We start from the raw sequence: 108,897 nt of genomic DNA on the forward strand, positions 1-108,897 counted from the left end.
GAGCCACCTAGGAAACCCTCTGCTTTTGATTTCTAGACATTTGGAAGGAGGCTGAGATATTGCAGAGAAAAGTCTAGATATCTCAACCATGACTACCCAAAGTGTGGTCTGTGGATCAGCAGCATTGGAATCACCTGGGAGCTTATTGGAAATGAAAAAAATCTCAGGCCCCACCCCAGACCCACTGAATCAGAATCTGCATTTTAACATGATCCTCAGGGGATTCCTACCCATATTACAGTTTAAGAAGTACCTGGGTATCTAAAGCAACGTCCCTCTGCCTTTTTGCGGGTGACACTCATACCTCAGGCATGTATGACATCCCCCCATCCCATCTGGTGTGGAAGTCTGTGCCTATGGGTTTCTTTCCCTGCCAGGCTGAGGGTTCCTGGAAGGTGGGGGCAGAGCACTGTGTCTGGCCCTGCGTCTCTCATAGCCTTGAGCACAATGACAGGAAGCACAAGACCAGAGTTTCAGTCTTGGATCTGATATTTATGAGCTTTGGGTTTTATAGCTTCCATGAGTGAATTTTCCATCTTCCCAAAGGACCCATCCCAAATCTGACTGCTGAAAAGCTGGAGATGGTGGCAGGTTTCTGTACATGGTTTATTTACAGGCTTCATCTATCGGAAGAGGCAGTTGGATAGAAAGAGGAAAGTGATAAATTCCAGAGTGGATGACACCAGGGCACATAAGAAACGTGGGCTGAAGTTACCCCAAAAGCTGCCCTAAGAGAGAACCCCAAGGCAGATGGAAATGCTCTGAAGCAGGCATAGGACCACTCCCATTTTTAACGAGTAAGTAAATGACTCAGGCTAAGGGACTCGCCGAAGCTCCCAGGAGTTCACAAGCTCCTGCGTGTTCAGTCGTTAAGTCGTGTCCTACTTTTTTCGACCCCAGGGACTGTAGCCCGCCAGGCTACAGTCTGGCAGATTCTCCAGCAAGAATACTGGAGTGGACTGCCATTTCCTTCTCCAGGGGATCTTCCTGACCCAGGGATCGAACCCGTGTCTCCTGCATTGGCAGGTGGATTCTTTACCACCGAGCCACCAGGATAGCCTCTTTTTGTTTCACAAGCTCTTACGAGTTAGTTATTTCAGGAAACAAGTGTCCAGGAGGCTCAGCCTAGGGCTGCTCGAAGGCCAGGGACAGTCAGAGACTGAGACTCAGGACAGATGCACCAGACCTGCTCCCAGGGCTTTTTCAGAAGGTTCCAGCTTTGCCTAAAGTTTCCTATTGGCTTAAAGACCAAGCCAACTTCATCGTGGGAGAAGCACAACAGGGGCCTTGTGCCCTGCAGACTTCCTCTGTAGTCAGGCCACAACAGAGCTGTGAGGAACGCGTTGCCTGGGCCTGGACGGGTTCCAAGGCTCAGGATCTCCCAGGGACCGCCAAACTCGGGCACCACTTCTTCACTCAGAAACCCTGGGCTCAAGATGATGTGTGGCCTGTCTGGAGTCCTGAGAGCCCTGCCCCCAGATCAGCTAGGAACAGGGAAGAGCAGAGAGTTTGAGAAGAGATGATGGGCGGGGAAGAGATCTTCCTACATGGCGTGGAAGTCACGTCTGCCTTAGCCAAATTTGACGCCGTGTGCCAACTGTTCTGCACGTGTGACTCACAGTGGAGTGGGTAAGATCTGAGTCAGTCTGGTATTTTTCAACTCAGAAAAGGCTGAGAGGTTCAGATGTGAGGGAAGGGACTCAAAGCAAAGGTCTGCCAGCTACTATCAAATATACTGCACCTTAGCTCTGGGGCTCTGAAGTCTTGAGTTTCTGCAAGAGGCCTGTCCACATGGTCTTAGAATCACACCCCAATTAGCCTCCCCCACTAGTCAATGCCTATCCGTGTGCTGCTGCTTTGCTGGGCTCAGTCGTGTCCGACCCTTTGTGACCCCATGGACTGAATCCCACCAGGCTCCTCTATCCGTGGAGTTTTCCAGGCAAGAGTACTGGAGTGGGTTGCCATTTCCTTCTCCAGCGGATCTTCCCGACCCAGGGATTGAACCTGAGTGTCCTGCAACTCCTGCATCAAAAGGGGGATTCTTTACCTACTGAGCCACCTGGGAAGCCCATCCCTATTGATAAATGATTATTAATTTGCAAAATAACTCTCCCTCCGATCCCTAATGCCCCATTCAGAGTTCAGCATTTCTCTTCATTTTCATTTTTATTTTTCTCCAGTTTACGAAGGGCTTGGTGTGTTCTCTTTATTCTTCCTCACCTTGTTCACTGAAATCCTGGTTGGTGGTTCTGTCAGCAGAACTACAAAACCAAGAAGGCAACAGCATTTTAGAACTTTCTTTGCGCCACTCAGAGGGTAAAGGCACGTGGAGGGGATGTGAAAGGGAAGGTGGGGTCTGGAGCCACGCAGGATTGTGTTCATTCACTCAGTCGTGTCTGACTCTTTGCAACCCTGTAGACTGTAGCCCGCCAGGCTCCTCTGTCCATGGGATTTTTCAGGCAAGAATACTGGAGTGGGTTGCCGTTTCCTCCTCCAGGGGATCTTCCCAGCCCAGGGATTGAGCCTGCGTCTCCCACGTTGGCAAGCAGATTCTTTACCACTGAGCCACCTTGGAAGCCTGGAGCCACACAGACCAGTCCAGATCCCCGCTCCGTCACTATTAGCAGTGCAACCCTGAACAAATTACTCATCTTTAAAATGGGATCATAATGCCAATCCATGAAGAAAAAGATAAGCAATAGATGGAAATTTGATGCCAGACATGTGGTGGGCACTCAATTTATGGTCAGAAACATCACCATGACTATTACTCATAGCTTGGTTAGACAGCAGGCCTCCCACATGGCAGCGGACACTACCTGGAAATTTTGTCTGAAGCCACGTAGCTGCCACCTCTAGTGGGACCTGCCTCTCCAACTTTCAAATTCCAGTTTCTCTCCAGGAATCAGGGAGAGGAGCTGGGTTTGGGGCATGTAGAATGTCTTTTGCCCAACAGTAACACTCACAAAAGTTACCATTTATTGAGCACTTACTCTGGGCTAAGCAGTATTAACACATATCAACTCATTTCATCCTCATAGCTACCCTGTGAGATAAGCACTATTATAATACTTGCATTTTCACAGGTAAAGAAGCAGCTCAGACAGGTTAAATGACTTGCAAGCTCCCATAATACTAATAGGGAACAACTGGGAATAACAAGAATGGTGGTTTCTATGTACCAGGCACATATGTGCTCAGGACTTTTTTGTGTGGTTGTACAGGTTGTTCACAAGACAGCCTCCCCACAGGGGCAAGTTGGGCCTGAAACTCCATTCCTGCTGTTTCCCAAGTTCTGGACCCAAGTGCAAGGCTACGTCTACCTGGAGGAAGAACACCTTTCCCTAATTTGACAAAGATACCATTTGAGCTGTCAGAGGCCCTGTTAATTTTTTACATGTATTACCTTCTCTAATCCTCAAAATAGCTCTGTGGGCTATATTCCTACCCTTATTTTATAGATGAGGAAATCCAGGCCTAGAGAGTTCAGGGCACTTGGCAAAGTCACTTTGTGAGTGATAAAGCTAGGATTTGAGCCTGACACCCAAACCCATGCTTGAAGCCAGTAGGCCATTATCCTGACTTCACCTCTAAGTGCTCAACAGGTGAATGAAAGAAAAAAATACACAATCATCTGACCTTTTACCCTAAAAAAACATGGCAGTTCTTATGAGACCCCGGGGCTGTCAAGGCCCTTCATAAAGTCACAGGTCAATCGATCAGGAATTTGGAGCACTGTCTTTCCATGCTCCAAACTTCGAGGCTTTATGCTCGTTAACCATTTCAGTAGCTCAATTTCCTCATCTGAAAGTGAGAGTAATATTATGAAGGAAAATTTCTCATAGTTGTTGCAAAGCATGTGTGCATAGGTAATAGTCCTCATAATCAGCCCGGGAGAAAGGCATTCGCATCACCCTTTAGCTCAGGGAGGTGGGTGACATGCTCAGGGTCACAGTGAGTAGGGCAGAGGAGACGGGAAATCAAGGCTCCTGACTCCCAGTCTCATGCTCAGCCCTCGCTAAGTACTTTCCAACTTTTGAAGCATCCTGCCGGCTGCCCGGTGACCCAGACATCACACAGCACACATGCAAATCAGATGGCACTGGAAGGGGACATTAATCATGTGACCACACTCGGGTGGTTCAGAAGATGAGGCGGGCAGGAGCACTCCGGGAGGAGCCTTTGCTTGGCTCCCACGCCTGAAAACAAAACCACCGCCTTTGTGGGAGCTGGGGCTGCCTGGGTTACAGCCTTGGGTAACGTAAGGCTTTCCCAGAGCTGCCTTAGGAGGGGAGGACGACCTGGGTGCATTTGAGAGCAGTGCCCGTTTGACAGGGCTCAGTCGTCCCCACCTCCCTGGCTGTGGCCGGGCTCAAAGGAAATAGCATCTGTGGAAGCACTTTGCAGAGAGGTGCGGTCCAAGTGCAGAGGGCTATTGTTTTTCCTTCCCCCTCCACCCCCGCCACCAACCCCGGGGATCTCAGGAGGCTAATTCCATCTGTGTTCAAATGACAGACTTGCCCATCCTGTGATAAAACGCCGGCTGCTGTCCCCACCCCCTCTGGGTGCTTTCCAAAACAAAATCACGCACACACACGTGTCCTCTGGCCTTGCCTTCCCAACAATGCACCACTATCTCCAGCTCTGCAGACCTGCTGTGTGCAGGCTGGCAAGCACCCCCCCCCCCCCCGCCTCCCCTGGTTTGGGGCTGTGGGCCTACTACTCCTTAAGTGGGGCAGTACCTGAGGATGACAGGGGAGGAAGAAAGATACAGACATACAGACCTTCCAGCGATTGCCACACTCGTTGCATAAGACAAAGGTCGTCATGGGCTCATCAGCGCTGCGTGTCTGCACCTGAGAGAAAAAAAGAGAGTGGGACCACTCGTGAAGTCACCCGCCCTGCTCTTGGACCTGCCATGGCTCCCACTGCAGAAGTCAGTCAAATCGCAGAGGTTGGCACCATTATTCCCACGCCACGTTGGCAGTGCCCTCATCACTGAGCGCTCCGTTGTGTGTGCATATGTTTCCCTCTCTCCTCACAGGCCCATCGGCTCCCTTCCAGGATCTCACTGGCTCAGCCTGACCTCTGCACTCTCACACTTCTTGTTGATCCTTCTGAACTGATCTTTATTCTCTTGCTTCAGGACTCATCTCCTACAGGAAAAATGAACACATGCTATTGGATGCACCTCTCTGATCAGAACTGAGTGAGCTGGAAGCACTCTTAGGGATCATTCCGTTTCTTCATTATACAGGTGGAAGAACGGAGGCCCGGAGAGGAAAGAGGATTTGAAGGTCATGGGGGATATTTAGTGTTGTTTTCTGGTTTCTCATCCCTTTAACTAGACCGTTCAGGTGCCGAAACCAGGTCTGCCCCCGCAAATCCCAGGCATTTCTGGATTTAACAACTCCTGTTCTGATTTTCTGCAGCCCACCCTGGATGCCCATGACATGTAACAAGTTGTGGCTTTGCAGACTCTCAGCTGTGAACCGTGTCAGCTGGTGTCTATGGGGTGGGAGGGAGTCCCCTGGCTAATGAGCGTGCCCAGCCACGGGCCAGGAGGACACAGCACAGCACGGCCTTGTCCCTGCAAAGCAATGACACCCCAGGAGAGAGAATTCTGCAGAGAGTAGGAACCTGCACACGCATCTTCGGATTCCTGAGTGGGAATTCTCCGAGGGACTCCTGGAAGGCAGGGCCGACTACTGCATTTCTGCTGCAGCCACACGTCCCCAGGGGCAAGGTGCTTGCTTGACAAGTAGATGGGGGAATGAACAGAGCTCTAGAATAACAGAGCACTAATCCAAATCCAAGAATACTGGTGCCTCAAAGGCATAACATGTGTAACCCAGAACAGGAGGCCAGGCCAGGGCAGTGGTCTTCACCCTCAGGACTCAGGGCTCAGTCCCTTAGGCTTTACCACCAAGTTGGCTAGACTATAGGCAGAAAGGTCTGGATCTGGGTTTATTATTCTCTCTGCCACAAACCGTCTTTGCCGCTTTAGACAAAGCCTGTCCCCTCTGGAACCTCAGTCTCCCTGTGTGTGAAGTGAGGAAGCAGAGGTTTTATTGCCAAGTTCTCTTCCAACCATCTGTGACTCTGCAGAAGTTCTGTGCCCCTTTTAGGTCTGGTCCTTCTTATTCTGCCTGCAGGTCAGATCCTGGTGGCACCTCACAGACATAGCTCTGGGTGCTTCTCTCTGCATCTTTTCTAGAAGCCACAGATGTATCATGCTGGTGAACCAGGACGTGCCCCTCTCCGCAGCCTAGAGTTCTAGCCCCTTCTCCCTGCTGGCTGGTCCCTCAGCTCCTTCCGGTCCCCGCCCCATGCCATGCCTGGTTATAGGTGCAGTTCTTCTTCCTGCATTTGCTGCACTGGAAGAGGTCGGTCGTGGTGCCGCCTGTCTTGGCCATCTGGTGCTCACGGATGGCCTCCTGGGTCATGGCATTCCTCAGTTCCCGCAGCTCATCACTGGCCATTTCCTGGAGAAAAAGGAGTGTGCCCTTCAGGGCTAGGGAGCCCCCAGGAGCCCTACCCCACACCTGGGTTTCAGGGAGCTTGAACAGAGGAAGGGGAACATTCTGGACTGAATATGAGGAACTGGAGGGAAGCCTGGCCCTGTCCCAGCTGGGGCAAGGCTTCACCGGAGGAGTCCCCGTTCTGCCTCTGGGTAGCAGGTCAAACCCTGGGGCTCTGACCAGGCCAAGTACAGTAGGGCCTGTATGGGAGAACACAAGACAAAGAGCTTCTGCCCAGAGTCAACAATCTCGTGTACATTTCCTCAGCTCTGGCGCTCACGACGCCCGCCAAGGACCTCGGGAACCTGCCTGAACTTTTCTGCTTAAGCTTATTTGACCACTGACCCCGTGATCTGTGATGTTCCCCTTGTCCTTCCAGGCTGGACTTGACTCAAAGCCTGTCTGAGCTGTAATCATCGTTCAGCCAGGCCATTCTGCCTGGTGGGAACCTTGGCCTCACATCTCCACGACTTACAGCGGCTACCCCACCCAAGCAGGACCTGAGGCTCCCAGGTTCACACCACTGACTGCTCACCGGTGGTTGCATCATGGAGCATCTTTTTCTATAATCTTCCTGCAGAATGGAGCCTCCCATCTCCTGTCAGCTCCCTGTGGACACTCAGTCTCTGCATTATCTAGGCCCTACCCCCCCCTTTTTTTGTCTATCTCCCTAGCCATCTGACGCGCCTTGACCTTCTTCCAGAAGAGAGAAGGACACTCAAGCTGGAGAGAGCTCTAGTTAGCCTCGGTTTAGGGGGAGGAAGATGGCTGAAGCTAATTTTTTTTGGGGGGGCTTCGGCACATGGCATGTAGAATCTTAGTTCCCTGCCCAGGGATTGAACCCATGCTCCCTGAAGTGGAAGTGTGGAGTCCTACCCACTGGGCTGCCAGGGAATCCCCCAAACCTAAAGTTAAAGGAGAATCTGGGGGCTCCCTGGTGTCCAGTGGTTAGGACTTGGTGCCTTCACTGCTGCAGACAAGGTTCAGTCCTTGGTCAGGGAGCTGAGATCCTGCACATCCTGTGGCATTTACCAAATTTAAAAAAAAAGAGGATTTGGCACTGGCTAAACATTTTAATTACTACCATTTAGCCTGACCCCTTAAACTGTGGAGAACAGAGTTGGCCCGAAGGTCAAACAACTTTTGTGTGCCGATTTCTGCGTTACAACCAATTGTGTTTCCTGATAAAATGCAGATTCCCATGAATCTAAAACTCTAAGGGTAGGCCCAGGAAGATGCATTTTTACTAGTGCCCCCAAGTTATCCCATGTACAAGAACGCTTAACTCCCACTGTGTCAAATGCAAGGACTAGGTCCTAACCAATGGCAGGGGTATACACGAAACAAGTCATCATGCTCAGTTGTATCCGACTCTCTGCGACCCTGCAGACCGTAGCCTGCCAGGCTCCTCTGTCCATAGGATTTCCCAGGTAAGAAAGCTGGAATGGGTTGCCATTTCCTTCTCCAGAGGCTCTTTCTGACCCAGGGATCGAACCCACGGTTCCCGCAGCTCCTGCACCGCAGGTGGATTCCCTACTGCTGAGCCACCAGGAAAGCCCACAAGTCAACCCCGGGCTATATAAGCAAAGAGCAGCTGACTTTAATTTTGGGGGACTTTCCAGAGGATAATATATTTGTTCTTTCAAAGTGTATTGGATATCAATCTCTTGAAGGCTTTTCATAGCATTCATGTGCTGGTAAACTGGCTTTGGCCGCAGAGGGTGGTTGATTTGTAGCATCTACCAGTTTCCATGGTGTAAACACTCCCACCACAGCCTTTCAAGCTACTAATGTGATGGAACTGAACGCAGAGTTGGGAACAGCTACACACAATCAGCTCTCTGAAGCTGGTAGGCAGGGACAGCCCACCACTGCCTCTAAGCCCTGTGGACTAAGATATGATTTGGTTCCTGTCTCCAGGTAATGATATCTAGTCGAAGAGCCAAGCATTCACCTAAGATTGCAAGATAGTGTTGTCGTTCCATCGCTCAGTGGTGTCTGACTCTTTGCGACCCCATGGACTGCAGCACACCAGGCTTCCCTGTCCTTGACTATTTCTGGAGCTGTTTCAGACTCCTCCATTGAGTCGGTAATGCCATCCAACAATGTCATCCTCTGTAACCCCCTTCTCCTCCTGCCCTCAATCTTTCCCAGCATCAGGGTCTTTGGAACTAAAGCAAAAGTCTGCAAAGTGCGGGGAAAAGCCTGACTAGTGGCTAACTGCCTGGGGGCAGGGAGGCTCATGAAAGAAACTGACACCTTCACCAGACTTGAAAGATAAGCAGGACTTCTCAAGGGGCATGGCACAGTCCAGAGGAATGTCATGTGAGAGATCAGAGGACAAGACTAACATGTTTGGGGAAGGGCACCTGGGGTGGGTTCAAGGTGAGGAATGTGGGAGACCAGGCTAGCGTCAGACTGTTCCAGCTAAGAAATAGAGACCAGGAAATCAACTATACTCCAATTAAAAAAGAGAGCGAAAGAGAGAACAGGAGAAAAAAAAAATCTGTCTACTCACCAATCCATTTACCTATCTTTGCCTGCCTTATTTAGGAAGCACATCAAAGACACATGAGCCAATACAGTAATATAAAAAGGTTGAAAATGAGGAAAGTAAGCAATGACACTGGGTCTTCATGTCACATACAAGGTGAATTTGAAACATATTTGTTGAGCACTTAAGACACAGCAGGCACTGGCCTTGATGCTGGGAACAGACAAAACCCCTCTCCTTGCAGGCTGCCAATGTCTCCACTCAACAGTTCTAATGGGTATCTCAGAATCCACCCCATTCTCTGAATCACCGGGGTAAGAGAGGAAAAGCCAGAAGAAGGAAGCATGAGGGCATCACGTGGACCAGGAAACAGACAGAGAAAGGGAGTTAGGGAGACCCAGGAGGCAGAGAGGGATGGCCAGTCACACGTGGGCATCTGCTTCGCCAGGCTCTGTCTGATGGGAGCCTCTGTCTTCTGAGCCACAGCATAGCAGGCATCCCAACCCCAAGTTATTTTTCTTACTGGAGCAAAACTAGTCCTGTTCAGTTCAGTTCAGTCGCTCAGTCATATCTGACTCTTTGCAACCCCATGGACTACAGCACACCAGGCTTCCCTGTCCTTCACTATTTTCCGGAATTGGCTCAGACTCATCCATTGAGTCAATGATGCCATCCAACCGTCTCCTCCTCTGTTGTCCCCTTCTCCTGCCTTCAATCTTTCTCAGCATCCGGATCCTTTCAGATGAGTCAGTTCTTTGCATCAGATGGCCAAAGTATTGGAGTTTCAGCTTCAGCATCCGTCCTTCCAATGAATATTCAGGACTGATTTCCTTTAGGATGGACTGGTTGGATCTCCTTGCAGTCCAAGGGACTTTCAAGAGTCTTCTCCAACACCATATTTCAAAAGCATCAATTCTTCAGTGCTCAGCTTTCTTTGTAGTCCAAGTTGTTATTTTTCTTATATGAGTGAAAATGGTCCTGTATTTCTTTTAATTATTATTATTTTGGCTGTGCTAGGTCTTTGTTGTTATGAAGGCTTTTCTCCAGTTGTGGTGAGTGAGGACTACTCTCCCGTTGTGGTGCCTGGGCTTCTCATTGCAGTGGCTTCTCTTGTTGCAGATCATGGGCTCTAGGGTGCACACAGGCTTCAATAGTTGCGGTTCCTGGGCCCAAGGGCACAAGCTCAATAGTTGTGGCCCACGGGCTTAGCTGCTCCTCAGCATGGGGGAGCTTCCCAGATTAGGGATCGAACCCATGACTTCTGCATTGCAGGCGGATTCTTTACCACTAAGCCACCAGAGAAGCCCCGATTCCATATTTCCTATAGAAATTTCCTGCCTGGAGCAGAAGTTGACCCAAGAAGAAGGCCCCCTGGGCCTCTGCTGCCTGGGTTGCTGGCAGGGGCCCTTTGGCGGCTGGCACCGGCAGTCCCTGGGGAGGCCTGGTGTGGTCCTGGCTTGCTGTCCTTGGCCTGGTCAGCCTCTTCTTGGGCCTGTTGATCACCTGATTCTCTTGCCCTGTTCTAGTGAATAGTCCTTGGATGGGGCCAGAGTTGGCCGCTTGCTCTGCTGAGACGTCTGGGGCCTCTGTCCTAATTCCGGCACCCAGCTCTGTTCCAGCCTCCGGCTTCTGGGAACTTGCCAGGCTTGGCTCGCACTTGTGGCTACACCTTGCTGCTGCTTCTCCAGGGCCTGGTTTCCCAATGTCTCTGCAGCCGCCCGTAAGACACTCTGATGAGCGCATTCTTACGACACACACGCACACAGAGGCAGGACCCCAGGGCCACAGAGTGACAGACAGACGGAAACGCAGGCTGGGTTCCCATCTAAGCTGCAGCGCCACCTCACAAGGAAAGAGGATACTGTTAAGCCAAGTTGCATGTGTAACCCTGGGTATATGTTATTAGCAGCCTAAAAAGATCAGACATTTTAAATTAAGCAAAAAGCCAATTCTGTTCACCTGTGCCAGATTCCCCATTTTTATCCTAAAGCCAGGGTGGGTGGGAGGCCTCCCTTGTGGCTCAGCTGGTAAAGAATCTGCCTGCAATGCAGGAGACCTGGGTTCAATCCCTGGTTTGGGAAGATACCCTGGAGAAGGGAAAGGCTACCCATTCCAGTATTCTGGCCTGGAGAATTCCATGGACTTGTATAGTCCATGGGGTTGCAAAGAGTCGGACCCAGCTGAGCGACTTTCACTTTCAGGACTTTTTGTTGTTTTGGGTATTTGAGGAAAGCAGTGAACCCAATTCTCAGAAAAATGTTTGCATACATATTACATGGGGCTTCCTAGGTGGTGCTAGGTGGGTGGGGGGCTTCCCTTATGGCTCAGCTGGTAAAGAATCTGCCTGCAGTGCAGGAGACTCAGGTTGGATCCCTGGGTCAGGAAGATCCCCTGCAGGAAGGTATGGCAACGCACTCCAATATTCGTGTCTGGAGAATTCCACGGACAGAGGAGCCTGGCGGGCTACCTTCCATGGGGTTGCAAAGAGTCAGACACAACTGAAGCAACCGAGCAGGCAGAGTACACATTATATAACACACACACCACACACCTACGTACACTATACATTAACTACACACCCCACACACCCACCCCACACACGTGCACTACCTCTCACACCCCGCAAACACACAGAGGCACATCCAGACTCCAAGACTTGACTCTGCCCCTTCTCTGGGCCTCTTGGATTTAGTGGCGCTTCAGCTGTGCCAGCGCTGTGTGCTTTCAGGGAACCCCCTGAGTGCTGGCAGCAGAGAGCTACTCATACCTGAGGGTGTGCACAGGTCTTTCCAAGACAGACTCTGAAATAAACAGATCTGGGATCAAATCCTCATCATCACTTATGAGTTGAGTGTGGCCTCAGTTTTCTCAGCCATAAAGTGGGGACAACATTTCACCGTGATGAGGGTTACATGAGCTGGCTGGTGAATGGGCCTAAGTTCAGTCCAGTTCAGCCGCTCAGTCGTGTCCGACTCTTTGCGACCCCATGGACTGCAACAAGTCAGGCTTCCCTGTCCATCACCAACTCCCGGAGCTTGCTCAAACTCATGTCCATACTAATTCTGAGGAGGGCTTTCTTTGTCTTAACCTTTTAAACACTTTACATGTGTTATTAACTCATTCTGCCCTTCATGAGATAGCTGTTATTCCCAATTTACAGATGAGAAAACTGAAGCATAGAGAGCGTAAGTGGCTGATCTAGGATCACACAGCTCACGGCAGAGGCAGAAGTCAAATCAGGGCAGTTTGGTGTAACCGCCGAGCTTCTAACCACTGCATATGCTCCCTCAAACAGGCTGGTTCCCTTTTCCTTCCCTCACTGACCCCTTCACACTGGGTCAACCCTTCCCTCCTGTTAAGTTCCCGCAGGGACTCTGTCACGGCAGCCGCCACCTCTGTACGAAACGCATTTGTATACGTGTCTGTTATTCTCCATGGAGTCAGGGACTCCAGTTCAGGCCTGGGCCCGGAGCTGGGGGATGGGAGGTAGGACTGAACGAGGCAGAAGAGAGAGGCAGAGCACAAAGCAGGGAGGAGGGACTTCCCCGGCGGTCCAGTCGTTAAGAATCTGCCTTCTTATGTGGGGGACACTTGCTCCTTGGAAGAAAAGCTATGACCAACCTAGACAGCTTATTAAAAAACAGAGACATTACTTTGCTGACAAAGGTCCGTCTAGTCAAGGCTATGGTTTTTCCAGTAGTTATGTACAGATGTGAGAGTTGGACTATAAAGAAAGCTGAGCGCTGAAGAATTGATGCTTTTGAACTGTGGTGTTGGAGAAGACTCTTGAGAGTCCCTTGGACTGCAAGGAGATTAAACCAGTCCATCCTAAAGGAAATCGGCCCTGAATATTCACTGGAAGGACTGATACTGAAGCTGAAGCTCCAATACTTTGGCCGCCTGATGCGAAGAGCTCACTCACTGGAAAAGACCCCGATGCTGGGAAATATTGAAGGCAGGAGGAGAAGGGGGAAAGAGAGGATGAGATGGTTGGATTGTGTCACCAACTCAGTGGACATTGGTTTGACCAAGCTCCGGGAGACAGTGAAGGACAGAGAAGCCTGGTGTACTGAAGTCCACGAGGTCGCAGAGAGTTAAATCCTCTGAACCTCAGTGTCCTCACCTATAAGACTGGACATGATAAACATTTCTCCCTCGGTTGGTGTGAAGCTAGAACCGGCCCACGTGCCTGAAGCGATGACCACGGTGCCGAATACCTGGGCGCTGTGTTCACTGTTCTGACGGCGCAGAGGCCCTGAGGGATGGGGCATCCGAGATGGTCCCCCGCTAAGGAAGCCTTGGCTCATCGCTGCGTCACAAGCCTCTGCCTCTCAGACTAGGGCGAGACTGGAGGGGCCCCGGCCCCGCCCTCACCTCCGCCGTCATCTTGGCAATGAGCCCCGCGGAGATGGCCCCGCTGAGCACGTTCCGCCTCAGGCCGGGGTTCCTGGGGTCCTTGAGGTTGCTGATGCGGCTGCGCACGCGGTTCCGGTACTTCATGTCCGTGCTCTTGAGCTCCTGGTAGATATGTGACACCGTCAAGGGCCAGCCAGCTACTCACAGAGGGCCTGGAGGACGGGGAGCCCCAAGGCCACCTCTCCCTCTCCTTGGACTTGGCTCACCCCACGTGCTCGAGTGAGTACCCTCAGCTTGTACAGGGGTCAGGCCCCTTCATGGCCTCTGACTCCCCAAGTCAGGGTCCTCACGCGGGCATGTGGGATCAGCCACTAATCGGGGATAGGAAACAGCCTTCAAGGTGAGATCGGGTCATCACAAGCACTGTGGGACCAGGGACCCCAGGAATGGGCAGTCTGGGTTTGTCTGAGTCTCCTGTGGGACCTCAGGTGAGCCCAGGACCTCTTTGTGCCTCGGCTTCCCTCTTCATAAAATACAGGTTGTCATGAGGATTCCCTGAGCTAAGCTGCACACTCGACTAGCGTGGTGGTCGGGGCGTGTCAAATGCTCAGCCTTTAGGGGCTAAGATGATAGTGATGACGATGACGATGACCCCCTAGTTTGGAAGGGCTCCTGGACACTTTAAGTCCAGCTGTCAGAGGAAAACATCAGATTGGGGGCCACGTGTCCAAGGCTCTAGTAAGTATTACAATAAAGAACGCATTGGCTTTTGTTTCATCTGGTGTTTTCAGCATATTAGAACACAGACCAACCTCCCCTTCCCCTCTTTTTCTCTAGGAATACCTATCGCAGAACCCACTTAGGGACTTGCTGGTCAGTTAGTCTGCTCATTAATAGATGAGGAAGCTGAGGCTCAGAAAGGGTACAGGCCCTTGCTCAAGGTCACAGGGCGCATTCCCGGCAGAGGCAGGGCTGGAAGCCAGACTCCCTCCTGACGGTAACACTCTCTTCTCCACTCACCAGGCAGGAAGTCACCCCTGGCCACCGACCACAGGGAGTTCTCTGTCCAGAAGCTGCATCCCAGATGGGCCTCCCCCCTCCTCCCTCCCCACCCTCTCCTCCCTTCTCTGGAAGAGCTCAGGGGACACAGCCGCGTTTTCTTGGCCTCCGCGAAGCCAAAGAAGAATCAGGAAGATGAAGACTTTTCTGGGAAAAACCCTATACGAGAAAGAAGCTGTGGGGAATGTGGAGAAACGGACACAGCTGGCTAGCTCCAAGTGGTGGGAGGGAAGGTGGTGGTATTTATTTTTTCGGTTCATCTTGTTTGTATAGTACAATAAAATGTGAGAAGGAAGAATATGCTCTCATGCACTTGAAAGCCCCAGTATTTGTTTAAAAATCTTCTGTGTTTGGGATCCTTGGAGGTGGAGACGTGCTTGATAAGTGGGGACAGCAGAGCTGAGGATCCTTTCGTCCGCCTCTTCCTGAGTCTGCCTCCTTTCATCAAGGTTGCAGAGGAGGATGAGGCAGAGCAGACCTGGGCATCACTGACCTCCCACCTCCGCTGACCTCCTCCCCACCCCGACATGAGCGCGTGAGAGCTCCACAGCTGCCATGTTGGTCCAGGGTCACTCCAAAGAGGTCCTACCTTTTTCAGGACACGGAGCATTCAAGCCCCTAAACTCATCCTTCCTCTGACCTCCCACCACCTACGAACAAAGAGCTGAAAGGTTGTTGGTGCAGCTCTGATGGCCTTTCCTTAAGAGGGTCACTCAGAGGATGGAAGGCCAGCAGTGGAGACTGTGCACTGGCCCATCCACCTTGTGTCCCAAACTGGGCTTGAAGGTGGAGGGACCTTCTCGGAGGGACAACTGTTCGGGAGAAAACAAAGATGAAGCTTTGATAGTTCTGATGCCTTGTGTTCTGTGATCCTGAGTTAATTAGAAATTTTGAACATGTACTTGGAGAGGTATTAGATTAGTTCAAGAAGTGCTGGTTAATAACTAAGTGATGGTGGAGGGAAACTCCCAGGAGATGTGCTGGAGGATATTAGGGTGGTTCTTAGGCAAGAGATCGAGGGAGGCAAATCTGTTTTCTGAGATTGGCCCCTGTACCTTCCCTAGCCTGCTGAGCCCCTAGATAGAGCCCAAGAGGCCAGGAAAGGGCCTTAATGGGACATTCACACCCCTGTTCCCTGGGGAGTTCGTCCCCACCCTCCACACTTCTTTGATATGCAAAGCTTTGTCTCCAGTAAAAGGAATTCTATGCATTCCCTCAGAGGGGCACAGGGTGGAGGCCTTTTTTCTCTCAAGGCAGAAATCTTGGGACTTCCCTGGTGGTTCAGTGGTTAGAACACCATGCTTCCACTGCAGGGGTCCTGGGTTCTATCCCTGATTGGGGAACTAAGATCCAGCAAGCTCAAGGCATTGCTAAAACAAAACAAGTTAAGTGTTAGTAAGTAACTGTTGGTCACTCAGTCGTGTCTGACTCTGCGACCCCATGGAGCCTGCTGGGCTCCTCTGCCCGTGGGACTTTCCAGGCAAGACAACAAAAAAATCTTTCAGTTCCACTGGCCGTACCACATAGCAGTCATCTCCTCTGTCTATACAAGGCTGCTTTCAGATGGTGGGAGCATGGGGCAGAGGGGAAGAACTCAGGACATGGAATCCAAAGCCTAAGGTTTTCAGTTCAGCTTTGACATCCAGTAGTTTCTGAGCCTGTTTCCTGTTCTGTAAAATGGGAACAACAGCCCCTGCCTCACAGAGATTGTTGTGTTAACAGAGGTTGCTGCTGTTCGGCCCCTAAGTCTTGTCTGACTCTTGGGGACCCCGTGGACTGCAGCTCGCCAGGCTTCGCTATCCTTCACTATCCCCCGGAGTTTCCTCAAACTCATGTCCACTGAGTCTATGATGCCAACCAATCATCTCATCCTCCGTCATCCCCTCTCCTCCTGCCCTCAATCTTCCCAACATCAGGGTCTTTTCCAGTGAGTCAGCTCTTTGCACCAGGTGGCCAAAGTACTGGAGCTTCAGCTTCAGTATCAGTCCTTCCAATGAATATTCAGGGTTGATTTCCTTTAGGATTGACCTGTTTGATCTTCTTGCAGTCCAAGGGACTCTCAAGAGTCTTCTTGAGTACCACAATTCAAAAACATCAATTATTTGATGCTCAGCCTTATGATCTAACTCTCACATCCTTATGTGACCACTGGAAAAACCACAGCTTTGATTCTATGGGCCTTTGTTGGCAGTGACGTCTCTGCTTTTTAATATGCTGCCTAGGTTTGTCACAGCTTTTCTTCCAAGGAGCAAGCGTCTTTTAATCTCATGGCTGCAGTCACCATCCTCAGGGATTTTGGAGCCCAAGAAAATAAAGTCTGTCACTCTATCTACTTTTTCCCCTCTATTTGTTATGAAGTAATGGTACTGATGCCATGATCTTCATTTTTTGAATGTTGAGTTTTAAGCCAACTTTTTCATTCTCCTCTTTCACCTTCATCAAGAGACTCTTTAGTTCTGCCATTAGGGTGGTGTCTGTCTGCATATCTGAGGTTATTGATATTTCTCTTGGCAATCTACAGAGATAGGAAGTGTCAACTGACCAAGACACAGGGCCTGGTACATACTTGGGGCATCAAAGATGGGAGCTGTTATTGTCAGAGGAAGAAGAGAGGGAAGGCTGAACATGAGGAATGCTGTCCTCTATTTCTGTCTCACTTCCGCGATGATGTCACAACCCAGACCTGTCCAGACACAGCCTGTCTGAGCCCTCGGGTTCTTTCTTTTTTGGCAGTTAAGGCTTGCAGGATCTTAGTTCCCTGATAAGGGATTGAAGACAGGCCCTTAGCAGTGAAAGCGTGGAGTCCTAACCACTGGGATGTTCAGGGAAGTCCCAGCCCTCAGGTTCTAGAGTCACACTTCCTGGGTTCAAATCTCAATTCTGCCAGTACCATTAGCTGATGAGCCTTGGCAAGGACTTAGCCGTTCTGAGCCTCAGTTAACCTCACCTGTAAAATAAGGGAACCTCCCCTGTGCGATTGCTCTCAACATGAAATGAGGTACTGCTTGTAGACAGCCTAGCCCACTCAGTGTCCCGGATCCGTTGCACTTGGGACACCTGCTGCTGGACATTTTAGGCACCCACAGCCCTGGCACAGCTCAAGGATATGATCTTCAATTTCTGATGCCATCTTGTCACAGTTGACTCCATAGTCCTTGTAATCATCTAAAAGAGATTTGGGAAACATAGGCATCAGTTGAAGATGACCTTGGCAGTGAAGCCTGTTTGTACCGAGGAGTCTAGCATCTTGTACCGCTTTTGTGGTGTGGAGAAAAACCACCTCTCCCAGATCTTGGGAAGCCCTTCCCTCCCCGGTCGTTGGCTCAGGCCCTCTCACCATCAGCCTTCAGGGCCGCAGAGAGCATCTCCACGCACTTGTCCCGGACGGAGTCCCCTGTGAGATAGCAGGGCGCCAGGAGGCAGACGGAGGGGGCGAACGTGGGGCTCGAGGGGCTGCTGGGTGTTCTGGGAGTCTCCGCTTTTGATTTGCTGCTGTTTGATCTGAGGATGACACCCAGTAACAGACATTTTGACAACAAGAGAAAAAAGCATTTTGTTGAGTACCAGTCTGGTGTTTTCATGGATGATCTCCTTTAATCCTCATAAAAACTCTATGAGGAAGGTGCTATTTTAGGCACTTGACATGGATCATCTCATTTAATCCTCCTAACAATCCTATGAGGTCGGTACTATACTTATCCCCACTTTAGAGTTGTATTTTAAAGTGTGTTTTAGAGAGAGAGAGATACACATCTGGAAACCAGTAGAACCAGAATTGAAACCCATGTGGGTGAACTCTGGTACCCAGGCACTTAGCCAACCACTCTGCTTTGCTGAGAGGTTGCAGAACATTGTTTGATGCCAATAACTCTATCATCCACCATGCTAGCTGTTCTCTCTTATCTGCTCTCATAGAACCATCTGTTCACTCATTCAATAAATAATAGGCATCTATTCTCCAGGTACTGTGCTGAGAACAAGGGATAAAGCAGACAAGTCAGAAAAGTGTCCTCGCTCAAGGAGCTATCTGCTGCTTCAGTCGTGTCCGACTCTGTGCGACCCCATAGATGGCAGCTCATCAGGCTCCCCCGTCCCTGGGATTCTCCAGGCAAGAACACTGGAGTGGGTTGCCATTTCTTTCTCCAAAAGGAGCTACAGTCCAGTGAAAAATGAATTTACCACCACTTAATTGGCTTTCACCATGTGCCAGGAGCTGTCCAAGGCCCTTTAGGAGCATTTTCTTTTTTTTTTTTTTTTAGGAGCATTTTCTAATTTGGTCCTCAAAGCAGTCCTTGGAGGTAGATACTGTAATCACCACCATTTGCAGATGAAGAAGCAAGAGAGTTACACCACTGAGATCTGCCTAAAGTTACATCGCTAAGATCTGAACCCAGATCAATCTGATTCCAATGCCTGTGCTCTTAACTCCTATGATATACCGCATAAGAATCATCCTGTTTTGGTTTTGGCTTAAAAGGTCACAAATATATATGCACTGGAGGGATAACCGTGTTTCCTAGTCAGTTCAGGCTGCCGTAACAAAATACTATAGTCTACAAGACTTAGCAGCAATTCATTCCTCACAATTCTGGAGACTGGGAAATCCAAGATCAAGGTGTCCCTTAATCTGGTTTCTGGCCAGAGCTCTCTTCCGGGCTTTATGTAGCCACCTTCTTGCTAAGCCCTCACATGGTGGAGAAAGAGCAAGCGAGTTCTGATGTGTCTTTTATAAGGATACTAATCCTACTGGATCAGGGCTCCATCCTTATGACCTTATTTAACCTTAATTACCTCCCTAAAGGCCCTGTGTCTAAATACAGTCACAGTGGGGGGTTGGGATTTTAACATATGAATTCTGGGGAATCACAGACATTCAGACAATAACACCATTTCAAAAACTTTTTTCTTTTTTTGGCTGCACTGCATGGCATGCAGGATCTCAGTTCCCCAACCACCGATTGAATCCGCAGCCCCTGCAGTAGAAGCTCAGAGTCTTAACCACTAGACTGCCAGGGAAGTCCTAACACCATGTTAATAGCAATTATCTCTCTTAGATGGGATTATAGGAGATTTTCATTTTCCTCTTTCACATACATGTTTTCTAAGTCTGCTATAAAGAACATATCTACTTTTGTCATGAGAGACACTTTTTGTTTGGTTTGTAATATTTGATAATCATGAGTGGTCACTCTGTGCTCAGACAGGCTCAGACAGGAAGCTTCCTGTCTTCCTGTTCTCCAGCAAAATTGGAGGCAGCCTGAGTGTCCAGTGCTTCCCAGGTGGCATGGTGGGAAATCCACCTGCCAATGCAGGAGACACAGAAGACACAGGTTCAATCCCTGAGTCAGGAAGATCCCTTGTAGAAGGAAATGGCAGCCCACTCCAATATTCTTGCCTGGAGAATCCCATGGACAGAGGAGCCTGGCGGGCTACGGTCCACGAGGTCACAAAGAGTTGGACAAGACTAAGTGACTGAGCACACACATACAACCTGAGTGTCTGTCCATCAATAGATGAATCTATAAACAAACTGTGTTATATAATGCAACGGAATATTATTCAGCTATTAAAGGAATGGAATTCTGAAACATGCTACAACTTTGAAGACATTATGATAAGTGAAATAAGCCAAATACGAAAGGACAAATACTGTAAGCTTCCACTCATATGAAGTCATACGAAGTTCCCTAGGGTAGTCAAAGTCATAGAGACAGAATGCAGAATGGTGTTGGGGGGAAGGGAGAATGGAGAGTTATTATTTAATGAGTATAGAGTTTTAGTTTCGAATGACGAAAAAGTTCTGGAGATGGATGGTGGTGATGGATATAGAACAATGTCAGCATACTTAATACTAGTGAGCTGTATGCTTAAAAATGATTACAACGAGTAAATTTTATGTTATGTATATTTTACCACAATAAAAAAAAATCTGTATAGTAAGTTCAATGAATAAGAGTAGCCAGAAACCCTGAAATAAGCGATGGTAACTAACCTGTTTTAAATACTGGGTTGGCCAATAAGTTCATTAGGCTTTTCTACAAGACATAACTGAGAAATCCGAAAGAACTTTTGGGCCAACCTCATATTTGGCAAATCTTTTTTTGATGTGGACCATTTTTTAAAAAGTCTTTATTGAATTTGTTACAACACTGCTTCTGTTTTATGTTTTGGCTTTTGGGCCACAAGGCCTGTGGGATCCTAGTTCCCCAACCAGGGATAGAACCTGTATGCCCTGCATTTGGAAGGCAAAGTCTTAACTACTGGACCGCCAGAGAAGTCCCATTTGTCAAATCTTAGTTCATTTGAAATGATGAAATATCTTTTTTTTTTTTTTCTCACGCTGCAGGGAAAAAAAAAAAGGTTAAAGTGGGGAATTCTCTGGTGGTCCAGACTTTAAGGACTTTGCACTTTCACTGCTGAGGGTGCGGATTCAATCCCTGGTCTGGGAACTGAAATCCCATCAGGCTTTGTGATGGGCCAAAAAAAGGGCGGTGGGTTTGAAATGGTAAATTTTGTTATATATACTACTTTGAAGTGAAAGTCGCTCAGTTGTGTCTGACTCTTTGCGAGCCCACGGACTATACAGGCCAGGATACTGGAGTGGGCAGCCTTTCCCTTCTCCATATATACTACTTTACCACTATATAAAAAAGAGTGAAGTGCTGATACATGTAACCAAAAAGACCAGGCCAAGGCTCAGACTCCAACTGCTTATGGTCCCTTTCGGTTCCTGTAACCAGGTGCTGGGCGATGCAATGAGAGCATCACCTAGCTTCCTGGTGGTGGCCCCAGGCCAACTGGCATTAGCATGTCAGGCCTTCCTGAGTGGCGTAAGAAAGGTCAAACAGGTCATTCTACAGTGTAATTTGGCCCAAGAAATTCAGCAAGGGATGGGGGTTGGGAGTTGGCCACCAGAGGAGTGGATGGGAAAAGGAATCCTCGGCAGAAATTTGTGGATGCGTGGAAGTCCATGGTTTGTATGGGCAGCTCTGAAGGGCTTGGGGCACTTGAAAGGTGAGGGCGAGGGAGCTGGGGAGAAAGGATTTCTGGCCAGACTCTGGGGCGTGTTAAAGATCTTATAACAAAAGCCATCATTTACTGCCTGTTTGCTGTTTATTCCACTCCATAACCCTGAGAGTCATAAGTAACTGGCCCCATTTTACATATCAGAGGATGGAGAGATAACTGTACAGCTCTCCCTTTCAGAGCTGTTTCCACACTACTCTTGGGGTCAGGGCCAGTCAAGACCTCTCTGCCTCCTTCTCTTGGCTCTTCCCATTCTCCTCTTTCAGTAACCCATCAGGATCTGCCAGTCAACCCTCTTGCTTCCAAGGAAAAACTGACTCATCAGAGTTGAAGAAGTGAGAGTCACTTCTTCCACTCCACCACACTGACCCCTTGTGGAAGGGCCCAAAGGACTGCTGTGTTTCCCAAGACTCCAAGGGGCACCATCCTCATTGTCACCTGGGTACCTCTTGAGTTGTACAGTGCACAACCTGGGCAGCTGTCCTAGGCAGCTCTGGAGATACGGATGCACTTCTTTCCTTCAGGCAAATGGTGCTGGACTTCTCAAAGGTCAAGCCCAAGAAAACTGTGTCTGGGAGTGAGGCTGGCTGAGTAGTCCAAGCTTCCCAGTGTTAAAAAACCTGGGGTGGGACTTCCCTGGTGGTCCAGTGGTTAAGAATCAGCCTGCTAAGACAGGAGACACAGATTGGATTCCTGCTCCAGGAAGATTCCACATGCCGAGGGACAACTAAGCCCATGTGCTACAACTACTGAAGCCCCAGAGCCTGTGCTGGGCAACAAGTGAAGCCACTGAAATAAGAAGCCCATGCACCATAACTAGCTCTCCGTAACTAGAGAGAACCCGCACGCATCAATGAAGACCCAGCACACCCAAAAATAAACAAATAAAAATTTAAAACCTGGGGTTACAAGATAATCCCATTCATTGTTCAGTGTGAATTCTGCCACCCACCTCCTTGCCCCCCAGCTCCTGCTGTTTTGGACTGACCTTGACACAGGGGACTCTTGTCGCCATAGATACCCTTGGGCCACTGGGAGTTTTGTGTTCTCTGGAGCCGTGAGGTTCCTAAAGGTGGCTCAGTGCTGCCACAGAGTGGGGTGGTCTGAGGAGGGAAGGCTCTGCCCTCTTAAGGTTTATTATTTATTTTTTGCCTTGCTGCAGAGTTTGCAGGATCTTGGTTCCCCAACCGGGGATTGAACTCAGACTCATGGCATTGGAAGTCCTGAGAACTAACCACCGGATGGCCAGGTAACTCCCAAGGTGTACATTTTGAATTCCCCCCAATTTTGTCCAAACGGATTCCCTAGTTTTATTATTTTTTAAAAATTCAGTTTGAACTTCACCGTTCTAGATTAATTCACCCTGGATTTTGCCCAGCTCTGCCTCACAACTGGTGGCCTGGCAGCAGGGCACAGGGACAGAGGAGCTGAGATCCAACTGGATCTGTCCGGGAGTCAGATTCCAGGAGGAGTAAAGGTGTGGTGAGGGAAGGCTGGGAAGGGGGTAAACTCGCACGTCTAAGGGGCTGCCTGCAAACCAAAACCAATCTTCCCGCGCCCAGCCCTGGCCACGGTTCTCACCTGAACAACCAGAGTGGCCCCCAAGCTGGCCTCCCTGCACACCGCCCCCGACAACCTACCAAAACCCACAGCTGATGCCGTCGCTCCCCTGCTTCCGATCCTCTAACAGCTTCCAATCATTTCCAGCATAAAGTCAAACTCCTCACCATGGCCTCCTGTCTTCCCCCCAGCATCTGGCCGGGGCCTCCCCTACTGACTTAATCTCACCCCTCACTCCCCTCACAGGTCCCTGAAGCCCCCCACCCTGCACTGCTGCGTTCTGTTTCTTCAGCACACCCATCTCTCCCACAACAGGGCTGGTCCCCCTCCTCCTGGAAGGCCCTTCCTCCTGCAGATTTTCTCATGATGGGTCCTTTCCTGCCCAGCAGGTCTCAGCTCCAATGTTACATCCTCAGGGAGGCCCTCCTGGACCATCCCAGCCAAGCCAACTCTCCTGCCCTGGAACTCTCCAGCACATGACCCAACTTCTTTCATTCACAGCACTTATCCAATCTGTAATTAGCTTGTGTGCGTGTTTATAAACAGTCTGCCTCCATCTCCAGATTACAGGTTCCAGAGTACCAGGACCCCATCTGCGGGTTCACCACTGTCTTCCAGCACCTGTGACACGGCCCTAGGTAGACACCTGATGAATCTTTGTCAAATGAATGAACAGATGATGAATTGAGGGAGTGGGCCACAGAAATGAAAAGCACATCCAGGGGTCTAGACAGCGCTGACTTGGGCAGGAGACAGATCCTCTTTAGAAAACCAGCTGCCCCACTTCTCTGGGATTAAGAGAGGGCCCTCTGAGCCAGCATCTGTCAATTCCCACAGCCTGGACCAACCCATCTCCTACAGCTGGGATGGAGCCCAGATTCTTCCTGGTGTTGCCCCTCACTGGCCTGTGTGCCCATCACCACATCCTCAGCGTCTAGGACTCACCAGTGGAGAATCAGGGAGGGAGGAGTCAGCAGCACACTGCTTGGAAGGAGGCATAATAATAACATTAATAAAAGTTGTCATTTTGGGGGTAGTATATTTATGAAGAGCCCAGGCTCCAGAGGAGAAGGAGGCAACATAGGATGAAACAGTCAGATAGCATCACCTCTACTGGAGGATATGGTTAGATAGACTCAACGGACATGACTCTAGGAGATAGTGAAGGACAGGGGAGCCTGGCATGCTGCCGTCCATGTTGTTGCAAAGAGTCAGACACGACTTAGAGACTGAACAACAACAGGTTCCAGGGCCAGACTTGCAGATTCAACCTCTGACACCACCACTTTGTAGCTATTTGACCTAGGATGAGTTCCTTAACTTCTGGGTGCCTCAGTTTACTCATATGTAAATAGAACAACAGTCCTCACCGTATAGAGTTGCTTAGAAGATTAAAGCATCTAAGAGAATTCCAGCGCCATAATAATTTACACAGATGGCCACGTTAAGTGTGAGTACTCTTACTAAGCATTGTGCATCCACTGAACACCCATTTGGTTTAGGAATGGTGCTGAGCATTTCATTACCTCATTGAGTCTCACAGTGACCTTGCGGGGGTCATAGTTATCCCCAACTTACAGTTCAAGAGACTGAGGCTCAGAGAATTGAATTTACATACTCAAGGTAATCCAACTTGCAAATGGCAGAGAAAGACCACACATCTAGGTCTGTCTGCCTTCCAAATTCTTTTCAACACATCTCACTGTTCCTCTAAAAGGCGGAGAGCTTTCCAGAATCCCCTTTCCTGGGCCAGGCTAGGCTGCCTGTTGCATTTCCCCCCTCACCTCCCTGGCAGGGCACTCCCAGCCTTGGTTCCTCCTCTTGGAGAGGAGCTGGCTGGCTGGCTGGCTGGGATTCGTGTCTGGGTGGCAAATCAGGCAGCCAGGCTCATTTTGTTTTCAGTGCACGTGAGTGGGAACTGTGCCAAGCTGCAGAGAGGGCATCATGGGCGGGGGTGGGGGTGCTGGATTTGTCAACAGCTTCCTTCTGCTCCCCGGATGTACCAGGGCCAGCACCAGCCTGTGGTCTGACATCACCAAGCTCTGAAAAAATCCTCACTAACCAGGTCTGAGCAGAGTCACCTGGAGGCCGGTCTGGCTGCTCCTCTGCGCCACCTCGAGGGCATTTCGGTTACTTGCATCACCAGGCCAGCCGAAACTGCTCGGGTGAAAACCAAAGGGCAGCTGGCAAAGCGCACCCTCCTGCCCGTCGCAGGGGTGCCCTTCGCGGTCTGTCTCCTGATAGCCCTGCTACAGTTCCTTGAGCACCATGCTCTCTCACACCACCACACCTCTGCACGTGCCATTCCCGCTGCCTGGGATGCCCTCCACTGGCTGGTCGGCCGGGCAATCCATCTTTCAGTTCTCAGCACAAATACTCTCTCTTCCCTAAAGTCTCCTTGAACTTCTCCAGTCATGTTGAGACACTGTGTTCCCATTATTCAATAAGAACTTCAAAGAAACAAGCATTTTGGTATCTCTTTGCCTAGCTTTGGCAGTCACAAACTGATGGGCTACACATGAGTTTTGTTTGAGCTGCTGTGTCTTAGGAAAATAGGAATATGTTGCTAGTACGTAAAACTGGGCATTTCTTAGGAAAATCTAGTTGGCCAGCTTTCCTTAAAAAATTGGAAGGGATGGTATGCTGGGTCTCATATCCATAAAGCAACCACCAGCTGGGGCTGGGTAGTGGGTGCCCCCTTCAGATGGGCAGGTATTCTCCATTAGTCACCCAGTGTGTCCACATGCTCTCGACCCTGGAAGATGTTGAGTTTGTAAGGAGGCGCTCAACAAATGTGCTAGCTGGGAAACTTCCCTGGTGTTCCAGTGGCTGAGATGCCTCACTTCCCATGCAGGGGGTCCCAGGTTCGATTCCAGGTCAGGGAGCTAGATCCCACATGCTGAAACTAAAGATCCTGCATGCTGCAACAAAGATCAAAGACCCTGAAAGCCACAACTAAGACCCAGTGCAGCTAAAAATAAAATATTTAACAAACAAAACCACATGTGCTTGCTTAATGAATGAATGCATGAATGAACGAATGAGTGAATGAATGGAAGACAAAGATGAAATAGAGGTAAAGAGTGCAGGAAACAGTCTGAGTGGTGGATAAAGTGAGTTTACAAGACCTGCTTCTCTCCCTCTGGGGGTGCTCACCCCCAATACTGAACCAGCAGGAAATGGCACAGCTGTTGGAAGGACAAACATACTCTGCCTGACCAACCCTCAGAGAAAGAAGGCATTACGGAAGGGAGCCAAACAGACTTCCAGGCCACAGGGCACAGTAAGCAGAGGAGCCTGAAGGTATAAACCCTGAAACAAATGTCGAATGTGCTTATTATAGCATCAAACCCAGAAACAGGTTACAGGCCAGCGTTTCATTTTTGGATAAGACAATCCTTCTTGACGCAGGGCTGTCCTTCACATTCTGGGACATCTAGCATCTCTGGCTGCTGCCTACTAAATAATTGCCAGCAGTGCCTCTCCCCGCCCTCCCATTATTACATTGCAGTACAGACGGTGTCCCTCGGGCAAAAATCCACATGCTAAAGCCCTAACTCCCAGTGTGCTAGTATTTGGAGGTGGGGCCTTTGAGAGATTATTAGGTTTAGATGAGGTCAAGAGGGTGAAGTTCCATGATGGGATTAACGTCCTTAGAAGAATAAGAGAGACCACAGGGAATTCCCCGGTGATTAGGACTCTAGGCTTCTACTGTAGGAGGCACAGGTTTATCCCTGGTAGGTAGAACTAAGAGCCCACATGCCACATGCCACAGTCAAAAAAAAAAAAAAAAGGAAGAGAGACCAGAGCGTGAAATCTCCCTCTCTGTCTCTCTTGGTCATGTGTAGACACAGTGAGAAGGTGGCTGCCTGCAAACCAGGAAGTTCAGTTAAGTTGCTCAGTCGTGTCCAACTCTCGTGACCCCATGGACTGTAGCACTCTAGGCCTCCCTGTCCATCATCAACTCCCAGAGTTTGCTCAAACTCATGTCCATCACGTTGGTGGTGCCATCCAATCATCTCACCCTCTGTCGTCCCCTTGTCCTCCCACTTTCAATCTTTCCCAGCATCAGGGTCTTTTCCAATGAGTCAGTTCTTCGCATCAGATGGCCAAAGTATTGGAGCTTCAGCTTCAACATCAGTCCTTCCAATGAATATTCAGGACTGATTAGTTTAGAACCAAGAACTATGCTGGATCCTTAATTCCGAGGCGTCGCCTGTGGCAGACAATGCCAATCGACCACCGAACCCTCTTCTCCCCTGGTAGGATGCAGCCTCAGATTCATGCTCCAAGCAGAGAGCCTCCACTCATTGGCTGGAGCTGGCACTCAGCTGCCACGGTGGGGATGTCCAACACAGCTGCCCCATCAACATCCCAGGCCTGTTTAATCTTCATAAAACCTTAAATGACCTAACTTTTGTGCTCCGTTTTTTCTTTCCAATGTCAGTTTTACTGGTGCATGCATGCTTAGTTGCTTCAGTTGTGTCCGACTCTCTGCGACCCCATGGACCATGGCCTGCCAGGCTCCTCTGTTCATGGGATTCTCCAGGCAAGAACACTGGAGTGGGTTGCCATTTCCTTCTCCAAATCTGACCTAGTCTTACTGGTACATTAGGCCTAAAAGATTGAGGGCAGGAGGAAAAGGGGATGACAGAAGATGAGATGGTTGGATGGTATCACTGACTCAATGGACATGAGTTTGAGCAAACTCTGGGAGATGGTGATGGACAGGGAGGCCTGGCGTGCTGCCGTCCATGGGGTCGCAAAGAGCTGGACACAACTGAGCAACTGAACAACAACAAAAATGCCCCAAATAACTGGGCAGCTTCCAAACATACTCCCCTAGAAGTCAACACTCTTACCACTCCTTCCAGTCACCCGAGCACCCAGTACGGCTCAAGGATCCTAATCACCTGCCTTGATCCACCTCTAACCCACTTCCTGGCCTGGCCTGCTCCCCCTCTGCTCTGATTCTTCTGCTCTGACCTCTGACCTCCCTCCCGGGCCACAGCTCACACTCCTCTGTCCACAGTCTCTCCTTGGTGATTTCATCCAGGGTTAGTGGCTTCAAGTGTGAGCTACACATTAACGATTGAAATTTGTATTTCCAGCCCAGGCTTTCTTCCTGAATTCCAGCCTGGTATAACTTAGTGCATATTCAACTTCTTCACCTGATGGTTTGTACACCTCTAAATCCAACATATCCAAACCTGAACCCTTGATCTCCCACCTCTAGCCTGACTGACACAGAGTCTTCCCCATACCAGTTCATAGCATCTCCATCCTCACAGACACTCACGTGAAATGTCTTGGAGGCATCCTGACACTTATTCTTCTCTTGTACTCCACATCCAACCTGTTAGGAAATCCTGACAGCTCTCCTTGGAAAATATATCCAGGGTCAGGACTTCCCTGGTGGTCCAGTGGTTAAGACTCCAGCTTCCACTGCAGGGGGCGTGGGTTTGATCCCTGGTTGGGGAACTAAGATCCCACATGATGAAGGGTGTGGCCCCCCTAAAATATATACCCGGGGTCTCCCACCTCTCCCCGCCTCTGTGCTGTCACTCAGATCCAAGCCACAGCTTCCCTGAATTATGGAAACAGCCTCCTGGCTGGTCTCTCTGCTTCTGTCTGTGGCCCTGACAACCTAGCACAGCGGCAAGAGGGATTCTGATAAATTCACTCCTAGAAAGCCCATGCTCAGTACCCTCCAGGGGTTCCTGTTTCACTCCGTCTCCCAACCCCCACCTTCACTTCTTCACTCCAGACCCTCTGGCCACCTCACTGCTCCCTGACCCTGCCAAGCACATTCCCACTTGCAGACCTTCTGTTTGGAATGACCCCAATGTCTGCCCAGCTTACTCCTCATTTCTTTCATGTTTTTGCTCACAGGTCAGCTCTTCAATGAGGGCTCTCCTGACCACTGCAGTGACCACCCATTCCAACTGCCATCCCCCCCGATTCTGCCCTATTGCTTCCCACAGAATTTATCACCTTTTGAACCATCATATAATTTACTTGGGCTTTCCTGGTGGCTCAGTGGTAAAGAACCTGCCTGCCAGTATAGGCAGATGTAAGAGATGTGGGTTTGATCCCCGAGTTGGGAAGATCCCCTGGAGCAGGGCATGGCAACCCACTCCAGTATTCTTGCCTGGAGAAGTCCATGGACAGAGGAGCCTGGTGGGCTACAGTCCATGGAGTCGCAAAGAGTCGGACATGCCTAAGTGATTAAACAACTACAATATTTACTTATCATATGTATTACCAGTTTCCCCCATTAGAATACGTGGCTTCCCTGATTGCTCAGTCGGTAAAGAATCCACCTGCAATGCAGGAGACCCTGGTTCGATTACTGGGTCAGGACAATCCGCTGGAGAAGGGATAGGCTACCCACTCCAGTATTCTGGCCTGGAGAATTCCACGGACTGTATAGTCCATGGGGTCACAAAGAGCTGGACACTACTGAGTGACTTTCACTTTCACCCATTAGAAAGGCCTCATGCCTGTGAGGATTTTGTCTCTTGTTCACTGCTATATCCTTGACACCTAGAATACTTCTTGGCACACAGTAGGCCCTCAATAAATATTTGATGAATGAGTGACTTGATAATTTAGGGTCAATACCAGTTCTGCCCCAAACCCAGAGATTCCAATCCAGGCACAGGCTCTCAAGACCTGTTTCACTGGATTCAACTTGACTTTGAAAATGTTCCCCAGACAGCAATCAGATAACAGCAATTGGTCAGGCACCCCAGCAAAGGAACCATACCTCTGATTCAGAGGCCTGATTCAGAGGCCTCTGATTCACCACCCCTGCCAGCGTTTCTGCGTGAGTCCTAGAAATTGGAGTCAATGCAACATATGAAGCTTCCTCCTTTCCCCTGCCTCGGGATTCCGCCAGTAAAACAGAGAGACACATGCACATGCTGAACAGGATTTCTGGGGTGGAGAGGCCCATGGCTTCCTTTACCTGTCCATCGATGGTCTTTTTGGAGAAGAGGTGGCTGAAGACTTGGACTCCACAGAGTCTCTCCTGAAAGGAAGAGAAACTGGAGATGAGATACTTTGGTCGACGGGCATCAGTGCTGGCCTAGAGAGATCAGAGTCTGGGGAGGAAGTATTCCAGAGCCAGGCCTGCTGGGCTGGGAATGACTAAGTCCACCTGGACCCCAGCTGCCTGGGAGGGGAGCCCCAGGAGGTGCTGGCTGGTCCCCTCACCTACCCACCATCCAATGAGGTAACAGGAGGGAAGGAGACCAAGATCTGCCAAGCACCAAATACATGTCAGATGTGGTCCATGTGTTATGTCATGTGTTACTAATAACTAATTCTCAGCAGGCCCTTCCTCCTTGCTGTCAGACAGGCTTTGGCTAGCTGGAACCGATGGATTGGAACTCCGTGGATGATCAATTCTCATGAGAAGCTGGAGTAGATCAGCCTCAGCCTCCCCTGTGGGCACCTTAAGAGGAAGGGAGAAGCAGGTGGGCCTCAGAGCTGCCAAGAACTGGGTTTAAAATGGCAAGTGAGAAAGGAGGGTACAAACTTAGACACACACTGTGTCTGAAGCCAGGCAAGAGAACTAACGCCTAGGAGAGGAAAAGGTGAAAAGAAAATACATCCAAATGCTGAGTGAGTGAAGTCACTCAGTTGTGTCTGACTCTTTGTAACCCCATGGACTGCAGCCTACTAGGCTGCTCTGTCCATGGGATTCTCCAGGCAAGAATACTGGAGTGGGTTGCCATTCCCTTCTCCATTTTTGAAAGTCACTCAGTTGTATCTGACTCATTGCGACCCCATGGACTATAGTCCATGGAATTCTCCAGGCCAGAATACTGGAGTGGGTAGCCTTTCCCTTCTCCAGGGGATCTTCCCAACCCAGGGATCGAACCCAGGTCTCCTGCATTATGGGTGGATTCTTTACCAGCTGAGCCAGAAGGGAAGCCCAAGAATACTGGAGTAGGTAGCCTATCCCATTTCCAGCAGATCTTCCCGACCCAGGAACCGAACTGGGGTCTCCTGCATTGCAGGCGGAATCTTTACCAACTGAGCTATGAGGGAAGCCCATAACCAAATGCTAGCCATAGTGATATCAGGGTGATGGGATTAGAAGTGAAAAATTCCTCCCCACCCCCATTCTACAAAATACATGTAGCTACATTCTTTTTAGGGCTTCCCATGGTGGCATAGTGGTAAAGAATCCACCCGCCAGTGCAGGAGATGCAAGAGACTCGGGTAAGAACCCTGGGTTGGGAAGATCCCCTGGAGTAGGAAATAGCAACACACTTCCATATTCTTGCCTGGAAAATTCCATGGGCAGAGGAGCCTGGTGGGCTACAGTTCATGGGCTCGCAAAGAGGTGGACACGACTGAGCGCACATACACACATCCTTTTTATTGTATAGAAGGTATTTCCCCCTTTCATTGGTTTTGTCACATTAATCTGCTTGTAAATTCTAACCCCTATTCCCCATGTCACTTACCCAGCTCTCTCTCTCTTTTCTTTTCCCTTTAAATCATTTATTTATTTCTCTTCGGCTGCACTGGTTCTTCACTGCTGCACTTGGGCTTTCTCTAGTTGCAGTGAGCAGGGGCGACTCTCTAGTTGTGGTGCGCGGGCTTCACGCGGGCTTCTCACTGCAGTGGCTTCTCATCACTGAGCACCGGCTCTAGGGCTGCGGGCTCAGTAGTTGTGGTGCATGGGCATGTGGGATCTTCCTGGGCCAGGGATCGCACCCATGCCCCCTGCACTGGCAGGCAGACTCTCAACCAGCGGGCCGCCAGGGAAGTCCCCAGCTCTGCTTTTTAATTTCAGCATAGGGGTCACCATCTAACAGACCACATAATTTGCTTACTTACTTTACGCATTGTCCAAGCAGCCTGCCACGTAAATTTCACAAGCGCAGAATTTGGTGGGCTTTGTTCCCGGGGGTGGACGCTGTCTATGCTGAGTCCCCATCATCCCTTGGGCACTCTTCCCAAATGCACTGGGACCCAAGGACTTCCTTCTCCAAGATCGCCTGGGGCTCTGCCTGTGTCAGCCAGCGCCAGCAGGCTGGTGGGCAGAAATCGAAGGGGAGTTAACAACCCCAGGAGCAGCCCTCAACCAAACAGGTGCGAACAGATGGGCAAATACTCCAGCTTCCTCGGCCCTCTAGTGGATCGACTGAGGTGTATCCTCCACCGTCTCCAGCTGGATTTAAGCCCTGGCTTCCCTTGTAGCTCAGTTGGTAAAGAATCTGCCTACAATGCAGGAGACCTGGGTTTGATTCTTGGATTGGAGAGATCCCCTGGAGAAGGAAATGGCCACCCACTCCGGTATGCTTGCCTGGAGAATCCCATGGACAGAGGTACCTGGCAGATTACAGTCCACGGGGTCGCAAGAGTCGGACACGACTTAGTGACTACACCACAACCACTCAGGGAAGTAACCTGCTCAGGAACACACCCTGTGCCCGTTCCCCTCCCTTCCCTCTCTCACTTCCTCTCTCCTCTGTTTGCATTTCCTGAAATCACTTCCCAAATAAACCTCTCGCACTTAAATCCATGTCTCAGGGTTTGCTTCTGGGAAGCCCAATCTAATATACTCAACTCAACTGACTTCTCCTAAGTGAACAGAACAATGCCTGCCACAGAGTAGGTGCTCTATAAATATTTGTTGCTGAAGGCTGTGAAGTCAAACAGTAAAGAAATGATTTAAAAAAAAGTGGAAAAAGAAACCTCCCCAGAGGTAAGAACTGTTTACATCTAAGATCTTTTTCTCCATGCATACAAACATACATGACATTTACCACTCTAAAAAGGGAGGTAGTGACATGCTTCCCAGGTGGCGCAGTGGTAAAGAATCTGCCTGCCAATGCAGGAGACGTGGGTTTGATCCCTGGGTCAGGAAGATCCCCTGGAAAGGGATGACAACCCACTCCGGTATTCTTGCCTGGGAAATCCCATGGACAGAAGAGTCTGGCGGGCTGCAGGCCATGGGACTGCAAAGAGTCGGACACGGCTGAGTGGTTGAGCTCAGCAGAGAGCACAGGACAGTGACAGGAGGTGTAATCCCAGCCCCGCCCCGGGCAGGTCATCTTCTTGGAGCATCAGCTCCCTCATCTGTCAAGTCCTGGGAAAAGGATCTGTGTTTGTGGGCTGGCTAGAAAGGAGACTCTAGATCATTAACATCCCTACTGCAGTTCCCACCAGGAAGAGCTCCTCAATGCTCCCTAATCCTAGGTATCTGATTTCTTCTTTTCCAGATAATAATAACGCTCTTGCATGGTTTTCCAGCTCCCATCTCACCTGGGGGACAGCGGGTAAGAAAGTTTCAGGTGCCGGCTCTTAACAATCCCGTGGACCTTTGCCCCCAGCTTAAACACAGGGGGAGGCAGCAGAGAGGGAGGGGGGCAGAGACCTTCCTTTGCATGCCCCCTCCAGTCCCACACTGGGCCCTGGGAGCTCCTCTGTGGGGTTCCCCCCTGACCGCCCCACGGGGATGGACAGGTCCAGAGCTGGGAGCTGAAATTTTTGCAGTGGGAGAAAGGAGGGGAGACACGATCTCTCCTCCCCCTGGGACTCCCCATTTTCTGGCCTTTCCTCATTGTTTTTCTTTTTAGAACAAACCAGAAAAATTCTGCCATTTTTGCAAAGGATCATTATGAAAAGTATTCAGGAACACACACAAAAAATGCCTAGAATACATTAGAAAGATAAATAAACAGGGATATAATTGTCCCCTGTGTCTACAGGAACGGTAAAATTATGTAAGTAGATCAGGACTGGAAGGGAAGAGGAAAAAAATACAAGCTATTTCCTTTTTCAGAAGCAGCACACTGTAGAGAAATAGTTTTAATTCTTATTTTAAATTTTAGTAATGTGGTTACAGTATTTATATAATAATGTGGTTATTGTGTTTATATATGATAATAAATTGTCAATTTAGAAAATTAAAAAGAAATGAAGTTTGCCAACAGAACTGAAAAAGGACCCCTGTCCACTGGATTCTCCCAGTAAGGCAGGGGAACAACCACCCCACACTCTGCTCAGCCATGGAGACAACTTCATCTCATAGCTCCAGCTGTGAAAAGTGAGCTGGCATCAACAACTTAACACCCCAGGACGCTGTTAAATGTAAAATGCTGGTTATAAAACAGTATTATAGTGTGATTCAAGTTCCTAAGAAAATATAACTTTATTTATGTGGTTATACATATGTTCTTAAAAAGATGAGAAAGATATACATCAAGATGTTAACAGTGATTATTTCTGTTATTTTCTTCTTGTGTTTGACTTTCTAAATTTTTACTCTAAATGTGACTCACTGTTGGAATAAATATATGATGTGAAAAGGCTACGAAATAGTATACGGGATTTAATTCCATTTTATTAATACAGTAAGTATTTCATGGGTAGATGCACAGGAAAGAGCCTAGAAGGATATATCCATATATACACATATTGGGAATGGCAACCCACTCCAGTACCTTTGCCTGGAAAATCCCATGAACGGAGGAGCCTGGGAGGCTACAGTCCACGGGGTCGCAAAAAGTTGGACACGACTAAGCGACTTCACTTATCACTTACTTATAGTTATATAAATTTTAGGGCTTCCCAGGTGGCTCAGTGATAAAAGAATCTGCCTGCTAACGCAGAAGATGTGGGTTTGACCCCTGGGTTGGGAAGATCCCCTGAAGGAAATGACGACCCATCCAGGATTCCTGCCTGGAGAATTCCATGGACTGAGAAGCCTGGTGGGCTACAGTCCATGGGGGTCATGAAGAGTCTGACATGACTGAGGGACTGAGCTCTGCAAAAAAACTTTATATAATGAGATAATGATGTTCATTTTTCAGGTCACAATAGTGAATCTCACAGTCTAAGGATGTAAGTGATTAAGTTTGGCCTAGAAATTTGCTTTCTGCTTTCCAACTGTCCCCTTGGCCATACCTGTCATCTCGGTAGGCCTTTAAGGAAACCCCTTTGCTGATCATTTGGGGGGATTTGGGGATGGAGCAAAAGGAAACACCCGTGCTTAAGCTGCCATCTGTACACAGATGTCTACACTCCCTATTCCACAGGTTAGTTCCATGTTCCATTTGGTCTCCTCACCCAAGAGTTCAGCCTCTAGTCTTTCAAATGTATGTCAAAAGATCCTGTTCCTTCGTTTATTTGCCAAGGTATTCAGAAACAAACTTCCCTGGTAGCTCAGATGGTGAAGAATCTGCCTGCAATGAAGGAGACCCAAGTTCAATTCCTGGGCCAGGAAGATTCCCCTGGAGAAGGAAATGCTAACCCACTCCAGTATTCTTGCCTGGAGAATTCCATGGACAGAGGAACCTAGCGGGCTACGGTCCACAGGGTCACAAAGAGTCTGAGACAACTGAGCAACTAACCCTTTCACTTTCAGAACCAAACAGGTGCTCCAGACATGGCCAGACCAGCCAGAGCATGAAATTTCCACAGGGGATTGCACTGGTACAGCTGGGCGTGGCAATGCTCAGCAAACGCTCACTCCATGCTAGGCACGGGGGATCACAGGATCCCTGGAGGCCAAACTTTTAATCCCTTTGGGAAAACCAAACATACCATGTGAAACATTAAATGCCAATGAGGATTTCTCCAAGTGGGATACAATTGCAAAATTAGCAGAATGAAAGGAATGGAACATTCAGAAGATTCCAGAACCAGGTGACAAGTATTGCATCTTAAAAAGCAGACTATAGAATTGATGATAACTATAGAAAACTGAGAAAAATATATACCAAAACATTAGTAGTGATTATTTTTGGGTGGTGGGAATGTGACTTTTTTCATACTTTTAAAATATTTTCCATTATTTCTACAACAGATTATTTATTTTTGGCTATGCGGGTCTTTGTTGCTGGGCGTGGGCTTTCTCTAGTTGAGGCAGGCAGGGGCTACTCTCTAGTTGTCGTGTGCAGGCGTCTCATTGCAGTGGCTTCTCTTGCTACGGAGCGTAAGCTCTACGGCACAAGGGCTTCAGTAGTTGCAACACATGTGCTCAGTAGGTGTAGCACAGCATGTGGTCAGCAGTTGAGGGTTGTGGGTTCGAGAACTCAGACTCAGTACTTGTGGTTCACAGGCTTAGTTGCCCCAAGGCATGTAGAATCTTAGTACTCGGACCAGGGATCGAACCCAAGTCCTCTGCATTGCAAGGCAGACTCTCAACCATGGACCACCAGGGAAGTCCCAGAATAATAGTACTTTCAAAAAATAAACAAGGGTGATAAAAATATGTTACAGGGTTTCCCTGGTAGTCCACTGGTTAAGAATCCACCTGCCAACGCGGGGGACATGGGTTTGATCCCTGGTCCCGGAAGATTGGGACAGAGCAACTAAGCCTGAGTGCCACAGCTACTGAGCCTGCACTCCAGAGTCTGAGAGCTGCAACCTCTGAAGCCCGTGTGCCTACAGCCTGGGCTCCGCGACAAGAGGTCACTGCAATGAGAAGCCCAAGCACCGTAACTAGAGAGTTGCCCCCACACGCTCCAAGTAGAGAAAGCCCATGAACCGCAATAGACCCAGTGTAGCCGGAAATAAATTAATTAAATAAATACAATTTTTAAAAGTTTAAAATGTTGGTATATCACAAGTCACATTGTAACTACCTAGGGCCATCGGTTACTATTCAGTGTCCTCTAGTCTCACTCCCTTATCTATTAGATGACCTCCTCCCGAAGGAATTAAGTGATCTGACTAGTCATGTAGGGAATAGGTAGGACCAACTAATACATCCGTGAAGGCTTTTATCTACTTTTATGGAAAGCAATGGCACCCCACTCTAGTACTCTTGCCTGGAAAATCCCATGTTTGGAGGAGCCTGGTAGGCTGCAGTCCATGGGGTTGCTAAGAGTTGGACACGACTGAGTGACTTCATTTTCACTTTTCACTTTCATGCATTGGAGAAGGAAATGGCAACCCACTCCAGTGTCCTTGCCTGCAGAATCCCAGGGACAGGGGAGCCTGGTGGGCTGCTATCTATGGGGTGGCACAGAGTCAGACACAACTGACTCGACTTAGCAGCAGCATGGATAAGGCCATTTGGGTCTATAGCAAGTCATGCATTGGGACTTCTCTGGTGATCCAGTGGCTAAGACTCTGTGCTCCCAATGCAGGAGCCTTGGGTTCAAATCCTGGCCAGGGAATTAAATCCCATACACTGCAATGAAGACCTGGCGCAACTAAACAAATAAATATTTCTAATAAGTCATGCATTTTTTGAGACCCTGGCTGGGGTGGGCAAGGGGGAACAGACACAGAGCTGGGGTCTCAGCAGAGGTCTGGGGGTCTGACAAAGATGGGGCTCCCACTCTATCACATAATGGCTGTGTGACCCTGGGAAACACCCTGCTCCCCAGTCTTCAGCTTCCTTATCGCTGAAGGTGATTTTGACTAAAAAGCCAACAAACACTCCTTCTCTGTGGACAAGTAAGTTCCCAGCCCCGTTTACCTGGAACCCTGATGAAGGTGGACCATCAGCTGTATTCCTAGGTACCACTGCATCTAGAGCAAATGAGCCCTGATTGGTAAACTGTGTCTAGATGGGAGAGGACTATGAAAGAACTATCAATGATTTATGGAAAAACCGCAGTTTGGGGCCACCCCGAGTATTGTGAATCTTGTAACTGGTCATTGCCCTTGCTGGAATCCTGGAGACCTGGTTTATGGGACTCATCAATTGGAGGATGTGGCGCAAGTTACCGCCCTTGGTGGTCTCATTCTTTGCACCTGGGAATGTCATCCGGGTGGGCAGGAGAATAGCTCTGGACACAGCCTGGTCCCTAGGACACGGGTCCCCAACCTCCAGGATCTAAGGCCTGATAACCTGAAGTAGAGCTGATGTAATAATAATGGAAATAAAAGTGCACAATAAATGTAATGTGCTTGCATCATCCTGAAACCATCCTCCTTTCCCCTCCTGCCACCCCACCACCCATGGAAAAATTGTCTTCCATGACACTGGCCCCTGGTGCCAATAAAGGTTGGGGACCACTGGCCTATGAGAAGTCTTGGTGATGAGAAACACCTTGATGATGTGTTCTCATCACCTTGGTGATGAGAAGCTGCCCTGCTGGCACACTGCATCTCCCGTCCCTGCATCCTTCGAGGTGAAGCCCCGCCAGGGACGGCCTATTCGAGTTTCGTGAGTCAGTCTGGTGGGGCCAAGAAGGCTCCCAGGAAAAAAAAAAAGAAGGCCCCCCAGAAGGGACACTGTAGAGGGAAATAACAATACCTACCTCCTGGTGTGTGAAGAAGAAAAGATGGTATATAAACAGAAGCGCTGTCAGAGGAAATGATGAGCGTCAGCCCCCTTCTCGCCATCCCAGAACAAGTACCTGTCTTTGGGCTCTTCCACCCGTTTTTTCCTTGGTGGAGAAAGACTTGTCTCTGGCTTCCAATCTGAACAGTCAAGCCCTTTTTCCTTCTTCTTGGCTTTTACTCTTTCCTCTCCTTTTTCTCTTTTGGGGGTTGCTGGGGAGTCTAAAAACAGAATCATGACATTGTTCCTCAACTCACTCTGTCTCAGCCAAACCCAAGACTTTGGGGGAGAAAGGACTGAAGGGCAGGGACTGGGGCAACCTCACCCCTCTCCCAACAAATGCACGTTTATACACAAATTGTGCACATGTGGGTGCAAGCTCAAGCTCACGCATGGGGACAGAAAGACATCTCTGCACACCAAAGTGTATATACAGATGTGTACACACACATGAAGCACACAGAAATTCACACATAGGGACATGGACACGAAAACTCACCCATCTACAAATCCCACATTTGTGGCGTAGACAAAGCCTGGCACTCCCACTGGGGGTCGTAACCGAGTCACTCAACAGCCATACACTGGGTACCTGCTATAAGCCAGCACCCAGGTGCGGGGAGAAACACTTGGCCCCGGGGACCCTGCCCCCTCACCCAGCAGCTGCTTCCAGTTCCTGATGAGGACTTTGGCCAAGGCCACCACCTCCTTGTTGGAGCAGTGCTTGCGGACCCCATTCACGGCGACTCCAATCCTGGTGGTCTGCAAAAGGGAGAAGGTCAGGAGCCAGCCTGCGAATCGGGACACGCTGGACTGGCTGTCCTAGTTGGCAAGACCTGCCCCAGGGCACCCACCCCCTTCCCCTGGTCCAGGCTCCCCAGGGCTTTGGCCCAGAATTGTGCCTGAGGTTGTCATCCTGACTTTATAATGGACCTACTGCCTTGAGTGAGGTCAGTGCCCAAGGCCTGGCCCCCCAGCTGCAGGGGTAACTCCAGCTTTGAAGTAAAGCTGGGCCTGGCTGGTGCCAGGACTCCTCCCCATTCTCTGCCCTCCGGTGTCCTGGAGTTCAAATTTCAGCCTAAGACACAACTCTGGCTGCTACAGCCTGGGTACGTGCTAACTTTTCAGGGCCGAGCTTCAAGTAGAGTTTTGGAGGCCACATGGGTAACACACGGAAGATGCAAAAATGGGGGGGGGTGCTTTCACCTCTCCCCGAGATGCTGGCCTTCTGGATCCCATAGACCTCGGGTCTTGGGAACTTGGGGGTTCAAGGAAAGCAGGTCAGTCTTGTCCCCAGACCCAGAGGGCCCCGAGAGCTTAGAAAGCTTCCATTGCCATCTGCAGGCTTCTGTTCCCACGCCTGGAGTACCTCAAGATCCCCCCTGCTGTCTTCCCTTTAGAATCCCTCCCAGACCCCCTCCTGGGAGGGCTCCCCCACAAGGACCTTTCCTTCCTGCACAAGACTGCCCTCCTGCCCCGGGGGCTGCCCATCGCCACCCACCTGGAGCAGCTGGATGGACATCTGCCAGCTGTCGAGCTTCTTCAGGAGGTCCAGGGCCCCTTCCTGTGGGAGGCCACAAGGTGAGGGCCGAGGCCTGTGGGGTCGGCCCAGGCCCCTCTCTGACCATCGTGCGGTCTTGGTGGGAAGGATGGCGGCAGGAGGTAAGGAAGGAGGCTGTTCCAGCGGCAGATCCAGGCAGACAAGCAGTCAATGGAGAGGTAAGGAAGAGGAGGAGGAGAGAAGGAGCAGCTTCTGCCCCAGACCAGCTCTCTGACTTCACCTCCCGCCACCCATCTGGGTTCCAGCCCGTCCGAGCAGGGTCCAGCCCTACCCACTCTTCCTGACCCCCTGACCCCCTGGTTCTGCTGTTCCTGCCACTGGGAATGCTCTCCCCTTCCCCATCTCTTCCTCTAAAGTTAATTACCTCATGGTGTACTGCTTCTTTTATGTCTGTATCTGCCTCCCTTCACTTCCCAGCTGTGACCTTCTGTAGGTTGAGGACTGCAGCTTTTATTTATTTTTTTAAAATAGCTTTATTGGGGTATAATTGACATACAATAAACCACACACATTGTAAACTACAATTTGGTGAGTTTTGACATAACGTGTACATCCATGAAGCTATCGCCACAATCAAGATAAGAACATAGTCAGGGAGTTCCCTAGTGGTCCAGGGCTTAGGACTCTGCACTTCTACTGCAGGGGACATGGGTTCAATTCCTGGTTGGGGAAATAAGATCCTGCAAGCTGTACAGCACAGCGCAAAACAAACACAGCAGCCCCAACATTTCCTTGTGCCCCTTGGGAATCTGTCCCTCTCTGCACCCCCAACCCCAGGCACCACTATTCTGCTTTCTTGCATTTTGAAGGATTTTACAGAATGTGACTGTGATGGACTTTTTTGTCTGGCTTCTTCACTCGGTGTTATCATTTTGAGGTTCCATGCACATTGCTGCACGGAGCCACAGTTCTTTTCGTTCCTGGGTTGTTTGCTATTGTAGGCAGAGACCACAGTTTGTTGATCCATTCACCTGTGAATGGGACTGTTAGGGAGTTTCCAATTTGGGGCTGCTACAAACAAAGAGTTTTTGTGAAGATATGCACTTTCTTTTCTCTTGGGTAGAGAGGACTGTGTAATCTCTGAGACCTCTGGGTTCAGCACACAGCCCAGTGCTCCCTGAGTGAATGAACAAAGCAGAAAGCAGAGGTGGGAAGGGGAAGAGGGAGGAGAAGACAAGACATACAGATGTGAAAACCTGTTGGTTGCCAGGCCCTGAACCACCCCTGCCCCCTTCTGGTCTTCTCTTTCTTTCCACACACTTCCTAGAAGCCAGCCCCAGCTTCCTGTCCTGAGGTCAGGTCCCTGGGAAGCACCAGCTGACTGTGTCCTGTATGCCCCGGCCCCACTGTGCAGTACCAGCCACCAACCCCTACCCTACCAGGCTTCCGGGGTCACATCCCCCTCCTGCCCTCCGCCAGTCCTCAGTCTCCCTTAGAACTTGGGTTCATAGTATGCTTCAGAGGACTGACGTGTGGATATGTGTGCATGTGAACTTGCAGGCATATAACTCTGCATGTACCACTAATTAAAGGCTTATTATCTGCTGGGCACAGTTCTAAATATTTTACATGCACGATCTCTTCTGACTCTCGAAATGATTCTCTGAGATAGGTCCTATTACTATTCTCATTTTTAAAGAATCAAGATCCCATTTTCACAGAAGAGAAATCCAAGAAACAGAAGTGAATTTGCTCAACGTTATAAGGAACTGAGCTGGGAGTCAAACTCGGGCCTTTTGGGTTTGACCCACTATACAACTGTGCAAGTTGGTATGGACATAGGTCTGGCGAGATGTGTGCAGTCATGAAATATCAACATGGGTAAGTGCAGTGGTATGCTGGTCAATGTTTAACAGCAGGTTCTCAAAGGAAAAAATTGATTTGCAGTGTTTGTCAATTTCTGTGGCATCAATATTCTCCCTACAGCAATGTCAAGCTAGAGCATGCTGTCACTGAACTGAAGGAGACACTGGGAAGAAATGAGTGACACAGACCATATTTATGCTGTGCTGTACTTAGTCGCTCAGTCCTGTCCAACTCTTTGTGACCCCATGGACTTGGAAGCCCAAGAATACTGGAGTGAGTAGCCTATCCCTTCTCCAGGGGAGATCTTCCCGACCCAGGAATTGAACCGGGGTCTCCTGCATTGCAGGCGGATTCTTTACCAGCTGAGCTATCAGGGAAGCCCCATATTGATACAATACAGTATAATAAATGGCCTCCAGACCATACATGACCGAAAAAAGTAATAAAATAATAAGGAAGTGATGACTCTGGAGTATTTATGACATTTGTTTTTAACAAAATTTAATTGTAAGCATACAGTTTAATGTTAAAAACAATTGCTGTATTTAACAACTGGCTTGCAAAATCCCTGAAAGTTCAACAATCAGCATTAAGCCAGTTCCAGCTCACCACTGGGTGTGGGGCCTGTGTATGTCACACTGTATATATAACTGGGTCATGTTGGAGAACAGCCGTGAGCGCCAGTTGTAGCTGGACTCACAACGCCATGGGCAAATGTTGCCAGGCACGTCTTTCGGCATGCATGTATGGGACATGCAGCCAGCAGTATCTCCAGTTCAGGTGGGGAGCTGCTGTGTGTATGCTGCTCAAGGACTGGGCTGACGGAAAAGTCTGTTCAGGTTTTTCCCAAAAAAAGCTGTCATGGAAACCCGAACGAACTTTTTGGCCAACCCAATATAATGTGTCTATTTGTCTTTGTGGGATGACGTCTATGTCACAACCCGTCTGGACACGTAAGTGCAGCTGTTTGCTACGTTTATAGCTTTGCACATCGGGGTATAGCTTATGGTGCACATGCACACGTTTAAACATGCGTACAGTTGTCTTTGTGGCTTTTTCTGAAAATACAATGGTCTGTGTGTCAGTCACGTCAGGGTCAGGAACCACATCTGTCATGCAGTTATTTATGTTCACAGTTGCTTGTTTACACAGTGTGTGGCTGCATGTAGTTATGTCTGTGTGTGTAATCGTGTGGTGTTTTACTATATGTTTGAGGCTGGTACAGTAGGTGTGTGCTCACAGCATCTGACAAAAGCCCTAAGTTGCTGGGACTTCAGTAATTGGCAGTAAACCCCGGGTCTGAGCTGCAACGTGGAAGATCCGTCTTCTTACAGGAAGTGTGTCCTCTCCCTAACCACCACTGGGCGGGCCCACTTTGGCTCCCAGAACAGGCCCCACCTTTCTAGGTTACATGCCCAGAGCTCTGTGCCCACCCAGATGCTGCCAAGAACCCAGGCGCAGACGTGGCTGCAGACCGGCTCTGTGCTCCAGGGACCCTGTGGCCAGACTTGCATCTTTCCCTGGAGAGAGCTCTGGGTACTTCCACAGGACTCCTCGCCAAAGGACACTATTTCTTCTTCCCATTTCACAGAAGAAGAAATCCAGGGCTAGAGAGAGAACGCAGAGTGGTGGGTCTACAGCCATAAAAGGAGTGAGGGGAGGCCAGGGCCGGTCCCTTCCTCCTCAGCCACTCTGCCTTTCTCAGGTCTCCTAAGCTTCCCACTCCTGCCCTCTCACCAAGAGGCCTAGAATCTCCTGGCCCAAGTTGGGGGCTAGCAAGGGGCAGGGCTGGGACAACTTGTCTGATTGAGGTGGAATCTGGTTCAGGAGACCCGGGCTGGGCTCTGCCACCTCCAGCTGAGTCTGATGACCTGAGGCTCAGTTTCAACTGACTTTGGAGCATCCTGGAATGGAGACTCCTTAAAATCTTCAGGTTTCTGCATTTCCTCTGGCTGAGCAAAAGCAGGTGTCACTCTCTGAGCCTTCCCAAGCACCAGTCCAGATCATCCTAAGGGTTTCACATCTCTTCCACCCTCACCATCACCAGCAGAGACAAAAAAAAAATCCAGTGACAATCCTTCCCAGGAGATAGGTCATCTCATCTCACAGATGAAGAAACTGAGGCTCTGGTCTTCATATGGACACCAACTCAATACTGCCCATGTCTTACTTGAGGGCTCCCTGTCACCCCATGGGTCCAGCAACCCCTCCCTTGTCCCTGCTCTAAAGACACCCTTAGGGTCTGGCATTTTCCTGAGCTTCTAGGATTACAGAATATGTTGGAAATGCAAGTCCTGCTTCCGAACGTGCCCTTGGATGGCAGAAGGAGGAGGGTCCTGGGACAGGGTCGAAAGGGAGGGGGGTACGGCCTGCCAGGCTACCCCCCGCTCTCACCCCACTCTGGGTGACTCCCAGCCCTCCCTGTCCCAAGGCCAAGTTTGCTCGGCTAGGAATCGGGCGGCAGCCAACTTGAGGCAAAGATCACGGGAAGGATCAAATATTAACTTCAAGCCGGCCCGCGCTAAGGGCTCCGGGCACTGAGCGCTCAGGGGTACGAAGGGAGGGCCGCCAGCCCTGATTCCCCTCAACCTCCGAGCTCCGCTGTCCCCGCCGCCGCCGCCCCAGCGCCCTGGCCGCCAGCCGGTCCCCGCTTCCCCCGCCCGTTGGGCCCCGTGGGCGCAGCGGCTGCCCGACACCTGTTAGGCCCCCGCCCGGGGCCCGGGCCCCACCCCGCGGCCAAGGAAAGGGAGAGTGGCCAACAGCTCCTGAAGCCTCTAGCCGTGCGGTTGCGGGAACCCAGGCCCTTGGCTCTTTCTGCGTCAGCTCCACTCCCGGGGTGCGGGGTAGACACGGCTCAGCACCCCTCATCAGTTCGTTTCTTCCCGCTTCTCAGAGTCACCCAGGAGTTCTTTCCACCACTATCTCCGGGTCCCCCTGTCCCGCGGTCACCACCGCTCCCCCCCCGGGCTTTTGCACACGCCGAATCCAGGGGCTCCGAGAGTCCTTTTCCAGCTCCTGTCTCCCATTCTTTCCCGGGCCCCGTACGACCTACCCGGGGGCCCCCAACCCTGCAGGTCCAGACGGACGTGCACAAGAAGCCTTCGGGTCTTCCGGGGCTGGCTCGGTGCTCCCCCAACCCCCACCCGACGCCCCTCCCCTCCACCTCACCCCCGGCGCCCCGGGGCCACGCACACGCCCACCCTGAGATGCCAGTCTTCCCCCCCGGGGCGCGGAGCCCGGCCCCAGCCGCGCCTCCCTCGGGTCCCGGAGTATCGCGCGCGCGCCTCCTGGGCGCCCGGCCAGCACGCGCCCCCGGGACTCCTCGGGGCTCGCACGCGCCGCGCCTCCCCCGGGGTGGGGAGCGGGGGTTGAAGCCCGAACTCTGCAGCCTCACCGTCTTCTTCCTGGCCACCATCTTCTCCAGCTTCTTGGCGATCCTTAGCAGCTCCTCTTCCTGGCCCATGTTGGCCCGCGACGCCCGGCGGGGCTAGGGGCGCAGGGGCCGCAGCCGGGCTGCGGGGGGGCCGGAGGCGTAAAAAGGGAGAGGGCGCGCCAGCCGCGCGGGCCCCAAACACACCCGACACACACGCCCGGCGGGGGCGGGGCTCCCCCCACACCCCCCACCGCGGGCCTCCCGACGTGGGGGAGGGGCGGCGTGCACTAAATATAGACTTCAAGGACTCGCCCGGGCAAAGATTGCCCGCGCCCGCCAGCCCGGCCTCCCCGGGAGAGGGACAAGGCTGCGAGAGCCTGGCTGGTCTTGGAGGGGCGGGGTGGGGGGCCTGGAGCGGAAGGAAGATCTGGGAAGAAGGGCGCCCGGCGAGTGGGGGCAGCCGTCGGCCCCTGGCCCCTGAGAGAGGCCATCGAGGCGAGGAGGGCTCCTCTCTGCAACCTTTGCAGCTCAAACCCGGGGCACCTAGTTCGCGCCGATATCCAGGTGGAGGCAATTTGGTATACTCGAATCCCCTTCTTTTTGCATGATCGTGAAATCCAGTTCTGTCCCATCCCCGTTCTCACTCATTGGTGCACACGGCCTGTGCACATGTGTGTGTATCCAGGCCCACCGTGGCCTTCAGTTTTGTATGTTGAAGCGAGGTTTTGCATTTCTGGTCCCACAACTGCACTTCTAGTGAGGGTGAGGGCTTGGGAGACCCCTAAGTGCGCCCGACTTTGAGAACTTTGGGTCCAGTTGCATGAGTGCCCTTTATTTATTCAGGGTCTGCACGCTGCCTCCCCAAGGAGATTGGGTCTGGAAACAAAATTGTGCCCCCACAGCTGTGCACACGTCCGTGTTCCTGTGGAAGGACCCCTCCAGTGCCCCCAGCAGACCCACATCCCTCCCTAAACCAGTGAGTTTAATTAATAGAAAATGATCTATGCGTGTGCGCAGTGTGCGTGTGAGGGTGTTTATGGGCCTGGAGGGGAGTCAGGAAAAATGGTTCACAGTGTGTGCGGTGTGGGGAGTTGTAGCTGGGGGTGTTCAAAGGAAATCTCGAGACTTTCCTGAGAGAACCTTAGAGAATGGATGACAGAGTGAACTCATCTGGCTTCTGATGACAAATTGAAATTAAAATAGCGTGATCACAGTTCAGGCATACAAATATGGAGTTGGGTGGCCACTGAGGATCTGGTATCAGACACATTTCTGCACCATTCAACGCTTGAACTTTCAGGACTTCCCTGGCAGTCCAGTAGCTCAGACTCTGCTTCCACTGTAGGGGGCATGGGTTCACTCCTTGGTAAGGGAACTAAAATCCCACACGCCATGTACTGTGCAGCCCAATAGAAAAAGAAAAAAAAAAAGATTAAACAAAACCCTTAAGCTCTCTTTGAGCTGTCTGAGCTCCAAGAACATCACCAGAGTGCTCAGAACAATACCTGCCAGCTGCAAGCCTTTTTGTCTCAAGGTCTCCCCTTGTAATTATGCAACCATTTTGGACCGCAACCAATCTTTACTTCATAAGCACCTTTACTTCTGTCCAGCTCCAATTGTAATTCCTGATAAACAGCTCATGTAACTGGCTGTAACTTTGCCATTTTCTCCTTTATATGCCTGCCCCATTTTGAAGTCCTGCAGAACACAATTCATGCACTTCTCCAGGACTACAGAGCTAATAAAACCCAAACAAACAAACTTTTCTTCCCAATCAGATCTCCATTTCTAAAATTGGGCTAAAACTTCTAACTGCTGCTGTGTGACCTGGGACCAAGGTAGGAAGGGGTGGGTTTTTCACTCATTCAACAGATACATACTGAATGTCCAAGCAACGAGCAAGACAGATCCAGTCCCAGCAAGCTTGAGGCAGTCTCTGGATAAGAAAAACCTTAAACAAATATGGACACCATCACTTCTGTGTTATCACAACTTGGGTAAGGGTCAGAAAGAAATAGAGGATACATTACAGACATATCTAAGGGGTTTTATACCATTTGGCGTGTCATGTTCTCTAAAGAAATGAAATTTAAACTTTGGGCAGACGTGCTCAGTGGGAGTTAAGGGGTTGGAGGAGAGTGTTGAAATAAGAGAAGAGGGACTTCCATGGTGGTCCAGTGGCTAAGACTCTGTGCTCCCAATGCAGGAGGTCCAGGTTCAATCTCTGGTCAGGGAGCTAGATCCCATATGCCACAGGTAAAAGATCCCCTATGGTGAAATGAAGACCAAAGATCCTGAGTGCCACCACTAAGACCCGACTCTTTGTGACTTCATGGACTATAGCCCACCAGGCTCCTCTGTCCGTGGAATTCTCCAGGCAAGAATACTGGACCCAGCACATCCAAATTGATAAATATTAAAGAAAAGAGAGAGAGAAAACAAGAAACCTTCACTCATACATGTATTTATTGAGCGCCTACTAGGTGTCACGCACTTTTAGCCTTGAACATCCTGAGAGGTACAAGTCAATTCTGTTGGAATTCCAAATGTGCAAAACTTATGGAAGGGAGAGTGTTTGGCCTGTCAGGGTTAAAGAAACCGAGAAACTGGTGTGGCCATAGCACAGAGGTGAGAGGAGTGTGCAGAGAGGGAGCGGCCTGATCATAAAAAGCACTAGGAGCCACTTTTAAGAGGTTAGACTGAACAGTCTTGACTAACCCCCAAGCAAGCCCCTCTCGGTTGAAGAGAGCTGTCTGCAATTACATAGGACTGGTCATTTTTTAAAAAGCCCAGTAAAAAAGCCCATAAGAAAATCTTAAAAAAGATTTGAGTTTCCTCAAATTTCTACCCAAATCCCACTGTGACTTGAGTGACATCAAAAGAAGCCAGGACTTTCATCAGGGACGCTGATGAAAACATCAAGTCCTACCCTTTCTTTGTACAGATGGGAAGATTGAGGCCCAGTGAGGGCCAGGACTGCACTGCTCAACCGTTATCAGTCGGTACCCACTACCTCCCCTCTGCCCATCCATCCACCTTGGAGGTCAGTTCAGTTCAGGTCGGTCGTGTCCGACTCTTTGCAACCCCATGGACTGCAGCACACCAGGCCTCCCTGTCCATCGCCAACTCCTGGAGTTTATTCAAATCCATGTCCATGGAGTCGGTGATGCCATCCAACCATCTCATCCTCTGTCGTTCCCTTCTCCTCCTGCCTTCAATCTTTCCCAGCACCAGGGTCTTTTCAGATGAGTCAGTTCTTTGCATCAGGTTCCTGAACACATCTCTGACAGCTTCCTGCATCTGACTGAAGGCTTCAGAGCAGCCTGGAAGTTGAGAATTAGGAACTGGCATTCCTGGAAAGAACCCCTGAACCGGTGAGAGACTAGAGTTGGTGGTAAATACACCAGTTCTTCAGTCTCCATGGGACAACTTGAAGACATGTTCTAATCAATACAGTCTGTCAGCTGTTCCCTTCACTTCTCATGGTGGTAACTGCTCAATAACACACTCTTTACTGCTTTTTTTTCTTCTTTTTAAAAATATTTATTTATTTATCTGGGGGACTTCCCTGGTGGTCCAGTGGCTAAAACTGTGTTCCCAGTGCAGGGGGCCAGGGTTGGATCCCTGGTCAGGGAACTAGATCCCACATGCCACAACTAAGACACAGTACAGCTAAATAAATATTTTAAAAATATATTTATCTATTTATTTGGCTGCCTTGGGTCTTAGTTGCGGCAGGTGGGGTCTTCGTTGGGGCATGCGGGCTTCTCTGTAGTCACTTCTCTCTAGTTGCGCGTGGGCTCTGGAGCTCAAGGGCTCAGTAGTTGTAGCGCGCAGGCTTAGTTGCCCTGCAGCATGTGGGATCTTAGTTCCCCGACCAGGGATGGAATCTGCATCCCCTGCCTTGCATGGCAGTCTTAACCACCAGACCACCGGGGAAGTCCCTCCTTCACTGTTTTTTGATCTGTTTCACATCCCTGCTTCTTCATTGTGCTTCCTGGGACCACCTCACAAATAAACTACCCTCTCCAATCCTTGTCTCGGGAGATGAAGTCAAACCAGGGACTATAGCAGAGCTACATTGTAGGTCTCCAGACTCCCAGTCCAGTGCTTTCCCTCACACCGTGGTTTCCCAGCCTCGGCACTATTAACATTTTGGAAATTCATTGTTTTGATGGGCTGGCCTGTGAACTGAAGGATGTTGAGCCTCAGCCCTGAACACTAGCCACTAGATGCCAGCATTGCCTTCCAGTCGGGAACAGTAAAACATTTTTCTGCCTTGCCATATGGCCTTGGGGGGAGAATCACTCTGGTTGCCATCTACTGCTCTGCACCAGGCTGTCTCTTTTCCAAGTCTAGAGCAAGAATTCCAAGCCCTAAGAATCTCTCCCCTTCCCTATGGCTCTTTAGAGCACATAAATGAAACCACTGAAATTTACTCTAAAAAATCCTTTATTAGAGATGAGTGAAATAATAACAGATCTGAGATGAATAAAACCAGTCACTGGGGGCTCTGAAGACAACCCTGCTCCTGTGGGATCACAGACCAGCCGGGTATCCAGGGTAAACAGCCCAGCTTCCCTGGCCAGGCTGCCACGTTGGCCATTGGCATCTTCCAGCCTCCCTCGCTTGTCCCCGTCCATCCCTGCCAGGACCCAGTGCCCACAGAACTGATGTGTTAGAGGCTGATGATGGCTTAGGTGTATCTGTTTTCCAATATGGGCCTGAAAGCGATGGTGGGATTTCTGGTGCTAGGAAGCAGAACCTTTAAGTCTCCACCCTCCATTTCTATCACTCTCCTTTCTCCTTTCTTGGCCCTCTGCTTCCCCTGAGACTGGAAGGCTCCTGAGCTAACCACGAGAAACAGGAGAGAAGTGACGATAATCATCCTAGACCATGCCTTTCCTTCTGGCTAAATCAAGGAGAGTAGGCAAATCGGGGGTGAGCCCTACCCTCCCTCCTGGCTGGGGATCTAGCAGAGGTTCACAGCAAGGCTGTGCTGTCCCTCAGAAGGAGTGATATTCAGAATATTTATTTAACAGTCAGTACAGCATGGGCATTGACCACCCAGGATGGATACAGGCTGCAGACAACTGGAATACCATTCGGGTGTAAGTCAGCTGATTGTCAGTCTGCCCCTGAGCCCAGAACCATCCTCTGGAATGGCCCTGCCCATTCCCAGGCCGAACTCTTGGGACCAGCTGCTGGGAAAGGGACCTCAGCTGCAGGACCTGTATCTTATTCTTGTGGCCTCTGCAGTGCCTGGCCCAGGAATAGACAAAGAGCCAGAACTCAGTCAAAGAATCCTAGGCTAATGAATGACTGAGAAGACAGTCCCTAGTCTGGCAGAATCCCTGGCCTACAGAATGATGAAGGTGGGTTAGAGTCCCCCAGACTGATGGAAGAAATACAGTCCTGCTCTGATGAAAGATTTAGGGTTCTGCAGCTGGAGCTAAGTCAGGAGCACGAGGGTCCAGACGTAGGGTTCCCTTGTCCCTGGCAGGTATGAGATAGAGGAAAACAAACCACCATCAGCCCTAACACGGAGGGCCCAGTGTTCCTGGCAGGGGCATGGGCTCATGGCAGGGAGGAAGGCCAGCCACAGAGGCACAGGGACAGAGAGAACCCAGGGCGTGAACACCTCAGCTCCTCAGTCTTAGGGGCTGAAGTCCTAGCTCTGAATGCTGGGGTTCAGCACAAGGGTGGTTCAGGCATGCAAGAGCCAGCAAGGAGCTAGTCCTGCAAAGACTGCACAGAACTGGGCGGGAGAACCCCAGTCCTCGAGCCGTCTCCTTCAGGGAAGCCGACCTGGGGAGAAAGGATGAAAATCGACATCTTCTAAGCACTGGGCAAGGCAACCCACTGTAGTATCCTTGCCTGGAGAATCCCACAGACAGAGGAGCCTGGCAGGCTACAGTCCATAGGGTCGCAAAGAGTCAGACACGACTGAAGTGACTTGGCACGCACACAAGCACTTATTATATCCCAGCTGTTTATCTCACTCAGTTTCAAACAGTTCTGTGGTAGGTAAATGAAATCATCGTCAATGAAATACCCAATTTTAGAGAATGAAACTGAGGTTTGAAGAAGTGAAACACCACTTCTCCAAGACCTCCACACACCAAAGCCCAGGTCCTTATTCTCACCTCTCAACAACGGGCATCAAGCGGATAATGGACGATGATGGCCATAGACACACATTCGTGACTGGTGCCTGCCTGCCTTTGGTGGACTGAGGATGACGCTTCCCCAGAGAGAGCCAGTTCCTCCCATCCCTTACTTTCAACGTAGACAACTGATGCCATCCCTGGTGAATCCCCAGGGGAACCAGGAACAGAGGTAGCTTCCTTCTTGGCAAGCTTGCCTCTGTCCTCTGCCCACCCCCAGGCTTCTCATCTAAAGATGTGCGATTGTTTGAGACTCTGATTCAGCAGGAAGAGCTGGATTAACTCTTGCTGTGCTATCATGGCAAGAGGATGATAGCACTTCCCTGAATGCCTAGAAGTTTCAGCGGATTCCAGGAGACTCCTGTACAAGGGGAGAGTCTGGCAAACCAAGGGCTGGTACCCTAATCCTACCCTAAGCCTAATCCTAATTAGCCACCTAATTAGCCATCCTAATCCTACCTCGTCTGCAGGGAAGCAGTACCTCTTCTCAGCGATCAGGCTGGCTGACACTGCTTTGCTTATCCTTCCCTGGGGAGCAGCCAGAACTTGGGCCTTGTCAGCTCTGCCACCTCTCAAAGCCTCAGCTCTCCCCAACTGCCCCCATCAAGGGCTGCAGCGGGGGAGGAGGAACAGGAGGAAAGGGACTGGTCAAACAACTGCCCCCAGTGCTGGAGAGAGATCTCCCGCCCTAATACACTCACTCTTGACCAACTCTGCCTCTCAGGCACCCTGTTGTGCATGCATGCCTGCTCAGTCGCTCAGTCGTGTCCGACTCTCTGCAACCCCATGGACTATAAGCCCACCAGGCTCCTCTGTCTGTGGAATTTTCCAGGCAAGAATACTGGAGTGGTTGCCATTTCCTCCTCCAGGGAATCTTCCCCACCCAGGGATCGAACCCATGTCTCCTGCATTGGCAGGTGAATTCTTTGGCACTTCGTCACTTGGGAAGCCCAGGCATCCTGTCCCTACCCTGCAAACCACATATCCTACCATCATGTTCCTTCCGGGTACAGGCTGCCGGGCTGAGGGACACTCTTCCAGGCTCCGCCCCCCCGCCGATAGGAGCGCGTGCTCTCGGAGCTGAAAGACAAGGACAGGCCAACGTGACCCCTGTGCCCAGAGAGCCCCTTGGAGCTGGGGGAAGAGGCTCAGGCAGAGAGCGGGGCTTGGGGCTTGGGATGGCTGGGTAGTCAGTCCACGAGGCCCCCAGGCCGAGTCCATCACAGGCCTCAGAGGCCTGGAACTGACCTCCACACTGGAAATTTCCCTGTGTCTACTCCCCAAACTCCGAACTGAAAGGGTCTGCAAGGAAGGGAGGACTGGATCCTGGGTTGGAGGTGGGAATAGAGTGAAGATCCCACTGTGAGCCCCCAGAACAAGTACACAGGTGGGATGAGGCCTTCACTCTTCCAGCCTGAGCCCTAGACTTGGAAGCAGATGTGTGAAGCGGGGAAGAGGTCCAATCACCCTCCACTTAAGGTCTAGCATTTCCACATCGTTCATGGGCCTCAGAGCTGGGAGGCAGCTCAGGCGTCAGGCAGACACCCTTTAGAGGTGGGGAAGTAAATAAAGGCTCAGAGAAGTCTGAAGACTTGGCTATGTTGCACAGTGGGCTTTCACCAACCTGAACCTGACAGGGGGATACATCTCTGCAGGGGAGGTTCCAGATGTCAGGCTGGGGCGGGAGGGCCCTGGGAGCTCGCAGGGGCCCTCTTCAGAGCTGGGTAGGATTTCGTTGGGACCCCCAGGTTCCACGGAGCTTGTGAGGCTGGAGGAGGAGGAGGCTGGGCTGCTCAGGTTCTCAGAGGCCCCAGGGGACTCTGAACTCAGGCTGGGGATTTCAGAACGATCTGAAATCAGAAGTGATAAAGCCTGTCTTCATCACTTACTCAAAGGAACTTCTGACCTTGGGGATCTATCATGGTTCTCTCCCAAATCCGCCCTCCCACCCTGGACCCCCCTCCTCCCACCTCTCCAGCACTTAACTCTTCCCCATCACACTTCAGTATCATGGCTCACGCTGTTCATTCCTGATGGCCAGAGCCATACTGACTCACTGTTTTGATGCTGGTCACACCCTCTCCTCAATCTGGATTCTCCTGCTCATCCATCAGGCTCAGCTCTGATGCTGCCCCCTCCAGGAAGCCCTCCTAACCCCCGCACCAGTCCCAACAGGATTGGCTCCCTTCCTCTCCTGAGTTTCCAGAACAAGCTTGTTCATTCATTCAACCAACAGTTCTTGACAACAGCCAGGCACTGTGCTAGGTGCTGGAGAAATAGTCAGCAAAGCTTGCTTCTTTTCTTTTGGGATTTATGTTCTATGTCACACTATGCATTTATATTATAATGACCTATCTTCCAGTTCTTATCTCCCTCTCTAGTCTGTGTCTCAGTAGACCCCAAGGGACTTGAGATACAGTGGATGCTCAAAACATTCTTCCCTCTCTTTTATTAAAGTGAAGCACTGAGGAGTCTGGAATAAGACATACCTGGGTTTGAAGCCCACATCAGGGTTTAGCTGTGGGATCTTGGGCATGTTACTTAACATCTCTCTGCCTTTACCTGTAAGGGGGAGATGATAACCCCTACCTGCCAGGTGATAGTGAGGATAACATGGACTAACACAGCACTCTTAGCTCACTCCCCCAGCACATAGCAGGCCCTCAATGAAGGGCATCAGAGCATTTTTCTGGGCAAACAACCATACCTCCGCTGGCGAGTCCCACACGCCCTTGGGCCATGGTCCGAGAAGGGTTTTTGACCGGCAAAGGTGGGGGGCAATCCTCACTCTGGCTCTTAGGGGCAGCTGGTCCCAGGCTGGTGATGGTCTCATAGGTCTTGTTGCTGATGTCCAGCCTCCCACTGGTCCAGCGGGCCTGGGCTGGGGGCTTCAGTGTGCAGCGCTGCTGGGCCAAAATTGTGGTAGGGAAGATAGCCTTGGTTCCCCACGCTCAGCCCTGCCCCTCCTCACATCAGGGCCCATCTGACTCTTCCCTTGGGCTGTCTGGAGACCCGAGAGGCTAGGACGCACCTTCTCTTCCTCATCCTCCTCACTGTCAGAGCCAGGTTCTGTGGAAATTCCCCAGGGGTAGTCCAAGTGCAAGGGGAAGGTGAGGGTCCCGGCCTGAGCCTGCTCCAGCTGCCAAACACAAAGCCTTTGTGGCTCAGAAGGCCAGGGGCTCAGTGGAGAGAGAAGGGGTCAGGGACTCCCTCTCCCTCCCTAGATCTCACCAGGTTCTCACACTCCTTGTGCTGCTTCTTCCTGGCTATGTCCAGAGCCGTCTCTCCTGCCTCGTTCACTGGGAGGGATAAAGGCAGGGGTCATGGTTAGGGTCAAAGAGGCATTACAGCTTAGAGGTTAAGATGAGTCTTTGGAATCAAGATTGTCTGGGTTTTAATCCTGGCTCTGCTACTTCATGGCTGTGTGACCTTGGACAAGTGACTTAACCTCTCTGGGCCTTAATTGTCTCATCTATAAAATGAGTATGATACTAACTACTGATGAGGTTGTTGTAAAGATTAAATTAGTTAATGTACATAGAAAACCTGGCACATTATCAGGTACACATTAAATAGTAAATTGTAGCTGTTATAAGCACTATTATTCAGAGTTAGTTAATGTTTATTTGACTAGGTACTTTCAGAAACATTTTATTTTATCCTTTTAGCAGGTGTTCTAGGTCAGTGATCTCATTCCCATTTTACAGATGAAGAAGCTGAGGTTCAAGAGATGAACAGACAAACCCCAACATCACAAAGGTGGTCAGAAGCAAGCCAGGATTAGAGCCCAAGTCTGTCTACAAAGTGCATTTGCAGTGCTTGGACTCTGCAAGTGCTCTATGTCTGGGAATAAGGCAGGAAGTCCCCCATTGGGGTAGTCAGGAATGGGGGGTTGATGGAGGAGTTGTCAGAGCCCCACCTGTGGCCACCGAGGCTCTCCCTTTCAGCAGCAGCTTGAGGCAGTCGAGCTGGTTGTAGAGGGCAGCACAGTGGAGGGCGCTGTTGCCATCAGCAGCCTTGGCATCCAGGTGACCACTGCGGGTGTTGGGGGGTCAGGGAGGTAGGAAGGGAACAGACAGGTGAGGGGGTCAGAGTCAGGGGGAAAAGAGGGAGAGGAGAGGAAGGAGGAGATGGGGAAAAGAGGAAGGAAAGGGGAGTATGAGGAGGTGGGCAGATGGGCAAGAAGGTTCTCACCCATTTTGGATGATGAAATCCACCAGGGGCAGTGAGGCCTGGTTGGCGACTCTGATAGCCAGGTGCAGGGCGAGCTCTCCAGGTGCCTGAATACATGTCCACACCTCTGAGTTTCCCCCAGTTCACCTGCCCCCGCAACATTACCCTCTTGAACGCTTGCTGCCCCCTGACACCTCCAGATATGAAAGGGCCAGAACCCCAGTGAGAGGAGACTGAATGGGGAAACCTCAGGTTTCGGAGTGGGGTGCAAGGCCATTCCTTCACTCCTTCCTTCAGCAGTTCCACCTCCTCCTCCTCCAGGAGAAGGTGTTTCCCAAACTTGGTTCCTGGCCCTGCACTCCTCTCTGCTCCTCCCTCTCATGATCCCCAAGACCTCAAATAACCTTGAGCTCTCAGCTCTCATTTGCATGTAAGTTGCTCCAAATTCTTACCCGTCTAAGTGCTGCACCCACCCTGACCCCTGGACAGCCCCACCAAGATATCAGGCAGGAGGCTCAAAGACAAGGCGCCCAATTTTTGATGTCCGATTAGTGTCCATTTAATCTTCCAAAAGTCTTGTGTTATCCTTTCCTTCCCGGCTCACGTGATGTTTGTTACTGGAGTCACCAATGCGATGGTCTTCCCCTGCTCTGATCTCACCACCCCTACCCATCTCTAAGGCTTTTCAAGAAAAAAAGAAAAGATTCTACCATTTATTGCACATATATTATGCACCAGGCCCTTTCATACATGACTTAATTCTCACCTCAACCTTGTGGGTGCTGTCATTAACCTGTTTTACAGATGAAGGAAAAAAGACTCAGAGAAGTTAAGTAACCTGCTCAGGAGCACACAGCTAGGAAAAGACAGAGCCAGGATCTGGCCTCAAGATTGCCTGACTGAAGCTGTGCTCTCTCCCATTTACCCCTCTGATGGGCGGGGTTTGAGCAGATGTGAGAGAGGGGCCCGGGCTTCACTGGTGGCTCAGATGGTAAAGAATCCACCTGCCAAGGCAGGAGAGCTGGGTTCGATCCCTGGGTCGGGAAGATCCCCTGGAGAAGCGAATGGCAGCCCACTCCAGTATTCTGGCCTAGAGAATTCCATGGACAGAGAAGCCTGGTGGGCTTGAGTCCATGGGGTTGCAGAGAGTTGGACACGACTGAGTGACTAACACACACACACACACACATACACACAGAGGTGGGGGCAGGGGGAGTAATAGCCAGTCCTGGAGGAGGACAGGATGTGCTAATTGTGTCTGGGTTGTAAGTGGTCCTTGGAGAAGGTTCTCACCTGCCCCTCGGGCCCTGTCAGTGGCTGTCCAAAGTCTTGCCCATTAGCGAAGGCCTCCAGCACAGACAGGAGATCCCGGTTGCAAATGGCTGTCCAGAGTTTCTGAGGCTCGGGCGTGGACCTCCGGGCAAACCTGTGTTCCACATACTTGGCCACAATATACTCCCTGCGGGCGCTCCTGCCAAAAATAACCGCGGGATGTCAGAGCAAGGACTGTTTCCACCCGGCTGACCCTTGAGACCATCCCACATGTCCTGGACTCTTCCAGCCCAGAGGCTCCTCTCTTTCCCCAGACTTCTCCCTGGGTTCTGGGGAAGCAGAATTTCCCCGGCCGGCATCCGCCCCCACCTGAGAATCTCCTTACATGTCACTCTCAGCTGAGGGTTTAGGGCCGCCGTGCGAGGGCAGCTGGGCCTCCATGACCTCATTGAAGCGAGTGTTTCCGATGTTCAGGGCCAGCTGAGTTCGCGGGAAAGTGATAGGGTTGAGATCCGGAGCTTAGGACAGCACCCACCCATGAAAGACTGAGCCTCCAGAGGTCCCGCCCCTCAGCCTCCCTCCTCGTCCAGGCCCCGCCCCTGACCAGCCTCTTTGGGGATAAAGCGGCCCAAGCCCCGCCCCCTAACCAGGCCCCGCCCTGAATCCCCGTCTGGCCCCGCCCCACCCCGCCCTCACCAACAACTCCGAGGGCCCCAGCAGGTCCAAGGTAAGGGACTGCATGCGTGAGAAGCGCACGCCCAGCTCGCGGTGGACGCCCGAGCACTGGATGCAGGTGAGCACGCCCAGGTTGGTGCTGAGCCAGGTGGGGTCTGCAAAATAGAGCCACTCGGGCCTTAGAGGCGTGGGCCCCGCCCCTCCGCTTCCACCCGCTTCTCCTCGCCCCGCCGCACCTGCAGCCCCGCAGTCGCAGCACTGGCCATTCCCCGGCCTGCTCTCGACCTCGGCGATGAGCAGTTTGGTCAGGTCCTGGGGCTCCCCGTCCGGCCCGGCGGCACCCCAGGGCCCCGGGCCGCTGCCGGGCTCCCCGAGGAAGGCACTGCTCAAGGCTTCGTCCTTGCAGTTCTGCAGCACTGACACCCACCTGCGGAGCCGGGCGAGCCACAGCGTGGGTATGACGCCGCCGGTGCTGGGGGGCTTCCGCATCAGGCCCGGAGGCTGGCCCCCGCCCCCACCCCCAGGCTGGCCGTGCGGGGGCACTCACGCCTCACACTCATGTTCGTCCTCCGCCTGGAAGTGGTACGTCCTGTTGTCTGTGGGGAGAGGAGAGGTTGTCTGGGCCACAGGGATCCTGCTGGCCTTACCTCCCTGGGCCCGGGAAGGTCTCATCCCAAGTGCTGGGTCCAGAGGGAGCTTTTGTCCCTGAGGGCCAGGCTCGGCTAGGCTACCAGGGGAGGGTGATGACAGTGGCCAGCAGAGGGGGCAGTTTCTCAGCAGTCTCCTTCAAAGTCCAATTCCACCCCTCTGTGTGAACCAGCTTCCAGGGTCAGGCGCCGTTTCCCAGGGCACAAGACCCCCCTCAGCCCACAAGCAGAGTATCCTCTGAACATACAGCCACCTTCCCACTCAGCCCCAGGTCCACAGCCTCCCTTCTGGCCTTCCTGGCCTGTCACCCCCCACCCCCCAGCCTGCACCAGCTGCCAGATGGTTGGGCCCAAGGTTCTGCCCTGATCACGCCATTTCACTGCTCCAAGGTCTCCTATGGCTCCCTCCTTCCAGGAAAGAAGGTCCAAATCTTTAAGAGGTATTCTCAGGGACTTCCCTGGTGATCCAGTGGCTAAGAATCCACGCTCCCAATGCAGGGAGCCCAGGTTCGATCCCTGGTCAGGGAACTAGATCCCACCTGCTGCATCTAAGACCTGGCACGGCCAAATAAATACAATAAATAAATTAAAAAAGAGAAAGTCCCAGGCTTCGTCTCCCACTGCTCCTATGTGAACCCTGCACCCTGGCTAAACTGGTGGGTCCACCCTCCTGCTTCCATGCCTTTCACCACACCGGGTCCTGTCTCCCGAAATGTCCTTCCCTACACATGACGTTCTGGGTTCTTCAAGGTCAGACTCTAGAGCTCTTTCTCCCAGCAGCCTTTCCTGATTCCCCCAGGCAGGGCAGGACTTCTGTCCTCTAATCTCTGAGGGGGCTCTATCTGCACCTCTCTTCTGGACACTGCCCATCCTGTTGCAGTCCTGGGTCTCCACATCACACCCCTGCCAGGCAGAGCTCGCCAAGGATCAGATCTAGGTCTTTCTCAGCCTGTGCTGGCCCCCGTGAGATGCCTGTCACCAAAGACTCCAAACGATGAAAATGGAACATTTTTAAGTAATAATAATTTTGAAAGCCAAATTACCCAAATCCATTTAAATGTTTTACAGAAATAATCATATTCAGAGTGGTGTGTAGATATATTTTGGGCTTCCCTGGTGGCTCAGTGGTAAAGAACTGCCTGCCAATGCAGGAGATGAGGGTTCAATCCCTGGGTCGGGAAGATCCCCTGGAGAAGGAAATGACAACCCACTCCAGTATTCTTGTCTGGGAAATCCCACGGACAGAGGAGCCTGGTGGGCTACAGTCCATGTGGTCAGAAAACTATTTAGTGACTAAGCATGCATGCATGCATGTGGTGCATTTTAATCTTTAATGTGATATAGGGTGAAGCCTTTAAATAGCCTGTCCAGGGCTTAAAAAGTTGTATGCCTGTAGTAGGCTATTTGATAAACACTTGGGGCTTCCCCAGTAGCTCAGTGGTAAAGAATCTGCCTGCAGTGCAGGAGACCCTGGTTTGATTCCTGGGTCCAGAAGATCCCCTGGAAAAGGGATAGGCTACCCCCACTCCAGTATTCTTGGACTTCCCTGGTGGCTCAGCTGGTAAAGAATCTGCCTACAATGCGGGAGACCTGGGTTCGATCCCTGGGTTGGGAAGATCCCCTGGAGAAGGGAAAGGCTATCCACTCCAGTATTCTGGTCTGGAGAATTCTAGGGTTGCAAAGAGTCGGACACAACTGAGTGACTTTCACGTTCACTTGTGGAATTGGACACAGAGCCCTAATTGGGGCCTCCCAGGACTGACTGGTCTCTTAGAGAAGCCTTGGCCAGTTGAGGTGTAGGGGGCAGGGACTACTCACGGGTCACCAGGTCGAAGCACTTTTTCTCCTCGGGATTTGGCCTTACTTGGCATGTCAGCAGGGTCAGCTTCACTGGGGGCCGGTTTATCTGTGGGAAGTTGCAGATGGAGGATGTACAGTTACCCTTTGGGCCTCCCAAACTCTGAGGCCTTAGTTTCCCAATCTGTTAAATGGGCATAATAATCGTGTTCCAGTTAATGTCTCCCCTCTCCCAGCATCTCAAGGATGTGGAGGGTGGACCAAGACCAGCCTGGGGGCTTTGGAGCCCATCCTTCCTCCTGCAGGGGGTCTCCAGCTCCCTGGATCCAGGTTCACGTCTTAGAGGGAGGGCTTGTCACCTATCTGTTCTGAACACCAGGAGGAGAGGACCATCATGCCCTCAGACCCCCACCCCCCAGGCCTCACCGTGCTGTGTGAGATGGTCAGGCAGCCATACTTGACTCCACACTTCCTTTTCTGCCAGACTCTTCGAATTCTAGGGCCCAGAGGGATAGAAAGACCATCACCCAAGGCTCAAACCTAATATCAGTGAACAAGGTCCTGGACCAGGTCTCCGACCCCACCTGTATGACCTCTAGTCCCACTTCTTTACCTTCTCAGTCCCCTGACTCCGACCCCTACACTCCGCACTCCCTGGCTCCCTTCTGATGAAGGAGACACAGCCCTGCCCTTAGAAAGCTCCCAGTCAGAGAGGGGAAACAGCCCCACTCCCTGGGAGTCTTTATTCTAAAGGGGACCATGTGACCTTGGCCCTCTGAGAGCTTCCAGTCTGATGGAAGAGACACAGCTCGCAACCTTAGGGACCTCCTAGTCTGAGAGAAGGAATAGGCTCTTGACCACGAGAGATGAATTATGGTTAAAGACAAAGTAAGATAAACACTGAGACTCCCAAAATAAGATGGACTTTCCAGGTGGCACTAGTGTTAAAGAACCCGCCTGCCAATGCAGGAGATATAAGAGATGTGGGTTCAATCCCTGGGTCGGGAAGATCCCTTGCAGGAGAGCATGGCCACCCACTCCAGTATTCTGGCCTGGAGAAGTCCAGGGACAGAGGAGCCAGGCAGGCTACAGTCCACAGGATTGCAAAGAGTTGGACACGGCTGAAGCAACTTAGCATGCAAAATAAAATGAGCAAATCCATAGTCAAAGCTACTTAACACTTTTCCTATAAGAGGTAAATATTAACTGGTTTAACCAAGTTATTTTTCTCTGATGAAAACTGACTAGTTAGTAAAAAAATTTAATGAATGAATCCCATAAAGGCTTTTGCATTTACAGCCTGATTTTTGTTTTTCACATGAGGGAGCAAGGCACAGCCAACATTTTCATGTCCAGGCATATTCAGTATATTACAACGGTTAAGAGTGAGGCCATGAAAAAAAAAAAAGAGTGAGGCCATGGAGACTGCCCAAAAAGTGTTTGGTGCTGCTATTCTCCTTCTTTACATTAAGAACTGCAACGTTCAGCAGAAGTTCATGAGCCCAGGATTCTGATGATTTTGCACTGCAGCATGGAGGGCCCTGGAACCCTCAACAAATAATAGGAACAAGCCCTTCAGGCACCTACCTCAACCCTATCATTTACTCTCTGTGTGGCTTCGGGCAAGTTACTTGAGCTCTCTGAGTCACTTACCCATCACTTTTCTTGTACAAAAAGCCGACCTTCTCTGTCCCAAACTGCTTGTTGCCTTGGTGCTGGTGGATGCTGTAACCACCTCCTGAGTTCTTCCGGCTCAGACTCTCCTGTTGCTTGGACACATGAAGGAGACCTCAGGGCATGTGGGGCAAAGAGCCCTGTTCTACAGGAGTCTCGTTCAGGGAGACCTTTTCAAGGGGACCCTGTGGGGTCTTCCTTTCTCTCCCTCCCTCCAGGGTGGGCCTGGGTGGGGGGTGGGCACTTGTTCGGGGATGATTTGGGGGCTGACCTCTCTGCTCTCGAGCTGCAGTATCCCTCGGAGGGAGTCCCGGAGCTGGGTCAGCTTCTGTAGCTCCTCCTCCTGGGCTTGACGCAGCTATGGGATGAAGGGCAGGACCCGGTTATCAGCTGGCAGCTGTGCCAGGCACGGAGCTCATGCCCAGAGCAGCAGCCTCGCTCTCTCGGCAGGAGCCAGCTCTTCCACAGCCACAGACTTTCCCAGGAGGACAGAGGGCTTGACTACACACTCTGGGGTGCAACCCGACTTACTGTGTGTACCGAGGCTGCCAGCTTCTCGATGAAGGGGGACAGGCTCTGAGCTGCCTTCAAGCCATCTTGGAAAAAGCTAAGAGTGTGAGGCCAAGCACGGGACCAGAGAGAGCGAGAGAGATGAAAATGTGAGATGAAGTATGAGAGGAGGAGCTCTAAAGATCCCAGGGCACCTGGGGGTGGTACAGTGTGATGGTCCAGATCCCACTTTCTAGCTATGTGACCTTAGTAAATCTGAGCCTCAGTTTTTGCATCTGTAAAATGGGAATAATATCAGTAGCTGCTCACAGGGGGGTGTGTACAGTACTTAGTGCCCAATACTTGGTGAACATTCAATAAACAGCAGCTGCAAAAAGCATTACCAGTGAGGTACATTCACATGTAGAAACTTCGAGGGTCCGCCAGACACTGGGGATGACCCTGTTCTGGGTCGCCTGAAGGGTTAAGGGGCAAGAGACTGTGGGGATAGGGGTGGGACATGGGGGGAACCTACTTGTGCTGAGCGTGGAAGAACTTGATGAGGCTCTGTAGGAAATCAGGGCCTTGCTTCATCTGGCTCTCCCCGGCTTTCAGCAGATACTGGGGAGAGGGCAGGGCAAAGCGTGTGACATGAGCAAGACAGAATCCTGGGGACAAGAGCCTGCTGTCTCCATCCCAGGCTAATCCTTCTGGCCAGGACTGAACCTGGGTGACATCTCAAGGGCCATCTGGCCAGGACCTGGGCTAAGACTGTGACTGGGCCCCTGAGGGTTCAGGGATGTAGACTGGAAGGCACACCCCACCCCGCCCTCGCCCTGGGGCCCCCCTTACCTCACACATGTGCAACTGGAAGACGCGGCGCTCTCTTTGCGTGTCCTGGGCCACCTCCCCGGTGCTCCCTCCTATCACCTTGGCTCGGTCCCTCTCCTTCTCCAGCCTGGCCCTAGACCCCAAGGAAAGAGAGGCCTGAACAACTCTCCCTAAGCCCCTGCGTGTCCCATCATCCCTACATGCTGCTCTCTGTGCGGGCACACCAGGTGAGGGGGACCCTCCTTTGTGCCAGCTCTTAGGGGACAATGGGCAGCAAGGTGGATGCAGAGAACCTACAGGCGGGCAGCGGGGAAAGACATGAATCAAATCACAGCCTTGCAGAGAGTGAGGGGAGAGTAAAATGGGCATCCAACCTCATCTGGCCTCTCAGGAAGTGATGCTGGAGCTGAGATCTGAAGTCTAAGGAAGCTAGGGCTGGGTGGGAGGATCAGACCACGTGACAGCCTGGAGGCAGGAGAGATGGGGCTCAGCAGGGATGGAGGGAGGTGCTTCTAGGTGCCAGACCGCACAGGGCCTGATTCGGACCTTGCTGAGGTTCTTGGTCTTTGTCCCAAGAGCAATAGGAAGGAGTTAAGGGTTTCTATGCAGGGAGCGGATGGGCTCCCACAGCGCCAGGTGGGATTGGGATTAGAGTTTGCTGGAAGGGATTTAGGACCATGGGGGTTAGAAGGCACCACGAGGTGCCTTCAGTCTTCTGAACCACAGAGCTTCCATTTAGAGCTTAGAAAACCTTGATTCTTTTCTTTTGTAGGTGAAAAAAGCACTTCCCACCCTGTAGCTGAGAGTAAGCGGGGCCTTCCCCTACTGATCTCAGGATTGGTGGTTTCCCCTGTTTGGGGTTGGGTGGAACTGTGGGCAAATAGTTTCCTGGAAATCCCACACCCATTAGACCACCCACTCCCAACCAGGAGAGTATTTCCACACCTGGGGCTGGACGCATGAGCCTGTGTGAAGGAGACAACTTGCATAAGTTTTGCTTCCAAGTGAGTGTCAGAGAAGACAGACGTGGGATAACCTTACACCTGCATTACTTCCCCTCTCTAAGCCTCAGTGTCCACACCTGGAAAATGGGGCTTTTTATCTGTACCCAGATGAGATAAAGGATGCAAAAGACTTAACACACAGAAGACACCGCAGCTGTGTTAGAGGCCTCTTTAGGCTGCAGGTCTTCCATCTATAAAGGGAGGAAGCAATGGCCTAGACTGAGTTCTCAGTCTTAAGTTCTAGGCTTTACTGACTTCAGACCTCTGGGATGGTGCTTATTTGCACAATCTGTCTCTGGAGACCTGAAGAACGGTTTATCAACCTTGGAACTACAGACATTTTAACCAGATACTTCTTTGATGTGGGAGCCATTCTGTGAATACAGGTTGTTTAGCGGTATCCTTGACCCCTGCCCACTAGATGCCATGAGCATCTCCCTTGTTGTGACAACCAGAAACGTCTCCTGGGGGATCGGGTGGGGGTGCAAAATCACCCCTGGGCGAAAGCCACTGCTCTAAGAGCAGGCTTTTACAGGGTTTTTAGTGGTTTTGTCTTTAATTTTCTTTGAAGTGGTGATTCTTCATTTCCCTAAGGCTTTATAATACCCCGAGAGGGAGTCTGTGGCAGAAGAGTTAGGTGGAGTGGAGTTAGGTGGGGACTGACCCTGTGAACAGGCTTGGGGGTCAGGGCAGATGTTTTTTTTTTTTGGATCTGAAGATGAGCGGCAGAGAGAGAGGCGATGGCCAGGCCTGAGCAGCAATGAGCCTGGCAGCTCATTAAGCAGGACAGGGGACTGCAGGGGCAGAGAAACAGGGGGAGGGCAAAGGGAGCTCCTGCCTCCACTGTTACCATGTCTGTAAACAAGGAAAATGGAAAAATAAGCTAAATGTCTATCAACGGGAAGTGGTTAAATAAATTATGCTATGGCCACATATAGGGATACTATGCAGCTGTTAAAAAAGGATGGGGAAGCCCAGTACAGTGGCTAGAAATGTGGATTTTGGATTTATGGCAGCTCCCTTGCTTATTTAACCTTTATGCATCTTTCTAAACCTCACTTTCCCCATTTCCAAAAATAAGGCTAATACAGCCTAGGTCTCAAATGATCTAACACATTGGAAACATTTAGTACAGTCCCTGGTGTGTGGTAAGGCCCTTAATAAATGGCAGGACTATGATGCTGCTAATAACACTGATGATTAGAGTAATAACCTGGTGATTCCTTCAGATACTCTTTTTCAGTGTAGGGTACTTCCTATTTAGGGCTGCCCTGATGGCTCAGCTGGTAAAGAATCTGCCTGCAATACGGGAGACCTGGGTTCTATTCCTGGGTTGGAAAGATCCCCTGGAGAAGGGATAGGCTACCCATTCCAGTATTCTTGAGCTTCCCTTGTGGCTCAGCTGGTAAAGAACCTGCCTGCAATACGGGAGACCTGGGTTCTATTCCTGGGTTGGGAAGATCCCCTGGAGAAGGGAAAGGCTACCCACTCCAGTATTCTGGCCTGGAGAATTCCATGGACTGTATAGTCCATGGGGTTGCAAAGAATCGAACACGACTTTCATTTCCAATAATTTTTTTTTTATGCAAGGTCTAATGGAGATTAAAGGATAGAGGCTATTTAGTTCAGGATGAAGATAAGCCGTAAAGTATGATACAGGGCCTTGTGAATTATCATAGCTCTGTCCTTCAGCCTTAGCTATGGTAATTATAGAGATTTCCCTACAAAGTCTGATATAGTCACCCAAGATGACCTCACCTCACACTAATCACACTAATCACCTCACACTAATAGCTGGGAGTGCTTTTATTGCAACACACACCCCCCCACCAAGAAAATAACAAGTTCCATTCCCTCCCTGTCCTCAAAGGATCACCAGTGTTTCTTAAACATTTCAAACCTTAAGAATATTTTTTTAATTTCCTTTGAATGGAGTTGCAGCAGGAGTGAAATAAAATAGTGGAAAGTGCTGAAATGCCAGTTACTAAGAAGACAGAGACAACTGGAGAAGGGGACCACAGCCATTGTCTAATGTGATCCAGGGGATGAGAAACAGGTACCAGCAGAGTGAGGACGTCGGGGGCAGGGGCGGGGGAGATGGGAGAGGAAAGGAATCAAAAGGAACCGCGCACCTGCCAAGCTGACCCCTTGAATACCTCTCCTGTGATGCCTTTTCCAATCACCCTTCTCTCCACCCAAACAAAACCACCTGCCTCTTCTGCCGCCTCTGCTGATACCATCACTAGGGCACTTTTACTTTGTATTTTCATTATTTTGGGACTTTCTTCTTGCTAACAAGCCAGTGGGATCCACTAAGGCAGGGATTGTGGTGGTATTTTTTTCCCCTCACTACTCAACCTAGAAATTGGGGATGACAGCCCCTTTCCCTTCCAAGAATGATAACTGATGTAAGGAGCTTATCACAGCAGCTGGCACAAAGGAAGCTCTTAAGGAAGTATAAGTATTAGCTGCTATTATTAATATTTATTTTGAAAAAGATCTATTTATTTGGCTGTACTGGGTCTCAGTTGAGGCATGTGGAATCTTTAGTTGTGGAACATGGGATCTAGTTCCTTGACCAGGGATGGAACCCAAGTCCTCTGCATTGGAAGCATGGAGTCTTAGCCGCTGGGCCATCAGGGAAGTCCCTTAATAATTATTTTTAAGTGATAATTTTGTGCTGTGTGCTCTTCACACATCCTTCACACACTAAAGCAACAACCCCGTGAGGCAGGAATCATGACTTTATTTTATAGACAAGGAGCCTGAGGCTGAAATGATAAGTGACTTGTCCAAGCCACACAGCCGCTAAGAACTAGAGCCAAGACTTGAACCCAAGTCGGCCTGACGCTAGAGCCTTAGGGAGGGTGCTGGCAGCCAACGCTGTGGCTCAGATTCATTCCATCCCTCCTTCCCTGCCTGTGGTGACGGTCACAGTGTCTCTTCTGATAGATCATGGTCAGAAACTATTTTACAGAAGGTGAAGCTGAGACCCAGAGAAGGGAGGTAATGGCCCCAGATCCCAGGCTGGTGGGGGAAATGCTAGGAGCAGAGGTCTGGGCTTCTGCCTGTCTACCCTATGCTGTTATTCTGGCCCCAGTTCTGGCTCAGCAAGAGGGCAAATAAGTACGTGTTGAACTGCAGTGCCAGGCGCTGCCTGTGTACTGCATCTCATTTCATCTCCACATCAACCCTGGAAAGTAATGTTGGCTCCATTTTTCAGATGAGGAAACACCCCTGAAAATGGAATAGCCTAGATAACTGTGTCCCTTGCCCAGGGCCTGGGATGCCTTTCTTAGCCGCCCCAGGTGGGGAGGGGACCCTCCTATAGGAAGAACCCGTGGGTGAGAACCTGGTGGCTAATCAGCAGATGTTATCAGGACCCTGGGTCCTTGCAGCTGCTACCCAGACTGGTTTGGTAAGAATGAAGTGGAGTTACACAGCAACTTCTGGCTTGCTAATATCCAGCTACACCTGAAGCCCTCATAAAAGGAATGTACACAGTCACCTGTGCCAGGACATATGGCTCAACCTATGTAACATGAGGAGGAGACAGGAGGCTACGTGGGGTGGCAGGAAGCGCACCAGACTCAGAAATCCCGGGTTCTAGCCTAGGCCCTGTTGATAACTCACTGCATACCCTCAGCCAAACCTCTCTCGCCGTCGTTCCACAGTCTTTTCTTTAAATGAAACCTCATGCAAGATCAATATATCAATCTGGGAAAAGCCCAGCTGCTTGGGGGAGGTCAGCAACGTAGTGCTTATTCTTTCTATTTAGTAGATCGGTGATCCCCAGTGTTTTTGGCACCAGGGACAGGTTTTGTGGAAGACAATTTTTCCATGGGCCAGGGGTGAGGATGGTTTGGGGATGGTTCAAGCGCCTTACCTTTATTGTGCAACTTTATTTCTGTTCTGTGGCAATCTCAGGATATTCTGCCTTGACTTGAGGGTTAGGGTTTGCCCTCCCATGAGAACCTAATGCTGCCGCTGATCTGATAGGAGGCGGAGCTCAGGTGGTAATATGAACGATGGGGAACAGGTGTAAATGCAGATAAAGTTTCACTCTCTTGCCTGCCACTCATCTCCTGCTGCGCAGCCCAGTTCCTATCAGGACTGTTACTGGTCTGTGGCCCAGGGGTTTGGGGATCGTTGGAGTGGATGATGTCTTGAAAGGCTAGGGGCTCAGTCAAGGTAACCCAGGAAGACAAAGGCTATGTGATCCCATACCAAATCATAAAGAGAAAGGTCTTCGGCCTGCGTGTCCACACCCCTCCCCGGGCCTCTGATGAGAACGGGTAGCCGCGCCCATCACAGCCTCACATCCTTCACCACCAGCTCTACACCCACAGCTGGGGCGCACATGGAGACCCCGGTGGAGGAGGCGTTTCAGCCTTCCGTCGGACTCAGGGAGGTCCCCGTGGTGCTGGGAGCTTGAAGAACAATAAAGCTCCAGGAACTACTTCTTGGAAAGGTTCTACAGAAATAATCATGGGTGGGAGCAAGGATGTAGTTCCAAGGATGCCTCCCGAACAACAGGGGCAGATTAAACACATGGTGGGTGGTGCATATGTTGAGACACAGTGCACCCATTTAAGCGACCTTATTAGACTTCCTGGTGGCCTAGTGATGAAGAATTCGCCTGCCAATGCAGAGGACACAGGTTCAATCCCTGGTCCAGGAAGATTCCACGTGCCACAGGCAACTAAGTCTGTGTGCCACAGCTACTGAAGCCAGCACACCCTAAAGCCTGTGCTCCGCAACGAGAGAAGCTACCGCAATGAGAAGCCCACACACCGCAACGAGAGAGGAGCTCCCGCAATGAGAGGTCCACACACCGCAGTGAGAGGTCCACACACCGCAACGAGAGAGGAGCTCCCGCCTGCCACGACTAAACAAAGCCTGAGCGCAGCGACGAAGATGCAGTGCAGCCAAAAAAATAATAGTAATAATGTAACATTGTATAAAAATATGTAATGATGTAGAAAGATGGTCATGATGTCTTTTTAAGCAAACCCCCCCAGTATAATTATTATGATATTGATTCTGAAAAAATAGTTCTTTACACATAGAAAAATGACTAGATAGATGTTAATACTTTAGGCTTAGAAATGAAGGGTCAAAACTTCCCTGGTGGTCCTGTAGCTAAGACTCCACACTCCCAATTCAAGGGCCTGTGTTTGATTCTTGGTCAGGGAACTAGTGGAGAAGGCAATGGCAACCCACTCCAGTACCCTTGCCTGGAATATCCCATGGACAGAGAAGCCAGAGAAGTAGGCTGCAGTCCATGGGGTCTCAAAGAGTCGGACACGACTGAGCAACTTCACTTTCACTTTTCACTTTCATGCATTGGAGAAGGAAATGACACCCCACTCCAGTGTTCTTGCCTGGAGAATCCCAGAGACGGCGGAGCCTGGTGGGCTGACGTCTGTGGGGTCGCACAGAGTCGGACACGACTGAAGTGTCTTAGCAGCAGCAGCAGCAGCAGGGAACTAGATCCCATATACCGCAACTAAGAGTTTGTATGCTGCAATGAAGACCCGGCACAGTTAAATAAACAAATAAATAAAAATGAATGTCCAAAAAAAGAAAGAAAAGAACTGAAGGCTCTTCTTCCGGGTTTTCGGTCCTTTCCCCTCCCCCCACGTTTTTGTTTGTTCTGGCCAAGCCGCACAGCTTGTGGGATCTTAGTTCCCCAACCAGGGACTGAATTGGGTCACGGCAGCAAAAGCACCAAGTCCTAACCACCAGCCTAACCCAGGAACTCCCCTTCCACCACTTTTTAAAAATGATGAAATTACAGTGCTACCCACACTATGAAAAAAATTCTAACAATGGAAGAGTGCTAGATATCTCCCTGCAGGGTCCTAATCTTCTCCTAAGGATAACTTAAATTTTTTCCCCTTCTACTTCCCCATAGTTTCCAAAGTTATTCACAATGAACACATACTGCTTTCGAAAAATGCAAGAGAAGCCAATGTTTTACAAAGAAGAGTAAACAGTGCCTTGAGGTTCAGTGGGCCCGGCTGGGCCGGGGCAGAGGGCTGGGGCCGGGACTTGGACAGAGTTTAGAAGGCAGAGCCTGAGGAGTCCCCACTCAGGGAGAGTTGGTCACTGGGCACCTGGGGCTCCTTCTGTCGCCATAATATCCCAGCAGCTAGTGAGAAACCCGGTTGGTGCACTCAAGAGGCCTGGGTATGGCCTTTCCTCCTCTGTGTCCAACTAAATGTTTACAGATACTGCCTGGTGTTGCAGAAAGAGGATCACTGAACATGAGTCCCAGCTCTGCCTCTGCCTAACTGTATGGTCTTGGGCAAGTAACTTAACCTCTCTGAACCTCTAAGTCCTCCTGTGATAACTGGGATACTAATATCTCCCTCAGAGGGCTGGGTGAGTGTGAGCAGGGATGTCTGGCACTTGGAGGTGTTCAGTGAATGGATGCTCCTTTCTGCCTCTCTACCCACGCTGGCACCACCAAGCAGGAGGGTCTCTGAGAGGAGCATCTTGGGGTCCTTTCATAATAGCTCCTCCTTGGTTGTCTCGTGGTCAAGCCCCCAGACTCCTTTCAAGGTCTGGGCATAAACCAACCCCCTCCTGTAAACATTTCTGGAGACTGAGATGCCATGCACTTCCGGGTGACACGCCCTGGTAGCACTTGGGTTCCTCCCCACATCCAGCCTCCTGCTGCAACAGAAGCATCACTCTCCCAGACAAACCACCCTGGCCACAGTCACTTACATTTTGGCTTCATAGTCCTTCCATGCCTTCTCCAGCTGCTTTTTGGAATCCTGTAGTTCAGAAAAAAAACAATTTGCCCAAAGAGGGTCTTGGGGTCTGGAACTGACAGGACACTTTGCTACAATTAGGGGGACCCTGTGTCTGCAGGCTGAGAGCTACCCTCCAACCAACCCATGTTCACATTAGTCCTGACTGCAAACCTCACCACCAAATTAAACCCCACTGACCCACTTCTCAGAGTGGAACCCCTTCTGCCAATTGACCTCTTCCCACAGTTGCCAGTAATCAGTCTGAACTGGTAGGTTCAGGCCTAGGTTATTGGGGCTTTTGGGGGGGGGGGGTCTGCCCTGAGTCCCCTCCCTTAGAAGATGGAGATCACCATGAGGAAGAAGAGGGAGGATAAAGATCAGAATCCTTCCCCTAACTTTGTCCCACTGTTTTCTCCTGCCTGGTTCTAGCTCATCCTTTCAACAGGAAGGTACAGGTTGAGGGACATATGCACAGAGAGGCTAAGAAGTCTACCCAAGGACACACAGCAAGCCAGAGAGACCTGGCTGATCCCTGGCCTAGTTTGCCTGGGCCCCATCCAGCGGGCTGCTCACACCCTTCAGAACATTCAGCCCCGACATTTAAGGTGTCTCAGTCCACCAGGTGAAAAAGCTGCCGGTCTGGTTTGGTTGGTTTCCAGGCTGTTGCTTAGCCAGGGGCAAGGAGGGAAGCCTGCGGAGGTTGGGGTGGGGAAGGGGGGATGACTCCTCCCCTGGGCCTTCTGGAGCAGACTTCCCAGGGAGATTATCCTGTCACTTTCTTTGAGCTCCCGTTTGCCTCCAGCCAGGGGCTGCCTGGTGCAGAGAGCACAGTAAGCATACTGGCTCCTCCACTGACCAGCTGGGTAGACTGTAAGCAGGTTATCAAGCCCCCCAGGCTCAATTTTCTCAACCGCAAAATGGGGATGAGAGCACCTACAGAACACACCTCACGGAGTTGTTGTGATTCCCTGAGCTATTTTCAAAAGGGCCCTGGCTCACCTAGGCTCACCCCAGACCTGGGCCCTCCTGTCTTCCTGGGGGTCAATAATATGGGGACAGCACACCCACTGTGATGGAGAAGGAAATGGCAACCCACTCCAGTATTCCTGCCTGGAGAATCCCAGGGACAGAGGAGCCTGGTGGGCTGCCGTCTGTGGGGTCGCACAGAGTCGGACACGACTGACGCGACTTAGCAGCAGCAGCAGCAGCACACCCACCGTGACAGCTTCACGTGGCCTCCGTCCTCAGCCCAGCCCTGTCCCCTGCTATGGTCTCCTGCCTGCCCCCCTTCTCGCTCCATCTCATCGCCTCGGGGCACCCCTCCCCACATGGAAACTCACCTGTCGTCCGTCTCTCAGCTGCCCCTTCAACAGAGTGTCCAGGGGGAAAGAGACAATGTTGTTCAGGTTCTGAACCTGCAAGAAGCAGAGACCCCCACACCCCACCTTGAGCGAACGTCTGTCCAGCCCCAGAGGGCTCAGGGTACAGTGAAGCATCACCAGGACAGCACTGGGGTGAAGGAGGCAGGGGAGAGAAAGACAAGAAAGTGGAAGGGTACATGGGGGTGGCGGGTCATACTCCTGGGAAAGCTCTTGCCCTCCCCCGACTGATGGGCCTCGTCCGTCCACTGCCCACTCCACTGCATCGCGGTCAGCCCTTCTCTGCTCCTTGGCCAGACTCCGAGGTCCACCTGTGTGGCCCACCTGTTGTTTCTGTCTGGCGAGTTTCTCCACTCCCCTGTAATGTGAGAACCCTTTCCCTACGGTCACGTGGGTTGACCATGGAGTCCCAGTTGACCAGAGTGCTCCATCGGGGGGCCACTGTGATGGGCTCAGGAACAGGCACGTGACCCAAGCCAGCCAATCAGGACACTTTCTGGGACTTTTCTGCCAAAGTCACAAGAGAAAGACTATGTCTTGCTTCTGCAAGGTGTGAAGCTGGGCCTGCTGGGCCATCCTGCCCCCTGGGCAGAGACAGAGAGAAACCCTAACAGAAAGAGAAGGAGCCTGAAACCAGCTGCACGTCTGGTCTTCCCATTACAGGGGTCAGTGAATTCTCTTTTTGAAAATCAACCTCGAGGGGCTTCCGTTGTGGCTCAGTGGTAAAGAATCCACCTGCCCATGCGGGAAACACGAGTTAGATCCCTGATCCAGGAAGATCCCACATTCCCTGGAGCAACTAACCTGTCCATCACAACGACTGAACTTGTGCTCTAGAGCCTGGGAGCCGCGACTCCCGAGCCCGGGTGCTGCAAGTACTGAGGCTCAAGTGCTCTGCAACAAGAGCAGACCCTGCAGCAAGACACCCAGGCGCAGCAACTAGAGTGGCCCCCGCTCTCTGCAGCTAGAGAAAAGCCAGTGCAGTAACAAAGACCCAGCACAGCCAAAAATAAAACTATAATAAAATAAAACAAAAAATTAGCCTGAGGAGTTCCCTGGTGGTCCAATGGTTAGGACTCAGGGCTTTCATGGCCAGAGCCAAGGCGGGCCCAGGTTCAATCCCCGGTCGGGGAACTAAGATCCCACAAGTTGTGTGGCATGACCAAAAGAAGTAAAAAAGATTGGAAGAGAGAAAAAGACTTATTTAAAAAAAGGAGAAAAGAAAAAAACCTAGGTTGAGTTGAATTTCTGTGATTTGGCAACTTAAAACAGCCTATGTGATATTTCAGCCCCCCTGTCAAGATATAGCTCAAGTTTCTCCTCCTCCAGGAAGCCTTCCTGATGACTTCTTCCCATGGCCTATGCTGATCTCCTCTTTTCTGAGCCATGGCAGTTCTAGGCCTCTGACCCAAGCTGCTGGGTCCTTGAGTTTGTGCCACACTGCTGATCTTGCTTGGAGTCATCTCACACCTCAGCTTCCATCGCTTGGACTCTATGGCTCTCCAAGACAGAGCCTGACTCTTCTCTGTGTCACAGGCCCTGGTACAGTGCCCACCACCGAGTAGACCCTCAACAAACATTAGTCTGACCAAAACAAGGGGAGGGGGAGTAAAGACAAAGGAGCCCCTGTTCACTGATTCAGTTGAACCCAAACACTGTTAAAGGCCTCTACTTGCAGGACAGCGTGCAAGACAGTGCTACACAGAGCTACAATGATGACAGATGGCATTAGCTAACGTTTACTGAGCACTTTCCCTGGAGCAGGCACTTAACTTGAGAAGTCCTCATCCCTGCTCTGTGAGGTGGGAACCATTGTTATCCCCATTTTAATTCTTAAAAATATTTATTTATTATTTGGCTTGCCAGGTCTTGGTTGTAGCATGTGGGATCTAGCTTCCTGACCAGGGATAAAAACTTGGCCCTCTGCAGTAGGAGCACGGAGTCTTATCCACTGGACCACCACAGAGGTCTCTTTCATCCCCCTGTTACAGATGAGCCTCAAGCAGACTGAGTGACTTGCTCAGAGTCATACACCTCGTGAGCAGCAAAGCAGGGATTCAAGGCCTGAGTCTAAGCCTGATGTCTGGGTGCTTGATCACTAAGCAACTTGCCTTACACAGATGATGTGGTCCTCGCCTGCCAGGGAGGGCCCTGGTGGGTCTTCAGCCATGAAAGCCAGCCCTAGAGCTATGGAGCCTGGAGTGGGGAGAGGGGTTTTCCTGGGAGGCAATACCAGCAGGCTAATTATGCTCGGATGCTGGGTTCAACTCCACCTGTGTGACCTCAGGTGAGGCACTTAACCTCACGTCCGAGTCTCCTAGCAGGTGCAGAGGGGACAATGGTAAAACCAACCCCACAGGGCTGTGCGCCAGGATGGATGTGAACACCCGTGAAGTGCTGAGAACCGTGCTTGTGTCCGGGAAGAGCTGGGGTCTCGGGGTGGCCTCGAGGTGCGGACTTGGGAACAAAGCCATCTCAGGAAGGAACCGGAGGCCACCGGGCCCCGTGCAGGAGTGAGAGGTTTACTGAGAGGAGGCGCGTGCTAGGCTTTGAGGGCAAAGTAGGTGTGCTCGGGAAAGCAGAGTACAAAGCCGGTGAAGGAGAGGCGGTGGTGCAAAGACAGGAACCAGAGCTGGCCTTCCCCTCTCTCAAGCCTCCTCCAGGGAGCCCTCCCTCACTGGGCTCTTCCCGACTGTGAGACCTCGCTGCTCCTGGGTGCTCACCACAGAGGAGGAGGAGGAAGGCAGGGAGGGAGAAAGGGGAGGGGAGACACCGACAGGAAGTCAGAGAGGACGAAGAAAGCAAACGGGAGGTCAGAAGTGGAAAGGGACCTCAGGTCATGGGTCAGAGGTCAAGGGGGGCTAGAGGTCAAGGGCAAGCTGAAAGAAGGAGGGAAACCAGCCCTTTCCCGGTCAGAGTTTTAAGCCACCAGGTTAGATTTGCCCTGAGCCTGGGCTGAGGCCGATGGGGAGGCGCAGGGCCTCACCAGGTTCTTGAAGAGCGCGGCCACCTCGCGGGTGAACACGGCCAAGTTCAGAAAGCCGGTGGACAGCTCATGACTGTTCTGGGACAGGTGGCTGTTGCCCAAGGACTCCACGGCCTCTCGGTACTGCTCCTCGTTCTCCACGTGGCCTGTGGAGGCGCAGAGTTAGGTCCGGGCTGAGGCCGGGGACGGGGCTCCCTTGGCCAGGCTGCCACCGGCAGGCTCACTCACCAAGGCCGGAGCTGTGGATCGCACGCATGGCCTTCTTGATTCTCTGCAAGATGGCCTGGTCTCCTTCCAGCACCTGGAAGCAAATGTGAACAGAGGTTCAGGGACGCTCAGCTGGGAGGGCTGCCCGATTCCGTGATCCCGCCCTCCAAACACACACAGAGTTTCCTCCCTAGGGCCCCCCTGCACCCTCACCAAACATAAACAGACCACCCTCCCTCACCCAGACCACACAGGAAGCCACGGGCCAGTCACACCGCTCCAGGAAGACTTGCGGGACAAGTAAAGGCAGTGATCCCAAGGCACGTGGCATCGTGGGGTATGCCCGGCTGGGTTTGAATGTCGGCTCTGACACTAACTGGTGTGTCAACCTAGACACATCTATTCACTTCTCTGAGCCTCGGATGCCTCCTCTGCAAAACGGGGATGACACTAGGGAGTTGCTGAGAGAATGAATGGTTTGCTGAATATATACACGAGACTTAGCAAAATACCAGAGGAAAGAATGTGGCCATCTCTATATACTTATTTATTATTTTATTTGGCTGGGTTAAGTCTTAGTGGTGGCATGTGGGTAATTTTGTTGCATCACATGGGATCTTTCGTTGCAGTGTGCTGGCTTCTCTCTAGTTGTGGTGAGCTGGCTTCTCGAGTTGGCGGCGCGTGGGTTTAGTTGTCCCACATGCCGTCCCACATGATCTTAGTTCCCTGATCAGGGATTGAACCCACATCCCCTGCATTGGAAGGTAGATTCTGAACCTCTGCATTCCCAGGGGAAGTCCTGACATCTCTATATTCTTGAAAGATTCAGCTGGGGAACACTTGTTCACCACACCCCAGGCTCAATAAGCAGTCATGTGAGGATGAGGAGGAAGAGGCTGGGATACCAGTGGAGGGGGGAAGGTGAGGAGGGTAGAGGGAACACTGAGCCCCCCCTGGACAGAACTGGTGGGACGATATCTGGCAACCTAACCCCAAAGTCCAGGGGTTGCAGAACAAACAGTCAGACTGTAGGGTAGCCAGAAGATGTAATGGAGAGAAGCAGGAGTCACATTTTCCTGAGGGCTCAACCCAGATGGAAACCTCCCAGACCCACTCCTGTTTTAGTGGGGTAGAGAAATTGCCAGTCTCATGAAACCCTCATGAAATGCAGTCAAGTGGGAAATGACAGAATTAGGGCTGCAAAGGGCCCACAGATCCACAGGTGAGGAAACCAAGGCCAAGATGAGGGGAGTCTTGCCCAGAGTCAAACAGTGGGGCAAGAGCTGAGCTGGGCTTCCAGAGGGTGCCCTGGGACAGTGCTCCATCCACACATGATGGCCCCATCTTGATCCCAGCCCCACTACATTTTTTCCAGTGACTATAATGGGATCAAAATGTGATCTCCAAAGAGTTACTTCAATGTGCCAAGGGTTAGCGAACATATTTGGAATGGAATCTGCAAAGATTTTAAACGAAATTCATAGGACACAGATCTTGGAGGCAACGGAGTGTTCTGGAAGCCTTGGGGATGTGGGAAGCCTCTGGAGGGAGAGGGGTCTGGTCTTGAAGGGCAGATCCACTGCCCAGAGGCTGTGTGACTTTGGGCAAGCTCCTATGCTTTCTGAGCTCCCTGATCAGCTGTCTGTAAAATGCAGCAAATAATAATGCCCACCTCTCAGGACAATTATGAGGATTGTACGTATGAGATGATGCACATAAAGGGTTTAGTTTGGGTTTCCCTGATAGTTCAGTTGGAAAAGAATCTGCCTGCAATGCAGGAGACCCTGGTTCGATCCCTGGATTGGGAAGATCCGCTGGAGAAGGAATAGGCTACCCACTCCAGTATTCTTGGACTTCCCTTGTGACTCAGTTGGTAAAGAATCCGCCTGCAATGCAGGAGACCTGGGTTCGATCCCTGAGTTGGGAAGATCCCCTGGAGAAGGAAATGGCAACCCACTCCAGAATTCTTGCCTGGAAAATCCCACGGACGGAGGAGCCTGGTAGGCTACAGTCCATGGGGTCACAAAGAATCGGACACGACTGAGTGACTTCACTTTCACTGCTTCACTTTCTGGAAAGCTAGCTAACTGACTGGAAGTGTTTAAGGTGGACACCTTCCCTACCATGGGCAAAGAGAAAAGAACAAAGCAGATGTGTAGAAAGAAGCAAACGAGACCCACCCTGCCACAGAGAGGCACAAGAAAAGAGCTGCCCTGGCTCCTGACAACTTCCCAGATCCTTCACTCTCAGGGGCCCTTCTATACTTCCTGTCCTTGGGCCTCCACGGAATACCCCTGAATCTACCAACAAATTCCCCTTACAGCTCAAACTAGTTTAAGAGGGCCTCTCTTCCCTGCAGTAGAGCAGACGCTGCTGGTTGGCTCTCCACCCGTTCTCTTTTCTTCCTGTAGCAATTAGAACCCTGACTTTTCAAATGGCCACTTGGCCAGTCACAATAAAGACTACACTTCCCAGCCTACATTGCTGCTAAATGTGGTCACATGACAGAGTTCTGACCAATGGTATGTAACGGACATTTCATGTGTTAGCTTCCAGCAAGTATATTTTAAAAGGAAGGGAGGGACTACACACCTATTAGAATGACCAGAACCCAACACACTGACACCACCAAATGCTGGTGAGGAAGTGGAGCCACAGGAACTACCACACATTGCTGGGAGGAATGCAAAATGGCACAGCCACTTTGGAAGACAGTTTTACAGTTTCCTACAAAACCAGAGACATTTACCATATGATCCAGCAACTGCTCTCCTCGGTATTTACTCAAATGAGTTGAAACTTATTTCTACTTAAAGACTTGCACATGGATGTTTATAGCAACTTTATTCATCACTGTCAAAACTTGGAAGACAATGGACTATTATTTAGTGCTGAAAAGAAATGAGCTATCATGCTCGCTTCAGCAGCATATGCACTAAAATTGGAACGATACAGAGAAGATTAGCATAGCCCCTGTGCAAGGATGACATGAAAATTTGTGAGGTGTTCCATATTTTTTGATGTTGGTGCATGGCAAAAACCATCACAATATTGTAAAGTAATTATCCTCCAATTAAAATAAATAAATTAAAAAAAATAGAAATACTAACACTTGCACATGAGTCAAGGAAATTGAAAATAGGACAATAAAAAAGAAAACAACAAAAAAATGAGCTATCAAGTCACAAAATACATGAAGGAAACTTGAAAGAAGCCCATTTAAAAAGGCTACATACTATATGATTTCAAATATATGACTTTCTAGAAAAGGCAAAACTATGGAAACTGTAAAAAATCAGTGGTTGCCAGGGGTTGGAGGGAGAGAGAAATAAATAGGTAGAACACAAAGGAGTTTTACGCAGTGAAACTATTCTGTATGATGCTATGATAGTAGACACATCTCACTATACAGTTGTCAAAACCCATAGAATGTTCAGCACCAAGAGTGAACCTTAATGCAAACTGTGGACTTTAGGTGATAACGATGTGTTAGTGCAGGTCCACTGATTATAACAAATATTCCATGCCAGCGTGGGATAGTGATATAACGGGAGAGGTTGTGTATGTATAGGGCCAGGAGGTATATGGGAACTCTCTACACTTTCCACTCAGTTCTGCTGTGAGCTTAAAACTGCTCTAAGAAATAAAGAAAAAAAATTAATAGAAGAAAAAAAAAAGAAAGGAAGGGGTGACCTGTGTCACGTGTGTGTATGATCAATTACGTCTCTTTGTGACCCCTTGGAGTGTAGCCTGCCAGGCTCCTCTGTCCATGGGATTTCCCAGGCAAGAATACTGGCGCGGGTTGCCATTTCCTATTCTAGGGGATCTTTCCAACCCAGGGATCGAACCCATGTCTCTTGCATCTGCTGTATTGGCAGGTGGATTCCTTACCACCTGGGAAGTCCATTTTTAAGGAGGAAATTCTGATCATAGCCTGGGAATGGGATGGGACTTGGAGAAAGGCACAGAGGTTTTTGGAACTCCTGTAACGAGTCTACCATAGTATGATGAGTCACAAGCTGAGATTCCAGCCCCAGTCTCCTGAAAACTATCTCCCTGGGTGACAGTAGCCCAGCCACATCCCCTCTTCTTTAAAATAGGAGAAAGATAACATCATACGGGGAAAAAAATCCATTCTCCACTTAACTCACAGAGTTACTGTGAGGCTTAGATGAGATCGCAGACAAAACAGCATGTGCCAAGGCTTGAGGCATTTGGAAAATATGAGTATGATTTTTACTGTGGTTTGTTTTCAGCCTCTGTATGAGATCAACCCTCATTCCTCATTCCTGTGACTGGATAGGTTAGGAAAAAACAAAAATTAGTCTCTGGACTCAAGGGGGTCTATTTAATCCCCAAGTCAGTGATTCTCAAAGTGGGGTCAGCAGCATCGCATCACCTGAGAACTTGTTAGAAATGCAAATTCTTCAGCTGAATCAGAAAATCTGGAGGTGGAGTCCAGCAATTTGCGTTTCAACAAGCCCTCCAGGTGATTCAGACACAAGCTAAAGTTTGGGGATCACTGGTTTAATTCTACCCTTCAGAGATGCAGTAAATCATCATGGCTAAAATTATGAAGCTGGCCCCAAACTACTCGGTCTTGAATTCCAGCTCCATTTAGATATTTGCTATGTGACCTCTCTGTGCCTCAATTTCCCTATTTGAAAAATGAGGATGATAATCATTTTTACTGCATAGGGTTATTGGGGAAATGAAATGAACATACATAGGTGAAATGCTTAGGATACTATTATTTGATTGCTAATAATACTATCCATTTCAAAATGAAACTGAATTTGATTGAGGATTTCTCAACTTTCCTTGAGATAATGGAAGATACCTCCCCCCAAACCCATGAGCCTGCTCAGCAAGATGTGGGAAGCACGGTGCCGAGGGAGCACAGTGCAACCTCTGCCACTGGGCAGCCCCAGAGTGCAAGGTGTTAGAGGTCCTGAGTGCCTGAGGAAGCGTTCTGGGCCAGGCTCTTGCTTGTCACTCTTCCAGCCACACTTTGAGGTAGGCATCACCATCTGCATTTTGTAGATGAAAATGCCAGGGGAAGGAGCATGTCCAGGTTTGTCCGGGTCACATAACACTGCAGAGCGGCAGAGTCATAATTTAAACCCAGGTCTGGCCAAGTCCAGGGCCAATGTTCTTTCATTATGAGCAAGCGGCCCCACAGAGACACGGCTCCTTTGATCCTGGAGCTGGATCTGCCTTTGAGCCTGAATCTCAGCTCAAGCATCTTTACCACATCCCCTCAACATCCCCTGACACAGGAAGGGAGGAGGGAGCGACAGAGAGAGACCTGGCCAGAGAAAAGGAAGTGGATAGTAGCGGCTGGGCCCCCTCTGCAAACACGCCAACAGCTGTCCTACTAGAGAGAAAACAGATTGGTTGAAGTTGATCCTGAAGAGGATTCCCTGGACTGACAGGTAGAGTTAGAGAGACAGAAACACACATCAGCTCAAACAGAGGAAGAAGTTCCTAAGGAAGAATAACCGACGCTGGAAACAGTGAGTTGGAAGTATTCAGGGACTTCGGGTGGTAGAGTATGGTTCAGATTTTGGATCAGCAGGGATGGCCATTTAGATTTCTCTCAAAGCTAAGAGTTCACGCAAGAGTCTGGGCAGGCACTGGGCAGAGGGAGGCGAAACTCAGAGAACCGGGGACATGTCTGAACTTAGAAAATCAAGCGGAGTCCTTCGGGCAGCCTTGCCCGGCTGGGCTTGGACAAAGTCTGAATTCCAGTTGGTGAAACAGCTCCATGTAGCCCCACACCCCATCCCAGACATAAACACACACACACACACACACTCACACACTGTGCTCTCCCTCACTGCAGCAAAAGACCACAGATGGCAGCACTAGGGCCATGCCCAGCTTCCCTGCTTGGAAGGGCCCTCTGCATGTCCCCTTCCTGGGTCAGGATTCATCAATAGGAGCCATTCTTCAGTCCTGTGGGTTCTCAGAACCAGCTGCGGTAACCATGGCGACCCAATCCAGGGGGCAGAGCTGCTAAAGCTAAGGCCTTGGGAGCTGCAGATTAAATTTCACCATTGGACATTCATTCCTTTGGACTATTATAATACAGGGCATAGGCACCTCTTTTGTGGGATTTCATGACCACTGGAGCCATGATTAACCCACCACAGTATTTTTCCCCACTGACTGGCTTTGTTTCATCATTCTATTAAGGCAGTTCTTCAGGCAGCCTCTACCTATCAAACTATAATTGGCACAGGAGATGAAAACCATTTTCTACCTTTGCTTTGGACCATGATGTCGTCCCTTGAGAGACTAAATCACAGAATATGGGAGATAATCTAACATTATCTCCTCATTTTACAGACTGCAAAACAAAAGCTCAGGTCAGTTTCTGGCCCCAGCTCTCACTGGAAATGCAAACAAACTAAGGAAAGAATAAATCCAAAACTTGCACATGGCTTTACAGTTTGCAAAGCAATTTGACATCCACCCTTTAAGACTCACAACATCCCGATAAGGCAGGTATTGCTTTTACTCCCATCTGGCTGATGTCAGTGAGGCTCAGAGAGGTGAAGAAAGTTGCCTGAGCTCACGCAGCCAGAAAGTGGCAGAGACCAACCAGGGACCCAAACTGGAGCCTGTGTGCCATAGCTAGAGAGTCCAAGCAGTGGAAGATCCCGCATGACCTGAGTCAGTCAATTAAATAAATAAATATATATATATTTTAAAGGGAATGATAGTCACTCCTGCTTCAGCTGCCTTCCACTGGGATTCGGATCATAAAGACTGGCTAAGTTTGTAGCCCTTGCAAATGTGAGCTGTCCTGTTCGTATCATGCCCTAAGTTTGCTTTTGCTCACCCTCCTGCCCAACCAGCAGATCCAGAGGAAGGCAGGGAGCCCCACAGGGCCCTTCATGGGTGGCCAGCAAGGAGGGGCGAGGGTGGGACTGGGAAGTATTTGCCAGCATCCCACCTCCAGGCAATCCCAGCTCAGTTCTACTCCCTAAACAGCATCTGCTCTGGGACCTCAAATCTGAAGGCTGCCCCTCTCTGCCCAGCGGGGCCGAGGCAGGGCTGGGGTAAGGTCTCCAGGAGACTCGCCGGCACACAGTAGGGGCTCGTCCACACATACTGAGTGTCCAGCTGTGCTCTGAGAGGAGACGGTCAGGTCAAACGGAGACAAGGATGTGCTCAGCCAAGGGCTGAGGCGGCCTGGGTGAGGCTGGAGCAGAAGAGATGCCTGTTAGGGGGAGGCGGGCACAGGAGTACCCACCCTACCCTGGGATGAAGCAGCGCTTCACCGGAGCCTTGAAAAGATGAAGAGACACTGGTGGAGAAAAGCAAGACGGGGAAGACAACTCTAAGAGGGGAGAGGGGACTTCCCTGGTGGTCCAGTGGTTAAGACTTTGGGCTTCGAGTGCAGGAGGCCTGGGTTTGATCCCTGGTCAGGGAACTAGATCCCACAGGCCACAACTAAAGCTCTCACAGGCTGCAATGAAGATCGGAGGTCCCCTGTGCCTCAAGGGAGAACCAGCACAGCCCAATTAATTCATTTAAAAAAAGAGAGAGAGAGAGGAGAGGCGCCTTGGCAAAGTCCCTGGGTAGAAGCATCAGCACATTTGGGGAACAGCCTGGAGCTTATGTGGCAGGCACCTACCAGGCTGCTGGGGAAGTGGTGAGTAGTGAGGCCTCAGGCTAAGTGGGACCCCGCATGACCCGCTGCGAGCCCATGTTCCTAGTGAGAAGCCAGGGGATGGTTTTACATCACTGCCACGTGCCAGGCTTCTTCTAAGAACGTGACAGACTCTGCGTTATTTCACGAAATGATGTCAACAATCCCAGAAATTTTACAGATGAGGAACCTGAGGCCCAGGGAAGTTATGGCATTTGTCCAGCTCACATAGCTGGTAAGTGGTGGGATTAGACAGAAGCCCAGTGTATGGGGCTTCAGAATCCATGCATTTAACCCAAACCTCTAGGTTTTAGCCAACGAGTGATGGGGAGGTCCTGCAGAGTTCTGAACATGAGAAGAGTGACCCGATAAATTCTGGTGGTAGATGGGACTTCACTCGTGGTTCAGTGGTTAGGGGTCTGTGCTGCCCCTGCAGAGGGCATGGATTCAATCCCTGGTCAGGGAACTAAGATCTTGCAAGCTGCGCGACTTGGCCAAAAAAAAATTTATTGTGGTAGAAAGATTGACTCAGGGACACATCTGCAGACCCAGGCCCAAGCGGGAGAAAAGGGGTGCAACCTTGAACCTCAGGCTTGACTGGGTGATGGGAGAGCACAGCCCAGCCCAGCCTAAAGCAGATCACCAACAGGAAACGCTTGGGTTCCAAGCTCCCAGGAGGATCTACTCACATGAATCCAGCCACCACCCCCACTTACTGAATGCTGGTTTATTTCTGTTACCTTGTTTATTCCCATGAGGTAGTTAATATCCTCCCCCGTTTTACAGATGAGGAAAATGAGGCTGGGGGAAGCGAGGCAACTGGCTCCGAGTCATGTAAGTAGCACCCTCTGCTCCAGAGCCTTCTCTCACGTGCACCCCTCTCTGAGCCCCACTCAACTCTGTAAGGATGGCTGTGAAGATTATTAATAAATTAGGCCATGTTTTTTCTAACGGCAGATGTCAGGCATCTTTGGAAGCAATGCAGAAACATTTTGAGGGAAAGGAGGGGAAGCACTGAATTTTAGGCTTGATTCTGCCATCAGCCCCTCTGCATCCCTCTGAGCAAGTTCCTTCCTCTGTCTGTGCCTCAGTTTCCCCACCTGCACAATCTAGAGCTGACAGACATGACCCTTCCTGGTCAAAGCTCCGGGACTCTGAGCTGAGTTAAGTATCTTCGGTAAGCCTTCCCCAAGCTGGGCCACCAGCAGGAGCGTGCATGCTAAGTTGGCTTTGGTCTTGTCTGACTCTTTGCAACCTTGTGGACTATAGCCCGCCAGGCTCCTCTGTCCATGGGATTCTCCAGGCAAGAATACAGGAGTGGGTTGCCATGCCCTCCTCCAGGGGATCTTCCTGACTCAGGGATCGAACCTGTGTCTCTTACATCTCCTTCACTGGCAGATGAGTTTTTTATTTTTATTTTTTTTTACCACTAGCGCCACCTTCGAAACCCCACCAGCAGGAGCAAATGTCTCCAAACGACTTTCATCTAGATAAGCCCCCATCCCCAGCACCGCGAATCCAGGCTGCGACAGTCAGGAGGAGGGCCTCCACTGCAAGTCCCAGGTCTGCCCCGGCCTCCGCGGTGACCTCGAGCAGTCAGGCTCCTTCCCTCCCTGGGCCAACTCCTTGTCTGGAACGAGGGGCTGGGCGGTGACACGGAAGGCTCCTGCCAGCTCCGACATTTATTATTTCAGGGTCCTGCAGTCTCTCGCTGTTTTCCTTCCTGCGCCGCTGGAGCCCGTGGCTGGCCGTGTGCCCCCGCGGTCGGGCCCCTGAAGCCGTCTCCCCAGCCTGGGCACCTGGCCAGCCCTGCCAACTCAGCCTCACCAGCTGCCCCTTGCAGGGTGGTGGGATGGGAAGCGGGGTTGGGGTTGGGGGGGTGGGGAAGAGGGGTTGCAGGAAGGGAGCCGCACCCTCTGTGTGCACCGAGGCCTCCACAAACCCCAAGTTTCCTGGCTGGGATTTTCCTCGGGAGACTGCTCGGCACAGATGAGCTAAGAGAGCAAGAACTCTGCCCGAGGATCGCTGTAGATTCCCATCTGACCTCTGGCCCCGAGCCCTGAATTCCACCCAACCCTGAGGAGAACACAGCCTGTCCCCCCCCACCCCACCCCGGACAGGGCAGCAGGGGCCCCACGCCTCTGGTCTTCTGGGGTCTCTTGTGGGCCTGGGCGAAGTCTTCCCTGCCCCCACCTGACAGTCACCACGAACCCCTTGAACCCGGGTCCTCCCCAGCTCTGCAGCTTCCTCAGTGCCCCTGGCTGTTTCCAGCTGTTAGACCTTTGGCCATGCTGCTTAGTAAACACTCCATCTTTCCCCGCTCAGCTTACAAGTCATTGCCCCCCACCACAGCAGAACTGACTTTAAGCCACCCCGGGCCCACCACAGGCTTCTATCAGAGCAATCGTGGCCCTTACTTACCATTTCTGACTCTACCGGCGCTGAAAACACTAAGAGGGCAAGGATAAGAATTTGCCAGCGGGCGGGTTGGAGTGGGGGCGCACCGGGGTTCGATCCTGGTCGGGGGAAATAAGATCCCACATGCCTGGAGCTACTAAGAATGCCACAACTAGAGTGTCTACTTGCTGCAACTACTGAACGGGCGCTCTAGAGACTGTGCTCTGCCATAAGAAAGCCTGCGCGCTGCAATGAAGACCCAGAGCCGCCAGAATTTTTAAAAATTAATTAATTACAAGGGGGGTGGGCAGGGATGGGCTCGTTTGCTTTCATATCCACAGCACCCAGCACAGGGCCTGGCACATGAGCAGCAGTAAACCTTTGTGGAATGAATGAATGAGTAAATGAATACTAGCAGGGCCCTATGGGAACACAGAAAAAGCAACAGGTTAAGAACTCAGGACATCACACTGTTCTGAGGTCCAAATTCTAGTTCTAATTCTCTTAGCTGTGTGACCTGTGGCGAGTGACTCAGTTTCTCTGAGCCTTCATATCCCTATCTGTTTGAGGGTATAAAAATAGCACTTATCTCATAAGGCTGAATGCCAGCAGACATTTAAGCACCTAGCCCAGTGTCAGGGACACAGGGAGGCCTGCATGATAGCCACCCTGGCTATCATGGGAGATAGCCAGGAAGAAGCATGGAAGAAGATAGCAGACATCTCTGCATTTCCAAGGCCTGAGACACAACCCCAGGCTATCAGGGGAAAGACCTGGGGTGCTTAAAAAAACCAGGGAGCCAAGAGCCTGACTTCAGACTTAACACCCTGTTAGGTCAGAGTCCCTGGGGGAGTGAGAGGTGAGGCACTCCCACGTGCTTTGACCTGCTCAGGTCCAAATAACTGGCTTGGCCACTTACTGCTAGCAGAGTTGCCTGATGTATCAAAAATAAATACAGGACCCGCAGTTACATTAGAATTTCATATAATCAATGAATAATTCTTAGTGTAAGTATGCTGCAGATATTGCATGCACATCCTGTATGTGCTTTGGCAATTCTGCTTCCTGGGCTATTTCATCTCTGTGCCTTTGATGGGGATTACAAGAGTAAATACGTACGTGGGAAATGCTTATAACATTGCCTGGTGGGTATGGAAGAATCTGGAAACATTAAGCTAACTGAAAGAAGCCAGATACAAAAGTCCATATACTGTAGGATTCCACTGACGTGAAATGTTTGGAATAGGCAAATCCGTAGAGACCGAAAGTTGCCAGAGGCTGGAGGGAGTCATAGTGGGGAGTGACTTCTAATGAGCACAGTATTTTTTGGCCTGATGGAAATGTTCTAGAATTAGACAGTGGCAATTATTGCACAACCCTGTGAGTAAAGGCTGCTGAATAGTACATTTTAGAATGATTGAAATGGTACATTTTGTGTCATGTGAATTTTATCTCTATTAAAAAAACAAACAAACAACCTAAAAGCAACCCAGGGGATTGTAATGTGCAGCCAGGACTGAGAATGGAGAGGGCTCTCAAGAAATGTTTGATGTGGAAAGAAATGGATGGGAGAGAGCAAAGGGCAGAGAGCTGAGGGGACAACCCGTCTCGTCCAGAATCAGGCTCAGCTACTCATTCCCGGACACCCACAAGGTACACAGGATTTCTCATTTTGCTCTGGTGCCAGAACTACACAATTTTAGTGCTTACTCACAGTAATTACCTCATCCCTATTGCAATGATCTTCCCCTTTTCTCTGTGGTTACAAATCTACTTAACTATTCTATAAGCAGGGATACTTGTGTTTTCAGTAAAAGAGAATTAAAAAAAATTAAGTATCTGTTATGCGCCAGGTAGATGCTAGAGGCTTTATATGTAATCCCCTCAAAAAAAACCCCATAAGACAGTTATCACCACTCTGATTTGCAGATGGGGAAACTGAGGTTCAGACAATTCAAGTCATGTGCCTGAGGTCACATAACCCATAAGAATTCAAACCCAAGTCTGCTTGACTTCAGTTACAGGACTCTCTCCTTCGATCTCAGCCACACCCCATATGCTGCCGGCTGTCACTCATCTTTCCATGGGCATGAGTTCTTCTCCCTCCCAGGTGGGTACCTTGTCATCTCTATGCCTTCAGAGACTAGCATTTCACCTTCGTACACAGCAGATATTCAATAAATAGTACTTAATGAGTAACAAACCTTAAGTGAGCACGCACAGCTCACCCTAATAGTTTTCACTCTGACTGCTCATCAGAGTTGCCTCGGGAACTTCTGTCTGTACCCTTGCCCAAGTCTCACCGCTGTGAGATTCTGATTGGTCGGTCTGGGTGGAGCCAACAGCATCTGAAGTTCTTGAAAGCTCAGAGTCAAAACCAAGCCCAGTTAGAAAAACTTTAGCAGGGATTTCTCTGGTGGTCAGTGGTTAACACACGGTGCTTCCAAAGAAGTGGGTGCTGGTTTGATCCCCACTTGGTGAACTAAGATCTCACATGCCATGCAGTGCAGCCAAAAAAATAAAATACTTTTTAAAAAAGAAAACCTTTAGCAGCTGTTCCCAGCTTAGCCTCCTGTACCTTCATGGTGAGGCCCACTCCCCAAATTCCCAGGACAAAGGGGGCGCAAGGCCCTGCCCCAGAGTCTGGGGAACACACTGTGCCCCTGTGGGCTTCACTGCTGCATATACTCTGAGCCTATCAAAGGAATCTTCTAGCAAAGATATCTGAGGACTATACTACCAAACTGACTTTGCAGAAAGCATTTCCCTTCTACTCTGACCTAAAACTCCAGTTTCTGTCCCCAAACCTGCCTGTGTCACCTTGGTGGCCAGAAACAGCTGAATACCAAGCAAGGAAGTTGGGCCCAAAGACTGAAATTTGGGGAGGCAAGGAGACTTTGCGAGACTGGGCTTGAGGCTGACACTCCAGGAGGACCCTGTGTCTTTGTGCAGAGGCAGCCTGGAGTGGGAAGAGGCTGGGCTCAGATGGAGCTGGGTTCTAAGTCTGGCCTGGAAAACCATCTTGGCCCAGGTCCCTGGTCAGCATCCCATGTCTCTACTTCCCTTCTCAGGAAAATTTCTCATCTGTCTCCCCCTCAAATTAGTCCAGGCCGGTGGGGAGGGGAAAATAGCACTAAGGTCACTTAAGGTGACCTTAAAATAGCACTGAAGGTTCTTAAGGTCAACAATGACCTTCAAGTTGCCAACATTAGGAGTCATGGCTCTGTCATTTTCTTATTTGACCTCTGGACATCTGACAGAGCTGAGCATTGCTCCTTCACTGAAACATCCCTCCCCTGGCTTCTGAGGCACTGTACTCTCTTGATTTCCTTCCTTCCTCCCTGACAGCACCTCTATCTCCCTTATTAACTATTCTTCCCATCCTAACCCATCAGATCTGGAGCTCCCCAGAGCTTGAGTCCAGACTGTCTTCATTCCTCTCCCTGGGTGATCTTATCTATTCCCACTTCTTTAAACACTAGATGCATTAAATGCAATAAATGCAGTATGTAGGTCATAGATCACTTACATGAGCATCTCCTTGGGGTGCTGGTTAAGATGCAGATTCCCAAAAAAAAAAAAAGATGCAGATTCCCAGACATTCTCTCGCAGGCTCGTGAACCTGCCAAGGACATTTCTCATTTCTGCCAGACTGGTATCTAAACCTCTTTCCTACACCTGGGAAATTACTTGCTACGCAAGCCTCAGCAGAACTTGCCTTTTACAAAAGCTGCCAAGACCAAATTCATGATTTCCAGACTCCCTGAGGCTAGGGTACAGGAATGCAGGAGTTAGGCTTGGCCAGTCAGAGGCACTGAATGCAGACTTTGAATCAGGAGCAGAGAGAGTGGAAGATCATTCTGATACTGATGGCAAAATTGGACAGCAAGGAGATCAAACCAGTCAATCCGAAAGGAAGTCAACCCTGAATATTCATTGGAAGGACTGATGCTGAAGCTGAAGCTCCAATACTTTGACCACCTGATGTGAAGAGCCAACTCATTGGAAAAGACCCTGATGCTGGGAAAGATTGAGGGCAGGAGGAGAAGGGGGCGACAGAGGATGCGGTGGTTGGATGGCATCCCTGACTCAACGGCCATGAGTTTGAGCAAACTCTGGGAGATAGTGAAGGACAGGGAAGCTTCGCACACTGCAGTCTGTGGGGTCACAAAGAGTCTGAAACGACTGAGTGACTGAATAACAAACAGTAGCAGCAGTGAAGGTCCCCAGTCCCCAGGGGACAGCGGTGATACAAGCTGTGGCATTAATGCATGTCAGCAGTGTCCTCGCCAGACTGGCTCAGTAGAGTGGCTTGGCTGAGATCCTGCCTGCTGCCTTGCCCCAGTTCTCCAGCTTCCCAGAAATCCTGTGAACTACTGAATATTCCCTTTCAGTGAACTTCTTTTCTGTTTAAATCAGCTCAGGTTGGTTTCTGTTACTTGCAATAAGAAGGCTAAGTAAGAAACAGCTATTCAGTAGGACTCTCTGGGAACGATGCCAGGTGATGCTTACACAGATCCAAGTTTGAAACCCATTATCTCAATGCTGTGTGTGTATGTTATTTACTCAGTCATGTCCAATTCTCTGCGACCCCATGGACGATAGCCCACCAGGCTCCTTTGTCCATGGAATTTTTCAGGCAAGGATACTGGAGTGGGTTGCCATTTCCTTCTCCAGGGGATCTTCCCGACTCAGGGATCGAACCCAGGTCTCCTGCATTGCAGGCAGATGCTTTATCGTCTGAGCTACTAGGGAAACCCATTTCAATGCTGACAACTCTCAAATGTGTATCTCCTGCCTAGTCCTTTGAACCTTCAAATGAATATATCTAAATGTCTTCTTGACTTCTCCGCTTGAATGTTTCAAAAACCTATAACATGTAAAAATAGAATTCTTGACTACCCTCCAAACTTGTTCCTGTCTCAGATTTCTCTTCCTAGGAAGGGGCAATGGCATTCTTCTGTTAGGAATTTGGGAACCATTCTTGACCACTCCCCACATGCATTCCATCAACAAATCCTGCTGTCACTACTTATAAAATCCTTCTAGAATCTGCCCACTTCTCCACCAACCACAGCCCCAACCACTTCTCCCCACAATCACCATCGTCTCTTCCATGAACAACTGCCAACAGCCTCCCTGGGTCTTCTCCCGACTCCTCCAGTCTAGTCTCCATGCAGCAGCTGATAACCAGCTTTCTAAAATATAAGTTGAAGGGGACTTCCCTGGTAGTTCAGTGGCTAAGACTCCTTGCTGCCAATGTAGGAGGGCCCTGATTCAATCCCTGGTCAGGGAACTAGATCCCATATGTAGCAACTAAGAGTTCGCACGCTGCAACTAAGACCCAGGGCAGCCAAACAAATAAATAAATATTAAAAGAAGCACATGTTAAAAATATATAAATAAAAATATAAATTGGGTCATGTTGCTTGCCTGCAAAATAAATAAAATCCAGACTTGCCACCAGGGCCTACAAACTTGAAGATCATCTGGCCCTTGCTTCCCAAATTCATCCGGGTGGCTCTTCCATTTGCCAGGCTATGCTTCTGATCCTCTGGCCTTCTTTCAGTGTCAAAAACACTTTGGGTTCTTTACTAACTCAGATGTTCCCTAAGTTGTCCCTCCAACTGGAGCACCCTCACACCATTATTCCCTATTAATGCTCCTTTTCAGGTTTCTTCGTTTCATTATTTGTTATTCCACTGATATTTTCTGAGCTCCTGCTATGGTGCTATGGTCAACACTAGGGGTCCACTGGTGAGAGAGGTTCTTGTCTCATGAAAGTCGAAATCTAGTGAGAAACCAGATTTTGATAAATTAATCATGCAAATAAATGTAAAATGTATCTAGGATGTATGCTGCCAAAGACAGCAACACAGTGCTGTTAGGGAGAACAGAGCCAGAGTAAAGGCGGAAAGACAGGTTAGGAGGCCAGCGCAGCATTCCAGCGGAGAGGTGACAGTGGCGTGGACCAGCGTCGTGATGTAGAGAAGCAGACAGAGATGCTCAGACGTCAGCACCGATGACCTTTAGGGATGAAGGACATGGAGCTTCTGGCTTGTGTAACAGAAGAGAGGGAAGGACCTTTCTCCGAAAAGGGAAAACTGCAAGGGCTAGCCTGGGGCAGAAGTTGTGAAGTGGCTTCGGACACACTGACCAAGTGAAAGTGAAACAGCCAGGCGACCAGCTGGACATGAGGGTCTGGGCTGAAGGTTCACATGCGTCATCCGAAGACAGAAGAAGACTGAACCCATGGGTATGGATGAGATTGCCTGCAGAGATGAGGACCCAGAACCAAACCTCAGGGCAGGCCTAGACAGGGAGGATGAGCCTCCATGACATTTATTACATGTGCAATTACTGACCTATTTACTGTCTGTCTTTGCCAGAAGACTATAAGCTCAGTAGAGCAGAGACTGTGTCTCTTTTAATGAGCAATGTGTCTACCCAGGGCCTAATGTGGGGCTTGGCATGGAGCAGTTTCCTTGCACAACGTTGGCCACTGTGTCCCTCGGCAGGGACAGCCTCATCCGATCCTTAGACATGATTGGCCCACTTGTCTCTACTGTCCAGCAAAAAGCCCAAAGGCCTAAGTGACGCTCAAGACCCTCCAAGTCATGCTGCACCCCTCAGCTCTCAGTCTTTTTACTTGCACTACCACTGAGTTTTCCAAACTGGGGTTCCTCTTCACCTGGATAACCAGAGGCACAAAACAGGGTGAGCCTAGATTGTGCCAGACGGATTGCCATGGACCAGTAGGGGTGTGGGTGGGGACTCTCCAGGGCCTGCTCCTCTCCTCTGAGAAGTGTCTGCTCCCACAGTGCAGGCCTCTGGGGCTGTGTTTCCCTGCCCGAGTCTATCCCTTCATGACCTCTGCTGATGAAACCAGGGGCGGAGACCCAGCTTCCGGAACCAGTCCAGAAGGTTGGTGGGCTGGGCCACCAAATTACAGGAACTTGGAAGTGGGACACAAGACTGGCTTGGTTGCGTTTAGAAGCTGGACCAGTGAGGTCACGTGAAGGTGGGGGCTAAAGATGCCTGGCCTCCCAGAAGACTGTGTGATACCCTTGGGGGCCCGGGTGATGACGAGTGAGCAAAAGCATTGCTCAGAGGTGCAGAAAGAAGCAGAGGCAAGAGACACTGGGGATGACGAAGCAGCTGCTTTTGTTCCTGACGACTTTTCAGCCTCAAGTGGGGCCTTGGGGAAGCCCGGGTGAGGTCTACTGCTCCTCAGTACCACAGGCACCTCTAATTCCTTAAAACAAGTTTCCCTTCAACATAAACTTGAGAGGGTTTCTGTTTCTTGCAAACAACAAAAAATCTCTAAGATTACATAATTTTTACCATTTTTTTAAAGACAAAAATGTTATTTGGGTAAAACGAGTATCGACACATGATGAAGCAGAATGTAGAATTCACAAGAATACTGAGAATTAAGAATGAAATCCTTTCTAAAATAAGATTCAAAAACGCTAAAGTTACAAAGGAAAAGATGAGTTTGACTCCAAGGAAACTTAAAAGTATGCATTATAAGACATGATACTGATTTAGGTGAACATCCCTCTTCACCACCCCTTTACTGAGAAGACATTTTCTCTGAGGACAGATATGGGAAGCATGCACATTTACATAGCAGTTACCTCTGGGGAGAGGACAGGAATCATGAGACATGGTCAGAGGCGACTGTAGCCTTTTCTGTTGTCTTTAAATTTTTTAATTAAAAATCAGTATGTCTTTTGTTCAATGAAAACTTCATTAAATTTCCAAAAACATATTCAAAACACAAGTGTATTTGCGGGGGACTGATTCATCCAAGACCCACTGTAAGTTCACTGGTAGTTTAAGACACACGACATAGCAGAAAGTCTCAGCATTGTCACAGTGAGGCTTCGTGGCTTACTGCAAGTCATAGTGGCTTACCTGGTTCCTGAATATGCTTTCTTCCCATCTGTCTCCATATTCAGTCACTTGTCCTGTCCACTTGGTGGAGTTCTTCCATCCTTGAAAACTCATCTGGAAGTGTCACCTCCTCCAGGAAGCTCTCCCTGACTACATCAGTCTCTCTCCCCACCCTGCTCCACTGGTCTCTTATGGCACTAATCAGATCTTTCTCTGTGTACTCTGGATAGACTCCTGGGACTCCACTTACCAGTCAGCAAACCTGAGTAGCATCTTTATGTTCTCGGTGCCTAGCAGAGAAATAGCATGGGGAACTGACACAGAACAAGCCTTAAAGCCAGACAGATCCACTATGTGACACAAGGCAGCTGCCTTCATCTCCCTGGGTCCATTTTTCCCTGTGTTACTGTGAATATCAATGTAACAATGGCCCAGGACAGGAAGAAGGTGGTTGATAGAATGATTATCTGTCTTCTCCCTTATATTTGAACAGTTTTAAATTAAAAACAAAAACCTTTACCAACTCAGAGAGGTAAGCAAGGAAGGATTATTAGACCCATCTTAAGGGTAAACAACTGAGGTTCAGAGAAATTACATAGGGACTTTAGAAGGAAAGCGAATAGGACCCAGGGTTAGAACATTTGGGTGGAAATGCTGATTCTTCCACTCCCCAGCTGTGGGTGCTTAGACAAGTCTATAGGACTCTCTGGATATCAGTTTCCCCATCTTTTTTTTTCAGATTTATTATTTTTTTTAATCTTAATTTATTTATTCTTTAATCGAAGGATAATTGCTTTACAGAATTTTGTTGTTTTCTGTCAAATATTGACAAGAATCAGCCATAGGTATACATGTGTCCCCTCCCCATCTTAAATGGGAGTTCCTAGGTGATCTCAACCTTCAAGCGCTTCTCAGTATTGATATTCTTGTTTCCTGTAACCTACCCAGGACCATTCTTAGCAGGACAGCAAAAAAAAAGACTGCAAGTCCCAGGGCAGAGCCCTTAGTTACTCCCAGGAAACCAGCTGGAGGACTTGCTTTGAGAATCAGTCAAATTTTGATTCGGCCAAATGGAGCTTCAAGCCTGGGGGTCAGTCATGCCCAGAACTGAGACTGGGGGAACGCCAGCATCAAACTGCATGTAAATATAAACACAAACGCAAAGCCAAACAGGAAACCTCAGCAAAGTCCAAAGGTCAGAGTCTAACTTTTGAGGCACTGACACGCTGAAGAAAAAAGCTGGATTTGGGTGTCGGAAACCTTTCTGTCACAAAAATGAACCGTTGCATGCACCAAACTAAAGTCTCAAAGGCAAAGATTTGGGTTTGGTCAGGCCTACACTGGAGCCAAGACAGAGTCCTTATAGCAGCCTGCGGTGGCCTCCAGATCCATTCTGAGGACTCCCTCCCCCAGGCACACACAAGGGCTTACCCACACGGAGCCGGGCAAGGCCAGATGCACGGGCATAAATGGGCATTTCTGTCCCTGGAGAAAGGTTCATAGTACAGCCCTTTCTCCAGCTCCTGCTCTGATTTAACATTTTAACGAACAACCCTAAGAGGAGTATGAACTGTGAACGCCCTAAGGATGCTGATCACACTGACCTCTTCCAGGTCACAAAATGAAGACAATCCTCTGGAGGCTCTCTCTCCTCAGGAGGAGGTTCTGGGCAGTTTCCCTGTGAGCCTCCAGGAAAATACATCCTACATTCACTGGTGGTAGGTTCCAAGCTACTGGTTCGGCTCAAGGAAAGAAGCAAAAGGTCATCGCTGCTTCAAATAGGTACTGCCCCTCCCCCACTATATGCAAAGCATTAGGCTAGGCTGGGGACGACAGAGGATGAGATGGTCGGACGGCATCACCAACTCAATGGACATGAGTTTGAGTAAGCTCTGAGAGTTGGTGATGGACAGGGAAGCCTGGCCAGCTGCAGTCCATGGGGTTGCAAAGAGTCAGACACTACTGAACGACTGAACTGAACTGAACTATGAGAGACATGAGGACAAAAAGAGACCCAGCCCCGTCTAAAGAGGTCTGTCAATTAACCCTATAATCATTCCATTAATCAAAATGCATGCGTTACCTACGTGGCCTCATATAATACCATAGTCCTGTGAGGCAAACATTATTATCCCCATTTTACAGATGCCAAAAGTGGGGACACAAACAGATCAGGTCACGTGCCCAAGCGCACACAGCTGGCAAACTCCAGAGCCAGAATTTGAACACAGGTCCACCGCCTCCCCCAAAGAGGATGATCTTTCCACAGTCCTCTATCATCACTACTCTAGGATTGGGGTTCAGACTGCAGGGGAGAGGAGGAGGAGGAGAGATTCCCCAAGACATTGGCCCAGAGTATAAGGAACTACAATCATTGTATCTGCCACACAGTAGGTGCTCAATATTCTCAGGGTGAAGGACGGAAGGTGAGAGCCACTTACTTCTGAGGTCCAAATCGCCACCTAAATTCTGGGCATCTTCTGAAAGGGAGCTGCAAAAACACATTATTCTCCTTTGGCCCAAAGCCTCAGGGTGTTTGCCCTAGAATATTCCGGCAGAGGAGGCCCAGGAAAGTGCGGTGGGTCTGGAGAAAAGGAACGAACTCCTCTGAGCAGGGGAATGGGGTGGGGCAGCCTGCGAAGGCCAAAGAAAAGGCCTGGGACGGCAGTGCTGGAAAAGACAAAGAGGAGAGGGGAGGGGAGAGGAGACTGTAAACTCCTGAACAGCCTGGCCAAGGTGAACCCCGGCTCCTGGCGCCTTCTCCTCCGCATTCATTCCACAACACCAGCCAAATCTCAGAACCAGCAGTCTGGGGGAGGGGGGGCCTCCCTGTTCCCATCGAGAAGTTTCGTTCAGGACTGTGGCGGGTAGGTCGGCTTCCCAGAAAGGGAGTGACTTAGGAGACGAACTCGTGGGGCTCCAAAGATGAAAACCCAAACAGATGCAGTGAGGCGCTCAGCAAATCCGCAAACGACCGGGCGGCAGGTTATCCAGAACATTGGGGGTACGTCCCTTGACCTGGGAAGTCTGTCGTCGAGGTGACTGCGAGGCCCCCCAAATGGTTCCTCGCCCACCGCCCCCCGCCCCAGGCACTCGACCGGGAGGACGCAGATGGTAGTGATGCACTCGGTTCTCAAAGATTTAGGGAAGGGGCAGGTTTCTGGGGCGCGGTAAGGACCATCACTGCTCGGGTCACGTCTGTGAAGGTCAAGGAAAGAGGCGCTGTCGCGACCCCAGACCCCTCCCATCTTGGCCCCCCTCTCACCTCCTCCCGCGCCAGGGCTGCACCCCGGCACCGGGGCATCTTGGCAGCGAAGGCGGCAGCACCCGCCGGGGAGCTGAGGTCCTCTGCCGTGACGGCCAGGAACTCGGCGACGCTGAGCTGCTCGGGCATGGCGGGCGCGAGGTGTGGGCGCCGGGGCTGCCGGAATGGGGCCCGGGGGCGCTTGCTGCACTGCGCGGGGCCGGCCTCTCCTCCAGCCGCGAGTGCCGTCCGGGACTCGGCGCGCCCCGCCCCCTTCGCCCGGCACAGCAGCGTTCCCCTTCGCGTCCCGGGAGCCCCGACCTTTCCCACCCCGCCCGCTTCTCAGCCCCGCCCACCGCCTTCCAGCCTCTCTCCGCACCTTAGCCGGGACTGCCCGGCCGCTACCCTCGCCAGGCTCCTCGGCCCCGCCCCTGGCCTCCCGGCTCCTGAGAACCCCGCCCCTGGTTCACTGCCCCGCCCTCGGACCATCGGCCCCGCCCCTGGCCTCCCGGCTCCTAAGAACTCCACCCCTAACTCGCTGCCCCGCCCCAAGCCCATCGGCCCCGCCCCCTGGCCTCCCGGCTCCCGAGAGCTCAGCGCAGGGCTCACTGCCCCGCCCCCTGCCCATCGGCCCCGCCCTCTGGCCTCCCGGCTCCCGAGAGTTTAGCTCCTGGCTCACTGCCCCGCCCCGGGTCCATCGATCACGCCCCCTGGCCTTCCGGCTCCTGAGAACCCCGCCCCTGGCTCGCTGCCCCGCCCCCGGCCCATCGGCCCCGCCCCCGGCTTCCCTGCTCCTAAGAACGCTGCCGCTGGCTCACGTCCCCGCCCTTGGCCCTTCAGAGGGCTCCGCGTCCCCTCTCCTTGCCTCTCTGCGGGGTCCTTCGGCCTCCCTTCAAGCTCCTCCGTCCGGCCTCGCTCTCGGCGCGTCTAGGGCTCCGCCCCTTTGTCGGGCTCCCGGGCCTCTGAACTTACCCTCCCTCCCAAAGCCCCGGGGCCCCATCTCCGCACCCCTCCATGGGCCCTGTGTCTTCCTCTCCTGTCCATTGGTTCCCAGCCCTCACGATCTCACCCCTTCAGCCTTATCCCCACCCTGTCCGTCATCTCCCTCTCGAGCCCGGGATCGGAGGACTCTCAATGCCCTGCCTGCGCCCCGGATCGCCCCACCCTTCCCTTGCCCGGCACACCAGGCTCCGTGCCTCTGCTCTGCCAGGACGGCCCACACCCGCCCCTTGGCTCCGTCCCTAACCGTGGACCGTGCCTCCGGGGTCTGTGTGTCATGGTGACCTAGCTAGCTGTGATTTAAGGAAAAGTACGTCCCTTCTTGGAACCTCAGTTTCGTTCTCTGCAGAATGGGAAGTCTAATTCCACTTGGTTGTGATTTGGGGAGGAGGGAACCTCACACTTGCGTGTATCCAATAGGCGCTCAGGAACTGGTTCCCCATCACCCCTTACCCCGCCCTCTCACCCACAACTTCATTCTTTCTGGGCTCAGGCTCCTGCCTTTCACTGATTCACCATCCCGACCAGGCTAAAGACTGCCACTCCTTCACACCCACTAACCTCTGCTTCTTGGGAAAGGACGTATATATTTGGGTGGATGAGGGATGGTGTTCAGGATAAAAATCCACTTAGGTTTAGTTCTGGAGCATGAGGTCCTCTAGAAGATATCAGGAAGCACTGCGCTGGAGAACATTGGCTTTGGAGTCAGATAGATCTCAGTTCCCATTCTGGCGCTGCTGTGGACCAAGTTGTATACAGCTGAGTAAACTGCTTGCTTCTCTAAGCTTGAATTTTCCCCCCTTTGAAATGACCCAGTGGTATTTCACCCCACTGCTTTTTTGAGGGGATTATATAGCCAGCCAGTAGTTGCAGCACATGGGCCCAGTAGCTGTGGTACATGAGCTTCGTTGCTCCATGGTGCATGGAGTCCTTCTGGACCAGGGACCAAACCTATGTCCCCTGCATTGGCAGGCAGGTCCCCATCCACTGGGCCACCAGGGAAGTCCCTCTGGGTGTATCTTAAAGGCTGGACCCCTTGCTCTTCTCACTCTACCCAGGCTTCCTGGACACCTTTATGCAACCGCAACAGCTCTCCTAACACCATTAATGTTGATGTCTTCTATATTCATTTCCTCTGTAACAAATTACTACAAATTTGGTGGCTTAAAACAACACCTATTTATTCTCTTATAGTCCTGAAGGTCTGGAGAAGGCAAAGGCACCACACTCCAGTACTCTTGCCTGGAAAATCCCATGGATGAAGGAGCCTGGTAGTCTGCGGTCCATGGGGTCGCTAAGAGTCAGACACGACTGAGTGACTTCACTTTCACTTTTCACTTTCACGCACTGGAGAAGGAAATGGCACCCCACTCCAGTGTTCTTGCCTGGAGAATCCCAGGGACGGGGGAGCCTGGTGGGCTGCCATCTATGGGATCACAGAGTTGGACACGACTGAAGTGACTTAGCAGCAGCAGCAGCAGTCCTGAAGGTCAGAAGTCTGAAGTTTATTGGACTGAAACCAAGGTATCAGCGGGGCCACACTCCCTCCAAAGGCTCTAGAGGAGAATCTGTTTCCTCACCTTCTCCTGCTTCTAGAACTACATTTCTTGCATTCTTTGGCCTGTGGCAAAGTTCACATCTTAAAGGCCATCTTGCTTCTGTGTCATATTACCTTCTTTTCTGTGGTCAAATTTCCCTTGATCTCCATCTTATAAGCATGTTTATGATTACATTTTTGGCCCACCCAGATGATCTAGGATAACCTCCCCTTCTCAAAATCCTTAAATTAATCACAGCTGCAAAATTCCTTTTGCCATAGACAATAACAGGTTCCAAGGATTAGGACCTGGGTATCTTTGGGGGCCATTACTGAGCCTATCACATCTTGCAAGACTCTTTCTCCAGCCTGGAACTTTCTCTGGTTTAAGATCCATGTATATAACCATTTATGGGATGGTTTCATGTGACTATCTCACACAGTCTACGTGTCCAAAACTGAAGTGGCTGGCCTTCTTGTACCTCACTCCTTCTCTCCCTATCTTGGTGGAAGGTACCACTGTGCCCCCTGGAAATCATACTGCCCATCTCCTTCCAGCAGCCTCCACTCAATCATTATCACTACTTCCTAAATGTCTCACAAACCTGGTCACCTTCTCCATCTCCTGGCCAACCCTAGTTCAGATCACACCACCTCTCATCTCCTCACCAGTTTCTCTGCCCCCAGTCTTGCATATCTGGTCAGCTGCTCCCCTCCTTAGAATTCTCCAGTGACCCCCATTGCTCTCTGCGTGAAAGACAAACTTCTTCATGGCTATCTAGTCCTATATGATCTCTTGCTCCTGCCATTTACATCCTTACCTCTCATCTCTCCTTGCCTGCCATTAACTGAAAAGAAAAGACAGCAGAAAGTGACGCCGCTCAGTCGTGTCCGACTCTTTGCGACCCCATGGACTGTAGCCTGCCAGGCTCCTACATCCATGGGATTTTCCAGGCAAGAATACTGGGTTGCCATTTCCTTCTGCAGGGGATCTTCCTGACCCAGGAGTTGAACCAGGGTCTCCTGCACTGCAGGCAGACACTTGACCATCTGAGCCACCAGGGAAACCCAGCTCTCTCATTATTCTTCCCATAACATACCCCAACCTCCTTTCAGCTGCTCGGATAAGATGTCAATTCCTCCAGGAAGTCTTCCCTAATGTTTTTCCTGGGACTCCCACTGGACTCAGTACCCTCTGCCCCAGCACTTCTCACTGAAGGCTGTAGTCACCTATTTGCTGGTCTGGGTCTCTGGCCCACTTATTTATTGAACACTTACTATGTACTGGGGCTTCCCTCATAGCTCAGTCAGTAAAGCTGCCTGCAATGTAGGAGACCCAGGTTTGATTCCTGGGTCAGGAAGATCCCCTGCAGAAGGAAATGGCAACCCACTGTAGTCATCTATTTGCTGGTCTGGGTCTCCGGCCCACTTATCTTTTGAGCACTTACTATGTGCTCTGGTTTCCCTGGTGGCTCAGATGGTAAAGAGTCTGCCTGCAGTGCGGGAGACCTGGGTTCGATCCCTGGGTCAGGAAGATCCCCTGGAGAAGGAAATGGCAACCCACTGGAAAATCCCATGGATGGAGGAGCCTGGCAAGCTACAGTCCATGGGGTCACAAAGAGTTGGATACAACTGAGTGAATTCACTTTCTACTTTCTACTATGTACTAGTGACAGAGCCAAGGGCTATACAAGCAATACCTCACTCAATACCTACAACAACCCAAGGAGGTGGGGAACATTATTCTTCCTGTCTCTGTGTTAGAGATGGAAAAAACCAAGGCTTAGAGGGGTTGTTAATTTGTGAAAAGTCAGAATGAATGACCCACTTATTTTGGCTTCCCTGGTGGCTCAGAGGGTAAAGTGTCTGCCTGCAATGTGGGAGAACTGGGTTCGATCCCTGGATTGGGAAGATCCCCTGGAGAAGGAATTGGCAACCCCACTCCAGTACTCTTGCCTGGAAAATTCCATAGACAGAGGAGCCTGGTAGGCTACAGTCCATGGGATTGCAAAAAGGCGAACATGACTGAGCAACTTCACTCTCAGAATGAATGAATAATGTAACCAAGACTGCAACCCAGGTCTGCATGACTCCAGAACTTTTGCTTTAGTTTTATTATTATCACCAAACTATGCTACCTAACTAGAAAATATTGCCTTTTATAAATTAAGTAGATATACAAGTTCCATATAGTCTCTCCTATAATTAAAACATGACATCCACCAGAGGCAGAATATGGTCAAAATACCTTGCGGGCTAACAAATTCCTCACTATTTTGTAAAGCAACCTCTTCAGTGTCAAATCCTGTAGCAGATACTCAAACCAAGAGACACGTCCTTTGAGGGTGGGTCACTTTCTGAAGTACAAGTTCTATTTCAAGACTTCTGGGAGAAAATGAATAATAAATAATAAATAAATTGCAGTATTATTTGGAAATAAAATAAACCCAGGGCAATATCAGGGTAGGTTAAAAATTTTGTTTTGTTTTGGCCACACTGCACTGCATGTGGGATCTTAGTTCCCTGACCAGGGATTGAATGTGGGCCCCAGCAGTGAAAACACCGTCCCAACCACTGGACTGCCAGGGAACGTTTCAGGAATTTTCAAAGGAAACATGTGCCTTCAAGGAAATTTCCAGTTGCTTTCAGTTATTTCCCCAGACCACCCTACATAAACATTCACTTTACTAAGTCCATTTCAAGAGAAGAGTTTGAGACACACTACTTATAAAATCGCTGTTTCTAGGTCCCCAGACCAGCCTGTGTAAATTCAACTCCCTTGAATTCACTCGTTCACTCAATAAACATTTACCAAGCAGTTCTAGGTGTACTCCTGAGTGGAAAATGAGGAGTGGGAAGGGTCTGGATACAAAGATGGGCAAGATATGGAGCTATTCTCAGGGAACTTGTACTTAAAAATGCCCTTAATGAGATGTTATGGGAATTAGGAATGGGGAAGGGAAGAGTCATTTGGTGTCTGGTTCAGGGAAGCTGGGGAGGTTTCAGAGAAGAAGGGCACCTGACCTTAGCCCTGAAGGATTTGAAGGAGTTGGGACAGAATGAGCAAAGACAGGGAAGAAAGTACAGAAAAGTCCGTTCCCATCAGCGTGGACACATGCTGCAATACCTCCCGTAAGAAAACAGTTCCTCTCGGATTCTAACTTCTCCCTGTAGACACTGCCCCATTTCTCTGTTCCTCCTTGCAACCGAAGTCATTGAAAAGTCACCACTATATTCACAGTAAGTATCCAATTCCTTTCTTCTGATATTTTTCTTTTCAATAAAATAATGCTTTGTTTTTATTTAAATATTATGTGAGCAATTCAATTATATTGAAATTTTCCCTAAGTTTCTAGGTTTGGGGTAATCTTTAGATGTTTGCTATCATATCATGCTTTCGAACTGCGATGTTGGAGGAGACTTTTGAGAGTCCCTTGGACAGCAAGGAGATCAAACTAATCAATCCTAAAGGAAATCAACCCTGAATATTCATTGGAAGGATTGATGCTGAAGCTGAAGCTCCAATACTTTCGCCACCTGTTTCAAAGAGACAACTTACTGGAAAAGACCCTGATATTGGGAAAGACTGAGGGCAAGAAGAGAGGGGGGCAGCAGAGGATGAAATGGTTGGATGGCATCGTCGACTCAATGGACATGAATTTGTGCAAACTCTGGGAGATAGTGAAGGACAGGGAAGCCTGGTGTGCTGCAATCCACGAGGTCACCAAGAGTCAGAAACAACAGAGCAACTGAACAACAACAATCATATCATGCCCAAGATTATATTTATATTGGATGTATATGGAGGAGAAAAATGTAAGAATTCCACCATTTGATGTACCTACTGCAAAACTCTCTCTTAGCTTCATAACTTTTTAAACAAAACTTCCTAAGATAGCTTCTGTTTATCTCTTTATCTATACCACCAGTAGTATAGAATTAGGAGTAATTGAGCACCAGCCGCATTGGATTACTGTGCTTGATTTTGGGTTATGGGCAAATTGCCATCTGTCAAGAGGAGAATCCAGCATGTCACTGGGACTGAGCAGTGGGGAGGGTGAGAAACAAGCTCACTGGCAGAAGAGGAGTTCAGGAAGGAGGCCATTCCTGCACGCTACTATTCTGCTCCCTCTGATCAGACTTTTGTTCTCACTGACCACTGAAACTGTTCTCCGATGATCCCCAAGCTTACAACTCCAGCCTGGACCCGAGCTCCAGGCTGAACCCTGAGCTCCAGAGGCCATCTCCAACCACCTCCTTGACATTCCCACCTGAAAATCTATTAGGGCATCTTGAACTTAATGTGTCCGAAGGTGAACTCCTGATTTCCCTTCCCAAACCTTTCCCTCCACATCAGAAGACCCATTGGCGCTTCCTCAAAATGGATCTAGAGTCCACCACCCCTCACCACTTCACTGCTATCAGCCTGATCCTGGCCACCATCATCTCTTGCCCACATTCCTTTGGAAGCCTTCGAATTGGTCTCTCTGCTTCCACCCTAGCTCCTCTACGGGTTGTTCTCAACAGAGCAGCAAGTGAGCCTTCAAAATATCATGTCAGATTATGTAGTTTCACACCTCAAAACCCTCTAATGGCTTCTCATTTCACCCAGACTAAAAGTCAAGTCCTTGCATGGCCTGAGATTCCTGTATAATCTCTCTCTCTGAGCTCATCCACTCTTCCCCAAGTTCCCCACCTCTGCTCCAGCCACATTGACTGCCTTGCTCCTTATGTTAAACTTTTATTGGAGTATAGTTCCTTTACAATGTTGTGTAAGTTTCTACCATACTGCAAAGTGAATCAGCGATATGTATACATACATCCCTTCTTTTTTCGGATTTCCTTCCCATTTGGTCACCACAGAGCAATGAGTGGAGTTTCCTGTGCTATGCATAGGTTCTCATTAGTTACCTATTTTATACCTAGTAGTGTGTATATGACAATCCCAGTCTCCCAATTCATCTCACGCCCTTTTCCTCCCCCTGGTGTCCATACGTGTCTCTACATTTGTGCCTGTTTCTGCTTTGCAAATAGGTTAATCTGTACATTTTTCTAGATTCCACACGTTTGCGTTAATATGTTATATTTATTTTTCTTTTTCTGACTTACTTCACTCTGTATGACAGTCTCTAGGTCCATCTGTGTCTCTGCAGATGACACAATTTCATTCCTTTTTATGGCTGAGTGACATTCCACTGTCTATATGGACTATGTCTTCTTTATCCATTCCCCTGTTGATGGCCATTTAGGTTGCTTCCATGTCCTGGTTGCTGTAAATAGTGCTGCAGTGAACACTGGGCCACATGTCTCTTTTTGAATTATGGTTTTCTCCAGGGACTTCCTTGATCCTTGAATGCACTAGGCACAGTCCTACCTCTGGACCTTTGCACTGGCTGCTCTTCCTGCCTTGAATGCTCTTCCTTTGGATATCCAACATGGCCAACTCCCTCATTTTTTTTTCAAGTCTGAACTCAACTGTCACCACCTTAATGATGCTTATCCTGACCATCTCATTTACAACTGCAATCACCTCCCTTTCTCCCACCTCTCAATCACATCCTGCTCTGTTTTTTCCTACTGAGCACCTTTTAATATTGCATCTTTTCTAATTTGTCTATTGTTTGCTCTCTCCATTAGAATGTAAGTTCTGTGAGAGTAGGAGCTTCTTTGTCCTGATTATGGCTTTCTGGGGAACCAGGATATGTGCCCAGGCTTTGAAGACAGACTGCCTGAATTTGAATCTTGACCTTGCCATCAACCTTGGATAAATAGCTTAATCTTTATGAATCCTAGTTTCCTTATTTGCAAAATGAGGGGATAATGGTGTCCCCTTCATGGAGTTATACAAATGATTAAGTGAGATAATGGATGCACAGGATTTAGCAATAGTTCCTGGCATATAGTATACGTCTTAGCTCTATATGTGTTAGTTATTGGCCATTCCCACGTCTGGGCCATGAAAGAAAGTGTTAGTCGCTTAGTCATGTCTGACTCTTTGCGACCCCATGAACTGTAGCCCACAGGATCCGCTGTCCATGGGATTCTCCAGGCAAGAATACTGAAGAGAGTTGCCATTTCCTTCCCCAGGGAATCTTCCTGACCCAGGGATTGAACCTGGGTCTCCTGCATTGCAGGCAGATTCTCTACATTCTCTACCAGGGAATGTCTGGCATGCAGTAATGTCTGCAGGGAATGTAGGCATGCAATAAACATCTACTCAATCAAGTAGGTGTTATTACCCCCATTTTACTGATGCCCAAAAGTGACATGACTAGTGAGTGGCAGGGGCAGGTTGAGAATCCAGGCTTATCTGAAGTTAAAATCCCTGCTTCATCCATGATCTGTAATCTACTTTCTGGCAGTAGGTTCTAGGCTCAGCTTCAGGGTATGGAGAATTCATGTTTCATGTTATGGGGCGAGATGACCAGAGACCAGAAGAAGTGAAAATGAGGAATGCCAGGGGAAGAGGATGCAAAGAGGGGCTCCTCCTCCCTCTCAGGATCAAGCCCACGCTCCTTTGCCCCTTCCCCATCTATCCCCATCTGCCTCTGCAGTCCTTTCTCTCAGGAGAAGAAAGCCAACCTCAGCCCAGTTCCTGAGGCTACCTCTCTGCTCACGCATAGCCCGCTCCTTCTGCCTGCGTTTCCCTTCCAGCTTCTCTGCCTGGTGACTTCCTCTTCGTTCTCATAACTCAGATGTCACGGAAGCCACTGCCTCAGAAGCCTACCCTGAAGTTTTGAGATGGCTTGGGGCCCTTCCCTTTGGTGTCCTTGAGCTTCTCCATCATGTCTCACTTTGTTTCCTGGCAACCTCCTCACTCCCTGTGTGTGAAGACCCACCCCCCCCCCCTTTGTTAGACCGAGAGCTGTATGATCCCATGGCCTCAAGCTGTGCAAGATATTCCCTACACAAAAGTCCTTCAGGAACTGGAGAGTACCCAAGAGCCAAAGGCAGCTACCCTTTGGGGCCAAATGGTCTTTGCATTTCCTTCCTTCAAGCCACTAGCTGAGATTAATCTCAGAATTTCAACTCTTAAATACCTTTGAGGACTTCCCTGGTGGTGCAGTGGATAGGAATTTGCCTGCCAGTGCTGGGTACAGAGGTTTGATCCCTGGTCTGGGAAGAGTCCACATGTTGCAGAGCAACTAATCCACAACTACTGAAGCCCTTGCGCCTAGAGATGGTGCTCTGCAACAAGAGAAGCCCACCCACCGCAAAGAAGAATACCCTTGTTCGCCACAACTAGAGAAAGCCCAAGTGCAACAGGAAGACCCAGCACAGCAAAAAAAAAAAAAAAAAATTCCTTTGAGAGTTGGATAGCCCCTGCCTGCTGGTCACACAGCCCTTGACTGTGAATTACATTCTACGAACTGGCGACCCCTAGAGGGGAGCCGGGCACAGCAGGAAGGCTGGGCGCAGTAACCGGGAGCGTCCACTAGGGTGGGCCAGGCTGCCTGTGAGCTAGGGGCACTGCCCACACCCAGAATGCAAACAGAGCCTACAGGGCACCTACAGGGGCACTTTTCAGAGAAAGGTGTGGCCTGATCAGATATACAGAGATCTGTTGCTGTCATCAGATTCCCAGAGGGTCCACAAGCCTGTAAGAGGTTTAAAACTCCTAAAGAGATATTTGGTGAACACATAAACAATACTCATACTGAAAGCGTATCCCCGTGAATCCATCGGCACAGCCCGCCACCACCTTTGTTTCAGAGAAGGGGCTTGAGGTGGGGTGGGTTTCCCAGGATATATTTAAGGATGTGCGTGTGGGTGTTAGTTGCTTAGTGGTGTCCGTTTCTTTGTGACCCCATGGACTGCAGCCCACCAGGCTCCTCCGTGCATGGGGTTCTCCAGGCAAGAATACTGGAGTGGGTTGCCATTCCCTTCTCCAATATTTAAGGATATGAAATAAAATGAAAATAGTATCAGTTATCCAACTTACTCAGTGTAGGTACTTTTCTAAGCCCATTACATACAACAGCTCATAGAATGCTCTCAAAGGTGTGTGTGTGTGCTCAGCTGTGTCCAACTCTGTGCAACACCATGGACTGTAGCCTCCCAGGCTCCTCTGTCTATGGAATTTTCCAGGCAGAACACTGAAGCAGGTTGCTATTTCCTATGCCAGGGGATCTTCCCGACCCAGGGATCAACCTGCATCTCTTGTGTCTTCTGCATTGATGGGCAGATTCTTGACCACTGCGTCACCTGGGAAGCCCACTGTCAGAGGCAGGTACTGTTTTACCCCCATTTTACAGAATGGGAAAGTAAGACAGGAAGCAGTAAGAAACTTACCCAAGGTTGCAAGTCCAGAAGTGACAGGACCCGGGGACAAACGCAGGGACTGTGGCTGTGAACCAGTGTTTGGGTTTCTATCTCCCGGCCTAGATGAAAGCAGACTCAAGCGGGGTGGATGACTAAGTCCAAGTTGTCTTCACCAACTTCCTCATTAGAGGAGGAGAATAGTCAGGGTCCTCCAACCCTCTGCCCCTGCTCCAGCCAGGAAGGGCCCCTAGCACCTTTGGCTGAAGCCCATCCAAGCAACTTGGAGTAGAGACTGTCATACAAAGTCTTTTCTCAAGCCTGGTGAAGACAACCTTTGGAGACAGGCCTGGGTTTCCATCCTGGCTGTGCTCCTTATTAGGATGGGGAAGCCTCTGTCTTCCAAATAGAAAATGGAGAGAATAGCGCCTGTCCGTGGGGTTGTTGTGAGGATTAATGGAGAGCACACTCATAAAGTACGTGTGTGCTAAGTGCTAAGTCACTCAGTCGTGTCCGATTCTTTGTGACCCCATGGACTGTAGCCCGCCAGGCTCCTCTATCCATGGGATTCTCCAGGCAAGAATACTGGAGTGGGTAGCCATTCCCTTCTCCAGGGGATCTTCCCGACCCAGGAATCGAACCCATGTCTCTTACATCTCCTGCATTGGCAGGTGGGTTCTTTACCAGTAGTGCCACCTGAGAAGCCCTCAAAAAGTACGCAACACTGTAAACACTCGGGAAATGGTGATTGATCTTCTTATTCATCTTTGGTTGAAGAAGAGAAAACTCCTTGCAGTTTTTTGAAGGTCTGTCTCATAGCTCTAGATGTCGGAAGTCTGAAATGTGTTTTACTGGGGTAAAATCAAGAAGTTGGCTGGACTGTGTTCCTTCTGGAGGCTCTAGGAAAGAATCCCACTTCCTTCCCAGCTTCTAGGGGCAGCCTGCATTCCTGGTCTTGGCCCCTTCCTCCGTCTTCAGAGCCAGTGCCTTAGGACCTTGAAATCTCTCATTGATTCTGACACTGACTCTTCTTCCTCTTTCACTTGTAAGGACTCTTGTGATTCCACCGGGGGCCACCTAGATAATCCAGGATGCTCTCTCCATCCCAAGGTCAGCTGATAGGCAACCTTAATTCCATCTGCAATTTTAATTTCCGCTTGCTATGTAACATAACATATTCATAGGCTCTGAGGAGTAAGACATGGACATCTTTGGAAGGCCATTACTGTGCCTACGAGAGTTAAGAAAGAAAATGTTGTTGGGCAGTGACATCCTGGGACTTTGAGCCATGAGTGCACCTGTTCTCAAAAACCTACGTGGCTCCCTCTGCCTCCAGGAAAGGGGCCAGCCCTCTCAGCCTGGCAGGGCCTTTCATCAGCTGGCCTCCATCCCATTTATGAACAGGCTGTCTCTGGTCTCCTTGCCTGTGCTCCACCTGAAAGGCCTTTTCTTCCATTTATGATCTTTAAAGTCCTTCCATTTATCATCGCCAAGTTCAAATGTCATCTTTTCCATGAAACCTCTTCAGAACCCCCGAGAATGACTCTTCTTCCTCTAGCACTATTACAGAATGTCTGGACTGAAGTTATTTGTGTGTGTCCAGGTTTGGGTTGGCCCCCATCTGACTGTGGGCAGCTGAAGCACACAGACTGCTGTAGCAAGTGTCTGGGGTTTTCACATTTGAGTGTGTATCAGAATCACCTGGGTGGAGGGGGCTTGTTAAAATACCAATACAGGCTGCGGGGCCCAATATCCAGGATTTTGGATTCAGTAGATCTGCAGTGGGACCTGGTAGTCTGCATTTCTAACAAGTGTC

The 108,897-nt window shown here is 50.3% G+C and overlaps 2 protein-coding genes, 1 long non-coding RNA gene and 1 other non-coding gene across 5 annotated transcripts; 2 read left to right on the forward strand and 2 right to left on the reverse strand.

Annotated features, from left to right (window-relative positions):
- Nucleotides 1-2,147: 2,147 nt before the first annotated feature.
- On the reverse strand, nt 2,148-45,282 carry TCEA3 (transcription elongation factor A3). 2 transcript variants are annotated; one of them, XM_043444767.1, is made up of 11 exons: nt 45,043-45,281; nt 39,783-39,845; nt 38,938-39,043; nt 38,358-38,502; nt 29,987-30,049; nt 17,768-17,931; nt 17,539-17,595; nt 13,390-13,544; nt 6,339-6,485; nt 4,785-4,856; nt 2,148-2,261 (listed from the first exon to the last, which is right to left on the reverse strand). In XM_043444767.1, exons 1-11 carry the CDS (start codon nt 45,109-45,111, stop codon nt 2,253-2,255), a joined length of 1,050 nt encoding a protein of 349 aa, XP_043300702.1. In that variant the 5' UTR covers nt 45,112-45,281; the 3' UTR covers nt 2,148-2,252. The 2 variants fall into 2 exon arrangements, with proteins under 2 accessions (XP_043300702.1, XP_043300703.1); XM_043444768.1 differs by lacking the exon at nt 29,987-30,049 and having other exon boundaries at nt 45,043-45,282.
- A 103-nt stretch (nt 45,283-45,385) lies between these two features.
- LOC122426113 lies at nt 45,386-48,161 on the forward strand. The gene is made up of 3 exons (XR_006265122.1): nt 45,386-45,585; nt 45,865-45,997; nt 47,966-48,161. It is a non-coding gene; the product is annotated as an uncharacterized LOC122426113 (long non-coding RNA).
- A 1,294-nt stretch (nt 48,162-49,455) lies between these two features.
- On the reverse strand, nt 49,456-96,614 carry ASAP3 (ArfGAP with SH3 domain, ankyrin repeat and PH domain 3). Its single transcript, XM_043444993.1, is given in 26 exon segments — nt 49,456-50,829; nt 52,179-52,237; nt 52,240-52,268; nt 52,813-53,038; nt 53,896-54,091; nt 54,220-54,327; nt 54,420-54,487; nt 55,108-55,223; nt 55,383-55,468; nt 56,655-56,832; nt 57,019-57,113; nt 57,330-57,463; nt 57,545-57,735; nt 57,856-57,904; nt 59,774-59,861; nt 60,179-60,248; nt 61,406-61,515; nt 61,698-61,784; nt 61,958-62,033; nt 62,451-62,536; nt 62,768-62,879; nt 70,486-70,535; nt 71,855-71,929; nt 74,880-75,025; nt 75,108-75,180; nt 96,308-96,614. Coding segments are annotated over 26 exon segments (2,712 nt in total). The 5' UTR covers nt 96,437-96,614; the 3' UTR covers nt 49,456-50,754.
- On the forward strand, nt 77,998-78,104 carry LOC122426978. Its single transcript, XR_006265322.1, has one exon. It is a non-coding gene; the product is annotated as a U6 spliceosomal RNA (small nuclear RNA).
- Nucleotides 96,615-108,897: the final 12,283 nt, after the last annotated feature.

The sequence above is a fragment of the Cervus canadensis genome, chromosome 24 (assembly GCF_019320065.1).
Source record: "Cervus canadensis isolate Bull #8, Minnesota chromosome 24, ASM1932006v1, whole genome shotgun sequence".
Lineage (NCBI taxonomy): Eukaryota > Metazoa > Chordata > Mammalia > Artiodactyla > Cervidae > Cervus > Cervus canadensis.

Coding starts and splice junctions, on each gene's coding strand:
- TCEA3 (XM_043444767.1), bottom strand. CDS start 45,111: ATGGGCCAGGAAGAGGAGCTGCTAAGGATCGCCAAGAAGCTGGAGAAG. Junction 17,596..17,767: donor TGCGGCCCTGAAGGCTGATG/GTGAGAGGGCCT, acceptor AATCTCTTTTAG/ATGATTACAAGGACTATGGA. Junction 6,486..13,389: donor TTGCCAAGATGACGGCGGAG/GTGAGGGCGGGG, acceptor CTTTTTCTCCAG/GAAATGGCCAGTGATGAGCT.